The sequence below is a fragment of the Myiozetetes cayanensis genome, unplaced genomic scaffold (genome assembly GCF_022539395.1).
Source record: "Myiozetetes cayanensis isolate MyiCay16 unplaced genomic scaffold, myiCay2020 scf6-25, whole genome shotgun sequence".
Classification (NCBI taxonomy): Eukaryota; Metazoa; Chordata; class Aves; order Passeriformes; family Tyrannidae; genus Myiozetetes; species Myiozetetes cayanensis.
In genome coordinates, this window is record NW_026087853.1 from 20,524,262 (window position 1) to 20,664,252 (window position 139,991).

Consider the following 139,991-nt stretch of genomic DNA (forward strand, 5'->3'; position numbering starts at 1 on the left):
TCAACTGCTTGATGAATTTTTACCTATCAGGAGAAGGCCAGAAATAAAACATGGGGTATTCCTAGTGTCAACACTTTGTACTGTGACACAATATGCCTATCTCTTCATACAAGTAAAAAAGTTTTATAAATGAAGGCAAGTATCATTAGCCTTGTGTTACAAAAGAGTAAATTGAGGCACAAGAAAGTTACCTAATGTGATGTCCTGTAATATCTCCATTAGTCTGTTTGTTTCCCTACTAACAGCATGCCACATGGTCCATAGAAGACATTGCTTATTATTACAGTATGGAGAATATGAAAAGGAATATATATATATAATTAATATAATTGTGCTGACTTTTCTGTAGTGTAACTGCCAAGGGGTTTGGAAACAAAACCTTAGGCTTCTGGAGTGTGAATTGCAAGTCAGCTCCAGGGTGTGACCAAGTTTACACGTTTGACAATAACTCAGTGGTACCCATGTGAAATGACTTATTGGGACTTGGCTTGCTTCTCACAAAGGCAAAAATAGCTCCATCCTTCCGCTGCAGGCAGTGTGAGAAAGGGGAAATGAGCTTCCATTAGAGGGGTAAAATGCAATGGTGACAGCATGATGGCAGTTGAAAGAAGTGTGCCCTACTCTTACCTGTTCTGGGGATTTCTTCTGATGAGACTTTCTTCATGATTCTTGATTTTGCACCTTGTTTGTTGCAGTGAGGTAGTTTTGTGCTGAGGGTTGGAGAAAGGAAGGTCAAAGGTCTCTGATACTGAAGATGAGCACTTTTTATGGTATGTCTGCTGGCTGCTTTCTTTATGAGGCTATCTCTGTGTTCCCTCTGCAGATCTGGCTGTGAAGGAGTTGCAAGGTGAGGATTTGGTTCCTACTGAAGTTTGTCTCTTCAGTCACTCGGTGATGCTAGTCCTTCCCTTTAACATCAAAAGCCTCTCATGCTCTGTCCTGTATCTCCTCAGTGATCAAGGGCAACAAGTATGTTGTGTGTATACTGTTCCCCTCCATGCAGCTACCATCAGTATAGTGCTTCCAGTACTATCAGGCTCTCTAATATGCTTCTGTAGCCCCTCTGAATCTCAGGAACACCTCTGGGTGCATAGCCTTTTGAGGAAAAGGGTAAGATATGGAATAGACTTTGATTAAAAGGTGCTATTTTAGCTTGCTCAGCCAACTGCAGGAGCCTGGGAGAGCAAAGGAGGAGGAACAGAGTAGCATGAGGAATATCTCTGGAAGCATCTCCAAGATTCTGTCTGTGAATAGCCCTCTGTCACAAGGAGTAACACAAGGGATAGCACAACTGGGATATCACTTCTGGGGATGAGTAATCAATGGACATCCAAACCTGTCTGAAGTAGAAGCCTTGTATGCATCCTACATCCAGCCACTCTTTGTTCACAGTGTCGCTCCTAGTACAGCAATTATTCCCCTGAGCCAACTGAAAAGGGATCTATGTCTTTTGCCACTTCAGAGAGAAGGGACTGGGGCCCTTGCCTTCCCACTTCCTTCTAAGCTTTTAGCTGTCTTGTTCTCCCCAGCAGGGAAGGCAGCTAATGGTGTCTTATGTCACTCTGCTCACAGCCCTGTGCTCTCCTCTCCTCAGGCAGTCCCAGCCCTCGGTGGTGCCATGCCATGTGCCTCAGTGACTCGGGGACAGCTGTTCTGATTGGTGGAGAAGGTGTAAATCAGCAGTCCTGCAAGGATGTGCTCTGGAAGCTGGAAATTGGTGGGGACTTAAGGGCTATCAAAGGCAATGGGGGCAGTGGGGCTCAAAGACAACTCGTGAAAATGGGAGGGGGCACTTGGGGCTCTGTGCACATGAAGGGGACATCAAAAGTGTCACATCTTCTAGTGTGGTCACCAGGCTGAGCTGACAGCTGACAGTGCTATGTGAGGCTCTGGGGTTGTATGTGAGAGACCTCAAGGAGCTAAGGTATGAGTTCTGGAAAGAGTTGGGGGAATTTTAAGGGGTAAAAGCAGTTTCCAGTCTGTGTGTGGTGACTAGTGAAGTGTGAGATACAAATCCAGAGCGTTGCTTTTCTGCACCTCACTGGTCCTCTCTTTCACCTTGCTATTCCCCTTCATTCCCTATACAAAAACAATTTTGTATGAGTTTCCTCTAGCCCTGAATCAAAGGAGAGGAGGAGACAGGGGGAGCAAGGTTTTGAGTACAGATTTTATGGCATATTCTTTAAATCTAGATAAATCAAGAGCATTGCTGAACTCCCACACCATCTCTCTGATGTTGCTCCCACAGACAGTGATTTGTGGCTTCCAATGGGTTTCCAGCTACAAAACACCATGCCATCATGCTTGCATGGTCACACAGCTACCTATGATCCTGACACCAAGCGTATCTACATCTTTGGGGGCATAAGGGAGGACAAAGACTACAGCAGCATCTACATTCTGGACACAGTCACCTGGAAATGGCTCCTCGTGGCTGTGAGTATTGCATCTCTTCCCAAACAAAAGCTCAGGAGGGGTGGCAGGTTCTGCCTGAATGTGGCAATCGATGTGCCTGTGTCCTTATTCCAGTAGCCTCGGTTCACTGTTGTTGCGGGTTATCTGAGATGCTTAGTTGGGTTTGGCAGATAAAAGAAGGCTATGTTGAAAAGCTGCAAACTTGACAGAAATCAGGAGCTGTGCCTACAATGAATGAAGCAAGGTGAAAAATGATTGCTGCAGGGAGCTGTGTCTTGCCAGGCTCATGGGTGGGAGGTACTGTACAAGCAGTGGAGGGAAATGGCCTCTCATTTTATATGATGCCATTGAGAACAGCAGCAGATGCTGAAGAGCTGGTCTTCTCAAATGGGGGACTGCTCTGAGCACAGCAGAACTCTGAGAAGAGGGCCCTGTCAGCAAGGTACAAGATGGCTTTTACAGAGTAAGCCTGGATGAGATCTTTCTGTTCCATGTCATCTTCTGAGGAAACTCCTGTGGGAGATTGACTTCCTTCTCTTATCAAGTATTCCGGTGGTGCAGAGTATGCAAAGAATGTCCTGTCTGCCTGTGCAGCAAAGATCTGGCTGGGGAGCCAACAAAGTGGAATTTGAGACTTGAAAAACTCACTGCGTGATGTGGGCCCCTTTCCTATAGGTCATGCAGCAAATAATGTGCTTATTGTAATAAGCATATGTTGAACTTTTTCCAGGCCAAAGGGAAGACACCAGTGCTCACTTACCACAGTGCAACTATCTACCAAAAGGAGCTCTTTGTTTTTGGAGGAACTTTCCCCAAAAAGGCATCACTGGCAGTTGGACCCTGCAGCAACATGCTCTATATCTTCAATCCAGAGCATGAAATTTGGTATCAGCCCATCTCAGAAGGGGAGAAGCCTCTGCCTAGGCTTGGGTGAGAGTGCTCTAATTCTAGCCCTCCAAAATAGAGCAGGAAACCTCTGCTCACCTTCCCTCCCCCATCAGTGTAATCCCCTAAATACTAGGTGATTGTTCTCCACCATTTACTCCTTAAAATAGGGCTATGTTTTGAGCAATGTGACTCTCAGTACCTTCTGTCATGAATCCTGGTGGGATTCTGTCCTTGGGCTGCAGTGGCTGCGGGTAGAGGCAGGTGTAGACTGAAACTGTGGCACCCCAGTAGAAGAAGCCAGGGCTAAAATGGAAGTTTTTAGGGAACTTGCTGAAGATGTTTTATTCACTTACGTGCTCTCTGCCCAGGCATTCAGCTACTCTACTGAAAAACAAGCTGCTGATTTTTGGGGGTCGGAGGACTTCTCTCTACCTCAGTGACATGCACATTCTGGATCTGGGTAAGAAAGTCTTGGCTGCCTTGGGAAGGTCCATCCTAAGACAGGGACTTGGGGGAGTGAGGCAGGCTCAATGGGAAGGTAGCAGTAACAGTATAAAAACTCCTGACTAGACAATGGAGTTGGAAGAACTATGGCATTAAAAAAAAGAAGGGAAAAAAATACAACCAACCAAAAAAATCCCCCACCAAAACAAACCACCACCACCTTTGTGGGGTAATAGAGGGAATGGAGGAAAACAAGACTGCTTTTTTTGAAGAAGCTGGGTAATAGAGAAAGCAGGTTGCTGATGTGACAAAGCATTGAACTTTTTGTCTAGTTATGAGGTTGAGCTTTTTGGACATTTCACCTGCCTTTTCCCTGGCTGTCAGGTTTCATGGAGTACACACCAGTCCCCCTCCTCGCAGGACAGCCTTCTGCACGTTGGTAAGATCGTATTGCAGACTAGGATCTATCTTCTTCCTCTGTCCTTTCTCCTCGAAGCCAAGTTTAAACAGTGCTGGCGATCAGACTCAGTTGCATATCTCTGTCCCACTAGCCAAAATACAGTGGCTCCTCTGCTGTGGGACCAGGAATTCCTGTCCTTGTTGGTGCCCCTATGGTATTGGGGTGTACAGACCCCTTAGTTTCCCTGGAAATCTACCTTTCAGGCTAGGGTAACCTTTCTGCTGTGTACCAGTGCACTGTATTGTTTGGTCTCCTCAGTACTTGGAGAGGCACTGTGGCACAGGGACAGGACGAACCTCCTGTACCAACTATGCTGTTCCTAATGGGACATAATTGCCCACTAAATCAGGACAATCACCTAAATCAGAACAAAGCCCAGCTAGCTTGCTATCTCCCACCCTAGAGCAAAACATAGGACTTTTGATAGGTCCTTCTGAGAGAATGAGGTGCTCTTCAGGCCTGATCATGGCTTGATCTGCAGGGGCAAAGATACAGCTCTTCTAGGATTATTCAGCAAGTTAGGGTAGAAGAGAAGCAGAATTTAACTTCCTTTCTGCAGCTTAAGCCCCCAACCTTCTGTTGACGTCTGCCCATCTCTGCCCATTGCTCTGACTGAGGCTACCCCTGCAGGTTCTGCTGTAGTCACCTTTGCTTTGCTTTGGTTGCAGTTTTCATGCAGCTCTGGCTGTTTCAGACCAGAAGGTTCTGATCAGTGGAGGCTGCAATGCCACAGGAGCCCTGCACGATGCCTTTGTCTTCCGCCTAGGTGAGTGACTCTCCTGCCTTGTTTCCATAGCTGAAGGTGACTGTGGGGCTGCAGTCATGTTTCTGAACACCTAGTCTGGTCCATTTGTTTCATCTCTTGCACTAGGAGTGGGTTTGTCAGTACTGATAGCCACTTTCTACTTCAGATACTCTTTCATGGAGCACAGTGATCCACCGTGACCTCTGCTCTGTGCCCCGAGCTGGCCACACATTGCTGGACCTGACTCCTACCCACCTGATGGATGTGGACAAGGAGAACAAAGAGGAGCACAACCTGCGTACGGTGTTGGTCTTTGGGGGCTCCAACTGTACAGGAACCTTTTACAACAGCACAGTCAAGATCAAGCTGGACCTAGGATAATGCACAGTACTCAGAATGAGCCTGAACAGCAAGGGCTCTTCACCAGCCTAAATATAGAAATGGATGGCAATAAATGAATCCAAGCAATGTTGCAGTTCAGGTATCTGTATGTAGGTGAATGCCACCTCGGCACAAGAGATTGGGTGTTTGTAACATCTTTCTGAAGGCTGTGGGTATTGATCTCTTAGGGTAGCTGATATACAGTATCAGACTGGCAGAAGTTCCATCCCCTATGGATGGCTTGGTACCTGGGCTCGGATGCCAAAACATTATGATATCTGATCTAAGCCTGCACAGGAATCCAGACACAAGGATCTGGGTTTCCCTTCTTGCCCTACAGGTTTTTGAGCTGGAGTTTCTGGTGTGCTTTCAACTCTGAAGGTGACTCAGGTGTTAGGTTTCATTTGGAATGAGTGGAATGGGATTTACTCTTGCCACTTGGAAAGCCCTCCTAGTGAAAGTACAGGCATGATTCTGATTTTAGGGGAACCTGGGTGGTGTTCCCTTAGGCAACAGTCTGCAGCTGAAAACTAGGAAAACACTAGAACAGTGTTTGAGGGAAAAGGAACATAATTTTCAGTGTGTGAGAGAGAGCTGGTTGTGCCTTGCTGACTATGGCACAATCACTTAGCTTTGCTCTAGACAGACCTTTATGATAAATTCTGTGCAACTGCTGCTACAGAAGGAATAAGTACAAGTCCTCTGTCCCAGGTAGTAATTCTCTTATTTGCAAGGGGTGGCAGCATTGCTGACTTGGCTCTTACAAGATCCATGGGACCCAACAAAGGTTAGGATTAAGCTGTCTTCCATCAGAGACTAACACTGTTTATATCTATGGCACTGATGACTATGCCATAGCTCTGAGGCAGCTCCAAAGACAAGCACAGTGTATACACTGATTCCTTGATGCTCTTTCTGTAGATGGTAGAAAGAAGCAGTACCTATGGGAAGTCCAGAATTGGCTCAGTGCCTCACAGTTGTTTGTGGCCACGTTCCCCAACCCAAAGCCATACAAAGGGAACTTACAATTATGGATGCTTCTGCTTTAATCTGCTTCATGGAGATAGATTAGATAGAAAAAACTAGTAGCTGTAAGCATTCCAGCACAGGCATACTCCTCTTAGTTATCCAGGCTCCTTGGAGGTCCTCTGTCCTTCTTCCCATACAGATGAAAAAGAAACAATAGTACTAGGGCTTCCTGCTGGCACTCAAACTGTAGGTGTTGTCTTCTTTGTCACTCCAGATGACTAGATTTAATGAGCGGAAGGGCTTCAAGCTCTCAGCTCTGCAGGAGTATCTGGCTGCCGGGATGGGTGGCTTACTTTAAAGGCCTCTAACTCCAAGAGAGCTTTATTTATTCTGGTTATTGTGGGATATGGACCCATGTCCACTTTGAATCTGCAAAAGGAAAAGAACTGATGAAGTACTAAGAGTTGGATAGCCAGTACAGCAGTGAGCAGAAGGGCAGAGCAGCATGCCATGCCTGCCCAGTATGGGAGAATCTCACAGGCATATAAAATAAAAGATTTGTCCTTGTAGGTTTAAAATAAAATGCTGGAAAGGTTAATTAGTTCCTGGAGGGGCTGTGAAGTCTCCTTCTCTAGAGATATTCAAAACCTACGTACATGCAATCCTGTCCCACTTGCTCTAAGTGAACCTGCTTTAGCAGGGAAGTTGTCGGACTAGATGACCTCCAGAATTCCCTTCCAACTCCGATTCTGTGACTCTGTGATCTTTACCAGGTTTTTATATAATGTGCAGCACAGGATAAGAAGGCACTATGCTTTTTCTGGGAATCATGCAGCCACCACTTGTATGGGTTTGATGCTTTAAACAAACATAATCAGATGAATCTTTTCCTCCTGTGTGCAGTCTAAATATAAGGCAAACAGGGAGAGAGAATGTGGAGTGTGGGCAATCTCAGCTTTTCTAAGGTCATAGATCAGGTTTCCCCCCAGGGCTCTCTGAGAAGAGAGCACTGCTCCTTATTTCTAAGAGCTTCAAAAAGAGACAGTATTTATTACATAGAATAATTCATGGAGAGAAGAACCAAAACTGGATAGGGCAGGCAGAAGGGATAGTTTCTAACACACAAGGAGCAGCAGAAGGCAAGCTCTGACAGCCCAGCACAAGGAGGAGGTGCCCTTGAAGAAAGCCTCAAATTTAGCCCTAATTACCTTTCAGCATTGGCAACTTGAGGCACCAAGCACAAATCAGCCATGGAAACCTGCAAATGTAGCAGAGAAAAGGGGTTACAGTAACTCAGAGTCTGTTCCATCACACTTCACAGTGGTGGCAGGCTTCAAGAGCAGTACAGAGGAGTTGTCATGGCAATCTAATTCTTAAATCCAGCATTAAATAATGCAACAACAGTATAAGGGAGTTCATAGCAGTCAGTAGTAGAAGAAGCCATCAGCCTTTAGGGTTTTTTGGTGGTTTGTTCTTTTCTTCCCCTTTTTTTTTTTTTTTTTTTTAATTACCAGCTGATCATGATAGCCTGAAGGACACTGCTTCTATGGCAACTGCCTCTGAGCAAACAGGTCTGCTGGCAAGCTGCAGAAGGACATGAGGGAGGGAGAGGGATGCTTGCATGGCTGGGAAAAGATGAGTAAATATCACTTCTTTGCACTGCAGGAGTATCAAGCAGCTCCTGCCAATGTCAAGACTTGATATGTGATAGGGTGTCTGCACACAGGCTCAGAGACTTGCAATCCGAAAAGAAGACTCAAGGACAAGACTGCCAGCTGCCTACCTGCACAGAGGCAGCTGCCTGCACCCCACTGCCTAAGTCACAAAGTCCTGGGTCCTTCTCAGAGAACACATTATTCTCCAAGATTAGATCTCCTAAGTAGCCTTTGCCCTCCAAGGGCTCCATAAGGCTGCTACTAGACAATTCTCTGCATCACAGGATATTGCAGGAGCCTTCCTTTTTTTCTCAGCTTTTATAGGAAAGATCCAATTGCCTGCCAAGCAGAACTACTAAATGAAAGAAGCCTGAGCTGCCCTTAGCTCAGCAAGGGTCAGAACAACTTGTACTTGAACTCTGTGAAATCTGTCCATGTTAAAACTGGAGAATCAGAGCAGAAAAATACAAGTTGCTTAAAGATTTCACAGAGCAGAGGTAAGAACTGAACCCATGTTTCTTAAGCCAAGCTTTGCCCCTGTGACTCCACTTTGAACTGCAGATCTCTTAAAGATGAAATATATATCTGCTTCCACATTGTCTAGTAACAGCCAGATCCTAGATACAGCTGAAGAATCTGGCCATCAACAGGTTATAGGCAGGGACAAGTAAATATCTCCATAAGTCTTTGCACTCAGTAATGGGCTAAGTAGGATCCGTGCAGCTGCTTTTTCTTACGGTGAAGGCACTGCATGTAACTTCAGGCACAGGATGGGGTTGTGCTCTGTCTCCTCAACTAATTTTCTTTCCTATTTTAGGGAAGATACTGGCATTTTCAGTTCTGTAATGGTACACAACACTCTCTCAGATACTTACTTCATCCCCCACACAGTAGCGTCCAGCAGTGTGCTGCAGAATCTGCTCCAGTGCTGTCAAGAGAGGTGGTACACTGGAGTGAGGCATTGGAAACTCCCTCAACAGGGACACCAAAGACATTTTAGACTGGGAATTATGAAGGAGGGCATTTTGACATGAGCAGAGTATGAAAAAGGACCAATCGGGGACAGAAACTAGAAGGAACAGGAATCTTACAACAGCTTAGTTATGGGAGTCTTTAGGGTCCTTCAAGTTTTTTGGACCCAGGGTGATTTCAGCTGATTCAGACAATGCAGCTGAAATACTAAGAGGATAATGTAGAAATATGTGAATGGAGAGGGGAGAAATGCAAAGCTTCAGTCAGTTTGTGTCTGTCCCAAAGCGAAGATGGGCCATCGTTGCAGCACATGGGAGAAAGGGTTTTGAAGAAACCAAAAGGACCTTACTTCTCCTAAAGAGGTAAAGAAATACTCTGCTACTTGCTAAACTAGTGGGGTTTGCCATCAGAAATCTGTTGTCTGATTACAAAAGCAAATACATATATACATATATGTCTATATAGAACTTTAAAGCAAAAGGCACTAGTTTGGGAGCAGATGGATGGAAAGAAGTGCTGTGAGCTCTCATGCTTCAGAGTGAATCAGCTGCTACAGCATGCAGGATGGCCCCAGGCTTCCATGTGCAGCAGTGGAAGCCCCCTATTAGCATCATCTTTCCTCTGAGACCCTGGAAAACTACCAGTCCTGGAGAAGGGACTCTGGGCAGGAAGAGCACTGTCTCTGCCGGCAGGGCAGGACCCCAACACACCAGCCTAGAAGCTTCTGTTGTTCTGCTTGAAAAGTCAAGTAGGATGCCAGCAGTGCAACACTTTGTAAGGTCAGTCAAAATGCTGATAATTTTGGACGTGGGATGTACCTTGAAAGCCAGATGCAATACAGTTCTGAGCCCATTCCGTTTTTCTCTCCCCTATTTGTTTCAGGACACCCAGGTTCTGCAAAGGCAAAGCAACCTCTAGGTTAGATGACTGCTGCTGGTTGGATCTTGCCTACTCTGTCATCTGGGGGAGGAGAGGGAAGATAAGGAGTTGCCAAATCAGAGGCCCTAGCCTGAGTTCAGTGGATTGGGTCAGCCCTTACCTCACCCTCATTGAATCATGCACCTTGCTGTATCTTTTTCTTGGCACTGTCCTTCCATAACAGATCCCAGGGAATCCCTTTGCCTCTGCCTCTGGATTGCTCCATTCTCTTCTTCCTCTAACATCCTAGACCCAGCAGTAAAACCATATAGGTTTAGCTGTTTCTGGAAAGAGCCCTGGGTTGTTACAGGATTTTCTGTGTTGCAAATACTGTATTGTTGTTGCCACTGGCAGATCAGGCACAGGCTAAGCACAGGTATCATTTACTAACTCACAAGTCTGAAGTTCTGCCACCCTGTTGGCTGGCAACAATTTTAAAGAGACTGAGAATTTCAGAGATGGAAATCCTTTCTGATTTTTTCATTTGCATAGGTCTGACAAGGCAGTACCTGGAGTGGTTGAATGCCTGAGGCAATGTGATCAGCAATCATTCTGACTTGGGCTCTCTTCTTCGGATCTTGGGGCAGGAGTCTGGGGTTAGGCCGTGTCTCTTCGAGGTAATGAATTATAGCTAGCTGTAGTGAACAAAGAGATAATGCAAGGTTATTGGAGAGGCAAGGAAAAGTTCACATCCTGAACACCTGGAAAGGGGAGCTGATCCAAGAGTTGATCAATGGCTTTTGAATGAAATTTGTAACCAGTCCAGGGAACAGATGTCTGCTTGTGACCTGTTGTCATTTAGTCCAGCTGTAATTTCAGGCAAGTCCTGGCACAGCTATCTAAGTCAGACTACAAATTGCTCAGTGAAAGGTGGAGTTATGAACCAAAGCAGAATTGAACTCAAATCCTTGACAGCAGCTTCCCAGCAAAGACTATGTGCTATTTATGTTCCCAAGTAGGATTGTATATCATAAATGCCATCTCTTTTCTAGTGCACGGATGAGAGCTTTGTGGGAAAAGTTAAGGCAAAGTCACCTCCTCCACATGGGGCAGCAGGCAGGAGTGAATGGTTAACAGGGATGGGGCTGGTAACTCACCGACTGAGAAAGGGTGATGCCATCAATTTTCAAGGCCGGGACTTGCTGCATTGGATTCAGTGCCTTGAATTCAGCAGAAAACTGTGGAAACAAACCTGAGCTTACTTTACAGCAATAAGAAATCCTTTTTTCTTCCCCTAGAACTCAGTTACTAAACTTTTTTTTACCTGTTCTTTCTCTCTACTGCAATATTAATATTGTCAGTAAGTTATGCTGTACTATGAGCCTATAGCAAGCTCTCACTGGGGCTCAGGGATCACTGCATCCAGGGCCAGACTGCCTTATCACTTGATAAGCCATCACTGCAATGCCCAGGACGGGTGGTTCGGCATTACTGTTCTAGTTCTCCAACTCCACCTTAGCCCATACTTGCACACTGAGGTGCTGGTATTACTAGGGCACAACTCCCTCCTGTGGACCCCTGAGTAAGTTCTCAGTGAAGAGCTCTTCTGGCAAACCCGCCCTTCCTTTGGCAGCCCTTTGCAGCCCCCTGCAATATCATGTAACACCTTTTGGACACATGCACCCTGACACACACGTGTACCCTGGAGCTAATTGAATGAGGTGAGTCTGTTTAAAGTGCAGTGCAGATTCTCTGAAGTCTGTGCACCAGGTATGTTCAGTCATATCATGGTAAGCAAGAACAAAAGATCTTCAGCCTCCTGAATTCGGTCATGGATGTTTAAGAGAGGAAAAAGAGGAAAAAGCCTCTAGTTTCCTGCAGTCTTCTCCCTCTGACTTGCACACCAGGGAATACTGGCTGAAAGCAACTATTAATTACAGAGAAGCAGTGAGGAATTCGGTAACTTTGCCTGTGAACTTTCTAATGCTAATCCCAAGCCTCCTCAGGATCCCCAGGTACAGTACCCTTGGAGACAGCAGTGGTATCTCTATCCTTACCTGCTGTCCTCCATCCTTCACGAGGTTCACTGGCACCAGGTCATAGGAAATCCCTTTCAGAGCCAGTGCTAGGGAGAGCAGAATGTACAACTTCAGACAGGTAGAGTGAGACTAGTTTCACTGGTAACAGATTCAGGGAAATGTTACAATCATCATTTAAAAAAAGACCATATCCCTCAAGGAGGGTGGTGTGGGTCCACTGAGAAGATAGTGCTCTTGCAAGTGATGGATCAAAGCACTAAAGATCAGTCCTGGCAAAACCACTGCATTTTTCAAAGCAAGTTTTGCCACTCTTTGTAGCACATCCCTTCCTGACTTGGCTTACAGAGGGTAAGGGACCTTGTGCTCACCTGCAAAACCTTGCTGTCTCAGAACAAGTAGGGGCCGTTCCCAGCCCTGCTTAGCTCTCAAAATCTGAGCATACCAGAGTCTGAGGCAGTATCATGAAGCCCTCTTATCTGTTCCCTTCCATCCCACTTGTTCCAGGTAAGCTGTGGTGTTCCCTTCCCTCCCCCTTGGAAAATGCCTCACTGTTCCAGGCTCATGTTTGCTGACCTCTCTCTTAATAAGTGATTGATTAATTGAGTTAGTGAAGGGGAGGATACTGCAATAACACTGAGAGGAAAAAAAAAAAAAGAGATCTCAACACTGGATCTTACCAATTCGCACTCTCCAAGAGCAGGAACTTCTGAAATAGCTATAAAGTATCGGCTGAGGAGAGAAAGACAGATAAAATGGTTATATGCTGGGAACAACAGAGTATTGTAAGGAGAAGAATGAATGAGCAGAAGGCATTTCAGGAACTGTAAGACAGGGAAGAGCAATGTTTGGGGAAGAGAGGACTCCTTTCTGAAAGTGGCTGTTCCTGATTTGGGCATACAGGTGGCATCTCTGTCTTTCATGATAGTCCTCTAACAATTTAGTTGCACCTGATGTTTCCAGCAATGCACAGGTGACCTTAAAATTATTCCCTATGAAGTTTCCCTCTTTGATGTCCCTATCTGATGTTGGTAACTTCTCTACCATCTTAGATTTCTGAAACTAATTCCGCGCTGATTGTGCCAACCACCTGCATGGCATGAAATAGCATTTTCAGCATCATGGGGAAGGGCACGGACTCTTTCCAAACAAGAAGAGCTTATGCTGTTTGAGATGAAGGCCATGAAGACAGACAGTTCATCTCTACCTGGACTATAGCACCAAGGCACCTTTCCCAGACGCTTCCACCCTGTTCAAGCTCTCACCTTTTCAGATGCCATGGTCAGTGTGTGCAGTCTACTCCAGGAAATAAAAAAAAACACCTTTGTTTTCCCTTTTGCCTCAGCTGGGACGGGGGAAGGCTTTTCTCCTAAAATCAATGAGGAAAGGACTATGCCCCCAAGTGTGTGCCCAGGACACAAAAAACAGCCAGTCAGATTTCATCCTGAGTCACTGCACTCACCTCCTCCCAGGCCCGATACCAGAACTATTAACCAGATTTAAGCTTGGAAGCACATTTAGGAACTATGCTTATTTCCCTAGCATTTCATCCAGACATAAATAAAACATCTAGAGAGCCTCTCGGGCTGTCAGCAGCTGCCAATGCAGAAATAGAGCTCTGGGGAACAAAACAAGAAAACAAGCCACATGCAGAATTTCTATTTCACTAGGGAATGACTGCAAGCTCTGGGAATAGGAACTGCCTTTTCAAGGAGGTCCCTTAGGATGGGACCTCCTGTAACCTTCCTCCTGTCAGTGTCAGCTAGTGCAGAGTGTTTTCTACATTGCAGGCCTAGGAGAAGGTGCTATTCTGCTCCCAGACCGACTGTGCAAAATACAAAGATTGCTTTTTTGTGTAACGGTCTTTTTCTCCCACACAGGAAACTGGTACTCATGTACGTCTCTAAGTAAACCTGTAATCGTGTCTCTCCTTCCTTCTATAGATCCCATGGCATGCCAGGGATCTCTCTGCATCTCTACCCTCCCAGAATGCACAGAAATTATTCCAGAGACTGGCAGTAAGGCAGAAGAAAGCAGGGATTTGCCCAATGATAGTCTGTCAACAAAAAAAGCAGAGACACTAAAGATCTTTGTGCTCCAGTTCTCTTTGTTACCCTGATGCTTCTCTTGCAGTTTAGATTGGTTCAAATAACTTTAAATGAGGTATGCCTTTGATTAAATTACTCTAGCCAAATTTGCTGGAAAATGGTTTATAAGTGAGGAGGGAAGCGATGGCAGTATTTGCAACATTTTAGTGGACAGAGTATTTCCTGATTTTCTTAAATTCTCTACTTCTGGGATCGGGGTATTAGAAATCTCAGCTATGCTTTTTTTTTTTTCCCTCAAAGTCTAACCTGCTGGGTTGCAGGGAAAGAAACAGAAACTATGGCTTCAGAAGAGAAACATACAGTATTCATGACATACTATTTTTAGTTGTTTTTCCTGAGGACCTTGCAAATGACTTTTTGGGTCAGAAATTTATGTCCTTCACCACATCTGTTTTGGGCTCTGGCCTCTCAGCTGATGGAGACATTTCTTCTGATCCTCTCTACAGTTCTTTTTTACTTTGCTGCCTGTGCTATCATTCAGAATAAACTGTACCAACCTAATTGCCTTGCTCTATAATTTCAAGACCCTCAGAGAATTTCACCAAAAAAAACACATGGAAAACAATCTGTCCTTCAGCTAATAACTGTGTGTCCAGAGGCTGGGGCCTGGACTGGTCTCTTGAGTTCCTGCTGCTTTGCTCCCAGCAGCAAGGCAGATCGTAGACAGAAATTATCATCTAAGTAAAGATTAGAGACAGCAGGAGTGTTTTGTCCTCAGTGGAAAGGTCCCACAGTGACACTGTATCTTCTTCAGAGGAAGAGCTGAGCACGGGCCAGGGAAGTATCACAAAAGAAGTGCCTGCATTTACAACCCTATGGAGTACAATCCCCATAAGCTGCACATTAGACTGGTTGGAACTGGGATAATAGAAGGAGAACAGCATTTGCTTGATGTCTACTGAGATTTCTGTTTTGGTTCTGTTTTCATTTCCAGCATCAGTGAGGAAAGTTTGGGCTTAAATACCAGTTGAGAGTAAAAGTTTTGGAAATGCATTTCACTGTTGAGGAAGTTGGAAGAAACACCCCAAACTGTGCGTTGAGCTCTCAGGTTTCCACACCTGTCTACTTCAGAATGGTCTGCTCTGGATACCACTTCTTTCTAGGCTATATTTGGGATGCACTTGGGAAGGCAAAGTCTTTCACCTCTTTCCTGAGACCCATGACACCAAGCAGGCTGCACACATACACTGCTCCTTGGGGGCTGGTGTAGGGGAAACCTCGGTGTCTGCTTATATCCTGCTAGGTTCAAATGTAAAGGTACAAGCAGAAACAACAGCTTTGCTCCTAAACTCTCAGTATCTCTGCGGCAGGCCTTGGTGTTAACAGCGCACGAGGATAAACTACGATAAGTAAACACCGATGCTGCTTTGTGAAGCATTAGTTTTATTTAGCGTGGGGGCAAATTCCTTGCTCTCCACTGAGACAGAGACATCGGGGCAGCAGTCCTGCCGGGAATCGCCATCCCGGCCTTTCCGGGGAGCCAGGGCACCAGAAGCCGATTGCGGCCGCGATCCCTGTCAGCGAACCGAGACCCAGGACCCGCTCCCTCCGGCTCTGGCGCCACCATCGCCCCCGCTCCCCTCCCGCCCGGCGGGGACGCTCCGCTCCGCAGGGAGAGCGCGGAGCCAGCGCCGCGTACCTTGGCGGCGGCGGCGCTCATTCCCGTCCCGGCCTCAACTCAGGGCTCGGCGGCAGCCCGGCACTGCATTCCCGGGACTACATGCCCCGGCGAGCCTCGCGGATGCCCCGCCCCGCACTCGGTGCCCAGGATGCCCCGCTCCCGGCGCGGAGCGGCGCGCGGCGGATCCCTGTGGATGCCGCCGCGCCAGCGGGAGCCCGCCGGGGCCGGGCGGGCCGGGCGGGCCGGGCCGCCCCGCCGCTCCGCCCGCCGCCGCCCGGCCGGCCGCGCTGGCCCTCGTCACCCTCCTCAGCTTCGCCTCCCGCTTCCACCGCCTGCCGGAGCCGCCGCACGTCTGGTACGGGCCGGGCGGGGCGTGCCCCCCTCCGTTCGGGCAGTGCCCGAGCCCCGGGGTGCGGGGGGTGCGTGTCCGTGTCCGTATCCGTGTCCGCGTCCGTGTCCGTGTCCGTGTCCGCCTGCTCCCGGGAGAAGCCGGCGGGTTGCGCCCAGCCTGCGCCCCCTGCTCCACCCAGGCCTTGCCCGGCGTGGGAGGGCCCCGTGTTCATCCCAGACAGATGGAGGGACGGGACGCTGGCAGGGAGGGCCCCAGGGAAGCGCTGCGCTCCCTGGCCAGCCCGCTCCTCGGCGCTGCTCTCGGGACGTGCTGCAGAGGGTCCTGGGGAGGCGGTTTTGTGGGCCTGCGGGCGGCAGGCTGACTTCTTAGCATCTCTGAGGGCAGTCTGGAATCAGAAGGGTAGACTACAGATTTTGGAGCGCTGATATCAAACTGTTTAAAAAAGAGCCCATCCTAGAATGACTGAAGTGCTCTCCATTATTTCCCAGTAAATGTAATGCATCGTCTCATATTGAATGCGTGGTGGTAACCCTCTACATGATGAAAAGCATGAGTAAAAAGACTTCCCTGGATTTTTTTTTTACTGTCTTCATCATTATAGAGTATTGGCTATTGTTAAGTTTGGGTTTTTTGTGTTTTGTTGTTTTGGTTTTTTTTCCAGTTGGGATGAAACTCATTTTGGGAAGATGGGAAGTTACTACATTAATCGGACTTTCTTCTTTGATGTCCACCCTCCTTTGGGGAAGGTAAACTGCTTTTCTGTTACATATTTTAGAAATCACAGGAGTGGGCCAATAGAAGTCTACTCTTGCCTTTTGGACAAAGGTTGTGATAAACTCCATTATCTTTCCTGTTGTTGGACATTGTGGTAGTTTGCGTTCTGTATCCACAACCTCAACTTGCAACTTTTTGTCTTTACAAAAGTACTTCAAATATGGGAAAACTACAGTATTGCATGTTGGGTATTTGAAAGGCTTGAAATTTAGAAAATCAGGGTGGTACTTATGGATTGGAGGGGTTATGTCATAGCAACCTACATTTGAAAGGAAACAAACTCATGATAACCTGTGTGCAAGTGAGATGCCTACTACAAAGGACCTGAGAGCGCTGTTTTTCTATTTTGACTTGTTTTAGCAACTCAAAATAGAGTTGTTTAGTTGTTTAGTGCTGATGAAGGTGTGCTCCTGCTGCCTCAACAAGGTTATCTTTCCTTTCAGACTGAGTCTTCTGAACCTAAAGGGATAGGGAGCTATGGGAGATTCTACAGAGACAGAATTCTCCCTGCTCAATCCCACACCTGGTATTTCTCTTCAGCTTGCAGTCGTAGTCCATAGCCAAAATTGTCCTGATTTTGCTTTTAGACAAAGAGCAATGTTTTTGCACACAGTATCTGTACATAAACTCTTGTTTGGATGATATGTCTGAGTTAAGTAGTTGTCCTCTGGATCAGTCTTGGCTTCTATTAAAATATTACCTCCAGTGCAATGTCTCTGACAATTTTTTGTTCACCTTTTCTCTTCAGATGCTGATTGGACTTGCTGGCTACCTTAGTGGATATGATGGTACGTTTCCTTTCCAAAAGCCAGGGGACCGATATGAGCAGCACAACTACATGGGAATGAGAGGGGTAAGACTCTACAGGCTAGTGCTGAGCTGGTTAGCTTTCCTGTGCTTTTCAATACAGAGGGTTACGTGATAAGAAGAGCTCTCCTGGATCAGATCAGAGGTCTGTTTAGCTTTGTGCCTTGTCTTTAAGCTTCTTAGAAAAGTGTCAGTGGTTCTTTTGTGAATGTCTTAATGCCTGTGAGAGGCCAGGTAAGAAATTAAGGTGATTATTGAGGCTAGCTCTTGCTGCTAGTTAGTGAGACTACACTCCTGTGTGGGACAGATATCTTGCCTGTTCTACCAAGGAAACATTGCTGAACTTGGGGTTCTCTCACTCCATTGTGCCTGGCTGCTCTGCTGGGGAGCCAAGGATGTCAAAAAGCCAGGATCATCCACTGTCACCTGCAGTTTGCCACCACCAGGGAACTGAGTAAAATGATGGAGCCTGGGCAGGGGGGCAGAATTTAGACTTGTATCCCTCTGAAACCCTGGCTGTACTGCTATCTAGGAAGACCAAGAGCCATATTACTGACAGCAGATAAGACAAACCAAAAGAAGAAACAGTGGCCGATTTTTAGTACCTAGAAAGAAGAGTAAATCTTGGTTTAGCTTTCAGTAATTCATGCTTCTAGATTTCCCTGAACCAAAGATGGGAGAAGTGCTAGAACAGACACTGAAGAGAATAAATTTTACTGTGATATTGCTTGCTTTTCTTTTGATTTCTGTTCATTCTCCTTCAACTGTCTTTGGTCTCATTTTTGTAGGGGAGGTGAATCTGGTCTGCTAAAGACATAAGGTGCAGGTGTATTTTGTTTTTAGATTTCATATTCTAGTATCTTGTTAAAATAAGTGGAGTACAGTGGATGTGTAGTACATCTACTTGACCAATCTTTTTATGGATATCTAATGCAGTCTAGCAGGAGGGTGACTTACTTGCTACTGACACCTCTACGAACAGAGCGTCTGTCCTCTGAACAGTGTCTTTGTTCAGTTGGCTTTTGTCCAGTGTTCTTAGTGACTCAGTTCAGCAACTGCAACACCTCCTGTTGTTGGTAGGTGTGGAAGATGAAGAAAAGGAAAGGGTGTGAGCACTCGTTCACCTTACGGAGGGTTATAGCTTCTCCCATTGTCTTCTTTTCCTGCAGTTTTGTGCATTCCTTGGCTCCTGCCTCGTTCCCTTTGCCTACCTCACAGTGTTGGAACTGTCAAAGTCACTGCCAGCAGCCTTACTCACAGCTTTCATCCTTATTTTTGGTAGGTGTTTCTGCTACAGCAAAATTGAGTAACCTGACTGTTTAGATAATTTAATTTCTTGATTATCATGTGTTACCTAACCAGCGGATATTTGGGTTAATGAGAGACATTCTCAGAAGCAAAGTAATTTCACTTTATATATACACATATGAGGCTTTTTAATTGGGGGTCCTCTTGAGGATATTACAGTGTTGTTTAGTTCATAGCTACGTCTGTTATTTTCATAACCACAGCATTGGACTACATGTCACCTCAATTTTAAGAATTTTTTTAAGATGTATGGTCAGGAATGATTTTGGGCGTGAGTGATGTCTCCCATATGAATTATATGAATTATAGAGATATTTAACAGTCTCTGCATTCCTATGGAAGAGTTCACAGTAAGAAATGATAAAGTTCCTTGTTGAATTGAGCCAAGTGGAGAAATTAACATTGCAGACAGAGTTATCCAAATTGGGGTTTTGTGGGGGCACACAGATATCGAGGCATGGAGACTTAAAAGACCCAAGTCATATTCATTTCTTATAGGTATCATTTGAAAGATGACTTCTCCTGTAGCATACTCTGGCACAATGCTGGTGCCCTTGGTAGATCGTTGCTATCTGTAATGCTCTCCATTTGAATATGTTATCAGCTCTTTCCAAATGGTGTTTCACAGATACTATTGTACTGCCTGGTTTTTTTGTTTGTTTTGTTGGTTTTTCCTATTTTTTTCCAAAGTAAAAGTTGCAATTTTCTGATCTCCTTCTGTTTCTAGAATTTCTCTCCTTCCCCTCGTCTTGACTATGTTCAGGAAACTGACTTCCCACAATCTTAGATTCGTTTTGGAACTGCAAGCCCCTTTGACATTGTTGTGTGTCTCTCTGCAGATACAGGCTGTATTACTTTGTCCCAATATATTCTGCTGGATCCCATTCTGATGTTCTTCCTCATGGCAGCTGTTCTGAGTATGGTGAAATGTAACAGCTGCGCAGATAGGTAAGATAAAGATGATAGTTTTGTTAAACTAAAAGGTATTCAACTTTCACACAGATAAAGGACTAGAACATGTCTACTGTTGGTTGTCTGATTGAATGGCTGAAATGAGATTATTTCAGGAAATTTGGAGGTGAAAATGGCTGTTGGTAGAGGAGAGAAATTTTTAGTATAAGTTTTTTTGTAACTAGGGAGAAAGTATTGTGACTGGGTTACACCAAGAGAGAGACTTAACCAGATTATTTTAGCATGAAGGGAAATTTCAGCAGAAGTAGTTTATGCAGTTTATGGAACTGCAAATCTTGAACATGAAGGTTAAAGTGTTTTAAAACTTGACAGGAAAGAAAGCTAATAAAAGACGGTTTAGGTCAGAGAAGGATGGTTGTAGCTTATTGAAGGTTTTGGTCCTTAATGGCTAAAATATTGTTATCTTGAACCAGTTACCTTGTTTCCAGGCAAGAGAAACACAGTTTATCTGTGACTGTAATCCTATCAAAACTTATGAAAATCCTGCTGTCTGAGGTAAATAGTATAATTTGTTTGGGTTTAGAGAAATTGTTACAAAAGCTTTGAGGGAAATAGAGCCAGGATGTTTCTGAATAAAGAAGTCAAGTTGCTGAGGATATTTGCCATGGACCCATCCAGAGGGGGATGGTGATTTCTAGGTATTGGTATATACCAAAAGGCTTCTTTGTGGCTGGGCCGCACAGAGTAGTTTCCCCACAATGCATCCAGAATTCAGAGAAACAAAACCTCAGAATGCTCTGTTATATGTGAGCAATTTTTATTTCGTGAAGCGTTCCAAGAACTGATCATATCAATCTTAGTGTGACTAGAGTACACATGGCTAAAATGCAGCCTGTAGTGTCATGTAGGGCCACCCAAGGCCATCCTCATCTACAACACATACCCCAGGGAGTGCAAGCACTAAGTTACGGGGCAGCACTTGATCAGCTCTGTGGGCCTTGACGTGAACTTATTTTTCATATGTTAGAGCTAATCCTGTTGTCAAAGTAGTTAATATCATGCAAATTGAAAGCCAGCTCTAGCTATTGTGTTGCTTAGCGGGTCATGGAGATTTTGTCTGATCAAAATGCAAGCGTCAAGGCATTAGGAGTTGGTAGGAAAAAGGTTTTAAATTCTACTGTCATCCTTTATCATCTCTTCTCAGTGGTTCAGTTTCATTTCAGTTTATAATACTTTTGCTTTTTGCTACAGCTTTTGTTTGTGCTTTGGATAGATGTTTTCCACCATGGCTTCCCTGCTTTAATAATGGTGGCTGCTCTTTTTTCTCCTATTCTTCCCCATGTCCCTAGCTTTTTGTCAGAAGTAAGTTTGTGTTTTATGGAGCAAAAGTCTTGTTTCTTTTCTCATAATTTCCATGTGATCACACTTCCTTCACACTAGCGTTTTAGCTTATACCTGTTGTCTATGTTTCCATCCTCAAAAGGGAGATTTAGGAATGTCCTGGCTGAAGTGTTGGACCCTTCTGAAGCCTGTATAAAGGTTTCACAAGCCTGTATCTGAAGACAGTATCCTTGCATGATTCTAAAAATAATAAAAAACTGGTTTTCCTATTCCTCTTGAGAAGATGGAGTATAATTTTGCAGGGTAACTTACTTGCTGTTTATTTTCATGATCGCAGATGCCCATTCCTGTAACCATCATTTTATTTACTGACTTTCTGCACTGGTCCTGCAGGCCGTTTTCTGCCTCCTGGTGGTTCTGGCTGAGTCTGACTGGTGTGAACCTTGCTGGAGCAATGGGGGTAAAGTTTGTTGGCCTTTTTGTAGTCCTCTTGGTAGGCCTGAACACAATCTATGACCTATGGGACTTGCTGGGGAACCTTAGTCTGTCACTGGTGAGTTTCAAAGACTTTTCTTAACTTCAAGTGTTTTGTTTTGTTCACTTTGTAATTCTCGTAATCTTTGACAACCATATAACTACTCAGACAGTGATACTCTGTGTGCAGCAAAAAGGTGCTTCTGATGTGGATGATGATAAATAAATATTAAGGTTATGAAAAAACTATTGACAGACCTTTGAAAAAAAACCAAACAAACTTATATTAGCAGGATGTAGTGTCATAAGACCGCAGCAAAAAGAATGTTGCTTTTTCCTTAGAGAAACTGTTACCTTTCCAGTTGGATGATTTTTCAGTCTAAGCTAAAAATGCTCATTGGGAATGGCTTTACAACAGCCTAAAGCAAGATGTTGTCCAGCACTGTTACATGACTTTCTGAGGAGTACGTGCTACCTGGCAGACAGGCATGTCTTGCAGCGCTTGGTTTGCATAAGCAGTGTGAGCTCAGGCTCTGCTTTGTGAGAGTTAGAGGGGCATAGGCCGCAGAGCAGGAGCATGCTATCCCATCAGGAGTCATAGAAATGCTCTGCAACTTACAGTATCCATAGCCACTCCAGAGGATGAAGGCAGCCATACCCTCTTTGATTTCACACACGTTTAGTTCCTAAAAGCTTTAAAAATTTTGCTAGTGAGCTTGAGCGCCCTGTCCTAATATATTGCATTTTGTGTTTGTGGACTGTGAAATCTGCCTTTTTGGAGAAATACTTTGATGTATCACTTGCTGTCTTGCAGCCAGGAGGAAAACAAATTCTTCAGTCATGTCTTTTAAAAGGTGTTCAGTTCTCCTCCTGTCTCAGTCTCTTCTGAAGCTTGAAAATTCTACTTTTTTCACTTAGTGTTTTTGTCTTGTTTTTCTCATAAACAGTGAGGGTTTTGAGGGACTTTTTCTGTTCCTGCTGTGTGATTTGTTTTTCTTTGATTAATGTGAATCAATATGGGCTGCAAAGATGCAATGTTCCAACTCTGGAGAAGCAGTTCTTGAGCAAAGTCACTTAATTACATTTGAAATGGAACAAATCCATCATGTCTATGCTTTCTGCCAGCAGACGGCTGCACAGTGATTTCATTTGTGTTGCTGGCAGCAAAGGCAGCAAACCCCTGAGTGTTAGAATATATAAAGAAATTTACTCCAAAAGGTAGATGCTTTCTGAATAACTATTTGTCAGCCTTAGTGCTTGATGAGAGAGGAAAAAAAAAAAAGTGAGGATTAAACTCCTGAAAGGCTGAATAACTTATCTCTGCATTTGTTAGGAAGCTATTCATGATTATTTACATGCAATGGTTTTGGGACTAATTTGATTTCTAGAATTCTCATCTTATCTTGGTCTACTCTTATGGTTTGCTGAGTGCTGTCTTTCACGTGCATTTTTTTTTGACTTTGCATTGAAGTCTATAGTTAAAGAAAAGTACAGACTTAAGTGCAAAGTCAAAAAAGAAAAATACAATGTCAAAAAAGAAAATTTTCATGAAGATTGAAGAATATTGAGGCTATTTTCAGCAGGAATTGAAGATTAGTTCATGTGCCTCTCCAGTGCATAAATGTGGTTATATACCATCAGTCAGCATTTTTGGAAGTGTCCAGTGGTTATTAAGTGTTCTGATGGAGTACATGAGCTTAACAACTCTTTTCTTTGTTGACTTCAGTGAGTTCTTAGTTTTGTAATGTGTTTAGTTCTTTTTCCATTACTTCTGAATTTGTCATACCTGGTGTGAAGGGATGGAGAATGAATAGCTTAATGATTGTGTGATAGCTATCGTGTAAAAAAATATGGAGAATAGCAGGTACATCTGCTTTCATCCACTTTGAAATGAGTGTGAACATTTAGCGAACAATTTTTGCTATTTTACTTGTTTTTTCTCCCACAGCTATTTATTATATAGCTCTACAACTACCTGAAAGGAGGTTGTAGCCAGGTGGGGGTCGGTCTCTTCTGCCAGGCAATCAGCAATAGGACAAGAAGGCATGGGCTTAAGCTCTGCCAGGGGAGGTTTAGGTTGGATATTAGAAAGAAGTTCTTTACAGAGAGAGTGATCAGACATTGGAATGGGCTGCCCAGAGAGGTGGTGGATTCACCGTCCCTGGAGGTTTTTAAGACGAGGCTGGATGTGGCACTGAGTGCCATGATCTAGTAATCACAGTGGGGTTGGATCAAGGGTTGGACTTGATGATCTCGGAGGTCTCTTCTAACCCAGTTAATTCTATGATTCTATGATTATCCACCCTGTATTTTACGTTATTTACTCTACTACCAGCAGTGTTAGTGGGATGTGAATATATGATGCTTGGGCATCTGTATAAAAACCATATTTTTAAGTGATTAAAATAAAATACTGTGCTTTTGTGTTGAGGCAGCTGAAACAGGTTTTGCTGATGACTTTTCTGTAGCTTCTGGCTTAGCAGCAACAGAAGTTGCAGTGTGAGAACATCCTTGCTAAGCAAGGTGATTTCTGTGAGTGAAGCATATCGAAGTCCCCAGGAAGTCCTGGTTAGATTCACAATTGCATAGAGAGACTTTCTCGGAGAACAAGTTTTCATTTTTCCTTTTGCTTAGCTTTGGCAGTTACTATTTTGGAAGCCATCTCTTTCTTGTGATTTTGTGTCAAAATGTGTACCATTGATAAACAAGTTAAGGTCCTTGTTTTCCAAGTATTTTCAGTGGGACCTGCCCAACCCCCTCTGCCAAAATTAGGGATGCTCAGCGCTTTGGAACGTTAAACCCTTCTATTACCTGTTTTTGTCTTTTTTCCCAAGACCCTGAAATTTCAAGGTACTGTAAGTCCAGCTTTGGGAGATACACAGCAATGTCTGCCTCAGCTTTTATTTCTGTCTAGGCCTTTTTGGGGTAATTCTGCAGCCTGCTGAGCTTGCTTGCATGGCAAGCTCCAGCTTTAGGACATCTACTCAGAGTCCTGTGAAGTAAGGAGAGGAATTGTTCCTGCAGGTGCACTGTTTGATTCAAGCTGTGTTTGTTACAGGTGATGTTTGGGAAACATTTACTGGCTCGCGTACTTTGCCTCATCGTGCTCCCACTTGCCCTCTACATGGCTATGTTTGCTGTTCATTTTACAGTATTAAATAAAAGGTATTTCACAATGTTTTTCTGCAGAAGAAGAGTCACTTGTCTTTACTTTTAATTAAAGGCTACTGATTATGTATTTCTCCACTTTCCGTGTCAGAAGCACAGCCACAAGCTGTGTCTGTTTAATTCCCTTCCGAGACTACTGCATTGTTCTTACAGAAAGGCTCTGGCCAAACTGGGAGTGAAACTGAATTTTAATTTGACACTTTCTGAAATGCCAAACAAGTAACCTAACAAAACTCTAGCTTCTTTTTTTTTTTTTCCCTTCTCTTTCCCGGACCTGGAAATGTCTCAACTTCATTCTTTGTCACTTTATAATTTAAAAAAAAAGTCATTGAGTTCCTGAAAAATGCTTTGGCTGTGATTAAAAAAGTAAGGCTGATTCTGCCCAAAGGGAAGGCTCTTCTCTGAGTGCCTGCAACCAAAGGATACTTTTTATATGCAGAGAGCACAACAGCTAGTAAAATGACCAAGTAATGTTTTCCATATGCCAGCATTAAGAAATGAGGTGAATATGCATTTCACTATTAAAAACAAAAATTAAAATTCAATCTGTTATTTTTCAGTTAAAGTCAACTGGTCTTACCATTAACCTCTTAGCAGAAATAAGACTAAAGGAGCTGCAGAGAGAGGCTTTGTTATATGTATCCTGACAGTTGGTCAGTTTATTTGTTGTAAGAACACTGAAAGATCAGTATGGTGCTTTTATACAGTGCCAGCAGATACACTTTTGTGACCTCAAGTCCTTGCAGCTCTGGACAATTTCCTGCGAGACTGTCTCTCTGCTATGATTCACAACATTAGAGGTGTGTGCATCTAAGGGAACTGCATTAATTCCTCTTCTGATTTCCTGTCTGCTTTTGTTGTTTTCCTCTGTAAAAACAATTTGGTAATGCATGACAGAGATTTGTGTGCTTTTGAATTGTCACATTCTTTGCTATCTTTTGTAGTGGCCCTGGGGATGGTTTCTTCAGTTCAGCATTTCAGTCCCAGCTGATCGGGAACAATCTTCATAATGTCTCCATTCCAGAGCGTGAGTGTCCAAACGAATGAACCGCTCTGAGTGTTGTCATTATACATGGAGGTTTAAATAAAACGGCATCTCCTGTTACTCAATGCAGGACAGTGCAGATTATGCCTTCATGGTTGTGCTTAGATCCATGCTGATCCATGCAGTTTTACGTACTGACAGAAAAGAAAAGTCTGTGTCCAGTGCGTGGTCACTAGCTGTTTCATCATATTCCTTCAAGTGGGAAAGATGCCATTTTGAGGGATGACAGTGTTGTGTGCATGCATGTTGTTATTTTTTGGCCTTATATTGCTTGAGAAAACAAAAATATATTTGTGCTATTCACCATAGGTTTGTAGGGTATTCAGATGTGGGATTTGTTTTCAAAACATGAGTTAATGAAAACTGTCAACTTCTTTGTGTCCCTGGTCCGGCTGTGTTCTTTTCAGCGTGCGTGTGAACTTATAGGCAAGATGGCTCTGTGGTTGTTCTCTAATCCTCAGTTTGGCTAGGGACTACTGAGCCTTTAATCTGGTTTAACTGTCTGACACTTCATCTTTTCTCTGGCTGTTCCCTGCTCCAGAGCTGCTACCGGGAGAGCGTCAGGTCCACTCTCCAAGACAGAGTTCTCTCACTTGTGTTGGGAGGCTATGAAGGAAGGTGTCTTAAGCCAGGGTATCAGCTCTGCTGTCTGGTAGCTCATCTTGCCTTCCTTCCCTCTTGTATTGCCGCAGGGGTCGGCAATGGAGTGCTTCAAAGTAGTCATGTGCTTTTCAAACTTGATCATGTTTTAATTTCATCATATACTCTTAGGGAAAGCCATCTCAAACCTCCCATTATTGAAATTACGTACAAAAGAGCTATCGCTTCTCTTTATGTTAAAACTCAGTGGGAGAGTTTTAAGTGTTTAAGCCAAATGTATGTAACAGTTTCACTGAATCGTGGTTGGGGATGGAAGGTAAGCTTGCAATGAGCCCTGTGGAGTAACGTGTCAAACAGGAAACGAGCTTCATCAAAATGAACAGGACAATGTATGTCTAATTGGAGCACTGTAGACTAGCTGGGGGAGATACTTAGAGGAGAGCTGCCTTATGCCTTTTTTCCTCCTTCCTTCTCGTGCAGACTTGGCATATGGGTCTGTGGTCACAATGAAGAACCTTCGGATGGCAGGGGGTTACCTTCACTCCCACTGGCACCTCTACCCAGAGGGCATTGGGGCCCGCCAGCAGCAGGTCAGTGTGCTGTGGTGGTATGGCCTGTGACTGCAACCACTGGCTCATTCCCTTTGCATTTAGCATTAGGGGCCACTGTGACAGGAGCTGTGTGTTTATTCAGGGTCTGTTACCCCCTCAGTGCCACAGCTGTGTGCTTGGCCTGGAAGTCTGACTAAAACAGGAGGTTTGAAGAGAGCCTACCACATTGCACCAGAGGGGTGACTTACAGTAACAAGGCCTTGCTGTAATGCAAGACCACCCTCCATAAATGGAGACCAAGAGGACTTCAGAATAGTCTTCCTGTATGAAAGTTATCTCAAGGAAGGCTGTAAAGCTTCTGTTTAAAACAAATACATTATGTTATAGATTTTATTGCTTTATATTAAAAGCAAGGGACTAGAACTGTTGTGTACTGTTTTTACTCCAGCCTCTGGTCTCTGTGACCTTACATGAATGCCTCTCTTTTGTACCTTACTTTCCTTATGTGTCATCGAGGAATTTGTAAGGGTTTGCTCATTAAATAGCTGTACATTTATAATGTACATTTATAATATACATTTACCTTAATGAAAGTATCTGAATAAGAGCTTCTTGTTAAACGATTAAGCAATAAGTGAAAGTAGATACCAGAAATCATGTAACTATCTCTAATTAAATAGTACAAAAATTAAATAAATTTCTTATTTTTGTCCATCATCATCAAGCTTCACAAATCTTTGGAGCTTCTGCACCTTTCCCAAGATATATTTTACATTTTGCATTTTATCATCTAAAAATTGTTCTGAGCTCCTTGAAAGAAAGTTGCCAGAGAAACACAAGTGTTTGGTTTTTAACTCCCTTCTGTGGTGAGGAGGAAGTTTTCAGAAGTGACAGCTTTATCTCAGTCTTCTTCTTCTGCTGTTTGTCACAATGAAAATTTCTAATACTCTCATGTGACATTGATGTCTATTACAGTAGATGGAGATGTCATATCAGAACTGGCTCAAGTATAGGCAGAATTCAAGTGCATAGCATGTTTTACAACACTAAAAGCAGGGAAGGGGAATCTGGAGAGGACACTAATGGGACTTCCTTGATAAAAGTGGGAAAGAGTGGAGATTTCCCCCGTGTGCTTCGTGCCCTGGTGGTAGGACAGGGCTAGGATTCTGGGAGAGTTTGGGGGCTCTGGAGAAGAGAAGTGAATTTAGAACTTGGAGGAGATTTAGGGAGGAAAAAGTGATCTCTACCTCCACCTTACCCTCCTCTCCTCAAGGTATGAGGTTCTACCTTCAACTCTCTCTTTTTACCCCACCCTCAGACACTCTTCCGTGTTTTAACTCTCACCAACCCACTGGGACATCTGCTCCCATCTGAGTGGGAGGCACAGGTCTGGGTCTGGGCTGGCGTCCCACAGAGCAGGGCTTGCTGCTGCTGGAAGAGGAGAGTGAGCCAAGGGGGCTCAGTTCCTCGTGCTCTGGGGGGCAGCATCCTAGAATAAGATGGTCTCTCATGTCCGTGGCAGCAGCAGGCACAGTTACTCTGTGTGAGGCTGAGCAGGCTGGCAAGGATTAGCTGTGTAGCATGTGCAGCTCTAACAGTTGATCCCTGAATCTTACCTTGGATCTTTTGGCAGAAGTATTACGGTTGTCATGGCCTATTCTCATGCATCTCTGCTGTCTATAAAGCCAGTGCTGCTTCCATCTTCTGGTTCTGGTCAGTGATTATTCAAGAGTTCAGGTTTGGATATCCTGTTGTAGAAGGAGCCACTGGAGTGAGAGGAGGTCAAACTGTATGGTTGGAGGCTGTTACTTATGTCAGTGAACTGCAAGTGTAGTGCTTCTGAGCATACAGGCTGTACACTGGCTAAGAGGGGTGGTCTGGATTAAGGAGTGGCCCATAACTGACCTTCTAGGGGGCACAATCATAAAAGTAACCCCAGGATTTCTGTGTTATTGGTGCATTCATTTGGGACTTCGATTTGCTGGTGAATGTGTGTCTTCTATCACCAGCTTTTTTCATGTTTCATAAAATAATTAATGCTGTCCTTTCAGGTCACTGCCTACTTACATAAAGATTTGAATAACCTGTGGATTATAAAGAAACATGATTCAGATGCAGGTAACAAATACCAGTAAAATGCCTTTTATAACTACTGCTTCAGTTTTTCACATAAATATTCTGAGTTCCCTCCAGGACAGATTATCCTTCATGGATGTGAGAGGGAGAGGAGGAAGAACAGGGGGAAGCTGGCTCCATCTTGATTTATGTTGCGTGTGTCTACTGTGCTTTTGGTTCTTCTCTAGATTGTACAGTTGAAATAAATAGGCTTTTCTCAACTGAAGGTTGCATTGACAATTTTTCAGCTGGATAGGACCACAAATAACAGCAGAGAGGAGATTAGTCTGAACTCAGTATTTTTTGCAATCATATTGTGGCTGAGAGTCCTGTGGAGGCTGGGTCCTGGTACATTCTGGTACATTGTATTTAACAGATTTTTGTGAATGATTGCTTGGGACAAGATAAGGGTACTGAAGGTGACAATCTACAGTTTGCAGATACATCTGGTTTAGAATATTACCTAGTGCAGCTAAGGCATGCTTTGTCTGTCAGTTTCCTTTTTTCTACCTGCTGCCTGTGTATCGACACAAAGTTGTTTGCTTGTATTGTCTGCTTCAGGCATGAGCATTAACAAGAAACTTTCTAAGACCCTGATATGTTTGTCAGTACCTTGATATAACTAGTTTGCCTTCCTTCAGCAGATCTGTCAGACCCCTTGAGCCCTGTGGAGTTTGTGAGGCATGGAGATATTATACGTCTGGAACATAAAGAGTAAGGACGATTTCTGGGATTCAAAGAGATTACATGATTGAATGGAATTGGTGGGAGATTTGTCCTGCTGGAGACAATGTGGTTAGGCCAGCACAAGCAGGCTGTGTGACGGAGGTATCTATATATCTGCATTTCCAGTGTGAGATTTGTAGAGGTTTTTTCTATGGTTTATGTTTGAAAGGTGTCTGTTAAATAGGAAACTTCTAACAGGACAACACAACTTTATTAGAAATACGTATCTAAGCAGCAGAGAGATTTGTTCTGCTGTGTGAGGTGCAATACTCAGGGGTAACTCTTGCAGAGAAGCAATTTTTAAACCCTCATTGGATGTGGGCTTGTCCCCATTCCTTTGAGTTTTCTAGGTAAATAAAGAGTGAGGGTTTTTTTTCGGTGTACTGCAAGTGTCCTGTTCCTACATGCATAGGCAGCATCCACCTGCTGAAGTTCTGAACAGCACCGAGATCACAGCAGTGAAACAGTGAATGAAAATGTCAGCTGGTGCCTTCCCTCTCTGCAGGGAATACCTAAGAGGAACCAAGTCACCCTAGTGACTTGATATTTGGTTTTTGTCTTGTCTAATGCCACTGTGCCAAAATGCCTCATGCTTTCACAGCTTTGATTTCTTAACAGAACCTCAAAATTTGTGAGCCAGGAAGTCATGTTGTGTTGTATTCAGTATGGCATCTGCACAACTAATTGCTTAGGTTTCCAAAATTATTATAAGACTGTTTTTTTTTAATCCTTTGAATTTGGGGGTTTACCTTAAAATATATGATAATGAGCATGATAAAAATGGGTTATACAAAACCGGTTAAGTCGCGGTGAGGTGAAGCAGCGGTGCTGCGGAGGGGATGCTGCAGGTGGCGCTGGTGTTACGGACTGGCCGGGGTATGGCCAGGATCCTCTGGCTGCCTCAGTCACCAGTCCCTGCCAGGGCGGGAGGCTGGCTCCCTGCACCGTGCTGGGTGCTAATGGTGGCCGCTGATTCCCCCTAAATGGTACAACCTTCTTCCTCAAAAGCAAAACCGATGATCATAGAAGGTCAGGATCTTGCTTTTCTTCTTACAAGAGCAAGTCTGTTTGTCCCACCTTTACGGTAAAAAAAATAAACAAACCCCACAGCAAAACAAAAGCCCAACAATGTCTTTTTCAATTGGAGGTGATAAATTGTAGCTTGAGGGTTGTATTTATTCATGCTGTCGTCCTTTTCCATCACTGCCTAGCATGGCATAAGCTCAGAGTCACATGGTGGGAAGCGACAGATTCGATCAGTATCCCCCATTCTGTTTAGGCTGAATCCTGCCTGCCCTCAGCTGGAATTCAGTGGTTAGAGCACTGGCAGATCTCTGAATGACTCAAACCAGTGTTCTTATTACAAATGGACAAGGTTCAAAGTTTGACTTCTAATTTAATTTCAGAACTTCTAGAAATCTGCACAGTCACCAGCATGAAGCTCCCCTGACGAGGAAGCATTTTCAGGTCACTGGCTATGGAATAGTAAGTGAAGGCAAGACAGAAGAAAAGCTCCTTCTTTTGGGAAGAGTTCATATCATGCCGAGGGGATTTATTGTTAGCCAAGGTGGGAGGTGGGCATCTGCCATCCTGAAGGAAAAACTGATTTAGTGTGAAATGGCTTATCTCATATTTAAGGTCTATTTAATCTGAACACAGATAAAAAAAATAATTTAAACTTTTACTGCCAGTCTAGCTTTGGCAGTATTCAACTCCAGAAGTGACAAACTGAGCAACCTTGAAGTTGCTCTGACAAGTATTATTTTATGTATTTGGCCTTGTCACATAGACAAGTGCCTTTTTAAAAGAATGATGACAGAATTTTGAATCATGAAAATGGAATCTGCTTTGCGGGCTGAATTTCCAAACGCAAGGATCTGTTGCCTAAACCCCTTTTATGAAGCAGCCAAGTTACTCCTGTTTGTGCTGTCATTCTGAGCCACAGTCAAGTATGAATCGGAAGAAAAAGAATTCAAGTTGGCAAGATAAAGATGTATTTGTGAATGCTTGCTCATGTCTAAAATGAACTCCTGATGGGGAATCTCTTCTGGGAAGTGTCAGTAAGAGTAGTCTGGGCTAGTTTGTTTAGCTTTGCCACCATTACAGTTTCTGAATTTCCTATTTGCAGTGCTTCAATTCTGTAGGTTTTCTAGTTTGGGGGGCGGGGGGGTGTTGGGTTTTTTGTTTGGTTTTGTTTGGGGGTTTGTTTGGGTTTTTTTCTGGTTTTGTGATTTTTTTTTTCTGCAATGCTATGTTTGCATGATAGAATGGAACAGGAGACTCCAATGATTTCTGGCGCATTGAAGTGGTGGGCAGAAAGACCGGGAAGCTCATCAAAGTGCTACGGAGTCAGATCCGGTTAATCCATGTGGCCACAGGGTGTATATTGGGCTCTTCTGGAAAGACTCTGCCAAAATGGTAAATAGTTTGTAATCCCCCTCCACCCCTGCAAGGCCTTGGAGTGACATGTTCCTTTACTCAGTGGTGCTTTTAAACTAAGCAATAACCACATTTCCTCCCTTTTTTAAAAAGAATAAAAATGGAACTAACAGATACTAAAAATATAACCAGAGGGGAAGATCTGGGTTAGGGTTATGCAGTCTGTTACAGTGAAGATATACAGCTCTGAAAAATAATATGCCTTACTAAAGAGATCCAGGAGTGGTATGGACATAGCCAGGAGGGGATGACAGACATGTTCTTTAAGTCCCATTTTATCCCCAGGGTTCGCAAAAATCACTAGAAACCGGGGCAGTTTATGCTGTTCCATACCATTATTATCAAAATTTTATTGGTGTTAATTTGTCTTGTGGTTGGAAGACCTTATACCATTTTTGCATGCAACATCTGAAGCAAGGGCAGTGGTTACAAACTGCTATTAGCAGGGGTCGGGATTTTATATGTCCTAGAATTATGTATCTTCATCATTAAAATGACACATATGCAGAGACACTGAGACTAATGGCAAGCAAGCTGCCATACCTGCAGAGCTGTACTGGGAGGGATGCTAACATGGATCTGGAAGCAGCATTCTGTGTAGTGATGTTGCTACTGTTTCCAGAGCTACCTCTGTTTCTGCTATCTTAGATTTCCCTTCACTGTGTTATGGTAAACCTGGATTATAAGGAATCCTGTGGATGCTGAATCATAGGGAGTGCAGGCAGGTACCTATGGTGACTGCCTGGTCAGGAATGCAAGTGCCATTTAGACTTCACCATAAAAATGAGCTCATATGTAAATAATGTCTTTGGTTAAAAGGAAAAAAAAAGTCAGTCTCTGTCAAGAGCATTCAAAAAAGGTTGTGATTTGGGTTTTTTTTCCACTAACAAAAACTTACTCTGTGCGTGGAAGTTATTGCCAGAAAATATTGATAATCCTAAGAGCTAAGGGGAAAAAAAATACTTGTTAACTGCAAGGGGTGGCTAGAGTATACTGTATTTTTATATTTCTTTTTAATTTAAAGGGTAGTAATCACTGTTCTTCCAAGTAAGATAATTAATTAATGGATTAATTAATTAGTGGTGATTGATAGAAAATTCCTTGTTAATCTGTCACATTACTGTAGGGTTTGATGCACTTGCTCCCAAAGTTTTTGATGTGACCTGCTAGAAATAGAGTGACAGACAAAGAACAGTCACTGGTATCCCCTAAGGTAATTCTTTTGTTTCTGTAATACAGTTGTTGTAGGCATGGATTCATTTAAATTAATGATGGTGATTTTCTTCTGGAAGGACTATAAAGGTTGAACTGAAGTAGTTGCTAGTTATGAATGTGCATCATTTTCAAAAATCCCACCTATGGACCTAGGTTTTTTTAGATGTCCAAAGTTAGAAATGTGGTTCAGTAGAATTCAGTAGAATTTTGATGTTGGCTGCCTTGCAAATCTGCATTGATTTCTACATGGTTCTTAGAGCATGCAAGAAGCAACTGCTGAGGTTACATGATATATGGTAGGTGTTGTGGAGAAGTATAAAGCTAAATGGGGAAAAATCAGACATGAACTGGAAATATTGAGTGTTCTTGTGGGGTGGTGGTTAACTGTTCTGCTGTTCCGCAGGGGTTGGGAACAAGTGGAAGTCACCTGCACACCGTACCTGAAGGACACTCCCAATTCCCTCTGGAACTTTGAAGATCATATTAACCCTAAGTGTAAGTAATTTATTTCCTTTTAGTTTGAGAGTGCATCTTGGCTTGCTGTTAAAGAAAGGGATGAGCTATCAGATGGCAATAACTGGCATTCAGCATTTGGAATTTGTGTGTTCTTTCCCAGCTTAAGTGCAGACTTGCTGAACTTGGGCCATTGCAGAGTTGCAGAGCCTTTTTCTGTTTCACTGTTTGTACTGCAAGCTGATGATAATGCTTGAAATGTAGTGGAAGTATATAGACTTTAAGGATTTTGAGATCTTCATGGGCAGCTCTGCAGTTTTTAACGTTGTTTGTTTAATCGGGAATTGTTGTCATTGATGTATGTCATACGTATTTTGATGGTTTTTTAAAAGGTCTAGGATCCACCCTGTTCTGGTGTATTTTTTTCTCTCACATACTGGGGGCATGCTAAATAATCACTTTGCAGTACCATCAAGAAATGAATAGTGTGTGACAGAGATATGAGTTTGTCAGTGATGACAGATGGGCCTTGCAGCCTCATCCAGGAGTTTCATATTTCACAGCCTCATCTGGCCCAAGTTATTCAACACAGTTTTCATCCCATGAATTGCAGGTGACTTGGGCTGAGTTCTGAGTTATTAAAAAACTTACTGTTCTTCATCCTTTGAGAGCAATTGTATGCAAACCAAAGGAGAGAAATCCTGGGCTCTTGACTTGGTAGAATTTCTTGTTCTGTTGTAATGCATTCCCACACGTATGGCTCATTTACAGATAAACAGCAGCCTATGAAGAGTATATCTCTAATTTCAGCCAGAAATACAAATCTGTTTATTTCATGGAGTTCTATCTCTTTTTCTTGCTCCTGGAAGTAAAGGAGAAAATCTAGGAGTACATCAGTTGTAAAATTCACTGGGGGATACTTTTGACTGCAAGCCTCTGTGTCCAGAATATGAATGAATTTCACAGAGAATTAAAAGAGATTCTGGAAGCAGATTTGTTGCAGGAGAGAATTTAGTTTATTATGAAAGATGCAAATAAATGTAAACCACACAGACGTCTAATCTATTTTTCTCTCTTTTTCCTGCAGTGCCCAACATCAGCCTGGATGTTTTGAAGCCTTCTTTTGCAGAAATTCTGCTAGAATCCCACATGGTTATGATCCGGGTAGGATATCGTTAATTCTAGGTTATCATTTTCTTTCTCCTCTCTCTGGCATCAAAAAGAAATAGCACTTTCTGAGAAATCTGGGTGATGGCTGCAAGCTAGGGCAGAATTTACATGCCTGAGCAACCTACTTGAATTTATACTTAGAAAGAGGAATGGAGCTAATTCTTCCAAGTCCAAGTTTGGAAGCCTTGGACTTAATGCCTGGCTCTGCTGTTGGTGTGATCTGGCTACAGCCTAGTTATGTCATACTTTACTTATCTTCCTGGAAGATTTTAAATTTAAAATAGTATTTTTTAGGCAGGAGGATGTTACTGTGGTCAAAGTCAGAAAAATAAGCTAAACAGACATTTAGGAGAACAATAAGTATTTGGATTGAATTTTTTTTTTTTAAGTTCATCAAGGTGCTGTGATTTCTGGTTTCTTCTTTAACTCTGAATATTAAAAGAAAAGAGCAGATTCAATATTTTCAAGGTGAACTGCTCTTGCAGTTTTTTCTCTGTGATTGTTCTCTGTGCTCTTGGCCACAGCCCTCCTGCTTCCAGCTCCTTAATCCTTCATCTGAAGAATGAGAAGTTACTATTTTGAGAGAGGAGTCCAAGGTTTTCTTTGCTATTGTTTGTAAAGGTCTTCTCAGATTTTTAAGAGAAAGAAAGTAGTCAAGGAAATTATTGTTAATGCTTGTAAAGTGTTTCCATGGCAATCAGTGATAATGTGTCTCAGGTAAGGAAGCACCTGCATGAGTTTCCATGGAAATAATCTTTCTGAAGCTTGTTTTTTTCATAGTGGAGGGAAACCTGCCACAGTAGTCTCTTAATGAACAAAGGTCTTGCTTATGCAACATATGTCCCCAGTGACAGAAAAGCTGGAGAAATGAAAGAATACTGCCTCTTATGGTACATAAAGAACATTTTTACTTGCACAATAATAGTAAAACATTAATTTTCCTTATTGCATTCTCTTCTGCGGAAGATGATGTGTTTATGTAAGTCAGAAAAGAGCTTTCACTCAGGAAGAGTATTGATGTATGTTTGTGTACACAGGCATTTCTGGATAGGTGTTGCAGCATAACTACCTGCTCAGGTAAATTTTGTGTTTACTTATCTGTAGGGAAACAGCGGTCTCAAACCAAAGGACAATGAAGTTACATCCAAACCTTGGCACTGGCCCATCAATTACCAGGTATATTGATTAGTCCACCTTCTTTTCTATTTTCAAGTGCTTTTGCAGTGCCTCTAGAAGCATAGCACCTCTTAATTGCACTGAAGATGCAATTGGACTGATGAATATTTATTTTACTCCCTTCTGCTCTCTTTCCTCAGGGCCTGCGTTTTTCTGGTGTCAATGAGACCGATTATCGTGTCTATTTACTGGGAAACCCAGTAAGTTGGAGTGGGAGGTTCCAAATCAATGCCTGTAGCAAATTTTAGCTTAGTCTTGCTACTTCCAGTGACAGTGTTTCTCTTCCTTCTCCTTCTCTTGGACTGTCTCTCTTATTGTACTCTTAATGTTTGCATGTAACTTTTCATTTCCTCTCACACGCATGTGTCCACCATAAAGCCACAAATCTTTCTTTTCTTTCCTGTGTAGGTGATTTGGTGGCTAAATCTGGTCACTATGGGGTTATATTTTCTGATATCAATTTGCACTGCAGTGGCACTGAAGAGAGGTGTCCAACTGACATCTGAACTCAAAGGTGAGGTCAATCTTCCTTTTCATAAATGCCTTTTGCAGGCACATGAAAAGTGTATGGATGGCAGGACTTTGTGCGTCAAGGGTGGGAAACCACTGAGCATGAATTATTGAGCAGGGTCCACAAGGAAAAAAGAGTGGGATCTTCCTATGTTAAATAGCTTAATAGTGAACAGTACAGATCTTCAACAGAAATGCTGCAAGGGATACAGGCCAGTTGGGTCGATCTCCAGCTGTGAAGGTCTGCATGTTCTCTGTACTACTGTAGTATGCACAGCGTTTTAAAATGAGAAATGTTCCCGATCTTTTTGCAAAGCAAATGACAAATGCAAGAGATACAATGGTCCTTTCCTGGATCATTGTAGAGGTAGAGCTATTCACAAACCCTAATAAGTTGTATTTTGACCATTCCAGCTTACTTCAATGGTTGCTTCATTTTGTAGATTTCCTTGTGGGAAGTGAATTCTAAAATGTGATGGGAAACTACTCAATTATAGAATAAGTTATTGGCTAAGCTGTATACATACACTAGAGCTCTCACTCTCTTCCCCAGGCTCTGAAAGCTAGGCAACATTTCTTTCCAGGCAAAGTGATAATCTGAATAGCTCATAGTCTCATTGCAGACAGAATAAAAAACATCAGTAACTGGAGTCACCTGATTAGTCTGATGTATGCCCTGAGAAACTGCATGTTTGGTCTTAACCTGCAGGATAATCAACCTCCTGCCAGTCCCTTGAGACTTATGTCTCTGTATCTTTTCTGATAACTGTTCTCCTGAGAAGTGTTTGTTTGTATAGGGATAGGTGCAATTGCACAAGAGTTTGTAATGGAAAGCTAGAACTTGTTTCGCTTAGAAAAACTGCAAAATGCCCTTTCAAACGGGTTAGATGGGGTTTTTTTTCCTTCGTTCTGCATTTCAGAGAAAATTACAGGGAAACCCTGTGAGCAAGATATCTCTCTCTGTGGTATGCAGAGAGATAACATGTTTGCAGATGTGTACAAGGCCTCCTTGGGAAGGCGGTGCAGAAACAGAGAGGATAAAGGGGGCCCCAAGGGGGCGGGAACTTGCCTTTTGCCCTGGAAGATCCAGTGCATGCTGCATTGTAAAAACGTGGTCCTTGCATCTGAAATAAATCTTTTTTTTAATCCTTTCATTGCCTTGGTATTCTTGGGAAGAATACTTGCGTACGTTTACCTTACAGTGTGTTTATAAAGAATACAGGCAGGATGTTGCAGAGACTTGAAGCAATTTCAGACCAATACATGACTTCCTGCAAAGATCTTTCCTGCTGAGTTTATTTAGTGTGTTAAGGTTTGCAGATAGGAACTGTGGCTGAGTTTTCTGTGGTCTGTATACTTGTGTTCCAGAACTGTCCAGAGTCGTGCTACGTGGTGGAGGGCAGATCACACTGGGTTGGCTTCTTCATTACCTCCCTTTTTTTATGATGGGACGAGTTCTCTACTTTCACCACTACTTTCCTGCCATGCTTTTTTCCAGCATGTTGACAGGTAAATACTAGAGTCTTGGAGAAGACAAGGTGGGAAAACAGGTGAAATTCCATTAAATTTAATGTTTTCAGATGAAAAAGTTTATTATTTTTAATAGGCTTTCTGCTTGCTTGTGCAAAGTGCTTGAAAATATTGACTAATTCAATATGTTTTTCACAAAGCACCTTGCATTGCCAAATTGTTTGGGTTTGTTTTTTTTTTACTACCCTGAAAAGGCAGTCATGTCTAATGTTTAGGGCATTTAAATTTAGAGACGGGATTCCTATTCTCTACTGTTTCATTGTTTGTATATGCTTTTATACAAATTGCTTCCCTTTGTTTGCTTTCATGACTTTTCTGTCATGTATATTTATAATTTGGTCTTGGTAGCTTTTTCTGTAATTTTGTACCAGCTTAGGATCTTAGGCCTAGATCTCATTTGCATTTATTCAAATGGAAAGGTAGGGAAAAAAAGAACCTTCTGCTGATACAAAACAATCTCAGTAGTTTTGAAGGTTACCAAGATAAGTTAATTTAAAAATTGAATGATCTTCTGGTGTTAACAGAGCTTCATCAGCCCAGTCTGTGAACATGGCAGCTCTGTTCTTCCCCTGACTCCTACCTCTTCCTTCTAGGAATCACCTGGGACTCACTACTGAAGTTTTGTGCTGGGTTCTTGTCACCCAGCACTACAGCTAGAAAAGTATATGGAGGGGGGTTCCTGGCACTGGTTCTGCTTATCCTGTACAGGTGAGTGCTAAAAGCTTAACTTTTCATGAATGTGTGATAGCTGCTGTCTCAAACTTTATTGCCTGTTAATTTTCCTTAGCCTTGGGTGTCTCTTCTCTCCTGAATTTGTCAGACATCCTCAAGCTCAATCCTAAACCCTCAATTTTGATGAGATTTAGCATCTGTGTCCCAGTAGTGCTTTATAGAACATTTTTTCCATTGCAGGGAATCTTTCTTTTGTCCCAGCACGCAGTGTGAACACTCTGTTTTCCTCCAATCCCCAAATTCAGTGGTTTCTGGTTCTAGTCCCGATGATGGTGCTGTATTCCTCAAATACAGGCAAATTTTTCATTGCTGTAGGTTTTATCAGCTGTATTTTCTCCAAAACTGTTGGTTTCTAAGAGAAAATACCCTGTGTTTTAAAACTGTTTGCTATGTATATATTGTGTTCAGCAGAGATTAGAAGGTTCCCAGTGGAGCTTAGTGCAACCCAAAGACAGAGATTCTATAGGACATCTCTATGGACTAATCTGCTGCAAAGTTCTTGAAACTGAAAACTACAGTCCTTGATGGGCTTTTGATTTCTTTCCACAGCTTCTACCTCTTCCATCCTCTGTCCTATGGGATGATAGGACCTATGGCCTCCGATCCTAGCAGCCCCATGGCAGGGCTCCGGTGGATGGACTCCTGGGAGTTCTAGAGCCAACAAGGGAAGCCTGGGACCAGTGGATGAGAAGCATGAGATCTGCTGCATGTCAGGCTGATTCTGGTGCTTTGAAGACATGTGACTGTAAAATGCCCTCTCTGGAGAACTCTGGATATAGGTAGCCCTGTTGTTTTGGCATTTGTTTGCACTGCCTGCATTGGAAGATGCAGAGGGTGAGAAGGTCCCCTTAAATTAAAAGACTCATGTCCTGAATCCTTAGGTTATATTCATGGACAACTGGCTGCTTAGATGTCGATTCTTTTGAGCAATATATACCAGTCAAACAGCGGTGGCATTCCAGCAGTCAGAGGAGTAGAAGCTGGAGGCTGTCTGTGGTTGCACGTACACCTGTGTGTGTCTTCCTTCTTGTAATCTAAGCACCATTATAGTTGGAAAGCCAGGCAATGTCTGAGACCTTAGGACTTCTATCATGATTAATAACCTTTCTTTTGGTGAGGTTTTTGAAAGCATCCTGTAAGTATAGGGGGACCTCCATTCTACCCTGCCCTGGCTGTCTGCAGTTCTTTTGTTCTGACCCTGATTTTTTAGAATTTGACTGAAAGGGGTCTGCTTGAAATCTCCTGAGCCACCGTGCCTTGCCTGTCTCCCAGGCCTTCTGCACACAGAGATGGAAGTTGTTTAGCCCTATATACTGCCTTGCTTTTCGGTCGCCTTTCATCATTTATAACGGTTACCTAGCAGGCGTGTTTCCAGAGCCAGACTGTTCCAACTCAGCACTTTGTAGCTTCTTTTCAGTTCTGTCTGAAACTGCCAAGGAAATGACAGTGGAAATGACAGGTGATTTATTTTCAGCCCCAGTATGCTGTGGAGACCAGCATGAGGATGTACTAGAGACTGAAATGATAGCTTGGAAATTTTACAGACATCTGTCATTCAGCTTTTGATCCCAGCTATTTCAGTGCCAGTACCTGTGCTTTTAGGGGAAGGCTTCATCTTAATGAATGTGGCATCTGCAAAACTGAGTGCTGGTGCCAAGGTATCTGCTCACTGTATTCCCATATGGAAAAACTTCTCTCTCATAGATTGCTGGACATCAAATTACTGTATTGAAGGAAATGTGAGGCCAAGCAAAAATTCTTTGTCTGTTAAGTGTCAAGAGGCATTGAATGTTGAATCCATCCCTTCAAAGGAAGCAGAATTCTGTTTATCAGGTGCCTTTGTTCTGTGTTAGGTCTATTTTTGTAGATGTTCCTTTTATTCCATCTCCTACTCTTCACCCAGTTTCAATTTCTTGTCACAGTTCAAGTTGCTACCTTGTAGCATCCAACATGAGTGACACTTAGACCCCACCTGTGTTCCTATCTCAAGAAACTAATTTGAAACTCTTTTGTGTGTGTTTCAATGAACTCAAGCCTTTCATTTCAGAGTTCTTGTTCTGCTTCACAGCCTTTCATCAAAATTACAGGTGAGTGTGTCTGCCTTTAAGCATGAATTGTGCATTTATTTCTCTTGAATTCTGATGTTTTTCCTACCACACAGAAGGGCTGCATTAGCATAGTTGATCTGTGGGGGGTACTAGATTCCAGTCAGACTTGCTTTCATTCCCCTTCAATAGAGATCCATAGCATTGTTCAGTAAGGCAGCTGCTTGCTGTTGTAAGGCTCTGGCTTGGTATGTCACATCTCTCCAGAAGCTGACTTCTATAGATACCAGCTCAAATGGGATGGACCTGTGCTTTTGATTCCAAAGGTTTTGAGTTAATCACCTACTGGTCATGTACGGTGGGAAGTCATTAGCTACTGGGTTTGATGATTCTTTTCCGCTTGTTATTGCAGGAAGTGCTCCTACCTGCAAGAGCTCACTGTGGTGATATGTAGGCAAGAAGGATGAGGGAGAAGGCTGCAAACTTCTTCAGATCCTGCTTGATCTGACAGCAGCTGCAAATTATTAACTGTTGGCAATGTGGAAGGCAGACAGTGCAGTGCTGCCTTTGTAGCAATGGGGTTAAGCATCTTCTACTCTTGGTGTTCTGAATCTGAGCTTTCCCTAGGGTAGTCCCATTTTCATGGGGAGGATTTGCCAAAAGAGCTGATAAAAGCTATGATTTAAAGTGCAGAGTTTTTTTCCAGCACATATGATCACACACTTGCCCTTAGCATTAACAACAAAAAAACCCCAAGAAACACATGAGCGTTTTGGAATGACAGTTTCTAAAACTCTTTATTCATCAGATTAAACCTGTGGGAATGCAAAAATTGAGTTAGTAACCTTGATTTCTCCACGTATTTTGAAGGGGTCAGCTTTGTAGGAGTTGCCTGAAGAAGATGAACCAGTCTGTTCCTTGGCCAAGGTCCCTCCATCCTTTATCACTAAACATCTTTTGGATGTGGATTGGTAGCTGAGTGCGAAAGCTGGCAAATGTCATGCTCCCATCCCACCTTCCTGTGCTCAAGCCCAGCTTCTGTTTCAGTGCACACAAAGGTTTATTTTTGTTTAGGACTGTCATTTCAGAAATTCTCTGAAAGCATTAGTGACGTCGAGACCAATCTGTTTCTTAGGTCTTGTGTGCTGGTAAGGGGATGGAGGCATACAGTGAAAAAAAATCTCTCTATTCCACAAGAGAGAGCAACTTCCAGCAGAACTTTTTTTCTTTTTTAATCTGGTGATAAAAAGATTGAAAGATCTATATTGAAGTCTAGAGAGCAGATGTTTCCTCCGTACCCTGTGGACTCCAAGGGTTGGGTTTTCAAGTAAGTGTAGATTGATGTAGGTCTGTCTACTTTCAAGAGAAAAATATGATTTTTTTTTTTTTAATATTTGACCTTCAATATTTGCTTCTTAAAACCTATCAGGCCATAGGTGGAACATAATAATAACTGATATTTTGTGAGGTCAATAAAATACAATAATTGGAATTCCCTGACTGACTGTCTTAAAATGTCTGAGTGGTACAAACATGAGGCAATGGGTATAGGGCACTCTTTGCTTTCTGGATGGAATTTGGGCTGCTTCAGTTCAGCTTTTCCAGCTATGCTTGTGGAATGAGTTCAGGTTTTGTTTTGAGGACTGCTTATTAGTCTTCTTCCCCAGTCATGTGGAAAATGGCTCACGGTGCTTTCTGAGGCCAGAAGATGCAGTTCTCTGGAGCAGCTGCTCTCTTTGAACTTTGACAGACAGGGCTCCTTTTATCACTGATAAAGTATTTCATCAAATTGTGTCCATGGATTCAAATCACAAAAAGCTGCAGGCTGCCACATTCCCTGCTTCAAATTCTTTTTTGTGTGTAAAATATTTTCAACTCCTCAGTCTTTGAAGGATAGGTAGAGGGCCCCTAGGCTCATCTAGCTTTATCCTAGACAATCCATCCATCTTAAAAGGTTTCTGTTAACAGTCACTTCAGGACATCGATACGCACATATCTATTGCAGCAGGAGGGACTGGCTTATTTCCAGGAACTGGACTACTCATTCTATGATACAGGGATGTGGCTGTGAGGAGGATTTGAATTGAGATTTCTGTGTCAGTGTTGCTCTTGGTCCAGGTGGAGGACTTTGTGTCATCACTGCCCACCACCATTGTTTGCAACCCTGTGGGTATTAGAGCCAACACCTCTCTCTTGTCTGTATAGGGTTTTCTTTTTGCATCTTGATTGGAAAGGTTGATTGAGGCACAAAGGGCATTGACAGGATCTCCCTTTTTATATCTTCCTCCTTCCTTCTCCTTCTTCAAGTATGCCTGAAGTACATGTCTTTGCTTTCCCGTTTTTAGGCTGTGCATCCATTTCATACGGGTGCCTGAACAAGGGGTAGGACAGGACATCTTGTAGTATCCTGAGGGAAGGAATACCTGTAATCTGAGAACAAAACCAGAACCTTGTTATGGAAAGATAAACAAATGTGTTACTTGACAGTTCCGTCTTGTTCCTCCTGAATCCCTCTGAGAGTCGTTTTCAAGGGAGCAACTGTTAACACAGAAACACAGGCATTTATCTGAAATTCTCCATTGCCACACTTAGCACCTTCCTTTCCACGCTGTGCCTGAGTGACTTACACTCTCGAGTGGCACTCTGTGCACAAGCCCTGTTTCCTCCTCTCAGGATCCTGCTGGCAATGTGAAAATCTCCTCAGCAGTGCCCTATGTCTCTGCCAGCTGGGGAATGTAGGTAAGATTTTTTTTTTTTACCCCTTTACAGCAAGTGACCCCACACATGGGCAAGTGTGTCATGAAAGCAAAAGTGTGTGGACTGTTAGAACATAAGGCTCTTTCCTGCTGGGAAAGGAAGGCTGAGGATAAGAACACCACTTCCATAGCATACTTGCTGTTTTCAGCGGGGGACTGTGGACTGCAAGCAGTCAGGACTGAAAATTATCTCTGTCTTCTTTAAAGTACTAAGACCTTGGTTGCATGGTGGGTTGTGAGTTGGTTCACTTTTTAAACTGTTTTATGCTCTTTACTTGAATGTCAAGGGCTATGATTGTCACAAATAATATCTGAGGTGGTGATATATTAGCACAGATACCACTGCTGCTGAATTTGTAATTGTTCCTAAAACTTTGCCAAGTGAAGATACTGTGTTTTACAAGAGTCACTGTTTGGAGCCATCCTTGGAGAACTTGCGCCTGGCTGAGCAAGAGTTTGTAGCAGCAGTGAGAGGGGTTCCTTTGTAATTCTGTGCTGTATCCTGAACCTTTTTTACTAATGCTGTGTGTGTGTGTGTGTGTGTGTGCGTGCATCTGTCCACGAACTGAATGTCTTCTAACTACAGTGCAATTATTGTATCATACAGTGTGGATGGGAGAATGTTCCCTTGAGCTATAAATGTGTTTTGTACAGGTGATAATTGAAAATGAGGTAGAATTTGGAATTTAATTTTGTAATAAATACCTCTACTTTGAAGCATTCTCTTTGTGTCTACATCTTGGTGTGCATTTTTTCCCCTTTCCTCTCTTCCTCACATGCTTGAAGTAGCAGCATGAATTTTAAATGGACCCACTGAAGAGTTTGATCTAGGATAGTGGTGATCTACATCAGCTTTTACATGCAGGTGTTGCTGGACTACAATTCAAGGAGGTCAGATTTTACTGCAATCCAAGCAATTGCTGGTAAGCACAGCAGGAAGTGAAACTGGTATATTTGGATGAGAGTGAAGTATGTTGAAGCAGGTTTACTTCTCCCTGGTAAAGACGTGTTAAGTTGTAAGTATGTGTAGCGTGTCAGGTTTAATGGGTATTTTCATCACGCTTCTGGTAGGTTACCTGTGAACACTTCATTTGACAGGTCAAGTACTTTATTCAGGAACCCAACATTCTTCTATAAGTCATTCTTGTGTTCAGAATGCTTCTGAGTACAGTGCAATAAGGGGTTGCTTGGGGTGGAACTAGATGGGGAAAACCAAAATACAGCTGCCTTATCTGGGGCTACCCATTGATGCCCAGATCAGTGCTGGAGCACGACCAACCAGTCTATTTAGACATGTTCCAAGGGCTGCTAAAGTAAAGCCAGGACAGCTAGGAACTGTACTATGTCCTGTACAGAGTGATACAATAGGCTATTAAATGGCTTCTGAAAAGCCTATTGACATCTTGTATTGCTGCACACAGTGCAAGTTGGTCTTTGGATGTTGTCTGATTAGGGCTGTTGTTCTGGAAGGAAGGACTGCTGATACAGAAGCTGTGCTAGATTGTAGGGAGATGACTGAAAGGAAAAAAATGAAGTATTGTTCAGGAAATGCTGATAATATCTGAATTAAAACTTCTCACTGCTCTAAAGGAAGAATGGCGTCTTTCTGTAGGTAAGTGATCTCGCGTGGGTGTACACTGGTGAGCGGTTCCAATTTATATTTGATTTGAACCTTCCAGATTTCTAGGCTGCTAGATTCCAGCCATGTTACACGTTTCTCAATAAGAATGGGGCTTTACAACCTGGTGTTTTAATATAGATTTTGTGCTCTCTCTTCAAGCTGTTTTCTTAATCTTCTGTTTTCTAACCAAATAGAAATGTTCAATGCAAGTTACTTCCTCTGGCCCTCGATTTCCCATGCCCCTTCTCATTTTCTTTGGTTTACCCATATGATTTCCCAAACTGTACACTGTCTTCCAGCATCAGTCTCTCCAGTTCAATATGCTGAAATAAATCTTTGCTACATCTACCACCGCTGCCTGGTTTACATCCAAGAATGTGGTTGTACACTTTGGAGTTGTTTTTTAATGCACCATCACTAACTCTGTAACTCTGACCCGTGTAATGCATACTCTGGAAATAGAAAGTTTGTGCTTTATCAGAATGGGTGTAGTCTAACAAGTGTCACGATTGCTTCTTGCAGTTGTTGCTCTATCTCTAGATTTCATGCAAAAACAGTCATCCTACTGTCATGCTGCTGACAAAAGGTAGTCTTCAGGCTTCATTCACCTGACCTGTTTTTTTTTTAATATGTGTTTTAGGATTAGGTAGTTATGAAGTACCTGGGCTTCTCCACTGACCAGAAAGGGAGTTTAGATTACTTGCCCATATGAAAGCATCTGTGTTGGATCAGCTGAGACCCACGCTGGCAGTGTGCTAATCCTTTGCAATGCTTTAGGAACAAAAACTATTTGGTTACAAGGTGGAGAATGAAACTAGCTGAGAAGTGGGGAGACTTGGTTAAGATGAGAATGTGAACATGTGTAAGACGGTACACCTTGACTTGTGTTAGAAACAGTGTGGCCAGCAGGACCAGGGCAGTGATTGTCCCCCTGTACTCAGCACGGGTGAGGTGAATCACATGTTCAGTTTGGGGGTCCTTCACTACAAGAAAGACACTGAGGTGCTGGAGTGTGTCCAGAGAAGGGCAACAGAGCTGGTGAAGGGTCTGGAGCACAATCTTATGAGGAGCAGCTGAGGGAGCTGGTGTTGTTTAGCCTGGAGAAAAGGAGGCTCGAGGGAGACCTTATCACTCTCTACAACAACGTGAAAGTCTCTTCTTTTAAGTAACAACTGTCAGGACAAGAGGAAATGGCCTGGTACCAGGGCAGGTTTAGATTGGATATTAGGAAAAATTTCTTCACTGAGAGAGTGGTCAGGCATCGGAACAGGTTGCCCTGGGGAAGTGGTGGAATTACCATCCCTTGAAGTGTTCAAAAAACATGTAGATGTGGCACTTGGCGACATGGTTTAGTGGTGAACCTGGCAGTGGGCAGTTAATGGTTAACAGTTGGACTCAATGATCTTGGAGGTCTTTTCCAACCTTAACAATTCTGTGATTCTATGATCTTTATTTAAGATTTATGAACTGTGTGAAAACAGGCAAATAAGTGCAGCCTAAGTGCAGCTTCAGTGCAGCTGAAGAAAGTAAAAATTCAATAACTTCCAGGCAAAACCCCATTGGAAACAAGTCTGAGAAGCAATATTTAAATAAAAGTCAACAAGAGCACAAGCACTAACTATCCCAGTGTAAGGCAAGGCCAGGAATAGCCAAAGAAGCCAAAGATAAGAAGCTGACTAAGAAGCTATTAATTAACTTCAAATACAAGAGAGAAGCATCCAGAAAGTGAGAATGCAGGTTACTGAGGGCTGCTATGAGAGTCATGTGGAGGGAGAAAGCAAATAAACTGCTTCTCAAAGTGAAGGTATAAAGAGCAATATCAAAGTTAAACTGTCAGGACATAGGTAGTAAGAGATGCATCAAGAGTTAGACTGCTACTTGGCAGAGACGGAGAGGCATGAACTGGCAGGTCACTCTGGAAAGTTGTACACCCATCTTCAAACACTTTTATAATAAACGCCTTGCTGGGTTATTTTTCTTCCATGCCAGTTTTGATCAGGCTAGTTAGTTTTTTCCTTACTTAGTCATTCTGTTTGGTCTTTCTGAGTATTACCACATTTTATACTTCAAGTCTTCTGAAATACCTCTGTTTTGAGCATTATTAAAAAAATAAAATTAACAGCAAGTAGGTTGGAGATACCCTCAGGCACCTCTTGTAGTACTCAATCTGTGCCAGATGATTTTAAGTCTCTAATGCTAACAGTTGCTGTTTAACATCCTATTTAGTTACTAATGGATTGGGAGGTGCTTTGTCATATGACATAGGTACAATCATTCTCCTCAAGACGGAACCTCAATATTCATTCAACGCTTAGGCCTCTTTGACTCTGGAGTTTGCAGGTGCAAAATTCCTCACTGAACTGGAGAAATATTTTTGACAAAAACTCAAAACTGGAATGGCTTAGACAGGTGAGGAGGAGAAGACCTCAAGCAGGAAAGGATCCCACACATTGAAGGAATAACACGAGGTTTGCTTTGAGACCAGATGGCTGAGTGCAAAGCTGAAAGGTCGGAATGCTGGCACAGCCCTGCCATGAAGGAATGGGGTGCAATGAAATATTAAATCTTTGTTTTAATAGATCATGTAAAAAATGCTGTTCCTGGAGACAACCACTGTAGGTCAAATGTTTGTAGGAGATGGCCTAATCAATAGTGTCAATTTAAATTGCACAAAGGAGGGAGAGAACAGACAGAGTGGAGATCAGAGAGAAGACGATCAATGATGATTCAGAGATCAGCACCAGCAGCACTTCTGAAACAAGACAAACTCAGGGAGGAAACTACAGGGGAGGGTCCACAGAGAGTAAAGCATCCTTTCACCAAGGTTTTGCCATGATGTTTCAGCAGCTGAAGGATGATCCAGTCCAGAAGCATAAGCACAATAAGAGGAAGACCCAAGACCATGTGCACCATTCCTAGGTAGGAGAGAAGTAACTGTGCTAATACAATGTTGTCAGGCATGTTAGCTAGAGCACCATGCTAAGCTAATGAGGCTGGAGAGCTTTGGGACCACGAGTGCTTGCATCCCACCAGCTTGAAGTGCAGGCACATCTGTAATTGTGTCTTATGACCAAATTCATCTCATGTGTCAAGACTGACATGGTTGATACACTCTTTGAACTCACTTCAGTAGAGTGATTTACAAAAGGCAGAGGTTGCTTCTTGGAAGATCAGCCTGGTGGTGATGGATTATGACTGTGCTAGAGAGCACAAGGTGAGTAACAACTGGAGTAAGGTCTGAGCATCTCTTAAGTCCCAGACCTGGTCCAACAACTTGGTGTGGTCCCCTTTGGCTTCTCTCACCACTTCATGCCCTGTCATCCTTGTAGTGTTTTCACCTGCCTGTACAAATATTCCCTAGCTGGCCATAGGAGATTCAAGATAAACCTGGCAATGTCTAGTAGCAAATTGAAGTCAAAAGTTCTAATTTTATTCTGCTACTGAATCCTCTCCCACACACTGCTCCTTCTCCCTCTGCTTATCTCTCTTCCCTTAGCCCAGATCCCCAAGGTTGCTAGTGCTGCCCTATTCTCTCTACAGTCATGGCAGCAGCCAGCAAGCTCTGCAACTTGCCTTAATCATTTTATGGACAAACTTATTCCCTCCTGCATTGCTTTTGATTCTTGTTATGCAACTGAATTTTGTGACTTGCTTTGCTACTGCGCTGTGCCACACCATGGCCTGAGGGGATAGCTTGAGTAGACTGCTGGGAACATTGCATGTCTTCTGATCCCACCTGAGGATGGGGATGGGAGTCTGGGAAAAACAGGAGCTGTCATGGTCTGAGGTTTTCAGACTGGGGACAAGGGGAAAGAAGGGGATTAACCAAGCCCAGGAGTCTGTATAAAAAGTGAGCAGGGAGCCTGAGGCAGCTAGATCAGAGTGTCATTATTCATGAAGACTCACAGATGTAGAATTGGAAATGAGCAGAAGTTCAAAGGGTATATGGGCTGGTTAGTGCAGCAGCTGGGATGAAATCTGACAGTGCCACAGCAGCACGTGCAAAGCAGTTGTTCCTGGGCCAGGTAGATAGGGCCTCCCTGGGCAGGAAGGGCTGTTCTCCAGAAGCTGTGAACCCTGACTTCAGGGTTGGGGATTGGCATTTGTGAGCTTATTCCTAGTTCTGTCACACTGTTTTGTGAGATTGGTCAAGTTTCTTTCCATGTAGGTAAACTGAGACAGAGAACAAGAAAAGCCAACACTTGGTAAGGGCAGTTAAGAGTGTTGGTACTATAGCTTGAAGAGGCTGTAGATTACAATAATGAGACTCACTGCAAACTAAAAACATAAATTTGTGTTCTCCTAAAGCACAAAAGAGTGTTATCATTCTCTTTGAATTGCAGTGAGTTTCTCCAGAAACCTCCTTCCCCTTTCTCTAAGTAGTCCACAGATGATTTTGGAGCAGTCTGTGCTGCTGACCTCGTGGTTTTTCACTCATTAGAGTTCCAGGGATGGTCTTGTAGAAATCCAAGAAGAGCTCAGAAAAGAGCTGAGCTTCCAGGTTAGGTACATGGAGCCAAGGGAGCTGGAAAGCATCACAGGAAACCCTCAGACGATGGAAACATTTGCAGTGGTCAACCTCTTGCTGCGATTCTCACGCTTGAAGGCTCACAAAACATTTGGAACAAGAAGGGAGGTTTCCTTGTTTGTTTTTCCTTGTACTTTAAATCCTCTCTGGACTCCACTTGTGCTCTCAGCACCTCAGTGCTGTGACAGCAAGAGGAACTCCACTGACAGCCACACAGCTGCAAGGGAGAAGCTGCTTTGCACATAGGGAAGAGCACCGTGTCTCCCAAACTCTTGCTCTTTCAAGTCATGTGAATGGTGGTTCATATGTTTCTTACCCCTGAGTTCTCCCTGTCTCCCACATCAAGTCCCTCCTTGCAGCTCCTTCCTCCTGTGCTGGAAGACCTATGCGGTACAGGCTAAAAAATCCTGGTTTTATTAAGGGAGGGAACATGTGCCAGTGCCAAAAGGCAGCAAAGGGATGAATTCACCGTTCAGAGAGTCAGGGAAGGTGGGGAAACTGCTCCTGAATGTATCTTGCCCAGAAGGAGATGTTGCTGGGGGAGTCAGGGAAGAAATTAAGAGTTCTTAGACTCTGCTGAGTGTCATACCAGCGTGGGGGCTGGGTGCCAACAGGTGGGTTGGCGGTATGGCCAGCACATTGCCCCTTTCATCAGCTGGGGTACCTGTATTTCTCATGGAAGGAAGGTATGTCACGCTGAGCACTCTCGTTGCTGCCATTATGTCTGGTGTGTTCTGGCACTTGTGCCTTGTCTGCGCGTGCTCAGCGTGCAGCCACCATCTGCAGCACAGAGGGAAGGTGCAGGGCGGGAGGCTTTGGACAAGATTCACCATTTTCTCTTTACCACCATGGTTTCACTGCTGTTGTCTGAGACACCCTAGCCATGGCTGGAGCAATGGCTGAACCTGTACTTTGTTGTTGCTCTGGAACAGGGTAGCTGATATGGTGCCTATGTGGATGCGAGGAAAGGTGTCCTACATCCCAACTAATCTTCAGGAGCTGATCACTCTTAAGTACAACAACTCGGTTTTGTGGTGCTTCTCTTCCTCCACTGTCAGTCAGGTCAAACGTTGCTAGGCAAATATTCAGCCTTGTTTGCTGCTCTGGCTTCACATATATGCTTCAACTCTGCTCCTCAGTATCCTGTGGCCTGGGATGACTCTCCATGCTCCTTTCCAGCAGCACACCACTGCCTATCTGTTTTCCTACCCTTTCTTGTTAGCAGGGCCAGACTGTGCTGTCCAGCCAGGCTCTGGTGAAGCTCCACAGCTGTGTGTTTGACAACTGGCTGAAATGTCAGAGTACCTTGTGCAGATGACACAAGATGACACTTCGTGCTCTTTGCTGGTGTGCTTGATCAGCTGCAAGATAGATAATGTTTACATTGCACTACTGGGCCAGTGTTTGCCCTGCTCGGATTAACCTGATATTTCCTGCTGCTCTCCCAGCTGCCCTTTCAGGCTCCTTGCAGCTTCAGCAGTTACCATCACAGTGATTAATCATCAGTACCCAGTGGGGACGTTCCCTTTGCAATCACACAACTAAGACACTGTTTTTAGTGGAAACTTGTCCTGGAGCAGAAGATGGTGGCCACCAGCAGGAAGCACTGCAGGCTGGCAGGTTGTATGTTCTGACTCCCCAGCCATGAGATGGTCCTGCGTCTCGTGACTTTAATATTGAATGCTTTCAATCTATCCCCTGTTCTCTAAGAATAGAGCTGTGTAGAGATGGTATGCTTTTGGGGGTTTTCTTAGTTAGTATGAAAGGTAAAATCCTGTGTTTCTAACAGGAGTCATGATTTAACAGAAGCCATTTGCATTTTCCAAGGACTTGGAACCTTTGACATTAATTAAGTCTTTCCTAACAATGTCATTTAACACACAGTGTACCTGTGACATCATTTGTTTTCTGGCTCAGTAGTATTAGTGTGACTCCTTAGTCCTATCTGACAATTCAGTGTTTTTGTGGGTTTGTTGGACTCTTCCTTCAATAGCTCAGCTTTTGGACAGGATTCTTCAGTTTCCTCTAATGCTTTTGGAGCTATTCCTATGCAGCATCTTGTACAGTCTGCACTGAAAATGTGAGGTCTCAAAATCCTGAGAAAACAGGTAATTTATTCTGGCACTTGCAGAGCCATCTCGGGTGGCTTCCTGCTGTCACTGCAGTCAGTGCTGTCACTCCAGCTCCATAGGAGAAAGGCCCCTGGGAGAAAAGCTGGGGTTGAGAATGTAGCATTGTGCCTTTGAACTTGTCTCCTCCCAGGGATTATGTTCAGTACTCCTTTCTGCCTACACTGAGTCAATGTGCTCTTGGGTTGTGTTGGAGGCTGTTGTTTTCTCTCCTGATTACAAGAAATAAGTCTGATTACGGAACCAGAACTTGTAAAAAAATCAGCACAATTGTTATTTTGGAGCAGACTGCAATGGTTTCAGTAATATTTGTGCTTTTGTATTGCTCACATCCTTATGAAAACCTTAACTTTCCTGACTTCTGCTGTGCAGCTTGAGATCTCATTTGCCCTTCTTGCTTTGTTTCCTCTGTGCTGCTTACATCCTGGGGCCAAATTAAGCAGTGTCTGAACAATAAAGGGAATCTGTGCATCCTGAACACAATTGACAAAGATGATATGTCTTCTGATCTGTTATTAACAATTTTGTCTGGTTCAGCTGGCTTAATTAGCCTTAAATTAAATACGTACTTTGCAGTGTCTAGACTGCATCTGCCTGAGGAAACAGCAGGGTGGTTTGTGGCATCCAGAGTCTCAGTGGAAGTAGCCAAGAGCAAGAGGATGGTGGAGCATCGCTGAGGCCCTCCCAAGCAAAGTTACGCTCAGAAGGAGCTGTGCTGAATGGTGAGGGAAAGTGTCCGGGTCTCGGTGGTCCCGTCGCTGGCACGGCTCTGCGATGCTGCTTCGCTCGCAAAATCAGGTCAACGGGAAATGTCAACCGTGAATGAGCTGAACTTTCTGCTCTGCCCCGCGGACCCGGGATAAGGAGGTTTGGGGATTTCGAATTTCGTTTTTCTTCCTTTTCCCGAATGGGAGATCCTCGATGAGCTCTTCCTTCCCCGGCCGGGGCAGCCGGGGGTGCAGCAGAGGGGCCGCGGGGCAGGGCAGGGGTGCGGGCGGGCGCGGCTGCGGGCGGGGCGGGGGCGCGGGGGCGCGGGGGCAGGGCCCCCCCGGCCGAGCGAGGGGCGGGAGGCGCCGCTGCCGGCCCCTCCGCCCGCCGAGCCCGCGGTGCCAGCGCCTCGCCTCGCCTCGCCTCGCCTCGGGCGGCCAGAGGCAGAGCCCCGCCATGGAGAGCGGGATGCCGCTGACGGGCGGGCAGCGAGCGCTGATCCGGGAGAGCTGGCGGAGGGTGAGCGGCAGCCCCGAGCAGCACGGCCTCGTCCTCTTCACCAGGTGAGCGCGGCGGCGAGATGCGGACACCGGCGCCCCGGATCGACCCGGGCGGGAGGGATGGACGGGCTCCGTTTCTTGGAGAGAAACGCTTCCCTGTGCTTGGCGATGGCTCCCAGACAGCTCCCTTCCCGTGGCCTCTCTCCCCTTCCGAGAGCAGCCGGGGCCGAAGCCCCTCCGCCGCCCAGCCGCGGGTGCCGTGGGTGCCGTGGGGCAGCGGCGTGGGGCACTGCTGGGCTCCTCTCCGCGCTGCTCCCCCGCCTTTCCCACGCTGTGCCAGTGAGAACTTTGTTACGCGAAGACGGAGGGTGAGAGAGAAGCGGCGGGCAGGTTTTGTGCGTTTCTGCCCACTGATCCCCTGCCTTGTCACTGCGACTTCTGCAGTTGAAGGGTCGTTTGTACCCTCCGCTCTGGGGAGCGCATGGAAGGGGCAGCCCGATCGTTCCCTAATCAGGGAACTGCTGTGCAGCCCCAGGCACAGACCTGGCCGCCAGGAGGGATTCAGTGTCAGGTCAGAGGAAGAGGTGTGCCGGGGGGAATGGCTGATACCCAGCTTCTTGCCTCTGCTAAGCAGATTACTATATCAATTATGTGAAGAGAAGAAGGCAAAAATCAATGAAAAGTCATATAAAAAGAACAGTTGGAGAGTTGATGAGCAGCTTCCGGAACAAGTGGGATCCTCCCAGAGCAGGACTAGAGCAGTGACAGCAATGTGGGGGGAGAGGGATGCAGTAGTTTAATGTGCAGCAATGATGAGAAGATAGACTATTTTGCCTTAATTTCCTGTGGCCTGTTAGATCTACCTGGGTGCTACTATTGAGGCCTATACGTACCTGACATGCACTGGCAGGGACGATGGGGCAGGGGCAGGGGGGAAGGAATGGGAGCTGGTGATGGTGTCGGAGAGTGTCTGAGTTTGTTCATGCTCCCCTTGCTCCAGAAAGCTGCTGGAGCTTGGAGGCCTTCCCTGATTTGTGAGCTTTTGGGTTCAAGGGGATCAAGAAGTGGGAATGGGAAGAGCTGAGGCAACAACCAAGACTCTGGGGAGAAAGGCTAGGCTGGAGGAACTCCAGTGAGCTGGGACTAGTCCTCAGGTGCCATAGACACAATATCTGAGAGCTGGAGCTGTGGGTCAGGGAAGTAGAGAGGTTTTTGTCTATAGCTGATCTGGATTGTCCCAAACTAAAACTTTTCAGAACTTTTGAATCCTTTACAGATAGGAGGGATCAGTAGGTAGGAAGGGAGGTAGAAGGAGGCTGTGGTTGTGCTGCTGATGGGGTTGTTCCTGGGGTGAGTAGGACTTTAAATAAAGCTGAGAAAGTGAGATGATGGGGTTTCTCTCTTGCTTTTGCAGGTTGTTTGACTTGGATCCTGACCTGTTGCCCCTTTTCCAGTACAACTGCAAGCAGTTTGCCAGCCCTCAGGAGTGCCTCTCTGCCCCCGAGTTCCTGGATCACATCAGGAAGGTGAGAGAGGGGCTATGGCATGGCTGCAGCACAGCCTCCATGGAGGAAGAAGCCCTTAGGAAATGACTTGAGACTGTGGTGTCTGACCAGGGAACGCATGGGAAGTTTCCTCCTGAGATGGTAACTGCAGGAGTCACTCATGCTAGCAGAAGGCACTATTGCCAGAACAAAGTGTCCCACAACAGTGGGGAGGGGATGAAGATGCGGGTTGTGGTGGCTAAGAAGCACCATGTTGGTTTTCATGCCCTTGTCTGAGAGTGAATTTCCTCCTGTGAAAGCTGGAAGCCTTTTCCTACCTGAGTGAGCTGCCTCAGGGAGGAGTTTGGTGTCTTGCTTGCCTGTCTTTATTCTTCATAAGAGGCGGTTTCAGGACTGTGCTCCTCTCTCTGATAGCTGCAAGCTTTTTACTGTTTTCCAGCCTCTGTTTGTTGGCAAAGTTAAGTCCATTTTTACTTCTATTATTGCTTTGAGCTGACATAGCTATTTGCTCTTGTTGTAGATAAATTTCCTGTTGAAATTATAGGGCACAACTCTATTACCTCTTGGTTTTGCCAAGGTAACCATGCCCTGGCTTTTATCTCTTCTTCTAATTTTGTATGTCTGTTCCCTTCACCCTTCATTAAATTTATCTGTCTTGTTTCCATTTGTCTCCTGATGCTCCTGGGAGACCATGTGGTATATGGTTTACCAGCCCAGGTCAAGAGACCTGGCTGTACTATCCACCCCATCTCTTCAAACACCTTGGCTGTTCTTAGAATCAGAGTGGTCTTATTCACAATTGCACCATCTTGGCAACTCCTAGTTGGAAACTGCAGTCCTAGCGATTTCCAGTGTTCCCATGCAGTTGTCCTGGGGTCCTAGCAGTTGTAATGACTGCATCAGCATTAGGTCTTAGCCTGCAGCTGCTCTGCTGTAGGGCTGTTAGCCCTCTCTAGGACAGGGTGGTTAGCAGTGCTGCTTGCTGTGCACCTCTGGCAGTGTCCCATGGAAGGATGCGGAGTGTGCTGCTGCCAGCATGCCTCACTGATTTGACACACACATCAGAGTAGAGCAAAGGGAAGCTCAGAGGGCATCTGCTGGGCTTAGAGTGGGTTAGGCTGACAAGGGTGAAGTAGAAGAGTCAGACTCTTTGTTCCTCTTGCTGTTAATGCCATTCTGCCTTTCTGCTCCTGCACCAGGTGATGCTGGTGATCAATGCTGCTGTGAGTCACCTGGAGAACTTGTCCTGCCTGGAAGAGTATCTCTGCAACCTTGGCAAGAAGCACCAGGCAGTTGGTGTGAAGATCGAGTCTTTCTCGGTGAGGTGTCCTCTCTTGTTCTGTTGCAGCTGTGTTTGTGCACCCCTGCCTGCAGCCCTTGGCTGCCCCCATCCTTCTCCTGGGTTCAACTGGCTGGAGAGAAAGCTGGTGGCTCAGGGCATCCTGCCCAAGATGCTGATACCTACATAGTGACATTGGCCCGATGAGGGAAACCCTTGAGGTCCCCTCATTTTCTACCCTTCCCCAGTAAGCCTGGGGAGAAAGGACAGATGGGTGCAAGGCATTTCCACCGTTTGGAGAGAACCATGGTTTGGGGCACTGCAGTCTCTCCTGTGACACAGGGCTTCAGGCTCAGCCTTTTCCCTGGATCTCTGCATCAAATGCTCTGGGCAAACCTCACCACATCTGGAAAAGGGAGCATCCACCTCTCTGTATCTGCTCTGGTTTGGGGTTGTTAAATCCCAGTCCCTTCTTCCTCCATGGCAGTAAGGCCTGAGCATCTTCCCTACTAAACCCTTGCTTACTCTGCTTCTGCCATCAAACATGGACAGAAATGCTTGATAATTCAGCAGGGAATGGCAGGTTGAAGAAAAGGTTTCTAACCAACACATGGCTCACTCCTGATACTGCTAGCTTTTGTCCTCTTCAGAGGGAGCAGGGTCCCTTTTGTCCCCACCAGTCCCGCCCTCAGTGTGTGGGCGCCCCTGCATGGGGTTGCTCACAGCAATATGAGGAGCAGTGCCCTGTGGAGAAGCCTGAGAGGCATCAAGGCAGGCCCTAAGCATCCAGCCTAGGATCTGACCCGCTCTCCTGGCATCAGGGTGTTTCTCAGCTCTGCTGCTTCACTGCTATGCCAAGGGATGGGGCTGTCTACTTGTATCTGGGAGCCATGGAGGATGTATGTGTCCCTCTCCTCTGGTGTTGCATGTGTGGTGTCAGCCCTTGCTCCCTGCCTTGCCCTCCACAGTCACCCAGTGTGTGGGATGAGGGCCAGCATAGGGCAGGGGAAGGGGATGACATGGACTGGTTCTGGGTCCCCTCTGAGGAGCCAGGGATGGGGGGCTGCTGCTGCTAGTGGAGGAGGAGCAGGTACCCTGTAATGGGAGAAGTCAGAAAAGGTGGTGAAGTGAGACAAGAGACTGCATGTCATCCCCTGGTGCTGAGCTTGACACCTCCCTATTTGGTTTGCAGACTGTCGGCGAGTCCTTGCTGTACATGCTGGAGAAATGCCTTGGGACTGCCTTCAGCCCAGAGGTGCAGGAGGCTTGGAGCAAACTCTACAGTGCTGTGGTGAAAGCCATGCAGCATGGCTGGGACACCCACCCAGAAGGGGACTAGATCTTGCCAGCCATCCCCATCCCTAACCACGCAGCGGTCCTGAGCACGGGGAGCACTCTCTGCCACTCCCCACCTGTCTCTGTGCACCAGCCCATCGCTGTCTCCACTAGTCATGTGTGCTTTGGGGCTCTCACAGTGATTCGACCTTGCTTCAACACATCTCTGCCTTTGCTAAAGGCTGGCAGGGTACATCTCTGAAGAGAAGCCTGGGTGTGCCGCAGCACAGGTGTGCCACCCTGCCCCAAGTTCCTTTGGGCTAGTTGGAGCACCAACACCCATGTACCTACTCTGTTTTTTAGCTGGCTCATCTTCCCTGCTCTGAGTAGCCACCCTAGTTAGGTGAAAGCTGGCATAGGCCTCTTGGGCTTATTTGCTCAAGGTCCTATTTGCCGTGCCCGTACTTGCCAGGTCTGGCACTGCTCACTCCTCTTGGGCTGCTGTATCTGGTTCAGCTGTGACAGTGATGGATTTGGCTTCCTCCAGGGGCAGGGGCAGCAAAGGTGAGGGCTGGTCATACCACGAGGCTGTCCTCAAAACTTTTTCCCCTATCCCTTCACCAACACAAAAGATGGTTAATCCTGGTGCTCTCTTCAGCTTTGCCTCTGCCCTAGATGGGATCCATAGTTTTCTGTGTGTCACGTTGGTCACAACTCAGTAGGTTTCCTAGGGATGATTGCAGTGGTGTCACATTAAGGTGAGGCTGCTTTTGGCAGGTCTGGGCTGCCAGCTGAAAGGCTTTGTATTGATTTGGCCAGTTGGTTTAACCTTAGAGCCATCTGAAATGCTGTAGCAGTGTCTGTTTACTGCTTTGTGTTGAGGAGAATAAAGTAAACACAAGGCAAAGATGTCTTAAAATAAAAATGAAGGTTGCAATCATGTCATGGCAACAGCTTCCAGAAATTCTGGCTCTCGGCCAGAGGAAGCATAGCTGGAATCTTTCAGCTGATGCTATCAGAATCTGGAGTGCTTCCCAGCTGCACACAGTGCCCATGTGCAGAGTTCCTCACCCTCATAGGAATGAAAAGACAGCATCTGCCAGAAGAAATCCCAGAAAATGGCTGAGAAGCGGTACCTGAGGGCTCTGGGGGTAGCTGAGCTTGAGCACTTTAAGGAAGCGTTCATCTTTATGTGGAAGCCACTGTGGAACAGGCAGAACCAGGTTTCTAGGCATTACTAGCCCCAGAGCAAGGACATGGAGCAATTTTTCAGTTACAGGGGTATGGACAGGAGTAGTCTGGTGTTGAGGGCTGAGATGGTCCTGTTCTGGAGACATTCCTCCAGTATTCAGATGTCCACTCTGGGGCAGGAGAAGGCTCCATGTAGCTGAGGTCTCTCAAGCCCATGCCAGGGAGGGGATGATGGGTCTCTGATTCCCTGGCACTAGGTCTTATGGTAGCCATGGGCTTCCAGCAAGCAAAGAGCCTTCCAGCTGTGTTTGGTAGGCAAACTGAGAGGTGTTGTGGATCAGGTAGTGAACATCCCCATGTTCATTGTTCTCCCCATGGTAACATGTAGTTCTGCCCCTGCAGTGCTACAGTGTGGTGCTGTGCATTCTGGCCTGTGGCTCTCTCCATCTGCTGGGTGAGGTGAAGTCCTCCCCATTCTTGCACCCAGCAGTGAGGGATGGAGGACCCAGGCCTGAAGGGAGGCACTAGCTGTGATGGCATGATATGGGGCAGGAGGGTTTGGGAATGGGAATATCCTCTTTGCAACCCTGTTTTGGGGCATCAGCCTTCAGCATCATGGGAATGTGACACCTTCTGGCTCTGTGTGACAAGTAGGCAGCTGTGTGATGAGTGGGGTGTGGGTGTTACTACCCCAAACCATCCCTGCTCCCTCTAGCTTTCCCAGCTCCTTGACTTCTCTTTTTCTGTGCCACATTTTGTGTAACTCCCAAGAGAACTGGACTAGTCTGTGTGCCTCTTATACCCAGCTGTACTGTTTAATAAAGAACAAGAGTGAGTCTTAGCCCTCTTTGATGCCTTATGTTTATTTTAATATAAAAGGCCCAAGCAGAGGTAGAAAAGGAGGATGACAGAAAGGGGTTTACTTGTTTCTTGTTGGCTCTAGCTCTGGAGATACTGGTCACTGGGAACACTTGTGTAGCGCAGCTAAACTGATGTGAGAAGGCATCCAGCAGCAAATGCCTGCTGGAAGTTTTTGTGCATGGTAATTGAATGGGTGGGCAGCGGAGGGCTAGCAGAGACATCCTGCTACTGATTGCTCATTGCTTTTTGAATATAAGAGTCTCTAATGGAATTAGAATCTTAAGCAATCAGCCTAAAAACTCCCTTTTCTGTTGTTCAGCTGCTGCTTTTGTTTTTTGACATAGCATCGGCTCACCTGCTGTTGGTCACTGGCTGCTGGTTGCCCACAGCAGCAGAGTGTGGCCTCACAGTGAATTCCTGCCTTCTCCATGCAGCATCCACCCTGCCAGCTGGACTGCAGAGCCACCCCATCAGCCTTGCCCAGGGAGCAGCTGGTGAGGATGCAGGAGGTCCTGTCTCCTCCTGCTTGGGGCCTGTTCTAGCTTTGACATGGTGGGTTTCCAGCCCTGGGAGAGCTGGGCACTTGATGCTGAAGAACGGTGCCCAGAGTGGGGAAGCCAGCTCAGGGTCTGTAATAGCATCTCAAAGGCTGAAAATCCCAGCCCTGGCACAGGAAAGAAGGGTGAACATCCTGGGAAAGCCATGCTGCTCTGCCTTGGGGAATGTTTAGGATGGGGCTTGTACCACAGGCAAGTGTGTGAGGGGCTGTAAAGGGGAGGAGAGCAGCAGAGATCTGAATGCAAAGAAATCCCCCCTTTGAGTCATTGCTAAAATAATTTTTCCAGCTCTTCCTGGCCTTGGAGCACAGCTGCCAGCCTCAGGGCTGGGGGTGGGACCCCAACCTGGTGCTGCAGGGAAGGGTCAGCGCGGCAGCCTCCAGCAGCACTCTCAGCTTTGGCTGCCTGCAGCAGCATGGATGTTTGCCACAGCTCCCACAAACTGCCCCAGGCTGCTGCCTGGTGGGAATGCTCCTGTCACTGCCCACCACCAGCAGGCACAGTGGGAGACTCCATGCAATTGATTGGCTCTGGCTGAGGGACTTCTGAGTGTGCAGGCTGCAGTCAGGGAGTGTGTTTCTGAGGGCTGGCATGGCGGAGGTGCAGTGTCATGGGGCTCACACAGCCTCCCTAGGCTGTAATGAGCTTCCCCAGCGTGAGGGCTGGGAGAGCTGTGAGCCAGAGGCAATTGCAGCCCTCGCTCACAGCCAGAGCTCCTGCCCCAGCGTTTAGCCCTGTTTACCACTCATTACAAACCAGGGGAGGCCTCTGTAGGGGTGTGTGATGTGGAACTGGGATTTGAAATTTTCCAGTTTTTCACCTGAAGGAAAGCCCTATCTTGCCAGAGTGGCCAGGCAGGGTTCACTCCAGAGGAGCTATGGAAGAGCCAGCAGGAGAGACCTGCTGAAACCAGAGGTAAATCATTCAAGTAGGAATTTGGGTATAAAGAGTGAGTTTTGGGAGGGATGAGGGGAGTAAAAGAGCACTGTCTGCTCAAACTCTAGAAAAAGGCTCCTAAAATGGTGTTCACCTCCTTCCCTGGGACTTGCTGGTGGGCAGTTCAGCTTTGGGACCATCTGCTCCATCTCCAGATGGGAAGGGTCCCAGAGGGGCTCCAGGCCACCCTCCTGCTACCTCCAGGCAATGTCTGCACCTTTGCTGGTGTTCTGAGCCAGCCCTGCCAGTGTGACTCTGCCCCAGGAGAGAGTGCTTACAGATGTGCAGGAAATGCACATGGGAGTCCCAGGGTTGCACCCCATCCCCAGTATAGGGATGGTGCCAAGGGCTGTGCCAGTCCATCTGATAGGATACAGTGAGGTGCTCTCCTGCTCCTGTGACTTTGCTGTTTCTGTCCACTTGCTGGTGTTTGTTTCTGTGAACATACCCAGACAGGGTCAAAAGCAGTCCACAGGTGGGAAAAGGGGATGGAGTACTTTTGCAGGCTCCACTGGCAAGGCCTCCCCCTATAGTGGTGCCAGGTAAGACGGGTTGGGGTGACGACGCCAGGCAGCAGCTGGGTGAAGTCATTTTATTCAAGGCACGGTCATAGCAATAAATCACAAGAAGGTACAGACCTCTGGCACATTCCTACAGTGGGGCAGCCAAGGGCAATCAGACCAGCAGCCTGAGCTCCTGAGGACACAGCGCCACTCCTAGGCACTTACTTCCACCCTCAGAGAGGCCACCAGCATCCCCCTGCCCTGTTTGGGGCTGCCCCTGGAGCGGGCAGTGGCTGAGCTGTGGGCAGCCATGGGGGCGCGCGGCAGGAAGCCACCAAACCCATGGGATACTTTTTGGGGTTGGGAGGGAGCAGCTGAGCTCAAGACTCACCCGAGGCAACTGCCTGGGTAGATAGTGTGCTGCAGCCACTGCCCTAGCATGCAGGAGCGTGGGTGAGATTGGGGCCATTGGGGCCAGCTGGCTGGGCTGAGACCCACCAGCCTCCCAGGAATAGCCCAGGACCCACTTGAGTCCAACTGAGACCCACAACTCACTGCTCAGCTGCTTTTTAACCTTCCTGCACCCCACCCAGAACTGGCACACCATGCCCCTCCTCCCAGTGGCACCACTAATGCTGAGCAGTGCCATGGCTGAGCATCTGCTTTCACACAGCAGCACTCACCATTCTGGCAGCCCTGGTGCCAGCAGAGCTGCACTATCCTCCCTTCCCTGCTCCAGGATAGTGGCAACTTGAGTTGCTCGAAGCTAGCAGAAAAATCAAGGACAGGAAAATCAGCTCTGAGGCCTAAGCAGGGCTGAGCGAGGAGCCAGCATGCCCAGGTGAGCTATGGTGGGAGAGGGGCTCAGCAGGCTGAGGATAAGCCTTTGTCCCCAGGGGCCACCACAGCTACTCTGGATGAGCTGGAAAACTCCAGGGATGCTATCTGGGCAGGAATTGGTGCACTTACACTAACCACAGCAGGACTCACACTAGAGAGGCAGTGTGGCTGCTGGGGGAGCATCCCACAGCTGTGGCTTGTGAGTGAGGGTAGGCAGGATGTGGTGGACCAGGAGGACCTGGAAGTCTGGATCCTGCCAGCCTTCACCCTGCCTTTCTGTTGCAACAGGACAGAGCCATGCTGGGTGTCATGGGCAGCCCTAGGGAGAGCGTGAGCACAAGGGGAATACTGCCAGGGGACAGGAGCGACAAGGAGCTGCTCTTGTAGCCATTAAACAGACTTGTCCCTTGACCTCCCACTTCTCCCCAAGAGCCCAAGGGCACAGGCATAGTGCAGGAAGATGGAAGGATAGGGTGGGAAGTTGAGGAAGAGCTGGGCTTGCATTTGATGCCTGCCTTGGGGCAGGGCCACTGGTGCTCAGGCAGATGTAGGAGCTGCCCCGGGCACTCACCTCTCCACCAATGCACACGTATGTCAGAAGTCCCTGCTTTAATGGGCAAAGCAGGGGCAGGCAGCAGCCTGGATGGCCAGCAGCACGGGAGGTAGTGGGATGGCTGCCTGAGCAGTGGGTGGGTGGGGTGGGATGCAAGGATTAGGGGTGGCCAACCCCTGCCACTGAGGACCCACAGGACAGTGTGGTGGCAGGCACATTCATCTGTGCTGTCTGGGCTGCTTCCTCCTCACAGAGGGGCAAGGGCCTCCCTCCTGCCCTCAAAAGCATGGCCTCTCAGAGAGACCCTCTCCCTATACTGCTGCACCCCCTCTTCCCCACTGTGGGCTGGAAGAGGCAGATGGGGACAGCGGGACACTAGGGGGCTCAGCCAGTCCAGGCAGCGGGAAGGACCAGCAGAGCCTCCTGCCACCTCCCATGCAATAGGTCTCCCCCTTACATCAGTCCTGTCACGCCCTGTTCCATCAGAGAGGTGGCCCCCACCAGTGCCGGGAAGGCTCCTTCCTGCCCCATGGCACATCCTCCACTCTCAGCACGGTTGGTCCTTGGCCAGCAGCACAGATGTTCACTGGTAGCGAGCCTGGCTCTCCATCACAGGGCCGCTCCTGTACTCGCCCTCCACTGTCTCCAGCTCTGTCTCGAAGCTCTGCAGCCCCCCATCCTCCCCATCCTCTGCTGGCTCCAGGTGGTTGCCCATGGTGCCATAGGACTGGTGTGCTGGAGAGGCCGCTGGCGTCAGGCTCAGCTCAGGCTCCTGCAGGACAGTGGCCACAAAGAGCTGCCCCAGGGGGCAGTAGGCCATCAGGACCCAGGGGAGCAAAGGCAGGAATCACAGCAGGGCTGGGGGAGGGGGACTCACGTTGGAGTTAGGGGTGGAGGAAACACTGCTCCGCTCCACATCATTGAAGCTGCCCTCAGATTGGTCGGACATCTGAGGAGAGGGAGGCCAGGAGGAAATGATGGTTTGGGAGTCCCAGCTTTGGCTGGGGACAGCCAAATGCCGCCTCAGACTCCCACGGCAAATGCACCTCAGAGATGCAAGGAGTGAATACGGTGGAGTGAAGGAACAAAGTGGGCAGCTGCCTGTGCTCACCTGGTAGCTGGAGGGTTTTCGTGGCTGCAGCTTCTTCAGGCAGAGACCAAAGAAGGAGAAGATGATGCAGGAGAGGAGGACCACAAAGGTAAAGAGGGTGACAGGCCGAGTGGGACCTAGAGCACAGAGACACTGGGGCAGCACATGAGCCTCCAAGAACTTGCTACATGTCCAGTGAGCCCCAGACTGGTGCCTGCTTTGTGTCTTACAATATCTCTACCCCCTTCCCAAAACACTAGCTGACACCTCCCTCAGATGTCAGGTCTCCACACCACCTTCCCCCTTCCCACCCTTCATGCCATGCCAAACTCGGGGGTGACACCAGTGGCTTGCCATCCCCAAGCATGACCCTCAGCAGTGGCAGGGCACAGCCCCAAGCTCTCCCTACCGAGGCGCAGGACTGAGAAGAAGAGCAGCCAGAACATGCAGAGGATGGGAGCCACCACGACCTGGCTGATGGCAGCCACGTGGAGGCGCTGGTTCAGCTTGGTGGGGATGTACACGTAGTAAATGTTGTACCGGTCAACCATGTGCTTGAGCAGCATGTAGAGCAACCCTGGTGGGACAAGAGGGGCCATTTGGGAGCAGGGCAGTGGGGACAGCCAGGGGATGATGCCCACGAGTGCCCTCCTGTACCATGCAGGAAGCTTGCACTCCCATGCCCCTGCTGGTGGTTGGGACAGGCTGTTCTTGTCACGGCCAAGAACACGGGCATGTGATCATACTCACCGAAGGGGACGATGATGGGGCAGGTGATGCTGTAGGTCATGACAACAGAGAAGATACAGCAGGTCCAGGCGTATTCTAGTCCAAACTGGAACTGGTAGGCTTGGCTCTGGGGCACAAACAACAGTGTCATTACTGCCTCTGCAAAGTCTCCACTTGCCTTTGCACCCTGGCCCACAGGATTGCCTCATCCCCATTAGCTCCCAAGGTGAATCCTGAAGAAGTCCCCACAAGTATCTCCACAGGACCATGACAGTCTGAGTTTCCAGCAAGCGCATCCCTGCTGTGCTGGGGGTTGTGCAGGGTCAGAGGTGACCAGAATCACATACCCGCTTGACATGGAGCCGTTCAGGCTCTGACTTGGCAAAGCAGAGGCGGGCAGTGTAGACGAGGAGGCCCGGGATGCGCAGCAGCTCCATGGCTGTCCCAATTAGGCTGGAGGTGACCACGTAGTTTACAAAGAAAGCGCCATTGTCTGGGAGGAAAACACACCTGCCCCAGGGACAGAGAGTGTGAGAGAATGCTCGGGCAGGCAGCCAGGAGAGCTGCTGGGGGCTGACAACAGGTGCTCCCGCTTGCCTGGGAAGTCTGGGAGCTTCCTGCTACTCACTGGAACTTGATTTCGGCTTCGGCCAGAAAGTGGGTGTCAAAGAGCCAGCGGAAAAACAGGTCCAAGCTGGAGTGGAGAGAAGAGGAGCAGCTCAGAAAGAGGGGGAGCTGCAGAGCATGCTTTCCCCTTCCCTGAGGGGGCAAGACCCTCTGGACCCTACACTGCCAGAGCAGCCCCTTCTGCCACACAAAACCACTGTGGAGTGGGTGCTTGCCTCCTGGACAGCCAGGATTGCTGTAGCTGGAGCTATACAAATACCTGACCAGGTCCTTTCAGGGTCTGCTGAAGGGCTGGCCCCAAGCAGCAGCTGACCACCACCAACACCCTTGGGTCAGCCGTGGCAGACTGGCAAGCTACTCCACGCCAGTCCTTCACAGGGAAGCTCTGTCTGTGACCAGCTGTGATCAGCATGGCACTGCTAAAAAATGGTTTTTTCCCCAGAGACTGCTGTGTTCCAGTGGCAGTGGGACCTTAGGCCATTGGGGCTGGCTTGCAGGGCTGAGGGGCTTGGGTGTGATCCTGGCAGCTAGGGAGCAGGGAGAGCAGCATGGCAGGGTGGCTTGTACCTGCTCAGACCCAGCGAGGGCAGGATAATAACCATGAATACCAGGAAGAAGAAGCACTTATGCATGGTGATCTGATTTTCACTTGACCTGCAGAGATGGGAGACAAGAAAAGAACATTGCACTTCTCCAAGAAAAAGCAGCTGGTGGTGCAAGGGGCTCGGCTGGGTCTTGTTCTTCACCAAGGAGCTACTCCCAGCCCCAGAAAGGCATGTGCATTTGTTCTCTGCATCTACTGGGGCCTTGAAAAGCATCTCCCAGGCCAGGGATGTCACCATGTAGCAGAAGCTCTTGTATTCCCAGCCTCTCACCTCCTTCATCCTTGCCCTCTCCTACCATCCCTGCTAGGGTAGACACCCATCAAAAGGCAGATGGGTGTATAGAATGCGTCCACGAGCCCCCATTTCCCCCAGAAAAGGAAGGGAGGTGGTGACAAAGCTCCTGCAAGGACTTATCAGACCAGGTACAAAGGTTGGGGCCAATGGAGGGTCAAGACAGAAGGGAGCATATTGTAGGAGCTGGGCAGTTTCCTCTACTAGGAGAGTTTTAGCATCCTGAAGCCATACCTCTGCCTTGGAAGGCTGGGAGCATGCCTGGGTTGAGCCACACAAGCAGGATCACGGCCCTGCTGCTGCCAGTCCACCATCACACCACACCTTTCCCAAACTTCTTCAGACCCATCTTAAAATCATCTGCCTTTGACAGCAGCCTGGTAGAGTTCAGGACTATGGGAAGGAAATGGCTCCTTTGGGCATGGACTTGGGTCTTTTTCCATGGAGAGAAACACCTATGGGGCTCTGATGGGGTCTGCTGCTCCACTGCCTGCCTCCCTGCAGGTTGGGTTCCCCTTCCACTGAGGTTCCTCCCATCTACAGCAGCCCTGGGGACCGTGGGGGCCAGCCCCGTTACCTCGTCCAGTGAGACTCGAAGAATGCCGAGTAGTAGACAAGGAAGGGCAGGAAGACAGAGAAAGCCCAGAGCAGCAGCGTGGGGAAGAACTGGGTGATGATGGGGTTCTGTAGGAGAGATGCCAGACATCCCTCAGGAGTCCACCAGAGCACAGCCATGCCTGAGATAGCTCTGTGGGCCTCCTGGCACAGGATGGTGGGTGCAGCAGGCAGGCTGGGGGATCCTCTCCCTGAGCAGGGGCATTTGTTTCAGGAGAGAAGAGCTTGAGGCCAGCCAAGGGCACCACAGCCATCTCTGAGCCCCAGTGCCCACCCAGAAGTTCATAGGTCAATGAGCAAGGAGAGGTGCTGCTGGCAGCTCCTAACATCTCCTAGAGCTCCTCCCAGACCTTTCCTCATGCATGGACAGCAACCTGCCCACCCTCATGGACACCAGTACCAAAACCCAGGTTTGCACAGGTGCCCCAGGGTTCTGCCACTGGAAACACAAGGAAGCACGACCACTCCTTGTCTCTCATCAATGCCCATCCCAGTGATGGCTTGTCTTCTTGGGCCAGTGTAGAGCTGGTACCCTACCCCTCTCACAGACAAGCCTGGAAATGGTGACCCTTTAGGAAAATTGGCACGGGGTACCAGGAACTACCTTGAGGCTCTCCACAGGGTGCGTGACATTGAACATGTCCATAGTGTTGACAATGATGGCTGGCGTGGTGAGGAAGAAGAGAAGGACGAACAGGCAGATATTAAGGAGGATGAATCGCACCCACCAGGATGTGCCACGGACTGACAAATTCTCCCTGTGGGAGGAAAACGTGAACTGGACATGATGGAGAGTAAAGGCCATGTGTCATGGCCTCCCAACATAGCTTCACAACACAGCTTCACAAAGCTGTCCCTCCTGATACCTGCACCAGCCATTCTGGCAGACCCTGTTCTAAGCTCACCCTCTTCCCCTCCCAGTGCTGCTGTGCTGTCACCTGCAGAGCTCCCTGGACCAGAGAATAGCCACAGAAGAGGTCTGTACCACCAGGGGGCTTTTGAGTCAGGCTGGAGAAACTGAAGCATGACAATCTCCCCAAATCTCAGCTGGCTGAGCCCTGCCACCCTTGGGGTGATGACCCCCATCACTCCTGCTGACTTCTGCTATGGCATAGGAGGGATTGTCAGCTCCTGCCACTCTGGGAAAGTTTCCTACAGATGTGGACATATACCTATATTCTCCTTCACAGCTATATGGTCTCCCTATAGCTATGGGCATAGGTTCCCACCACATCTGCTTGCCCCCCATTCCTCCCTCCCTCCTGCCATGGGGGTTCACCAGATGATATCGCTGGGTGCAGGTGCATAGCGAACGCCCCAGTGGTGTGACTTGACCACGGTGGTGACAGAGGACTGCTGGGGGTGCTTGCAGCAGCGGATGTGGCTGTAGTCCTTCAAAATCCTGCAGGAGCAGGGAGCCAGGGGTCAGGTCTCACTTCCTGTGAGACCCTTCCCACAGTCCCAACAGGGCAGCTGTCTCTGCAGATGGCAGAGGCACAGAGGAGACAGACTCATTGCCTGGCTTTGGCTGGAAAAGATGGCAAGGTGCCCCAGTTTCCCAGCAGTGGTGGCCACCAGGCTGCGAGATATCCCCGTGCCTGTTGCATGAGGGGCACTCACACAGCTGTCATCCGCTCATCCTGGAAGGTGACGAAGGCCATGTCCAGCCGCTTGAGCGTGATGCGGTTGCGCTCAGCATTGAACTCATCTGTGAGCTTCTCCTCCAGCTCCCCATAGTACTGCTCAGCATCCACCTGCAGGAGCAGCCGGAGCTCTGCTGCGCTTGTCGAGCTGGGGCACAGGCAAGCTGCCATGCTCTGCCTTGCCCGTGGTGCACACGTGCTGCTTGCAGCCCTGCCCCTACCCTCCTACCTGCTCGAAGCCACAGAAGCCGCAGCAGAAGATGCGGGCGCAGGGGTGGGTTTTGATCATGATCTTCCCCTCTTTCTGTGCCTTGGTGGTGAAGTAAAGCCGCCCCTTCATTGCCTTGCGCCTGCCAGGAAGCCAACAGGGGTGAAGGTCATGTGGGGAGTGGCAGACATACAAACAGAAACACAGCCCCGAGACCCCTGAGTGGTACACCCACCCACAGAGGCAATGTGGATGTGCATGCACTCACCTCTCTGCATCCAGCTTCATCAGCTTGCGCACATCAAAGCAGAACTGGACATTGGTGATGGTGCAGCTGGGATAAGCCTCGCTGCAAGCACAGGGATATGTTGGCACCAGGAATCAGCGCATGGGGACAGCCCCTGCCACCTGCCTGCCACTCACTCAGCGAGGCTGTGGCACACTGCTACTCACTGGAAATGTTTGATGATAAGGGAAGGGTCTGTGATCTCCTTAGGGATGTGGGTAACCATCAGTGTCCGGGCGACCTGGGAGAGAAGAAGGTGCAGAGAGGGTAGGTGGACAGGTCTGCGGGACACATCACTACTACTCTTCTCATCCATCAGTGAGCTGGGGCACCGACTGCCACCCCTAGGCCAGTCAGCACAGGCCTTCTCAATGCCCAGTCCCAAACCCTGGGGGCAGAGCCAGACAATGCCATACCACAGACAGACGAACACAGCAGAGCTTCAGTTGCGATACGCAAGACAGGAAGAGAGAGGTATCTGTTCCCAGGCTGTCAAGACTTTCTCCAGAAGCTGGCAAAACCCAGCCCATCTTTCCCTGCCTGCCCAGCCCCAGGCTGTTTCTAACGCTCTCCCTACCTACTGGGACCAGCATTTGTACAAAGCAAAAAGTTGTCCATTAGCACTGAAAAAGGCAGGGCTGGAAGAGGAGTGGTTGCTCACCTTCTCGTTCTCTCTGTATTCCAGGTGGACAGAGTGGTGAGCCATGCAAAGAATGGTGAGGATGAAATAGATGAGGGCAAAAATGCTGTGCAGCCACAGGAGACGGTCTCTGGAAGAGGGAAAGAGGGGATCAGAGAGCACTGTGGTGAGCATATGGCATGGGATCACCCTGGCACTTGGCACCTCACCCATGGCCACCCCTTCCACCCAGTGGGACCTCCATGCGCCAGCTGTCAGACCCCCACCCCAGGGATTAGAGGGGCAGCACCCAGGGTGTAGGCTGAGATACTACAGAAATGAGGCCATGCAGCCCCAAGAGCACTTCTGCCACCAGCGGAGTGCAACGAGCAATACCAGTGTGTTGGCTGCAGTGGCTGTGCTTGTGCATGGCGCAGAGAGACACAGGCACTACTGTGAGCGGCATGCTGCTCACATGGACCTCTCCCTGTCCCCAGCATGGGGCTGTGGTGAGCACTGTGCCTGTGTGCTCCCAGCAATGCCCACCACAGCGTGAGCACACACAGTTCTCTCCATGTGGGAGCACCTACTGTGTTGGGATGTTGGCGATGGTTGTCCGGCCGAAATGGGTGGGATTGTGTCCTGCAGAGGAAGAGGAGAAGCAGAAGGTTAAGGGTAATCAGTACAACATGCATGTCCGTGTTTGCAGTTAGTGGCTCTGGTCTTTGCTCCCTCCTTTTTCATCTCCCAGGTCCCCACCAAGTCCTCACAATCCTGAACTTCCCTGTCTCTTGTGTTCCTCTGTCCCCCAGCTGATGGTGAGTTCCTGCTCCCTTGGGGGCTTCTTTCAGAGGGGTTCTTCTGCCTTTTGTCCCAGAGGCACAGCACTTGCCCCAAGGCTGGGAAGCTTGCACAACACTCCTGAGTCATCCCATAACTAGGGAAGAACCTACCCAGGAGATCCCCTGAGAAGTTGACGGGCAGGATGACAGCCACGGAGAGCACACAGACCAGCATCAGCAGGACCAGGAGGTGCCGCTGGAAGGAGAGGTAGGTGGTGGCATCGATCCCACACTTGCTCTGAATCTCCTCGTCCCTGGGGAGAGGCAGGTGGGGGTGAGTGCTGGTGGTTCTTCCCCATCACCTCCCACACTGGCTGCTCCAGCCTCCCACAGCCCACACCAACTCATGGCATCCTGCTTAGGGCACAAAGAATTTGGGCACAGAAGGGATGAGGGACAGAAGCAGCCTTTCAGCTACCATCCCATTACAGGACTGGTTCCTACCACAAGAGGTTGAAGCCCTTTTCTTTGGGATAGGGTCTAAGGGCCAGGGGAGATACAAAGGTGAGTCCTCTGCTCTCTCTTCAGGGTGGATGTTTTAAGAGGGCTCTCCTGTGCCGCTGGTCCCAGCAGCTCTGGGTGATGGGCCACCACCTGTGACACCAACTTCCCAGGGGTGGGCAGCAGTGGGGCATGGCCATAATGCCAAGGACACACACTTACTTCATTTGGTAGATAGAAATGAGCCAGGAGCAGAATCCCTAGAAGGGAAAAGAGTCAGGATGAGATGAAGGCAACCAACCCCCCCTTCCCAGCAAGGAGCTGGGGCACAACATATGCTGAAGACATACAGAGCTGGTGCAGTGCCTGTGGCCAGGGGGATAAGCAAATGGAGGCAGTGCCCATGGCATCTAATGATGCTCAGCTGAGTGGTGAAGGCAGCTGCCTTGGAAGGAGCAGGAAAAACACAGCCCTAAGAGCTGATGGGAAGCTGAGCACAACCTCTCTTCCAGGTGATGACAGCCCTGAGAGACCACACAACCTTCCTGAAAGTGGTGATAAGAGAATTCCTGTGAGTGGGAGCTGAGGGTCTGCTGGGGCAGGAGTGTACATGGACAAGGAGGTCTCCCTGCAAACATCAACCAACAGGTCATGGCTGTCAGGTGCATATTTTTGGCTGCAGAAGGATTTGTAGAGAAAGCTGAAGTCAAGCATTAATCCATCATATCAGGGGTGACTTCCTGGACCTCAGCTTCCTCTGAATATTAAGGAGCATCTCTATAACAGGCTCCTGGCTCCCAGCAGCTCCCTCCTCTGCCCCTTTCCTGACAGTCCCTAACACGCAATGTACTTTTTTGACCACTACCAAGTGCTGAGCTGGCACTGCTGTAAAGTGATACAGGACAACTTAAGTTCTTGGGTAATAGCTTATTCCCTGTCACCGTGTATGCAATATTAGGGAGTTTTCTCCCCTACACATTATTTTATGTTGTACAAACACCAGAGTTCATGCAAGTTCAAGGTGCCTCTGCAGTCCTCCTGGTCATGGCCGTACCAAATAGCACCCAGCCATCTGGCCTCTTCACCACTTTCCAGAGGATTTATAGAATCATAGAATTGTGAGGTTGGAAAAGACCCGTAAAATCATTGAATTATTAACCAAGCACTGCCAAGTTCACCACTAAACCATGTCCCTAAGTGCCACATCTACACAACTTTTAAATACCTGTAGGGATGATGATTTCACCACTTCCCTGGGCAGCCTGCTCCAGTATCAACCCTTTCAGTGAAAAATGTTTTACTAATATCCAATCTTAGCATACCCCAGTACAACTCAAAGTCATTTAGTTCTGTCTCTTGTTACCTGGGAGATGAGATTGAGCCCTACCTGTGTGGGTGAGCTTGCACTGGAACAGATCGCCCAGAGAGGTTGTGGAGTCTCCCTCACTGGAGTTATTCAAGAACCATCTGGATACAATCCTGTGCCGTGTGCTCTAGGATGACCCTGCTTGAGCAGGGAGGTTGGACCAGATGGCCCACTTTGGTCCCTTCCAACCTTACTCATTCTGTGATTTTGCAATTCTGTACTTGCTTTTATGCTCTCTACAAACTTCTCCACAAAACTGTTCTTCTCCCCTCTTAGTGTACTTTACATCTAACCTTGCACAGTTGAGATTTGCCTCATTTGTGAACAGTTCAACTTTTTAAAGGATGTCTTCTTACTTCTAATAATCTCCCTTAATCTGCTCTTTAGTGTGATGGCTTTCCCTGCGGTCTTTCTCACTTATTTTTTGATGAGCAATATACATTTGCCTAGAGCATCTGTTACAGAGGCTTTAAACAGGCCTCCTGCCACCTGCAAGGGTCTTGCTTGTTTTGCTCCTTTCCTGCCTATTTTTTTTTAATAAGTCAAGTCATTTTTTCCATAGTCACACCAGTGACTGACTTGTGAGCTTTTGCTGTCAAAAAAGAAATAGAAAGAGGCAGCAAAATGTGCCCATCTATGTTTGTTTCCAGCAAAACCTGGTGTTCGCCTGGTGTGACAGAAGGAAACAAAAGATTACTTTAAAGCCCCAGCATTCAACTGTGCTTGGTAGAGGAGGAAATGTGGTGCAGGGGACTGTCCTGATGGGTGAGAAAGATCCCTGCAGGCATGTAGCAAGGCTTTGGCCATGCATCCAATTAGGTCTCCACAGCTGCAATGACAGCCATGCAGCTGGGAGATGCTTGCCCTGATGGGCACATCCCATCAGAACTGCCATTCAAGATAGAGGCCTCAAAAGAATCCAGGACAAAGAAACCCTCCAGGTTCCAGGAATTCCCCACTGCTAAAGGGTGTTGAGCAGGAAATCCTGCACTGGAAGGTTTAATTGCTCCCATATAACTTCTGACCTGGGTTTCTGATAAAGAACAGGACAGCCTGGGTCAGGATGAGCCCACTCCAAGCTCCCACAGCCACAGCCACTGGCACTCACCACATCCTTGTTGTCGGCATCCAAGGGACTGCTTTCTGACGGGGACTTCTCCTTCTCGCTCTGCTCTCCATAGAAAAGCGAGGTCAGACTTCACAGGAAGGGGAGAAGAGGAGGGATGAGGCAGAAGAAAAGCAACAGACAGGAGAGAATAAGCACCTTTGGAGAAGTTCTCTCCTAGGAGAGCAGCGCAGGAAATGCCTTCCCCCTTCCTGCATCCTGCCCTGGGGCTGGACCAGTGACTACAGATGGGCTTTGGACAGAGCTGTTGCATCTTGCTGCCTCTGTGCTGACAAGTCTCCACAGCTTCTCTGTGGCTCTGACCCGTGATGGGGTGGCTCACAGAGAATTAGCCTTAGCTCCAGCATAAGGGCCTGCTAAAACAGATATTTTCTACTCCACTGTTTTCTGACATCTCACACGGTTTTACAGTAAAAAGAAATGCAATCAGAGCTTGCATTTTAAGTCTTGATTGCCCTTTGATCTCTCCGGTGAAGGGAAACATCACATGTCCATTGCCAGACTCAGCTCCAGAGTCCGAGGCCGAGAGGAGCTGGAGAAGTGAGAAGGCAGGAGAGGGCCAGTGTTTGCTCTTATGGGCTGCCCAGCCTTACAGAGACCCCACCTGTGTGCACCTGCCTGTGCAAACAAAGATGCTTTGCTGCCCAGGGTGAGCCATGCTCTGGCAGGTAGGCAGTTGTGGGAAGCACAGCCCACCTGGAAATCCGGTCTGGGCTCTACTTTTACTAGAACACTGGTAATTTTTGTGGGATTCTGCACCTGGCCCAAACGACAGGCCAGGCAAGTTTCTTAGGTACATGAGGAACAGTGTTTTACTGCTGTGTGTCTCCCTCTGCCCCCTCCACCAGCCAGTCTTGCTCTCCCCAAGAAAGTGGCAGGAGAAGAGGCAGAAGCTCAGTCCCCACTCAGTAGCAGCTGTTGGGCTTCTGTCCTTCCCAGGACAGTGCCCTCAACGGCACGCAGAGAACTGTCACCAAATGCTACCGGCAAGAGCAAATGAAAACTTGTCCAGGCTTTCCCTTTCCCCGCAGCAGATGGTGCCTGTGTCTCCATGGGCAAGGGCAGGCAGGCCACTTCCAGTGGGGAGGAGGGACAGGAACACCAGCTGAACTTCTCTGTGTGCCACCCTGCAGTGCTGGCCTCTCTTCCAGTCCTCTTTAAGAGAACAGAGCTATCACCCACACTGGCTTTGCTTTCTCCTCACCTATCGTTGTCCATCAGCAGTGCCAGGCGCCCGTAGTCCCAAGCCGCTTTCCGAAGACAGGAGAAGACCAGAAGGAGAAGCTGAAAGAATAAGAAAGAGGAGAAGTGAAGGCTTTTGCTCCAGGATCTCACCCCATGGGATCTTCTCACATCCCTCCTTTCTGCTTTCTCACTGTGGGCCCAAGCTCGTTGAAACTCTTGCCTCAAGCAGAACCGTTCCTGCTCTGTGATCTCAGCACTGCTGCCCAAGTGCCTCCTGCAGTCCACCAATGATGTGGGCAAAGCCCTTGGTCCCCTGCACTCACTCCCATCCCCTCAGTCATCCGGGTGCACCGGTGCATGGGCTGCACTTGTGTGTGGTTGTCAGAGCACCCAGGGGCTGCAGTGCTGGTAGAAATGGCACCCTCCTGGCCCACTTACCAGCCAGAGGATGAAGTTGATGGCGAGCACGGTGGGCACTCCCCCGAAGGGCAGCCCTTCCAGCACGGTGCTGCGGGAGCGGGCGCTGAAGCATTGCTCCTCTGTGCTGTTCACTGGGGCATCCAAGAAGATGAGCACATCCAGCGAGGTGGGGCTGGAACCATCAGGTGCCGGCTCCACCGAGTACACGCTCTCCATTGGCACTGTTGCGGGGTCTCACCCTGCAACACAGAGGCAGGGGTGAGGATGGAGAAGCCTTTGCTTGAAAAGGGGCCATGGCTCTTCCAGGTCTCCTCAATCAAAGTCAGAGGAGTTCACTAAGGGAAGGGCAGGGAGAGGACTGGCTGGTGACCTTGGAGCTTCCCCAGTCCCAGTCTCTCCCAGGGAGAGGCTGTGGGAGATAGGGCAGGGGGTGTTGCTGAAGAAATCTCACAGCTACTTCCTGCCCTTTCCCCACCCCATGAAACCCCATGCTATTTGGTTGTCTTCATCATACCTGAGATAGGTCTCTCACCACCTTTGCCCCTCAGTCCTGGAAGCTGGGTTGAGTCATGACCACACTGGTGCAGTCAGTAGGCAGGAATGAGGAGCTGAAGCATTTGCTTGAATTTCTGAGAAAAAGAGCAATGATGATGTTAACAACTCAGCTGCTGGGCTGTACTTGCTTCTCTCCCCACAGCCAGATATCTACTGCCTATGGAATATCCCTAAGCCCTCTGCCCTTGTCTAGCATCACAACCTCCCTTTCACCTTTCCACCTGGGCAGAATTGCTCCTTCCAAGGTATCTTGATTTCTTCAGAAGAATTAGCTTCTCAAAACCCTAAATGCCAAGCTTTCCCCCACCTTCCCCAGTAGCTGATACCACAGGCTACAGTCCTCACGGACAGAAGACACTTAAAGGCCATTAATGTCCAAGACTGTGGCTCGTTTCCAAAACCTTTCCTACTACCATGCTTTAGGTAGGCAAGGATCCTCTCCAAACCTGCAGTGCCTAGGAATCCTGGGAACAAGCACCCTACAGCAACCAACATGGCTGTTACTCGTGGGGATGCCACAGACCTGCATGCCAGGACACTGCTGAACGGCTGCTGCACTCACCAGAAGCATGAGAGAAGAGGGAAACAGCACAGCAAACACTAACAAACATGGGGTGAGGACAAGGGGGCCAGAGTCTCTTTTCCTCATACACCTGCTGTGCCTCTGTGCCTTAGAGCCCCCCCCGGGCACCTTTAGTCAGCTGCTTCGGGTGCCTGGATAGCTGTGTGGCCTTCAGAGGAGACCAGCTATGTCTATGGTGAGACCCACCACAGTCTTTGGAGGCCTTGAGCTGCCAAACAAAATTTTGAAGTTGTCCTGGTCCTGAGCAAGGGCTTTTATCAGATGACCTCCAAGGGAGTCCTTCCAACCACAATTATTCTACATCCCTACTCTCAGGAATGTGTACTCCTGACAAGAACATCTTCTGGCCTGCCTGAAGTTTATAAGGAGCTATATAAGTGCCTTGCCTTGCAGACATGCTGGGCACAGTATATTATGGCCAATATATTGTGACCAGTGCAAAGGCCACATGAAAACTCAGAATGGTTTATTAACACATACTTCTGTGAGCTTTACATTCAAGCCACTGGGCATTCATTCCTCTTCTTGCTTTTTATCTGTATTCCAGCCACAACTGTGACCCTGCTGCAGGCCCCCGCAGTCACATAGACATAGGTGATCCCTGCTGGAAGATGCTCAAAGCCCACAAGGACAGGATTAAACAATGGAGGAGGATACAAACAAAGACAGCTGGCACCTCTGGGGATCCGAAGATGCAAAGTGTTTATGCCAGATTTTTCCACCAAGACCAAACAGGATCAACTCTTCTTCAACACCAAACAAAACCGGATTGAGAGGTCCTTGGGGAGCACACACACAAAATGTCTTGGCTTAGAAAAGGGATCTTCCTGAGCTCCACACAGATTTGCTTTTGTTGGGAAACATTTACTTCTGCTATGTCAATGTGACAGATGGGAGACTACAGTAGCACGTGATTTTATATACACTGCTGTAACCTCAGCCTCTCTCTCTTAGATCATGCAGTTTGCTGCTCGAGGAGATTAGTCCTGTCCTAAAGCTCCCAAGAAGCCCAGACACCCATATCCCACAGCTGAGCAGAGCAGGCAGGCCGAGAGTGCAGAGGCAGGAGCTGACACAGGTTATATGCCTGAGAGACTGACTCTTTGACCTCCACATCCAGGGAAAGAAAAGGCTAAGGAGGAAGGAGGTGTTCAAATACAAGAGATGACAAAAAAAAAAAAAAAGGTTCTGACAGCCCGGACATTGGGGATTCCCTAAGGATTCTCAACCCCAGCTCTCAAGAGGGTTGAAGCATTTAAGAACTACTCTTGGTGCCTGAAGTTTCCAAATTAAACACAAAAAAAGATGATGATTTGCTATTTTCTTAATTTCTGAAGCATAAATTTCATCCCAAAGAAAAATTTCCACTGGAAGCCTAAGAGGGCTGGCATGATTGGACCAAGGCTATGAGGCTCACCCCACTCCAGAGTTAGGTTGGCATCTGGCTATCTGCAGTCCCTCCTACTGTGCACACAAGTGCAGTGTCACTTGAGTCTTGGGCTTCAGTGTCTGCTACAGATCTGCCCATGCTGCCTACAGCATCTTCAGTTCTCCTCAGAGGTCCCTGGCCATATACACATTGATCTGACCAGTCCATGGTGTCTGGAGACATCATAGCCCAAGCTCAGAAAGCTGAACATTAGTGTGACTCTCAAAAAAACTGTCAGGTCACCTGAGATATGCTGATACTTCTCCAAATGGCATCCCAGTAGACTTGGGGCTGAAGTACCATCACTACACCCAAGTGTGAAGTGATGGATGGGCTGGAAAAGCCTCCCTGTGGTGTCCTCAGTCATGGCCTGCCTCCCAGCCAAGGTTGGGAGTCCTGTACTTCAAGGGCCAGCATGGCCCCATCAGGATAACAAACCCTGACAAGGGACCCCCATTAAGAGGAGACCTTTGGGAAATGAGTGGGCTACTCTGGCAAGTGGCAGCTGCCTTGCCTGCCTCCTGCTTGCCATCAGGCAACCACCTGGGCCACCAGGACTTCTGGCCAGGGTCTGCTCTTTGCTATGGAAATGCTCTCAATCTGTTGCCCGCAATGTGCATATCTCCCTCCCTCTCTCCCCTCCTCCTGTAAGCAGCAGAGCCATTGCCATCTGGCGTTTTCAGCTGCTAAATAATTCACTGCCTTTTGGTTAACAAAGAGAGTGTGTCTTTGACCGACAGAGCCGTTAGACCTTTAGCAAATAAACAAGGAGACTCCTAGCAACTTCCAAGTCCCTTCTCTGCCACCACCACTCCCCTACCCAGCGGTAAGATCCTGCAGCTCGTTTCTAGGCACCATCTTCACGCTCGTAGGAGGAACATCCTGTTGGAGGATGGCAGGGTGAGGGGGATTTTCACAGAGATCTGTACAAGTTGTCTTTCCCTACCAAGTCATTGTTGCTATCCCCTTCCCTCAGTAGCAGATATTTTGCTCCTGGTGGCCAAAAGCAATAGGTTTCTCCTAGAGACAGTACTAGTATCTCCTGTTCCAAGCTCTCCTGCCCCCAAAATTTCCCAAAGCAAGCCTTCACCCTCCCAGCCCAACCAGTTCATGTCTTTCCACCTAGCACTGCTGTTTCAATACCAGACTGCAGAGAGAAATTTCAGCAGCAGAAGGTACCAAAAGACCCAGTCCAGCTTTTTCCCCTCTCTCTTAGCCACCTCCAACTCCAAAGGAGCCCAAAGGAGCCATCATGTCATGCTCAGGCCTGTAACACAGTATATCTCAGCTCCTCTGCAGCTGATGTTGAGGTCATCAGCCTTTTCCCTGCTACCTTTTCCCTGGTCCCTTCAACTCCAGATAACCACAGAAACTTACCTCCAAATACTCGAAACAGTACTTTTCCAGACCACCTGTTCCAGCTAAACTCACCTTTTATGGTGCTGCTCTTAGAAAAGTTTATACAAATTATACAGCTGCAGCATTACCATTAAAATAATTATTGGGAGCAACCAGCTAAATCATGTAGCTGCTCTAGGAACAGCACATGCAGCAGAAACAGTGAGAGCAGATTTCTTCTCACGTGCACCAAGAACAGTTTGAACTCAGACCTGTAGGACACGTTCAGCTTCTCTCTGGTTGGACAGGTACCTTTTTTGGTCTACAGAGTCAGAGATCACAGGAGCACTGCAGGTCACACTTAAAGTCACTGGTGAAACCCCTAAGCTAAATTTTCACACCACACATTTTGCAGTATGCGGGTGACAACACTCTGTGATAGTATCTGAAAGGCTCAACCGAACCCACAGCATTGCCAAAACTGCTCCTGTTCCCAGCTATGCCACTGCCATTGTGCTTTTCCTGTTCTTTAAGGGCCAAAGGAGAAAATACTGTTGAGAATAACAGAGCTAGGTGGGTACCTTCACCTCCAGAAGGCCTTGGGACAGCTTCCCGTTAGCTGTGCATGAGGCAGTGCCTCTTGATGCCAACCACAGAACAGATCCTCATCAGCCCTGTTCTGGAGAAGCAACAGCAATGGACTAGTCAGGAAACACAGGAGTGGACGGGGTAAAATTAAGCAATAACATAAAACCAAAAATTGCAATATATGGTATATCCATTATACGTCTTACTTAGATGAAAGATGCTAAAATAGGGTCAGCAAACATATAGAGCAATAGGGAAAGGCACTCCTTTCTTCTTTTCTTGATGGCTGTGAATGGACAGTGAGCGTATGAGATTTGTCATCAAAAGTGATCTGCTGGATAATTTCTATGACACATTTTCAGTGTGTAAGGTTTGCCTTGAATATTCAGTGCCCTCTTTGTTTTGTTGATATACCAGCATATGTTTATTCTCTCTGGTTGGGTGGGCAGTAATCCAGAGAATCAGATTTCCAATTAAAAATAAGGCATGTCTTAATTGCAAATACAGTTTTTCAAAATTTGTCTTTCCCTTGAAGCATCCTGCCAGCAAACTCATTTGCTAGGGGATTCACGGACAGCTGGAGCATCAAAACATCAAAACAAAATCTTGGGAGCATTGAGATGACTAAGCTGAGCTTTCCAGCATGCCTACACACACCCAAGTCTCAGCATCCCACTCTGGTAGGGACGGGGTTACTGATTTTGGCTAGTGGTTGGGCAGCCAGAGCACAGGGCTGCTGATGGAGCAAACAGTGGCCACACAAAACCTGCAGAAAAGCCAGGCTGAGGACCTAGACCATGCCTCCTAGAAAACAAGCATCTGTGCTACCCAACTGCCTCTGCATCCTTCTTCCACCACATGTCGATTTTGGCCAGGCTGCAGAAGGGGAAAACAAGGACCACTGTAAGAGGGAGATCAGGTTCATGCCTTGGTCTGCACAGAACCAGGCAGGGAGGCAAACCTCCAGTGTCCCATCCTGCAGGACTGCAGTGATCGACATTGCAGGACTGCAGCAAGAGGGCAGGAAACCTGAGCCACTGCCACTGACTCAGCATGGATAACCAAGTACCTCAGTATGGGAAAAGGCTCATCAACACCCTGCGCTAAGCTCAGCACACACCCCAGCAGAGGCAAACACGGGGCATGGTGACCTCTTATTTCTGTAGCTGGGTGCATGGCAGAACAGGCCACATGTGTCCCCAAGAGGGATGAGCACAGAGGGGATGGGACCACAGACAGAGCCCTCCAAAACCCCACAGAGGTCCAAGGCTCCCTGACCCTCCCTTCACCCTTTCCTCTTAGATTCATGGCCTCCAGGTCCAAAAGGCAAAGTGAGGATCTGGCTGCTCATGGCCTGTGAGGTAAGCACGTGTGGGGCAGCGGCATTCCTGAGCACAGCTCTTTGCACCAGCTTCAGTATCCTCAGGAAAGGAATCTGCACAGGAGACCAACCCCACTGTGGCAGTGCCTTACCTCCCCTGGGGCTGTGACCACAGAGACCGGAGCCAGATTCCGCTGGGGAGCCAAGGTGCTGGATGCAGAGAGATTGATGGCACCGACCATTCGGGTGTCCTGTGCAGGGCCACAAGTTTGCCTCGACAATCCTTGTGGATCCCTTCCAGCTCAGGATATTCTATGATTCTATGACACTGACAATGGTGTGAATGCTGTGCCCACACCCTGCCAGGCCATGGCATAGACAACCCACCAGCAGAAGACCCCATCCCATCACCAGTAGGACATGGGACATACCAGCCTGTTCTGTTAGCCTGTCGGAAACCAGATTCATCTTCCAAACAAGGAGAACCATACCAAGAGTAGCAACATGGCTAGAGGGCAACAGAGGTTGCGGTTAGTAGGGTTTGGGGTCAAAGGACCACTCTGCAGCAACAAATGACTCCTAACAGGTATAAAACACCTGCTCAAAGACTAGTTTTGTCATTGCCAGTGAAGATATGATACTCAGAGAGGCCAGGAGGACTCATGTTCTCATTGATCCTACTCCCTCCCCACCCATACCCACCACTCAGTGAGTGAGTCCATGGCTGAGTGCGTAAACCTGCTTAAAAACAGTGAAAATAAACTTCACCTTCTCCACCAGAAAGCTCTGGCACTGCTCTCCCATTGAGAAGCACAAATGCCTGCCAGGTTCCTGCCAGCCAGGGCAGGGATGCAGGGGGAACAGCCAGCCATGAGCCCACCCAGGCCCTGGGGATGCAAAGCCCACAGCAAGGTTCTTCCCCTCAGTGGTGAGCCTGCCTTTGGCACTGCCACTCCTATCCCCAGTGCTTCACCATTTCCAACCTGTCCTGCCAACACTGTCCACCTAAATAATGTAACCCACCAGGAGGCTGAGACCTGACCCCATTTTGGGGAGTCAAGCAAGTTTTTCCATGCTCAGGAGCCATAGGTTGCCACTACCTGCAGGAAACCCTGTGCAGGGTCATGCTGCCCCAGGGACTCACCTGAAACCAATACAGCATTTGAGAGCCAAACCCTCCCCTGCCATGTCCCCCTGTAGCGGCTGCCATGTCACCCCCAGCTCTCTGTCCTCCCCTTCTTGCCCGGCACCACCATGTAGAGTGGAGTTTTGGCACTTGGACAGACTAAGCTCCACGAAGTTTTTGAACGAGAAGGCATCCCAGTTCCCAGCCTCCCTTGGGACTCTCTGCAGGACAAAATTCTGGCCTTCCTCTGTGGTACCAAACAGCCACCTGCATAAGCCCCTTCTCCTGGAGGGACGCTGTGGGCCAGGCTGATTCGCTGCAGCGCTCCTTGGCACAAGAATAAAGCCAAATCCCAGGCAACCGAGAGCAAACAGTGCTTACAGTGAGATCTATAGCCAGAGAGATTTGTTTAGACCAGTGCGTGGGAGACGCTGTGCACAGAGCAGCTCTTCTCCAGCGCCTCCTCCACACATGTGCTAGCCAGCAGCTGCTGGAGCCAGCACACTGAGATTGGGAAGGAAGAATCGGAGCGGAATTTATTCGTTCCACCCCCAGCCATTTTTGCCACAATTGACTAAGCTGCCACTGCAGGCTGGCTCTAACCCATGTTTGGTTTGCATTTCCCTCTCCTGCTGTGCACACACAGTGTGCTGAGCCCCTCACACCACACTTTGTGTGTGCAACACACCAAGCAAACATGAGCTAATGGGGCTGCAAGCTCACAGGGCAGGCGCCCGTCACCCGTTCTGCATCATGCACCCTTGTCCTCTGATAACTCTTAAATCAACACTCTTCAGCACAAAGGATTACCTGGGCCAAGCCCAGCCCAAGCAGAGGGCAGGGAGCTGCTGGGCTGCTCATAAGCTATGGCTGGGAGCAGAGAGACAGAAAAAGGGGCCTTATAATAAAGATGGGGACAGACCTTTAAATAGGGCCTGTAGTGACATGGTTTTAAACTAAAAGAGGGTAGATTCAGACTAGATATAAGAAAGAAACTTTCTATGATGAGGATGGTGAAACACAGGCACAAGCTGCACACAAAGGTGGTAGATATCCCATCCCTGGAAACATTCAAGGTCAGGTTGGACAGGGCTGTGAGCAACCTGATCTATCTGAAGATGTCCCTGCTCACTGCAGGGGGGTTGGACGACATAACATTTAAGGGTCCCTTCCACCCCAAACTTTTGTATGATACTGTGAAAAAGCCAGGGCTGACAGTGGCAGATGGAGACCCAGGTAGGTCACAAGTGGGAAAGGGGCAGGGTATCATCCTGGAGTTCCTGGTTAACATATACACATGCACACACACTTCTATTCAGAAAAACAGTATTTCAGGAAAATGCTAACCCTGGTACCACCAGATTCCTTCTCCCAGCTGGGATGCTGCATGCTGTTCACAGTCCTTAGAGCAATCCCTGTGCTTGCAATTAATTAACGATGATACATGCAGATGAGGACAACTCTCAGCCCCTGCTGCGTTTGTGACTGAGGGCCATGGCAGCAGCTGACCCTGGGCAAGGGTTTGAGCTTCCTTGCAAAGGGTACCTCTGGGCTGCTTATTGCTTGCCAGCTCCAAGACCACAGTATGTGCCCACATACAGCCACTCTTGCAGAGGCAGCTCACATTTGGCAGTGAAGACTAAGGAAGGCACCTCTCAGCACGGCTGCAACGGTGGTAGGATTGCTGCTTCTGCCACCCAGGTGACTGTTCTCACACAGAGGAGAATTTTAAGGCCTATGTGAAGCAAAGTGCCACCTCCACTGGGAAAAACACTCCCTTGTGGAAACCTATATACAAACCAGGAGCAGCTGTGCCTTGGTCAGGGCCTGAAGCTGTCACTGTGAGTCACAGGCATCTTTCACAGTGCCACAAGATGCTAGGAGCACTGTGGTCCCTGGAGATGGGGGAAAGACAGGATGAGATAGGGAAAAAGTAGCTCTTTCCTGCCCAAGTCCCTTCCGCTGTTTGGGGAGCAGGGAGCTGTGGAAGGTAGAAAGGAGAGTGGGAGGTTCATATCCTACCTTTTATAAAGCCACCCGCTGCAGAGACTGCCAGCTGCGGGAGCAGCCAGCACAGCTACAGCCGTCACTGGTGAGAGGCGGGAACTTCACCCGAGGGCAGAGGGAAGGAGAATGGCAAAGAGGGGACTTGGATTGTGCATGAAAGGAATGCAGACCGAGAAGCCCAATATCACACTGCTTAGGCCAGGCAACTCTGGTGGTTTTCCACCCTATTGTTCTGCCTGGCCAGGATGGCATGGCACACTTGGGGTTGGCAGTGACCTCACCGATGAGCTGGTGGAGAAAGCAGGCGCATTTCAAGCCCTTGCACAGCCACTCTCACCTGCTGAGCTCCAGCCAGCCCTCCTCACAGCTCATGGCCACAAGCCTGCTGTGCCATGTGGGGTGAACATGGGCACATGGTGGTCTACCAAGGGTCTGGCACTCATGCTGCTGGGCCCAGCTCTGCTCCACTCCAGCCTGCTGCTCCCTGACAATACTGGGACCTGGGAGTATTCTCCCACTGAGCAGCCTCATCCCACAGCTTCCTAGGAGCCAGTGAGCAGTGTTATGTTGCCCTGTTGATCCCCTTCCCCTGGGGCCAGCCATGTAGCTTTCTCCACACTGCTCTGGGGGATGCCTTGGTGCCCAGCTCCCACCAGCCTCTCCACCCTTCACTCCTCCCCAGCTTCAAGCAGCAACAACATCCCCCACAGCTAATTCAGCTTCAGGAGCAAAAAACCACTCCTGCCCTGCCCAGCTCCCCTCTCTGCAAGCACAAAAGCTTCTTCCTGAGAGCAGTGCATTACAACGCTATATATATACATGTAAACACACAAGAAATATGATTTTAGAGCATCTACAGAGATAGAACATTTCTATCGCCTGTGCTTGGTGCCAGGAGAAGGGTGAGCTTTGGGCTGCAATAGGAGACCATGAGCACACCACACGCCAACCCTGGCCTTGACAAGGCTTTCCTCCCACCTCTGCCCAGCTTCCAAGCAGATTTGGGTAACACCATATGACTGGGATGAATCACGTCGCCCTAGGAGCACGGGAGCTGGTACTCAGTGACGGCTCTGGCACCAGTGAGTTGCACAAGCGGGGATGGCCCCGGCAGATGCTGTGTAAGCTGCATCCAGCCGTGCTGGAGGGATTAGCTCTCAGCACATTGGTTTGAGTCAATAGTGCATCAAAGGGAAGGGAAAGACTTTGATGGTGTACACAGGTGCCTGCAACAGGAGGACAAGGGGAGAAGGTGCTATCCAAGGCCTGCCTTGGCCACCTTCTTCCCCTGGGGATTCATCCACCGGGGAACCATCAAATCACCACCTATCTCCCAGAGTGTAAGCAAATTTGGTCCTTTCAAAGGAGGAGAGAAGAGATTGAACCCATCTCATAGTCTCAACACCAGATTGCTGTACCTTTGCCTGAACCACAGGCCAGCTGCCTGCCCTCCCACCAGATCCTGCCCCCATGCAGGGCAATCCCAGTGCTGCTTTTCACTAGGGCAGCGGAGGGAGCAGGCAGTCACTCTCCTCTGGTCACTAGGACACACATCCAGCTGCTTTTGCATCCCACACAGCCTTTGGGGGAGATGAAAGTTGTTGCTGCTTGCAGTCAAAGGAAGGTGGCTCTCCCAGGCACATGTGGAGCTGCAGACATGAGGCTCTGCAAAGCACTGACCATTTCAGCCTCCTCCCGGTGCAACGGGTGCTCACATAAGCTGACAAGACAACTTGTCCCATCATCTCCATCATCTCTGGGGAATTTCCCCTGCCCACAACACCCAAACACAGCTCCAGTCACATACCTGCCACAGGGCACAGAAGAGCCAAACAGAACAGCCCATCACACCCACCAGCTTGCTCTCATCTCCTCCATGGAGAGGACCTCGGGAGTCAAACGGCCCTGGAGCATCCCCCCCCTACACACATATCACAGGCAGGTGGCCCAGAACACGGGATGAGTGGGACACAGATGGTCAGGAAGCAGACTGTTGTGCCAGTGCTGCAGGCTGGCCCTGCCCGCACCCACCACCCTGCCTTCCTGCCCTGCTCCGGCTATGCCCACTGGCCAGCAGCTGCCCACAGACAGCGCAAGGAGTGTCGGGAGTGACAGATGTGATGGAGAAAAACACAAGAAATGGTTTCTTTCCCTTCAGGCAGAGAAGGAAGTGTCACATCTAGACATGTACAGCAGCCAGGTTGGGAAAGGGACAAGGCACTGGGAGGAGAGAAGCTGTGGGCTGGGAGGCACAGCATCGCCCAGAGGATGTGAGACAGATGGCAGATTTGGCAGCGGGGTGGTCACTGAGAGACCTGCAAGCTCTTTCTGCTGCAAAAGCAAGCAACACAGCACTGTGTGAGGGCTGTCAGCCCAGCCTGGCAGGTTTGTTGGGGGCTCACATCCTTTCAAACAAGTCACATCTAACAGGCAGCATCAGAGACACTTCACGGGCAAGTCAACCTTGGAAAAAAGCTACCTAGGATCAGGGGGAAAATGGGAGGGAAGGCAGAGAGATTGTCCCTGATTTCTCTTCACAAGCCTGCCTTCCCTGCAAATAGGGCACGCAGCCAGGCTGGTGCTCAGGGAAGGGCTGGAAGCTCCTGTGCTGCTTTGCCCACTTGGCCAGCAGTGCAGGGTCCCCAGATAGCCAGCCCCTGCCCTCCACATCATCCCTGCTCACGTGGATCAGAAAAGAAAGGGAAATTAAACATGAGGCACTGCAGCAGATGGCTGCAAAAGGAGCTTCCTGAAGTTCATGCCCCCTTCTCCTTTCAGGGCATTTCCGGCAGCAGAGCCAGCACCAGGAATACAGCTGGCCAAAGAGATATGGGGACCCAGCAGGGATCAATGTCCCAGCAACAGCCACTGCAAGCCTCTCCACAGCCCAGTAGCTACTGAGGCCCTGCCACAATTAGCAGGAATCAGACAGGCTCTATGTCCATTTCAGCAGAGATGCTTGGGGATGCAGCACTGATATGGAGGTGTTTGCACAGTGGCTGGGTGTCCTGGCCCCATTCCACACAAGGTTCCTTTATGCCTGGCTGTTCTCCCTGCCTGCACCCCCACCCAGCACATCTCAATTTGCCACTGTGAGCGTTGCTCATGCCTAGCCAGGCTGGCCCTGCACTGAGCATCCCAACATTCTATATTTGGCCTCTGCAGCACCAGCAAGGCATTTACTAAATCAGCGAAGGTCTCCAGCTTCTCATAAGGGGCAGTTTGGTGCCTCCTGTGCTGCACAGGTGCAGTCCCTGCTCTAGGAAGCAACTCCCCACCTGGAAACACCTCCAGCCAGTTTGAGAAAAACCAAGGTGAGAATGCATGAGACCTCGGCACAGCTACCGCCTCCCAGACTGGCTCCCTGGGGTGACCAGCGCTTCCAGTAAAACATGAGCATGTCCTGCTATGAAATACCCCTCTGCTTCACCGGTGCCAGCAACACACCTGCACTTACTAGAGACAAAAATCTGGGCAACTGCAGATGCTGTGGAGGCTCCGGCTCATCCCAACACCCTTGTGCCAACCACAGCCCTGGTAGGTTGAGCAGAGCTCTGATCAGGCAGCCAAATGCTCCTCAAGAGCAGTGGGCATCAACATTTAAGTGATGCTGAATCCCACACTGTTGCCTCTTCCCTGGGGATAGGACCACCTGGAGGACACACTGGTCTTGAAACCCTGCCCAGCTTCTTTTCATGCTTTTCCTGGCAGCACAGCTCTTGTTGCAGAGCACATGGATGTCACACTGGAAGGAAGGGACCAAGAAAAGACAAAAGCCAGATGTGAGGAAACACAAGAAGGCACTAGGAAGGTTCCTCCTAATGCTCACCATGTCATGGAGAGACCCCGTGCTAAATGAGCTGCAGGACCAGCCCAGAGCCAAGAGCAGGTTCCAGCAGTGCTGCTGCCACTGTGCAGAGCGCCAGGCTGGCCACACACATGGGCACAGTCACAAACCCCAGCTACCTGGATTAGCTCTGCTCAGTGAGGGAGAGACACCATCCTGCTGACACAAACACTCTCCCCCTTTCCACGTCTCAAACAAGGTGGGCCCTAAGGAGCAGAGAGTTTTCCCCAGCATGTTCAGGGAACATGCAGCCAGCCTGCAGCACTGAGAGTAGGACTGGACCTGAGGTCGGCAGATCCCATCACACGCCTGTGCAGCTCTTCTACCCCAGGGGAGGGGGAGGATGCAGCATTGGCACAGAGGGCTCCCATGAGCAGCTGGGCAGGTGGAGGGATACCCCCAAGCATTGCTCCCAGCTTGGACTTTAGAGGCTACACATGTATAGAAACTTGTACTGCCTCCAGGATATTTTCCACCAAAAAACCCCACGAAGCCCAAAGAAATGTGGAGTGAAATCCCTTCTCTGCTGAAACAAATTGCATCATGCCTTTCATGAGGGCTGAAAATTCACCTTCTCATTATGGAGGGAAAGAAACCCCTGAAGTTTGACTTCAAGCAGGGGCTGCCCAAATAAACAGCCAGCCCCTCAGATGTGCCTGCCAGGATGAATTAATCCTGGAACCTAATAACTACCCTGGAACACACGTAAAGTCATCAGAGTGTAGGTATGTACCCAAAACAAGACTTTGTGCATGGTCATAGTTTCTATAAGTCCAATTACTAAAGTTTTGCATAGCAAGCTTTACCCAGTTCAATCAGAGAATGGTATTTGCAAAAACAGCCATGCCCTGACTTTCCTGCAACAACTGAACGAAACCTGGAAGTCTTTAAAATGCACCATTCTCAGGAGGTGACACAGCCACTGCAGCTGTAATAATCAGTATTTTCTTTGTTGGGGCTTTTTTTATTTTGTTTTTAAAGAAAGAAGAATTTGATGAAATTTCATGGAAGAAAACATAAGAAATTAAAAACTCATATAAAATAATATTAAACTTGATGAAAACCTCCCAACAGAAAAATCCAATGAAGCTCCTTGATGAGAAGATTAGCAGCAGTAATATGAAAGGAAAAAGCAATAAAGAGGACTTGGAACCAGAACAAATAAAAGAATTATGACTCTTGGAAACATACATCTGACTTAAAAGTAATCAGATTTTGTCTGAACTAAAAACTTTTTAAATTAAAAGACAGCCAATTTAAAACTGGAAGTTCTTACAACCTACATGGTAAGACCTTAGATCCCTCTCACCAGTGAAAAATAAATCAGCAGAAATTCATGCAGTACGTCCTTGGTGCCAGATATGCTCAGTGGGAGCTAAAGCCTGATGAACGGCAAAAGTGGCTCTGACAGCATCAATCTTCTTTGAAAGCAGAGGGAAAAAAATGTTTCAATTAACTTAGTACACTGATAAGTTTAGTCAAAGTTCTGAAAAAATACTGCAGATTAATGCAGGAGAGCCTGGTTTCCTTTCAAAGCTCAATGAAGATGGAATGTGAGGGGATAACCTCTACTAGTTCTGAATTCCTAAATGCCAGAAATAATCAGGATGTATTACTGGCCATATTTTATCTCCTCTGATAAAATTCTGTTCCTATGATATAGTATTGTAGTAATACAATACAGTATAGTAGAATAATATTGTTAAATTCATTATATATATAAATAATGTTTTCATAAACTTATTCTCTTTTGTTTTGTAGATCCATACATTTTAAGCAGTTGTATTTAACCAACTAGAAACCACTTTTTAAGTGCTTGCTTTCTGCAATTTGAATTGGACTTCATTTTCCACTGAAATACGGCTGGACCAAATTTATGATAATGATGTGATATCCAATAAGAAATACAGCACTCTGTAATGTAAGTAGTATAGACATTAAACATCTAAATAACCATATATTATGCTGTAAACCCACTCACATAAGCATGGTTCAGCCTCCTGCTCAGCCCTAAGTACCACATCATACTCATCAGTGAGAATCAACTTGTCCTTAGGAAAAGAGCAGAAGTGTACAAGCACAGTGATATGAAAAATAGGTACTTAGGTTTTGGCTTTCTGATCATTAATTTAAACTGCGGCTTTAATCCATCCTGCTCAGCAGCAGGTCAAGAGCCAAACGAGGCACAGATAAAACTTATTCCGAAGTCTACAAAGTTTCGGGGTTTTTTCTGCCCTCTCTGCCATTATACTCTCACATAGTTCTGCCCTTCCTGAGAAACGTAGCCCAGAAACACAATGAACAGTGCATGTCTCTAGTCTGGAGCCTGCAAACCCTGGGAGTCTCCTACTGGTGTAGCTTGCATACTCAGGGGAGCAAGGCAAACCTCAACTTCTGGTCATTTCTCCAATGCTGCCTTGGTGACTGAATTTGTCAGAAGACCGGACAAATAAGCACAGAAGTGTTGAGGCTGAAGGGAGATCGTCTAGTCCAGCCTTCCTTCTCAAAGCAGGGTCGGCTAGAGGAAGTTCCGCTGTGCCATGTCCAGGTAGGTTTTGAATATCTCCACGTATGGACACTCTGCTCCAAACCACAGCAATGCCAAGAAAACCATCCCAACCTGCTGTTGGAACCAGATCCACCAGCCACATGTATCCTAAGCCCTATGTTACTAGGGGCTGTCCCAGTGCCAGCTGAGATCCCAGCTGCTCAGGTGCCCTATGGTCACAGCCAGCCACTTCCATGCCTCACGAGTCACCCTTCAGCTTCCCAGCCCTCACACCATCTCAGCAACTCAGCCTGCGCCACTTTCCTGATGTGTCATCCTAGTGTGGGTCACCTTGCTGCATGGGTAGCAGAGCAAGAGGATTCCTCCAGGGTCACCTTGACTTGGCCAGTGCAAGGTCCCCAGTCCTTGTCTCAGGATTCAAAATTACACAATGACATATTTTTCCACCTTTCACATCCTGTTTTTCAGCACTTGGGGATACAGTGGAGCTTGGCTTGTTCAGATCCTGCCTTCCTCTCAACTCACCCACAAATCTGTGAATGACAAGACTTTGGTGCTGGGGACAGGGGAATCGGGTCACCCAAAGCTTCTGTGTACTCCCACTGAACAGGAGCACTGAGCCTCTCTGCTCTGGGATTCCATTTTAAACACATCTTTATTTGAGATCAAACTACCACTATGAGAAGCCCCTCCTTGGTCAAAATGGTACCCACGGCTTCTCACAGGGATGCTGCTGGGAACTGCACAACTGATTACTCTGTTGAAATCTTCTATGCCATGCTGTTCATGCTCTCCAGAGGCTGGACAACATTACAGAAATCAGGAAGTCGATTTCTCAGGCAAAGAGGTCTTCTCTGCAGCCCTTAGTATGGCTGCAGCTCTTAATCCGACACAGCTATCATCCAAGAGAGGGCTATACCAGGACAGACAAGGTAGGACAGCACTGGGGCTTAGGTAACCAACAAAATGAGTCATAAAAAGCAAACCTGTTGAGGAGGTGCGAGATCCAGCCACGGTGAACTGCCAGAGAGTTGAGGGTAACACACGGACCAGGGCTACAGTCTGGGAGAGAGAAGCCCATGCCCCCTGTCAGGCCACTCTACCCCACCTTCCTCTGCTTCTGCAAGGGAGGCCCTTGGGGACCCGCTGTGCCCTTTCTCACCCATTAACCAGCAACAATAGTGGACTGGATGATGGGAAAGGCTGTGCACCGCTCCCTGGACTGCTGTCCCATTGTTGCTGTAACAGTGTGAGCAAACTGCTGCCATTGTCCCCACCTAATAACAAGGTGTGATCACAGCCTAATTACAGTCTCAGGTATATTTCAAGCTGTAACTTCAAGCCAGCTTTGAAGAGGTGTTTAGGTACCTTAAAGTGCAGGTAGATGCCAAATGGGATCTTCTGAATCTCTAAGACTTCTTGTGTTTAAGTTGAGAGCTGGTTAGGAACTGAATGTGATCAAGCCATAGCTGAAGGAAATTGGGTCTGGAGCTGCTTCTCCTGAAATAATCTCAGAGCAAACCTGCTCTTACTCTGAGCACAGTGCCTAAGCAATGCAATATTTTCTTCAAACTTGGAGCTAGGTACACAAAATATATTTACAGCAACTAAAGTAAGTAAGAAATGCATTAAGTGACAACAGCAGAAGGCTTTCGTGTTTGTAGAACTCATGGAGGAGTCAGCATTTGCACAGCACACTGATGTTTGCCTAAGAGTTTAGGTGATTGATGAGTTTAATATCAATTGAATTCACTTGTGGGTGTTAGAAACATTTCTCCCTCTCCTTGCTGCTTTGGGAAAGCTCTCAGTCTGTTAAGATGGGAGTATTTCCTCTGAGAAATATTTTAAAGCATTTTTTACATATTTTACAACTCTACAGATGTAGGCTCTGAAGCTGTGCTGAAATCTGCCTTACATTCCCTTGGGCCAGAAGTCTCTGCATGGAAGGAGGGCAAGTATTTGCCTGTGAGGGCCTATGCACACCCCTGATCAGCATCCCCAGAAAGCACTGCTATTTCGGTTACGGTTTGCAGGACCACCCTGTGCTTTTCCTTGTCAGCAGCCAGCAAACTAGAGATGAAATAGTTAACTTCGGGGAAAGCTTTGAAGAGGAGAGCAGTTACAGAGCGATTCAAGTGTTATCATGCAAAAAAAATAAAAGAGCTCAAAGGCATTCGAATGGAGTTTCAGGAGCCAGGAGGCCAGGATGGAGCCATGGGAAGAAGGCAGAGGTTTAAGCTCACAGGGAAGCCGGACAAGCCCATATGTGCTATGGAGTCAGAGGCTGCAGGGGTGCCGGCTGCCTCCCTGATTTTATTTATTACTTATTTGTTTGCCAGTGGCTGTTTGCCAGGATACTTAAGACAAATCCTTCCTGGAGGAGCTGCTTCTGCTTCCCTCTCCATCTGTTGCCCATCCTTGACCACCACTTTGCAGGGCAGCAGGGAAGGCAGCGAGGCCAAGATCTGGTATCAGGGTCATTCTTTCTGCTTTCTATTTTTTCCACTTTATCCTCTCTGAACAAATACTGCAAACCACTACAATGACATCTTTCATCCCAAATGGCATATTTTGCTGTCTCTCCACTGTTCAGACAGGCAGCCTGACAGTCATACAGCATCATAAATCCCCAACATGGGGCAAAGTGCTTTCTCATGTCTTGTTTGCCCACCCTGTTTTCCCTCCACACCCTGCTCCCCCCTGAGCTCTCTGAAAGGGGAGAAGGCAAGTGTGTACAACAGTCCTGGGGATGGTGAGTAAACAGTTAAAAGGAAAAAGATGTTCATGCAGAAATAATATCTGCCAGCCAGACAAAGGTCTCTCTCTTTCTCCTGGATAACACTCCTTCTATTCAGGGGGTTTCTGAATAGCAAACCTACTGCGCTAGAGAGTATAGGGAAGCAAGCGAGGGAAAAGGCAGGGCCTTGATCCATGGACAGATCTGGATGAAGTTGTAAACTGGGGGAGAGCAGCTTGACCAGAGCATTAGATCATCCCGACCCAACAGCTCTCTCAGACTCATCAGTATCACAAAGCTGGAGGGAGAAATGAGGAGAGGTTTCCCCTCCTCTCTCCTGTCAGCACAAAGCAGATGTAACACCATCAGGTGTGGCTCCCAGAAGGAGGATTCTGTGGCCAGGATGACGTGGAGACCAAGCATAAGCCATGACATGACACAGCAGTGGAGTGACATTTTATCTCACATCACAGGACAGTGGTGCAAGTCAGCGAGTGTGCACTGGGAAAGGACACTGAGGGGCTGGGGCTCACTCCCTGCTTCTGCCACCAACTTGCTCCAGCAGCCCAGGGAAGCCCCTACGCCTTGTTGGGCCTCAGCCACCCATCAGGTGGGCAGACACAAGCATTAATTAAAAACACTTCGGTACGTGATCCAGGATGAAGGCAGGCAAACAGTGCCTAAACAGAGCCAAGTACCCAGATATCTTCCATAAAACCAACTCGTTCCTGCCTCCCGGACCCGCAGAGCGGCCCTCGGGAGCTGTCGCGGGGCTGCCCGGGGCGATGCTTGCTTACCCGCACGGTGAGCATCCCCCGCCGCAGTCCCACGCGGCAGGCGCAGCTCGGCGCGGGCGGGCCAGGCTCAGCCTCACGCACGCTTTTCCCCCACCCCAACCACCCCACCGCCAGGTCGCGCCCCTCGGCCCGTCCTGCATCCCTGGGAAGCCGCAGTCCCCACTCGCCGGAGCCCCAACGCCCGCCGGGACCCCGCCCGCTGCCGCGGCGCCGCCGGCCGAGCCCCGCCGTCCGACCGCGGCTCCCGCCCTGCCTCCGCCTCCCTCCCCGGACTCACCTGCTGGAGGGTCCCGGCCCCGTTCACTCCGGGCTCCGCGCCCGCTGTTCCCCTTGTCCCCCTCCCCGCTGCCCCCCTGGGCTGCCCAGCACCGGCCCCGGCCCGGCACCGGCAGGGGAAGGGGAAGGGGCCGGGGCCGCCGCCGCCCCGCCCCCCCGCCCGCCCCGCTGCGGCGGAGAGGCCGCGGCGCCCCGGCTGCTCTGGCCGCCTCACCGGTGCTGCGGGCCGGGGCCTGCGTCGCCGGAGCTCCGGGCCCCGCGGGGGAGCCGCCTCCCGGCCCGAGCCCCCGCCGCGCTCCCTCACCGTGTGTTCCGCGGCATCCGAGCGGGGAGGGTCGGGGAGCGAGGCGGCGGCCCCGGCGCTCGGCGCGGGGAGCTGCGGGCGGAACGCCTGGGTGCGGGGTCTGCGCGTCTCAGGCTATTTCTGGGTCTGAGGCTGTGCCCGCCGCATCCGCCGCTCCGAGCAGCTTCCAGGGCGCTCCTCGGGATGGCTGCCCGGCGTGTGCCACGGGGGAGAGGGGAACGGGCCTCCGGGACCGACAGCCAGGGCGATGGGGGAGCACGGGGGGTCAGCCCCCAACACAGCGGCAGGGGCAGGTGGGTGGGTGCGTATGAGACCTCAGCAGCGTTTACAAAACCTCTCCGTTTGATGCAGCATTGCTCAGCTGCTTGGCAGGGGTGGTAGCAAAGAAACTTGCTAGGGATTTTGTTCCTGCTGAGGGTCCGTGCCTTCCTGTCATCAGGAGTGACCTGCAGGAGGGACAGGGACCTGACCCCACCGAGATGCAAAGGGGCTTTGAGACCGTCATTTTCCTTAGGCACCCCACCCTGCTCCCCATTTCTCCAATCCATGAGGATGCAGGCAGTGCACTTTGTGCTGGAGAAATGGACAGCAGCATATCCAGGGCTGCAGTACTGGATGTCTCACACGGCTACCACTGTTCCCAAGCGATGGTCAGAGACACAACCTGCAACTGAGCTACCATGCTACAGTCACCAGAATGTGACTGCAGGAAGTTTCACTGATAACCCAGTTGTTTCATTGCTCCCACTTTGTATGGGTGGGTTGGAGTCCCACATCAGTAGCTTCTCCAGATGCCAAGTAAACAGTGTTGTTCTGCAGCATTCTCTGAAGGCTTTTTTGGGCTAATTTCATCTCTTTATGGTTGAAGAAGCACAGTTCAGTCATTAAGCTCCAGCCATTTAAAGGACCTTCCAGTCTCACAAGCACAGCTATGAAAACCATGAGAAGAAGCATCAAGGAAGATAGTGAGCTGCCAGCCAAGAACATTCCTTCATACTGCAAGTGGAAATAGGCTGGCACAGCTCATACACCATGAGGAACCAAGGGGTGAAAGCCAGGTGCCCCCCATAGTGTCTTTCCTCTGTCAGACTACCCAAAGCTGAGGTAGCACTCAACTGATTTCTGGTCTGCTGATGTGTGGTACAGAGAACGGGTGGGCTACAGTGCAATGCCTTTCGATAAAACTTCACTATAAATGAGACCTTTATCTCCAGCCAGTCACTTCTAGGAGCTCCCATGGCCAAAGCAAAATATGACTGAAAGTTTAGGCAACAGCTGAATAAGAAAAAGATTTCCAAATCACTTATACTGCCATATTCTTCAGCCATATGTATGATGTGAATAGTCCACACAGCTTGCCTCTCACTCCAGACAAGTCAGTGTCAGTCCTACAGCTTGGAGACCTTGACTGCTGCCTTGCATCAGGGGACACTCAGGAGAGAGCAGACACGAGTGTGCCAGCTTAGTGCAACATGTACTCTGCAAACACTGAGCAGCGGAGGCTTATGGGAGAAACAAATCTGGGGGGATTTTCTAAAATGCCTCATGACTGTCATCTGCCACTGGGTCCCCAATACTTGATACCCTACTCCTCAGCAAGTGAAGATAGTGTTTTTCATAAGCCATAGCTTCTCTGACCTACTGAAACTGGAAACCAACATCCTCCATCACCTAAATTGGCAAATGCTGCTGGGAAATCTTGACTGCCGAGCAGAGCTGGTTACCTTCCTGCTGGTAAGCTGCTCCAGTCCCAAAGAAGTGAACACGTAGGACAAGAGGGCACAGTCTTAGGCTCTGCCAGGGGAGGTTTAGGTTGGATATTAGGAAGAAATTCTTTACAGAGAGAATAATCAGACATTGGAATGGGCTGCCCAGGAAGGTGGTGGATTCACCATCCCTGGAGGTTTTTAAGATGAGACTGGATGTGGAACTTAGTGCCATGGTCTAGCAACCATGGCAGTGTTGGATCAAGGGTTGGACTTGATGATCTCAGAGGTCTCTTCCAACCCAGTTAATTCTATGATTCTATGATTCCTGCTTCTGGCCCAGATTGTGCCTATTTGGAATGGAATAGAATGGAATGGGATGGAACAGAATAGAATAGATGATACAGAATAAAATAGAATGAGAGAAGAGAAGAGAAGAGAAGAGAAGAGAAGAGAAGAGAAGAGAAGAGAAGAGAAGAGAAGAGAAGAGAAGAGAAGAGAAGAGAAGAGAAGAGAAGAGAAGAGAAGAGAAGAGAAGAGAAGAGAAGAGAAGAGAAGAGAAGAGAAGAGAAGAGGAGAAGATAATAACTCAAAAAGGAAACGTATAAGAGCTCAAACAAGGAGAAAAACTCCTTCACTTTCTGTCTCAGTGGCCATGATTTTGACCCAAGAATAGCCTTACAGATACAGTCTCACAAGGGCTCAGCATTCCATGGTTTTTCAGTCTCTCCATATGCCCGGGAAGCACAAGCAGTGTGTGGCTCAGCCTCCAGCTGTGTGTGTGGAGGAGCTGATTACCTCCTTCCCACATTGTTTCTAACCCTGCAGCAGTGCGGGAGAGACGTGGAGCTGCAGCCAGGGGCAGCAGTGGGATGAGGCACAAGGAGCTGCTTCGCAGCTGGGACTGTAGCACTGTATCCTGCTTGTCTGTGTGATGCTCCCAATCACAATTCCTCTTTTCCATGGTTCGTGACTTTAATATTGAGCTGAATTTCTCCAGGCAGGCTCAGGGACTCCAGCTGAGTTTGTCTAGACACGTTTCAGATAGTGCAGCTGTTCCTGAGAATAACATCTGGAGAAAAAGACTAACGTGTCTATGTTTTTTAAAAAAGCTGTTGGTTTCCCCTTGGGCAGCACCAGTGTCTCTGAGGTTTGGAACCAAATAGTGGCAAAGGTGTGGCCTTTAGCTGGGGATGTGTCTTCGAATACCCCTGTGGAGGCGGTGCACGTGTAACTGGAAAACTGCAGTTTGCACAGACCAGGGGCAGACTTGAAGGGTCAGGGAATGAAAATACCCTTTAGTCTCTGATTCCTGCACCCAGCCAGACTGTGTGTCTGTGCCCCTGGCTGACAGCCCAGACTGGTATGGTATGGCACTGCTGAGATGTCCCCATGCCGGCTGCTCCCCACAAGGATGGGTGGGCCAGCTGCAGTGCAGCAAGCATGGCCTGTGAGCCCTTGACCAGTGTTTGCCTCTAGGCAACAACCGAAGAGAGCCCTGACCTCCCTAGTGGAGGGGTGGGAGCCAGCACAGGACTTCACGGGGCTCTGTGGTGTGGGCAGACCTGGACACAGCACCTGGGAAGCAGGGTTTGGAATGGGCAAAAGCACAAAATGGCTGGTGTGGCACAGCACAGCCCTGGGTGTGGTCCCAGACTTTCTTACCTGCAAACTGCTTCCAGGGCAGAATTGTTTGTTTCCTTGGAAGGCTCATGGAATCATTACGTTTTGTTTATGCTTCAAAAGCAGGAATGAATTTGTTCTCATCCCTGGAACAAGTGGGGTATTATTCTCTGTGTAGAGATGGAAGCTCACACCTGAGGAGGTCGGAGCTGCGCCCACTCTGCGGTGCTGGGCGGCCTCCCCCTGACACAGTGCTTCCTCTCCCTAGACCTGCCGGCCTTTCCCAGCGCTGCCTGCCTCTTTCCCGAAATACCTCCTGCCTGCCGTAACTAAGGAAACGGGGCTCCTGTCGGCAGCAGCTCCTCGCAGTGCGGACATCGCTAGGTCTCGGAGCGCGGGGGAGCTGCGGGTACACGCCGGGCTGAGGCAGTGCCAGCCCCAGCGCGGCCGGACCTCTGGGCTGCCCCACAGCCCGCTCCCAGAGCCCGAGTGCGGGGCAGCACCTCCCGCGTACACAGAACCGCAACCCCCTGCGCAGGGGAGCGCTCTGTGCCCTTCACAGAGCCTGCCTGGCAGGGACCCCCAACCTCAGGGAAGATGCTTCTCCCTTCCCACAGGAGACCATGGGATTCACGCTTTGCAAAAGGAGAGGCTGGCAGAGCTGCAGCAGAGGCTGAGCCACCATCGCACCAGCGACCTCAGTTCCGTTAATTAAAAAAGTTAATTTCCTAATTTTCAAGTGCTCACCCCAGACCTTCTCAGGGCTCTTTGAAGGCAGCTTGCCATTGGGAATAGCTGAGAAACTGGGACCACAGCTGCTACGCTGGGAAATCATCTTTCCCCCATGCTGGCTCCCTTGTGGTTTGGTGTCTGTGTGCTTATAATTTCAAATCTGCTTCAAAAATCACGCACCACCTAGGCTGCGTGACCACACACTGATCAGTTACATTAAATATGCTAATTGGCTCTTCCCAATTGCCAGTCAGGTGAGACAGTGTGGTTCAGCACTTGCAGGCACAAGATTTCTCTGTGGCTCCAGATCTCAGTTTTTTGGCTGACCTGGGTAAGCAGGTATTCCCATGGTGCTGCCCAAACACAAAGACACCTACCCTGCTCACAAAGACCCCCTGGCTGCGCCCTCGGCACAGGCAGCTCAAGTTGTCCAGATCTGTGATGCAGCTTAAACCCAACATGCCCATCTAAGCAACTACCATGCCCAGCCCTCCCGGCTGTCAGCCACTACTGCCTGCAGCAGTGCCTCTGTGGATACTCCCACCTGCTCCTGTAAAACCACAAGCCACTGGTGCAGCTTCTTGTTTGGGGCTTTCCTCTCTTCACCCCAACATCCTGCCACTAACCAAATGTTCATCCACTTTTCCCTCCCCAGGTCCCGTCTTTAGCAGCATGGAGCACTTTGCTCACCATTTTGAAGAAGGACCCATTGGGGAACTTCTCCTAGACATTCAGGCTTGCACTTGATAGCACCAGTCCAGCTTTTGTTCATCAAACATCCTTTGTATTACTCTGCAAGATAGCTAGTCTGTACTTCCCCAGAAGTCAGACCCACCGCTCTCCTATCTCTGTCAATGCCATTCTGACCTAGCCCAGTGTCTGCTTTGAAAGCCTAGGGCATGCCATGTTGCTTCCTCGTGGTCTGGAAACGGATGTGGAAAGGAACATGGGTCCATTTACTCAGTGGAAAATACAGCTCCCCCTCTTAGACATATGTCTGTTAGAGAAAAACAAATAAATACGTCATTATATGGAGCTTGAAGTGGAGTTCATGGATCAGAGCAAAGTGTTTTCTGGAAATCTCAGAGAAATGACCCCTCTGCTTTGAGAGGTGCAACTGGCAATTCCTGACAGAGTCAAAAAAGATCCAGGCTGAGCACCTGACCTTCTGAAGGTCAGAAAATGGCATTTCTGGAAGCAGGAAATGGCATTTGTGATGATATCTAAAGCAATGAAAGATTGATTGCAGATACATCAGGAGAAAAATGATGGTAGTTTTAATGAGAAGATCAGTGGATTATAGATAGGGGAAAGATGCAAGCTAACAGGCTGAACTGGGAGAGGCAGTGAGGAAGATGCACATCATGTAATGAACCATACTATTCTGGCCAAATGCAGGGCTCTGCATGCAGGCTGTGTCTCTGCCTACATGCCAGCCTTCCTGGGATCAAACACTTAGTGCACTGATGTTCTCCCTGGCTAAAACAGTTGCCAGCAGCACAGCTAGCTAATGCATGGGGGCACAGCCCTTTGTGGAAGTCATTAACTCTAAATAGGCTGTCTCATGTACTTAATATTCAACAAAACCATCTTTGCTAAGTAGCTCGTTGGCCTTTCCTCTATGTACAGAATAGCACCAGAATGCAAAAAACCCAACCAACCAACCAACCAACAAACCAACCCCAAAAAACACCTCCCAAAAAAACAAATGAAAAGGAAAGAAAAAGAAAGGGCTGTCCTAGGTCAGAAAAGGGGTTTATGTAGGCTAATATTTTGTTTCTGAAAGTGGCTGGCAGCAAACACCTTGAGAAGAGCATAAGAACAGAGCAGAAGGATGATGCTCCTGTAGTGTCCTCTCCCAGTCACCAGCAAACACATAATTCTTGAGAGAGATTCAGAAGCATGTAAAAGGTGGGACATCCACAGCACCTGGCAGCAAGGTGTTCCCTGGTTAAGCCACATGTTTGTATGAAGGGCACTGTGGCTCCTTGTGGCTCTCCTGACCTGAAGAGCTACTTTCACCCACTTCTTAGCCTGGATCATACTGTCAACATTTGAGCCTAATTGACAACATATAATTATTTATTAATTTCCCTGCTCATGCTGCTGGCTTTACCTATGGTTTTACTGTGTGTATAATTTATCATCTTCAACTTATTTCATCTTCTATGAAGACAGGCTGAGAGAGTTGGGGTTGTTCAGACTGGAGAAGAGAAGGCTCCAGGGAGACCTTACAACAGCCTTCCAGTACCTAAAGGCTGACCTATAAGAAAGCTGAAGAGGGACTTCTTACAAAAGCAGGTAGTGACAGGATGAGGGGGAATGGCTTCAAACTGAGAGTAAGTTTAAATTAGATGTTTGGAAGAAATTCTGTATTGTGAGGGTGGTGAGGCACTGGAACAGGTTACCCAGAGAAATTGTGGCTGTCGCATCCCTGGAAGAGTTCAAGGCTAAGGCTGGATGGGGCTTCGACCAACCTGGTCTAGGGAAAGGTGTCTGTGGTCATGGCAGGAGATTGGAACTAGATGATCTAGAAGGTTCCTTCCAACCCAAATCATGCCATGATTCTATGGTTCTATCCTTTGCAACACTTTTCTCCCTCTCCTCCTTTCCATATGCACTGAAATGAAGGCGTCACTCAGGTGGAGATAATATGGAGTTTATGAGGATGGAGTTACACCAGGGGAGAGCTCAGAATGCTGAACTGAACGGAAACCAAAAGGGAAATGTGAATGAATGACATGCAATTAATGGCTAATACTGCCATCCCATGACAAGTGGATGGGTCACTGGTGGTCACTGGTGATCACAGCCTTGCTTCTGGCCCCTCATCCACCTTCCCACTGCAGCTTCCAAGCAAAAGCTTGGAGGACTCCTGGGGCATATTTAGCCATGTTGCAACAGAGCATGAATCACTGCAGCGGGTGAGACTCACATCGGATGTATCTTTTATCCTTCTGCTCTGCGGACTGCAGTTCTCACCAGTGGCAATTTGGGGAGCTGTGGGTGGGGATGCTGCCCTGCAGGTGGATCCTGCTCTGGGAGAAAGCGCTGCCCTCCCAAGGCAGATCACGGCTGCAGGGCTGGGAGCTCCCCGGCAGACCTGGCGAGGGCAGAGATTCTCGTGTGCTGTGATGATTGGCAAATCCTCCTCATCAAATGACCTCGATCTGTGAGACCGTGAGCAGGCCAGCACTCCCGTCCCGTCCCGTTCGTCCTCCCGGCCTCTTCCCTCCCGCCCTCCTCCCGGAGCTCCCGGCGGGCTCCCAGCGCCATCTGCCGGCTCGGCCCGGCACCCCCGCCACGCCCGCCGCCGGTGCGGTGCGGTGCGGTGCGGTGCGGTGCGGTGCGGTGCGGTGCGGTGCGGTGCGGTGCCGGGGGCTGTCCTCTCCCGTGTGCCAGCACATCCTCAGCATCCCGCGGGCCGTTCCTCAGGAGCTGACAGACTCACAGTCACACGTGGACCTGCAGCTCTTCCTTGGCTGCAAACATGTCGGAGAGAGGCCGGAGGAAGCCCTGGAAAACCGGGCAGGAGGCAGTAGCTGGGTGCCCTGGGAGGTCCGACGGAGAAGGGTCGGGGCTGAGAGAGTGCTTGGAAAGCCAGTGCCCCCTGCTCTGAGCCCCTCTCGTCCCGGCGATCACCCACTCTCTCTGCTGGCTCTTTCTGATCCCGACAACCCTTGTTCTTTCCAGCTTTCACATCACACCAAAGTTCTCTCCATTCCACCATATTCACCTCTTTCCCTCCTATTTCTCAGCTTCTTCCCATTCTGCTCTCCACACCCTGCCAAGACTCCTCCTGCCTGAGCTCTCCACAGGGCTCCGCTTGTCCCTGGTCCCCTCGAACCCTCAGAGACCGTGCCCCTGCTGTGCAGCCCTTGCTCCCTCTGCTCCCTGGGTGCAACGTGCCTGCTGTCCCCTTCAGCTCTGTGGGGCAGCCCCCTCTACCAAGCTGTGAGTGAAGCAGATCCAGGCTTCTCATTCTGGCAGGCATTTTGGAAACCTAGGTACTGGCTGTGCTTATCCCACATCCACCAGAGAGGAATCTGAGTGAATCTGCAAGTGAAGACAAGTCTGGAGAAAGTCCAAGTCTCACTGCTGTGGAACTTTTCCCTTATATTTTTTCCCTCATTTTTCTGTTTCCTCCTCAGTGGGTCTTCAGAGGGGAATAATTCATCCTTCTTCTTGCTGTTTACACTGCGGTCTTCAGTAGTCATCCCCTGCAGTCGTCCCTTGAGGAGAACTACTGCTTCTTCAGTGCAGTCCTCTGTTTGGTTTTCTCACTCAGTCATTGTCCCTGCAGGAAGGGCGAGCATGGCCAGAGGTGCCATCCCCACAGCAGACACCACAGTGACTCTGTAGGCCCTGGACTGCCATTGTTCTTTGGAGATGTCCAGAAGCTTAGGGATAAGGGAAATTACAGTCTGACAGATGCCCTTTCTTTAGGCAGACTTATGTGGAGTTGCCATTGACACAGTGCCATCAGCCTAACCTTGGTCCTACTCGAAGCAGTGCTATGGTCTTCTTTTGTTTGATACCAAATATGTCAAGTGGTTCTTGGAAACTGGCAAACAGCTACCCATGATCAAATCATGGCTTTCTTTTCCTACAGCTGAAAAAGAAAGCAGCATCTCAATTATTTTTCCTTGGCTCATTTAGGGAGATAATATTATTGGAACAAGGTTTACCCTTCAGCCCTGCCCAGGCCAGAGGTGGAATTGGCTTCAGCGGCCTGGGGTTTACTCCCAACATTTGTAGGGATAACTTGCCCACTCAGAGCCCCATCCCCTTGGCACAAAGAAAGACTTCATCTGGAAGTCCCCATGAACTGGGGGCTGGGAAAATATGAATATGGGGCTGCCTTCAGCCTCCTGAGAAGAGGATCTAGTTCTGCCTCTCATCCTCTTCCTGAACAAGGCTTTGAATTTCTTCTGTTAAAGCTGCAGGAAAAGACGCTGTTTCTCACCGCTAGGGACAGAGAGCTGCCGAGAGGGTGCCCTGATGGAGGTGATGGAGCTGAAGAGGTGTCTAGTTCAGAGCTGCACAGAATGCACCTCCACCCACTCAAGGGTCAGTGTGGGAAACCCTTCCATGTGGGCACCTGACTGGCAGAGATAATGGCCCTTCTTCTGCACCAAATCCAGGGATTAAACCTGTGCTTGGAAAGTGAATTACGTGGACTCAGTCTCCTCCTGAATCTCCCACAGTTTGAGCCCCGTGTCTTTCATACCAAGCTGCTTGATGTGATGGGAATGAGATGGGACCATCTCCTTCAGTGGAGCTTGACAAGCTTGTTTATGGCATATGGGAACAGAGAAAGGCAAGTTGTTTGACTTGGCATTGGGTGACTGAAGACATGGTCTCTCTTCCCAGTACTGTGAGTGTATCTAACGTAATCGATCATAAATGGAAACTGCACCCACTGGGGTGGGTGGAAGTGAATCAGGCAAGAGTCTGGCCCTCTGTGTAGTAATCAAGTAGCCAGCTAAAATCATTGGCACCTGCAGTGTGGCCGGGGTGGTGGTTGTGTGCAGTGCATCTCATGCACTAGCTGATAGCTAACATTTTCACAGAGCAAAAGTAATTTAGGAACTGCTCTTACAGACCCACTGGAGGAGCATCTTGATAGCAGGGGCAGCAGCCATGTGACAGGGGGGAGAGAGATTGCTTCTCTCAGAGCAGTGCTGCAGCAGGCAGGAGGATTAATCCAAGTCTATTTTCTGGAGCTGGTTTAATACTGTGTTCATTTATCTGCAACTTCTGCAGATATGAAACATTTCATATTTCAGGTCTGATTTCACTGTTTCCAAGGCTGAAAGGCTTTCTTCTCTAGGGAGCAGTAGTTCTACAAGAGAACAACAAATAAGAGCCCTAGGGAAGCAGCAGAGGGAAGGAATATTTTATCTTTAGCAACTGGTCATTTCCATTTTAGAGGCAGTGAAAGAAGAACCATCTGGTGTATGCTGAATATTCACAATGTAAACAATGACTTGGTTATGAATATGTGCATGTGTTATTGTTATTTACTATTTATAGGATTCCCTAGGTGTGCATGGCACTTCACAAGCAGAAAGGAAGACCAGGGCTCTTGCACCCTGATGTGGTCAGTATAAATTTGACACAATGTTCAACAGCACCAAAAGACTGCAGACGAGGGTTGGGCAGCTGGCTGGGAGTGAGAAGGATATGCCAACCATGTGAAAGAGGGCAGTGCACAATTTCTGGAGCAGTAGCTGCTTCTGCTGGCAGAAGATTGCTTCAGATGACCATCCTCACGTATTCATGCCTGTTAGTTTGGGGTTTAATCCTCCCCTGCAATAAACACCATTTACATTTATTATTTTAATTTTCTGCTCCTTAAGAGCTCTTTCCTGAAGTCTCCTGCCTGGAAATGATGCAGAATATCAGGAACCTTGGCCCAATACCTTTCCTTGTTGTGGTAGTCACCTGGAGTGATGGGGCTGCCCAGTTGTCTTGAGCTTTATGGCTCAGGATCTTCAAATCAGTCAGCTGAAACAAATATTTTTAGAGATGTTTTATTGCATACTTTTCCTAATAGTCAAAGTGTCTTGAAAGCAAGGAGAAGAGTCCAATCAAGTCCCAGAAGGACAACTTATTGTCAGGGTGTAATATCTGATACTGAAGCCTGCTGGGGATGATGGGAATTCAAGAGCACCCAGACACCTGCAGAAGATGCTCAGAGCTTTGCAGGAAGAAATGCCTGTAGTACTTCCCTCTTCTCATTCTTCCTTTTCTTCTCACTTCCTGAACTTTTTTATAGGGGTTTTTGCCCCAGCATTCAGCCATTCCTCTGGTGCTGAGCTCAGCCATTCCTCTGGTGCTGAGCATTGTGGGCAGGGTTTGATGAAGGGGGCAGTTGTAGGCACTTGAAGGGAAGAATCTTGAGTCTCTTAGGGGAAGACTTCCCACACCATTTTTGGGGACAGAGCTCAGGGGCACTTGCAGGGCCAGGGGGATGCAGGAGTGAGTGGACCACAGCTAGGGACAAGAACCCCAGGGGTTCTTGAGCTCAGTGCCATAAGTGCCTTGCCTCCCATAACAGTCCCTTCCCACCTATCATCAAAATTTTCTCTTCCTGCTGTTACGCTCTGACACACTGAACTTTACTTGACTGCAAAAGTTTGTTTCCTGACACCACCAGCAAGCAGAAAATGAGTCCAATGTTGATTTTTGCAATAGCTTTCCTGACACAGCAGGATGCACCATAAATTGTGACTTAGCGCACTTATTTCAAACAGACCTGGTGCTCCATTGCATGGGCCAGCTAGAATGGACCAAAGCATCATGAGCAACACAATATTCCAACCTTTTGGAAACATGTTGGCCATTTGGTCTTTCTCCTCTGCTCCCCCAAAAATATTTAGGTGTTTATATGATCCAAGAAAGAGTGAGATAAATTAGGAAGGACAATGAAGCATGTAAGGACTTTCACACAAGACAAGGCAATGTTAGTGACTGCTCTGATTTTTTTGTGGCCAGAGCTCTGTATTCCTGTTGATCACCTGTAAACAGCTGGCATCTCATAGTCATGGGACTCCTCCTGTTAGTCACCACCACCATCACATCATCTCTCAAATACAAAGATATAAACCACAGATATGTCAGGTGGCAGATTATTTACTTATTTACTTTTGAAATTTCTGGATTACTTCTCAATGAATGCCACTATCTTGAATCATTACGTGTCCCTGCAAAAAGACCTTGTACACGAAGCATTACCTCCTAGCTTAGTTTTACACTGAATGATAGGCTGTAAACAGAAAACAGCAGCTGCATCAGCCTGGGGAAGGCTCAACACACTGAGGCAGGAGGTTTGGCTGTATAAATCCACTCTCTTTCTCAACCCTGTCCTTGAAGGAAGGAGAAGGGGAGGGCAGTCTGGAGATTGGCCAGATGGGAGCTGAAAAAGAGGTTCAGTAGCTGAAGTCATAAATTGAGATACAGCATGTATTGACAGTGTGCTGAAGTCATGACCTCGGGTCAACCATTTAGTTAGCATCTCTTCCCTTGTTAATAAACATCTTCCTCATAGAACCCCCCAGCACAACTGCCAATCTATATCAAAATAATTAAAACCCAGCTACCTAAAACCATGCTGTCAGCCTGCCTGACCTCAGTGCTGGGTGCCTCTCAGCTCTCAGGTATTTTTATAACAGGAAAAATACTCCTTCTCTCTTTCTTTCAGAGGTTTTCAAAACACAAACCAAGAAGAAGTATTGAGGTAATTGGATGGCTTCATCTAGAGAAGACATGGTAGCCACTTTCAAGTTTGTAATGGACTGCAGTGAGGAAAAGATTAATCTTTTTCTGAATCCACTGGGGTAAGGATTAAGACCTTAGACTGCTGCAAAGGAGTGTCAAGTTATGTATTAAATACTCTGAATGCATAACAATGAATTGAATGGATTGATTGGGGGTGGTGGAGAATCTGCATCACTTGAGATCTTCAGGACCTGATGCAGACCTTGTCTACAAGGAACAGGTAAACTTGGAGCAAGGATATGGAGAAACTGGGAAAGATGGTTAAGTTGGCCTCCGAAGGTCATTTCTCACTATGAGTAGAACCTTAGCATTACATTTCTGTTTCAAGAAGATCAGGTCCTTCCTGAGAACCCAAGTAGAATAATCCAGAACTGAGTGAGGAAAGGGCTGAGCTCCCTTTTGCTTCACGCCTCCACTTAGGCAGATGTGAGGCTCGTCAGCATAAAGGTATGCAGCTCTGCTGCCAGCCACGCTGTATTTGTTTTGTTGCTAAACTGGAGACATCAGGCCTCCCCTGTTACTTTTTGTGGCCATTCAGCTTTACCTAACCCAGCAGGAAACCTCTTCAGACACTGTGGGTGTTCAAATTTTGAAAGCTAACTACTTGGAAAAAAACCAAACCAAACCAAACCAACAAACCTAAAACCACTTCATAAGGTTTCTAGTAAGTGATAATTTAGGGCAAGCAGCACCTGGTTTACCTCAGGGAGCATTCATTTCTTCCAAAATATCCCAGCAAACAGCAGAGATTTACTGACTAATTTTGGAAAAAAATCGTCATCAGACTGTATCCTGAACACTAAACTAATAGGACTGTCTGAGGCAATGCACATTTTGGGTTGGAAGAAATTATACATAATTTGGAATGCAACTTAGAGATCTTGAAAGATGTTGAGCAAGCTGTATCAGCGCATGGCATCAAGTGGAACAATATTTGTTCTGTTTAAAATCTCTGAGCACAAGGAACTAGGAGATCTGGAGACAAAGCTATTAAAACTGTCATCTGCCAGTCATTATCAAGAGTAGCCTAGGTGATTGAACTAGAGGATGAAATCATCAGCTGACAACTGTATAGGTTATGTCAGTGGCCTCCCACCCCACTTGCTAAAGGGACATATGGGAAAGAGTCCATACCAGGGAAAGTCCCTCCACACAATTAGCCAGCAGGGGAGAGTGGAGTGGTGACAGTCAGCATCATCATGTGTTCTTTATGTCCCTTCCCTTCCCTTCCCTTCCCTTCCCTTCCCTTCCCTTCCCTTCCCTTCCCTTCCCTTCCCTTCCCTTCCCTTCCTTCCCTTCCTTCCCTTCCTTCCCTTCCCTTCCTTCCTTCCCTTCCCTTCCCTTCCTTCCTTCCCTTCCCTTCCTTCCTTCCCTTCCCTTCCCTTCCCTTCCCTTCCCTTCCCTTCCCCCCCGCCCCCGCTTTGGCTACAGCTTTTGATGTTCCTTAGGCAGGCAGGCTTAATGTCTTTCATGAGATGCAGTCCCTTCAGTCAGGACTCTTTCATGACATGAAAAGATTTCTCTGTAATTTTTTTTATTATTATTTTGATGTAAGCTGTTAAAATATGGAGAAAACACTGTCTGATTATTTAAAGATAAAATCCAGACTGGGTCACATATCTCTATTACAAGACTCAGTCTACTTTAAATTGATGAGCTGAGGGAATATTGGAGGATTTTTATTCTCAGTAGTCGTGACAGGAGAATGAGGGAGGTGGGAGTGAAAGCTAGATCGGTTCTGAGCAGCTTTCCCTCCAGTTCTGCCGGAGGTGTCTCTTAGCTCTTCCTCACTGCAGATCCAGTGCCTACGGTCTTGGTTTGCACTTGCTTGTATTATTGCCACTGCTTTTCTCAGAAATGTTCAATCATGAAACTTATCCGGGAGAAAAAAAAGAAGTTATTTCTAATGAAGAACCCTTGAACACTTGGTTGCTGTAATCACCTTATATGCTAGTGCACGTGCAGGAGACAAGCACATCCACTCTCTCCTGAAGGCTTCTCTCCCTAGAAACTGAGAGATGAAAAACACTCTAATTTTGCTCTGCACCTTCAGGTGGAGAAGAAGAGTCTGTGCTGAGGGGCTGGCCAGTAAGCATAGGACCTAAGTTAGGCAAAACGCATCTTTCTTTGACCTTTGACCAGTGCAGAGTTTGACTGTCTGCAGGGGCACAGCTGCAGCCCAGCAGCCCTCTTTTCTCCCCTTCTCCTGTCATGGCTGGCTCATCCGTGCAGGGAGAGAGGGATGCTATTCATCAGAGCTGGGAGGGTGCAGCACGTAGGTGTGTAGGAGAAGGAGAGGCTGTGCACAGTGCCTGTGTAGACAGTACAAGGACAGCGTGGGTGGGCAGAGGGGGGTGAGGGTGTGCAGCTGTCAGAGACCAAACACGTGTCTCCAAAACTTTTACCAGCACGTCATACTGCCCAGGCACCACCTGCCCTGCTCAGAGCCTTTCCTGCTGTGGTGTTAAGGTGCCTGCAAAGCTAGGGAGGCTTTAAACGTGCAGAGACTCCCCCTCAGGCTTCCTCTTGCCCCTAGTGCTGTTTCACACAGGGGCAGCTTTGGGGGGGCACGGGGACACAGAAACCTTGCCTTCCTTCCTTCACCCACACCGTGGGAAGGAAGAGTACTCCACAGGCTGGAGCAGCAAAACCCCCCTTCCCACTCCTCTGCTCTCCCCGTGGGACTTGTCAGAACCTCAGAGCCCCAAGAGAACACTTCTGTTCCTCAGGGCCCGTGTCGTCCTCGGAGAGAGAGAGGGACTTGAAGCAGATGCGGATGGTGCTGAAGGGACAGCTCTGGCGGGGGTTGGGCCGGACCGGACCGGGGTCCGGGACATGGGGAGGATCGGGAAGGGAGAGGCCGGACAAGAACAGGACTGGGGAGGGAGATAAAAAGAGGGACGGAGAAGGAGAAGAGCAGACCAGAGCTGAAGAGCACAGGAACAAATACAGACACAGGGAGAGACACGGGGCATTAGACACAGAGAGACAGGCAAGGGGCAGGGACAGAGAGAAGAGGGACAGGACAAGGCCGAACCGAGCAGGACAGAAAAAAAACCTTAAGGGGAGAGCGAGAGAGAGAGAGGGAGAAGGAGAGCAGGGCAGACGCCGGGCTGTGCTCCGTCTCGGCTGCCATGGGGATCTCGGCACAGCCAGTTGTAGCAGCGGCTCCGCCGGCGCCAGACACGCCAGTACCGGGCGGCACCCGCCGCGCCTGGGGACAAGGGGATTGCAAGGTGGCAGCGCAGCGGGGCCGAGGCGGGGACCCCTCCGGGCCGTCGAGGCTTTGCAGACACCGCGGCGCTGGGAACCCTTGGGGCTGCCGGCATAGGGATGCGCAGGGTGCCGGGGCACCTACACGGCCACCCAGCTAGCTGCCCGCAGCGAGTGGTCCCCGGGGCTTTCCTGAACCCTGACGATACCGGCTGAGTTCTGGGGCCGGGGGTGCCGGGCCGGGAGTGCCCACCCGCCCGGCAGGGATGTGCCGTGCCCAGTCGGAGCCGCAGCTGCAGCAGCGGGGCCGCCCCGACCCGGTAGCCGAGCGCTGCAGGTTGCCTCCGGACAGCACTCGACCAGCTGTTTTGTACATTTTCTAATTTCGTGCAGAACAGGGCAGCGGTCATAGAGGTAATCTGTAGATCCGTGGCTTTAAGGGATAAATTAGAGCACTGGATTTGATCCGTATTGCAGTGGATTAGAGCAACCTATCCCCCCTCCCCTTCTCCTCCTCCCACCCCTCCTTTCCAATTCACTCCCCCCTCCTTCAGCACCACCTTTTTTCCTCTCATGCAATACCAAAACTGACCCTGCCTGGCAGAGGGACTCTGCTGGGCGAACAGAGCGGTGCCCACGTCGCCTGCACACCGCGGGAGCCGCCTCTCCCTTTCCAGCCGCCGCAGCCCCTCCGGGGCATCGCTGCTGCAAGTTCCCCGGAGGCAGGCGCCGTGGTCGGGGCATCTCCTCCGGGCGCCGGGGAGCGGTCGCTGCCCACGGGCTGTCCCTTTGCCCCGGCCCGGCCGGGGCCGTGAGGCGACGACGAGGGACAGCGGTCCCCGGAGGGCATTTCCCGGAGGCAACGGGGCCGGGACCTGGCAGGAAATGGAAGGATGAAGTGTGCAGCCGGAGCGGTGATGTTCCTTCTCTCCTTGCTTTCCCCCGCAGGAACGTAATCCGCAATGCTAGTTCTCAGGTTGCTCAATGTTGTGGCTCCAGCCTACTTCTTGTGCATCTCCCTAGTGACCTTCGTCCTCCAGATCTTTCTCTTCATTCCCAGCATGTTCAGAGACCCTTCCACCACCCCACTTTTCTCTCCTGCTCTGCTGCATGGGGCCCTCTTCCTCTTCCTCTCAGCTAATGCCCTGGGCAACTACGTCCTTGTGATCCAGAGCTCCCCCGAGGACTTGGGCAAGGACTTAAACTTGGGCAAAGGAGGTGAAGTGGCGGACTGGCTGGATGGAAGCAGGTCCCCTGGCTCAGCCTTGCCCAGCACTCACTTCTGTAGACTGTGTGCCAGAGTCACCCAGAGGCATGACCACCACTGTTTCTTCACAGGGAACTGCATCGGGAGCAGGAACATGCGAAACTTCATCATGTTCTGCCTCTACACCTCCCTGGCTTGCCTTGACTCCCTAGTGGCAGGCATGGCTTACATTTCTGCTACACTCTCCATGTCCTTTGTGGACCCACTGGCCTTCCTCACTCTTCTGCCTCAGTCCATCAGCCAGTTCTTCTCAGGTAAGGACTCCTTGCTCAGAGATAAGGAGTGGGTGCCTCCTCTAGGGCTCCTGAGATGGGGGGGACCTGATCTTCCTTGGATAGCTGTGTTGTAGAGGGGTGGTAGGGAAATGGGCAAGAGAAGCAATTGGCCTGCCCCTTTGGAGGCTAGAGACAACCTTTGCAAAAGACTTTGCTTCACATGAAATAGAAGCTGGGACCTACTCCAGGTTACTGCCACAGCCCTGTTCCTAATGCATTAGGCTCTGGAAAATGCTCCATAACCAACCTGTTGGTGACAGAATAGGGCTATCTGTTGTGCAGGGCATGTGTTGCAATTAGACAGAGGACATGGATTTCACTCATTGTACTGCAGGTGTGGGGAATCTTTTGCTTGTCTTACAGGCAGAGGTGGGGGGTCTGTAGGTTTTTGTATCCTACAAATCTGCAGGTTCCCTGTATTCCAGCAGATGCACCCTCATTCTCTTCATCCAGGTACACTCAGCCTCTCCACTATCACCCACCTCCTGCCTCCTGGCAGTGCAAACTTACTGAGATCTTTCCATCCTTCCAGCACCGGGGAATTGGGATTCAGGCAACAGAAACAGAGAGAAGAGTTAATGTGACATGATTAGCCACCTCTCTTGTGACCCCAGTCTGAGACACAAGTCCACAAAGAACCAGGGGAAATTCTCTGTGCCCACTCTTTGCAAGAGCTCCACACCAAAAGCAAATACCTTCTCCTGGCTGCCATCCCTTACCTTTCTTTCTGCTTCTTCCCCTTTCCCCTCTCTCCTGGCCTTTCCATAAATCTCCACAACCCTTCTCTTTTCCCCTCCTGATGTTGCTCCCATAACTCATCCTCTGCTCTTCACCTTTCAACACACTTACCTCTTACCTTTCAACACACCCTCAAACTCTCCAGCCTCAACCCTTTCTCTATCCAAACCCAAGAGCTAGACAAGGGACTATACAGACAGCTTAGACTGTTACTTTGCCCTGAAAGCAACCACAGAAAACTGACATTTCCCCTCTATGCAGTTCATGCCTTGTACACTTGGATCAGCTTTTACTAAGCTGAAGTACGTGTCCCATATATTTTAGCTTTGCAGATTCAGCTGAGCTCAGTAAGAAGGGAGTCTGTTTTGGCTTGTGCACTGTCACCATAAGTGTTGATTATGATTTGAGTGTGGAGTCTCCACTGCTGAGAATACAGGAGCCAGAGAGGCCCCAGCTTGCTTTTCAGATTCCAGGCTGGGTTTGCAGGTTTGCCATCTGAAAACAAACAAATATCTCTCTACTTGGCAAATTAGCAGATTTGTCATGGTAATCACTGAGAGACAATAAACATGAAATCCTGCCATGACATTTTTATGGAGTAATTTTTCCAACTAGAAGAATTTTTGTAAATAATGTAGCATGAGCTTCACTAGCATTAAAAATACTGGGAGTGATTTTCCCCTGTGCCTAAGCTCTGGTCGGCACAGCAGCCTGGGAGGGGGAGCAGGGATGTGGGAGGAGATTATCAAGGAATTAGTTCTCTCTGACTCTGAGGGCTCATTTGCAACGAGCTGCATCCTGGCCCATCTTTGCAGGACCACTGAAGTGACCCAGCTGTGGTGTCAGCAACTGCAGTGCCAAACACAGCAAGTTGGCAGTGTTTGAGTGGGACACGATGGGGCGGGGTGCAGGGTTGGGAGCCAGAGCACCCCTGAGAACCTCTAGTTCTGCCGGGTTGAGAACTGCTGCCTCATACAGCAATATATAGGCATGTGGTGTCTTGATTGCTTGGGAGAAAGGGCCTACTGGGCTTCTACTAGCATATTTAATCTCCAATTCAGGTAAGAAATACACAGTCTTGAACAGTTACCTGAAAGGGCTGCCCACACAGTATTTTTCATCTAACTATTACTTAAGGGTTGTTATATGATCCCGAGAACTGCAATAGCAGAGAAAAAGCTTTACCTTTTTTCTCCATCATGCCCACTGTACTGCAGAAGGAGTAAAGGAGGATAAAGGGTGAATCTGCTGGTCTTATGTCAACCAAGTGTTCCTTGTTTTCATGCTGGGAAAATTTTCAGCTGGCTCATTCTGCCCAGACTGTGCTCAGGCATGGATTTCAGAATCTGACCCAAAGTCTATAAATGCAGCCTATGATTCAGCTTTTCTGTCATGGATAATGTATGGCAATAAGCTTGAAATCATACCAGGTCACTTAGAGCAAAAGTGAATCAGAGACTAAAAGGGACTGTGGTGATGAGGGACAAATGGAGAGCACTTTTGTAAACACAGGTCAGATCGGATCCACTAGAGAAATTATAGAAAATGCTTTATGTAGGTAGCCTGAAAAAAACATTTAAAAAATCATGTATCTGGAAGGGGTAGCTCAGAGATGCTTAATATTTTCAAGGGGAAACAAGGGTAATTACTTTCTGAACATTGAATTTCAGCAGCTCATAAAAAACAAAGCTTACAGCTGCCTTGCAAAGGCTCTAAAGAAAATAGCTGTATTTCTCCATGTCCCATCTGAGCATCAGCTACAGGAAAGAACTGTCTGTCACATTCTGGTCCAGTAAAAGAGGGACAGAGAATCTCGTATCAGGCTTCCTACCTGGTAAATTAAGTTATTCTGACAGAATTGGTACGAGGATTTGTTATTATGCTAAGGGGCTTGTTCTTCTATTGCTGTGTTGCATGCAGAGCCCACTGAGCTGAATGGGATCTAATAAGAAGGAAAGATGACATTGCATTTTGGGAAAAAACTGAATGACTCCTGAGTGGTTTTCAAGTGAGGACAATCTCTGAAAGCTTTAGGCTGTAGTCAGTGTCCTTACAAATCATCCTCAGAGGAGCCTGCCCCAATCTCACTTATAGCACTGCCGGGTGGAGAAGCTGGGATTCACAGATTGCAAAACCAGATGATATCACCTAAGCCAGCCTTCTGCAGAAGAGAAGCAAGAGATGCACATCAGTGACCCTTGTATTGAACTTAAAAACTGAAGCAGCCATGTACCTGTTTTAGGCAGCACACTCTACTGTCCATGCAATCCCTGCTTCACCACAGTTGCTCTTGTAGGGGCCATAGTCTTCCAGAGGGACAGGAGCATGTGGCAGATCTTTTATTTCTAAACCTTGCAGGAACCAGTGAGAGGATATCAGCTATTTATACTGGTATTGAGACACATTTAACTCCCTTTGTGTAAATATGGGTGTTTAATAATACACCAGTATACACAAAATAACGAGTGTAAACATCATATGGGCACACAGAGAATATTATATTAATGGGTTTAGATTGGTTTATACACTGAAAGGTCACTCAGTGGTATCTGCTGTTATACTAACATTTTACAGAAGGAGTTCTAAAATCACTGTAGAGGAAAGGGCCCACAGAATGTTTTTATTTAAATACATTCATCATAAATATATACTAAAAACCCCCGTTGAATTAGGAGCTTCAGATATACAAAGTATTTTGAGTATTCTAGCAGTAACTTATAAAAAGAGTTTGGATTGTGTTTTGGAAAGGTTTCTGTTTCTTTCCTGCATTCAGTGAAAACTGCCTTTGCCCAAAGGTAGGAAAGTCATTATTGATTTTTTTTTCTTCACTCACACACACACACACACACACACACACACACATACACACATAGAGTGGAGAGAGAGAGAGTAAACTGGAGAGAGAAATCTCAGATCTTTTTGCCTGGTATTAATAAACAGAGTAAAGCTTCTGGAAGCATCTACATGCTGTAGGATCCACTTCTCATTTCAAAAACCTAGAAATCTAGATTCATTGTGATGAGCAGATAATTCCTTAAATAAATTAATCATTCTTCAAAATAGTGCTGAAGTCTTACACACATGCTTAATTTCTGACTGAATTTGTCCCTATAATCTAGATCCTCACATTAACAGCAAAATGAGAGGTGTACAGAGACAATTATCATTTTAGTATTTCCCCAGCAGGGTCCATTGCATCAGATAGTATGAAGAAAATAAGTTAATATATTTAGAACAAGCAGCCTGTCTTGCTCCTACGTCACCACTTGTGGCCAGAGAAAACAGGTGGCTTGTCAGTTCTTGGGGCTGTTACACTGCATGTGAGGTGTGTCTAAGCTCTTTCTTTTATTTTCCTCCCTTTCCCTGACTCTTGGTCTGCAGGAGCTCTCCTTAGCTCTGAGATGTTTGTCATCCTCATGCTCTACCTCTGGCTTGGGATCGGACTGGCCTGCGCTGGCTTCTGCTGCCACCAGATGCTGCTGATCCTGCGTGGGCAGACACGGTACCAGGTGCGGAAAGGGATGGTGGTAAGAGCCCGGCCCTGGAGGGAGAACCTGCAAGAGGTCTTTGGCAAGAGGTGGCTGCTAGGACTTCTCATCCCTGTGCTGAATGTGGAAAGTGACTACTGTAGGCAGAAAGAGAAATAAAATCCTCATGTGTGTGTGTGCATCCCATGCACACAACATCTCCCTATTCTCTCCCACATCTCCTGGATCACTAAAGAGCTGGGCTACTCCTTTCTCGGGATTGCAGCCACTGTGGGAGGAAAGGATGGGCTATCAAACAGAATAAATTTAGCATATTAACATGGAGATCACAAAACATGTAGATGAGATACTGCAGCTTAGTAGTCACATCACTGCACCTGCATATGTGGCAACAGTCTTTGAACTAGTAGAAAAAATTAGTCAGACCTTCTCGTGGCTCCCTATCTGACTCCTCCAGTCCCCAGCCCCGTTAGTCACCCTACATAGTCCTAAGAAACCACAGCAGGAGCTTTCAGAGAGGCTGGACTGTTGTGATAGACTGCAAAAATGCTGTCTATTCCTTGGCAGGGTTTTGCAGGGTGCTGACTTGAGGCAGGGTTACATGCTTGAGGTAACTTCATGTGACAGCATTCTTCAATGAGCATTGTTCAAGAAGTGTTTGGACAATGATCTCAGGCACACGATAGGATTCTTGGAGTTGTCCTGTGCAGAGCCAAGAGTTGGACTCCAGTGATCCTTGTGGGTCCCTTCCAACTCAGGATATGATTCTATGATTCACAACACTGAGATGCCCTTAATGACAGAACTACAATGCAATCAAGCTGCCCTAGGAGCATGCTATGCACAAGGCAAATGAGGCAGGTAAACCTTCTCTCCACAGCCTAGAAGATCAGGAGGAAGACAAAGAGAAATTGAGAATTTCTCATTTCTGTTCTTGATCTGCTCTCTATGCAATGATATGTCAGGACTGTGGCTCTGCTGCTTATTTTTAGTAGTCTTTTGTCCAATGACAGAGTCCAGGCAAAGCTGCCCTTCTGACAGGGAGCAGTAAGCAGATAAATCTTGATCAGATGGAGGCACAAGGAGAGGAAACTGCAAGGTGAATGAAAATGTTGTGTTTGAGAAGCTGTGTGAGGAGGCAGGTGATGCCTGCCTGTGAGAGAGACAGAGGGAAGTGTGGACACACAGTGAGCAGTTGGGAGGGTGCCAAGAGCCTTGCTGCTGCTTAAGAGCCCTGATGCATCACCCTCTCACAGGGGACACCTGCACCATTAGTACTGTGAAGAGTTCAAAATCCCAGAAGACAGGAAGGGTTTCCAGCCCATCAGGACACTTCATTTTGCACTAAAACAAACAGAAAAATGGTTATCTCGGACATCCCTGCCACACTGTAGTTACAGGCTGTCCAGGGCAATTCCCTCTCACTTTGCTGCAGGGGGGTAAATTCATCCATGTCATAACTCCATTAAGGAGGTTAACGGAATTACTACAGGGATTAATCCACTTAATGTGTCAGTTGTTTTTTAGCTGCAGCAACAGTCCATGAGATCAGTGCTGAGACCCTATGCTAACAGGTGCCTTAAGAAAGGATACCATGATGTCTCTACTAGGATCATAGCACTGGATTCCCCAGCAGCTGCCACAAGCAGCCTCTGTTTTGGCAAACTGCATCACCGTATGTGGGCTGGAAGGGAATCCATTGCTTCTCTTTAATAGGGTGGGGAGTATGCTGACAAGCTGTGAAAAATGTTATTTCTTCCTCAGAAATGCTCGCAGTGCATCCCAGGTAGGGCAATGCACCTTGCTTTCATCCTTGCGTTTCTCACAAGCCAGAACAGTGGCACTCATTCCTACAGGCTTTGTAAGTGTCTTTTACCACTTCACACTTGAATACACACATCTGAATCAATAAGAAACAAAGTCTATTGTGATGAGCAAAGTAACCTTGAAAATACAGTGGAAAAACCCTTAGCTGGATAATTAAAACATGTAGGATCTACGTCCTTCCATGCTGTGTGTGTTCGCATGAACGCACCACTGTTTCCATGTGTAACATGCTGTATATTCACTAAAAGCGAACAATAAAAAGTGTTCTGATTTTTTACGTGAGCTGTATTGTGCTTTTTGACAGTTAGTTGTCATCAGACGTCTCTGTACACTTGTTACAGCATACATACAGATATGCTGAAGGAAGAATTTGTTTATTGGCTTTGCCAATAATTCATCATGTGATTTTTGACAGAGTTCTTTCATCTTCCCTACTTTAATGTAATGACCAATCTAAAAATGCATCTAATAACCAATTTGCAGACCCATTCTAATTTCTGTCTATAAATTACACTATCAACCTCAACTGAAAGCTATGGGAAAATTAAGCTATTATCATTGCCCACAAACAGCATCTCGACATAAATTATTCCTTACTGGCAAATGGCATCAAGGTGAGCAGACAGTCACCTTGATGCTGGGACTAGAGCCAGAGTCTCGTGCCACACACGTAACCTTGGAAGGATTCCCAAGATTATTCTAATTCCACAGACTCAGTGATTCAGCTTCTTCTCCTTTAGATATTTAAAGAAAACAGGCTCTCAACATTTCAGGTAGCAGCTACCTCCCACCAGCAGAAATTATGGTGTGACATCTTTGCTCTCTGCTCTTGGTATTTGATGGCCTCTGCAGTCTTGGGCAGCTCATGGTACTCAGTGCCTGCTACCACAGTGCCTCAGGCTGAAAAGCTTTTTGGGGCCACACACCGAGAAGGGCAAACCAAATGAGTTTCAGTGGGCCACTCTGCATGGGCAGAATCCATCCAGTACAACAGGATTAGTTACTTGAGAAGCCTGTTGCCTGATCCTATCGGGGCTGGATCATGCCTGGCCCCTGTGTCAGGGTCACAGCTGTCTGCCCTTACCACAAAATTTCAGTCCTTGCAGAAGCACAGATCCCAGTTTGACTCAGCACAGCACAATCACACATAACTATTCTTCCTGTCAGACACCTGTGTTCCTGTAAATTGCTGCATCACTATTTTATGCAGCTAAATGCTTCCTTTGCAGCAAACTGCTGGATTCCGGCAGTAATGGTGGGACTTTCAGATGGATATAGCCTTTACAGTTATGATCCTGTGGGATGGAAAGATCTATAAAAATATAACATTAGACTGACCCTATATTGGCTTATTTCCCTGCTCATTCCCAAGTGTGTGGACTGCCCTGTTTTGTAGTGGTTCTGCAGGAACAGTTAAGAGCAGCTCTTTCATTAGCCAGCTGCCCTGACATGCTTTCCTTGCCATACCTTTCTATACTTGTAGAAATTCTTGGCAAGAAAAGGTACCAGGGCTCAAAAACTATGAACAGAACCTTTGCTCTTTGCTATGATTTAGTAAATGAAGGCTAACTCAATGGCAATGTCACAAATTCTAAATCTGTTCAACGGCTTTCAGGTTTTCTAAGGATAAAAAAATAAAGCTTCACATCCTCTGTGCTTAGAGAGTCATATACTTAGTATTTGCATTTCATTACGTAGCAGCTGCAATAGCAAATATATTTTGGACCATGATTTCTTGTAACAATGCCAAAATATTTACAAAGGTTATAAAAATAAAGCACTTAAGGCTTCTCTGGCTTTGGAAAAATCAGATGACCACCATTTCTTCTCTGATAATGCTAGTGGCTGAAGTAAAAGCTCCCTGTTGCTAAAGATCTTGCACAAACCCCACAGACTTTTGCTTAGTGGCTTATCTCTTTCAAATGTGACCACCTGAAAATATGGTGTCACCTCTGAGGTCTCAGAAGCCTTTGCGATGACAATGTAGAGCAAATTAGGGGATGCAACTGTGAAGTAAACCAGAAGTCTGTTCTCACATATAGTAAGAATCTCATATAAAGTAAGTAGTAGATGATTTTCCTCTTCATACTACATTATTGGGCAGCCCTGAAGGCCTGCATGCAGAAGGTCTTCATTAGATATTCTCAGAGGATATAGAGTTAAAACATAAGAGTCTCAAGTAATAAGGCAGAGGGAACATAGGAGAAGAGATGACATGAAATAGCATTTATCTTAAGAAAAAGCCAACTCAAGGGAGATGATCATAGTCTAAAAATACTTGCAAGGAGACAGACTAAATGAATGAGGAGACTCATTAACTGTAAGGAGATAGCTGGAGGAGGACAAGCAGTCCTGGACTGAGGAAGGAAAAGCTGAGGTCGAGAGCAACCAGACAAAGTGTCCTCAGTGAGAGCAGAAGTGATTTGACGTGTATAGGGATGATGAGAGCCATCAGGCAATATGAGGCATGACAACAGAATTCAAGTTATCTTCATTGATTGTTGACTGAATGAACACAGTTAAGAAAACTCATTACTAATCACTTTCTGCTCAAAAACCCTCAAAACCCCAGGAGAGCCAAAAAGGTTTTTCTCTCTTGAACAGCAAATTATGTTATAAGCAGGAGACACATGGATAGAAGTCATGAGTAGCAACAGCAGAGTCTATATAATTCTCTTTGAGTTATTTAAAGACTAACCAGAACTATCATGGTTGGAGTGAAGCAATGACCTACTTGTTCAATATAAATGAATAAAGGGAGAAGAAAATTTAAAATCATATGTGGAGTCTCTGTGCCCTGCTAGATATTCAAATCTACGGAAACACAATGTCAGATGACAGTAAGATGGTCTCTAATAACAACGTGTCCACATGTGGGGTCTCTGCTTTTCCAGCTCCTTTCCAGAAAGCCAGGGGAGTGAAGAATCCTTGAAGATTACACCAAAAGTCAGCAAATATGGACCAAAGTTCTTCATGCCTTTTATGGAGCCATCCTAGCAGCAGCCTTGTCCTCATTACACCAAAGAGCTTTCAGCATTGGTTGTCCTACTGAATCTAACTGGCAAGTGATGTCAGAGGTCTGGCAGGCCAGTCCCATGTCTCTTAAGGCTTTTGGAGCCAGATTCCTCTAGTCTCCCCAGATGTTTACAAATAAAAAATGCAAGTTCCCTAGTACCAGTGTCATAGACTATTTGCACAGTGCCTCATTTAATATGTTGTTGTAGTAGTAGTAGTTCCAGAATTGCTATCAATTAAAAATAAATGGAGCATGTTGATCAGTTTACTTCAAAAGAGGCAAGGCAGTGGATGGCAATAGCAAGCTCTATGTGAAAGTTTCATTTGTCTGGTACTGATTTTACTGTATATCCATGAGCTTAGGGGAATGCACAGCCTGTGGCCTGTATTTCAGCTGTTTTGTTCAGTCTGTCTTTATCACCATTCATTCCCAGATTCATGTTATTGTCATGTCTGACTGGAAAATTTTCATTAGCTGTCAGGTCAGTCTTTTTGCTGCTTGTGTTGGACAAGAAGAGATAAGACCTGAACTTCTGTATCATCAGACTGCTGAAAAAACAATAGATTGGTTCATCATCGCAATACCCTTAATAATCTTATATGTTCACTGGGCAAGGGAGTTAACACAGTGGACCCACATGAGAGTACCCTAGGAGCTAACAAGCAGCTTCTGAATGCAGCCTTGTTACAGAGGTGATTATCAAGGAATTATGTTATCATCTAGAACTGCTTAAGACCAGAGATAAGCTTCATGGTCAGTGACAAAAAAACCAAGAAACAGATCAGCAAGGACTCGTAGTGGTTTATGATTGCTGGGAGGAAATTGCTGACCAGTACAACAAGCAGTCTTTGTTGGTCCGAACATAAACTGCCAGATGCTATGAAAGCTGCTTTGGGAAAGCAGCTTTCCAGTTCACAAAGTCCACAAAGTCCAGATGCTATGAACCCTGCTTTGGGAAAAAACTTCAAAATAGCATTACCTAAAGGAGATAGTGATTTGCTAATTAAGGACTCCTAAGAACTCAAAGCTAAGATCAGTGTTCTGAGTCCTTCAAGACTTGGAGAACATGTCCCCCTACTGACAACTTTCAGGAATCAGTTCTTTATTAATGTCCACTGAGTTTGATATACAAGGCTGTCACTAGATGTTCTCCCAAAACAACCAGTGCTATATTAAGTAAGAGTGGTTTATACAGCACTGAAGACCACCATAGGTCCTTCCAGTAGCATGTATTGATACTATGATTTTCTTCTTCAGGGAACACCTGTAACACTCAGTGGGATGGATTTCGCTGAGAAAACCTTGATTAATTAAGCAGTTTATTACACTAAAGAAAACTTGACTGAGATGATGGAAGTATTATTGTCAAGATAAATAATTCTTTCTTTTCTCTTCAAGCCATGGCACAGGGTATAAAAAAATCTTTTGGACTGATCCATCAATGCCTTTGAAGTAGTATGCACTAGACTGCAATTTACTGACAGCTCTAGCTGTCTTCCTTAATGCTTCTATTGTCACCAACCATCCAAGGAAGTAAGTCAATTTGTGAATATGAAGCTACTGAAATAAGCTAAGAAATCAAAATGTGGCAACAAAGTTCTACCTGGCTATCAAAGATGCAGTTCATGGAGACCTAAAATCTCTTTTAAAGCTCTGGAAACAAACCTCAAAAAACTCGTAATAATTTCATGCCAGGAGGAAAGATGAAACTTCATATCCAACTCTAAGATCCAGTTTCTGGCTCCCAGAACTGAAGTGTTTTTCAGGTGTATGGATTCAGTCCACCACCATCTTAGATCATTCCACTGCTTCAGGATAGACAGGCATGTCAGAAGTTTGACTATATAATCAATGGAGCTGGCAGGCACACAGCCTGGGCAGAGCCAATGTCCTGTTGCAAGAGATGCCATCAGCTCAGAAGGAAATGTTACTATCCAGGCTGTCAACAGGGCACTAAAAGCCCTTTAGCTTTTACCAAGCTAAGGTAAGGATTTTCCCTGTTACACAGAAGCTTCCTATCAGATCCAGGAACAAAGTAGAAAAAATTCTGTAGTCAGGCTGGAGGCCAATACCACATTTCTCCCCTTCCCAATCTCTTTTTGGCTTTGTGTATGGACTACTCATGAACTAATATGGCCAAAACTTGTTCAGCGTCCTCCGATCACCTATTGGCATCTACTGGGAAGGGATGAATTTCAGCATGGGCTCATGAGGATATGTATTATGTTGATGGGAAAAGAGAAGAAATGTGTGAAATATGTGAAAGAGCATGTCAACCCAGCCTGAAAATTACAGCATGATGGACAAACTCAGTATCAATCTGCAGAACAAGATGTCAGGATTTCAGGCTGCATATGAAGAAGAATTAGAAGGAAAAAAAAATCACAATAAACCTTTTCTATCATTCTCTAATGCAGTAAAGACATGGAATATTATATTCAGCATTGCCTTCATTAGTCAACCAGATGGAATTCACAGAGCCATAAATGATTAAGAAGCCATAAATGATTAAGAAGCTGTAAGATTTTAAAAATTGTTACATTTATTTACCTTAAGAAATTACAGCTAAAGTGCATGTAAGGAAAATGAGGCATACATGCATGTATTTTGGAGGGTGGGAGAAATAATTCTTGTTGGACAAACAAGCATCAACTAGAAACAGAGTTCAATTTAAGAATAGGAAATGATATGTTAACATTTCAGGAAATACTTCCAAATAGCACTTCTTCCACTCTCAGCCTTTAGAATAAACTTAGGTTGGAGAAGCTGAAGTCTTCACACCTAGGGAGCTACAGAATGAACGGGGTAAAGCTCAGTGAATAGGGAACTGCCTGCTGTTGCTGGAAAAGTAATTAATAATAGTGGGCAAAAATAATTCAGAGAAGCTTCCACTTTTTACCTAGACAGTTGCTCAAACTTAATCCAAGAAGAGCTACCCTTTTCTATTCTACTTTGCACTTGCTGCCATCTCAGTTGGGTTTGAAATATTTGTTAGTACCAGTGCTAATTTATTCAATAGAAGTAATATGAAATACAAATAGTTGTGCAGATAAAGTTATATATAGCTGTTATGTGTTGAAAGAAACAAAAAACAGTGTTTTGGTCTTCTCTTCATAAGCATGGGATTAGAGCATGATTCTGACATGGCTTCTGTTTGTAAATGCTACAGCAGTGATTGACGGATGGCAGAGAATGTCACAATTTTACATCCATAAAGTAGTTTTTGTTCAATGAGTTATGATGATATTTCTCAACATTTCAATAGGACCAAGAGATACCCAAGCTGCTTATGTTTTTACCTTTTTTTATACTTTCACATACTGCCAGAATGACCACTCTGTGCCTGTGCAAACTGAAGAAAACATACTTATATTTCTATTTGATTTTTTTAACCTTAAAATGAGCAGTTAGGTATGTTAACTTCCCATTAGACAACTTCCAGGTGGTTTGAAAAAACATTGCCAGTTAAGAATTTCTGGAAATCTCAGGACCCTCTAATAGAGCAGCTACGTAAACACATGCAAATTGATATGTCATAATAGATTTAAGATCACTTTTGAATTCTGACATTATTTTAAGAGATTATTTCTTTTTCTTCTTTATTCTTGCTTCTTCTCCCTCTCCTTCCAAATAATACACAGAAACATTTTTGATAAAACACAGCAGGCCATATAGAAAAGATTTACATGGAAAAATTGGGAGATCTACACAGTATCTAGGAAATACGAAAGAGGAGAAAGCAGACATTTCAATAGCTCAGCTATTATTATTTATGAATCAGCTAGAATGACCTTTTATACTTGTTTAATAAAATTTACTTACTGAAACCCCAGTGGAAATGTAACCAATACATAATTTAAATTTCCAGCAAAAACTTAAAATTAAGGTTCTTATTTAAGTTGAAGTGTTAAGAGGCTGAACGGACTTCACTCCCCGTAGGAAGGCCCTACTAGAGATTACAAACCATCTGAGATTATTTAAAAACTTTACACCACTCAGAAGTCAGTTCTTACAAATCCTGTGTCCTGATCCTTTTCACCTTGGACAAATACCAGTGTTTCTCAAAAAAAATTGGGTAAACTATGTAAACACTTGCAAGCAAGTAGGACAGAAGCTTCATGGATGAAGAGGCAGTAATGAAAATACTCAGTCCTACTAGTTGCAGAGCACTGTAGCTCAGCCTAGGAAAAAATATTTGAGCATGTTCTTAGCTTCAAGCATAGTCCCATAACTGCAGGTGCACTACTCACACCCTTCATTTTACTCATGTGTTTCACAGTTCTGTTGGTTAGACTGCAGTATTTAATGTCTTCCAGGACTGCATCGAGGGTATTTTTCTGATTTCAAGTATTGTCACTTTTTAGATAGAAAAATGTCACATCTGATAAGCCTCCAGGCTTTTGACCCCAGTTTCACATGTTGCACTACTACAGTTCCATGAATGGGCTTACAAGCTGGGGAGGAAAATGACACGTGTGGGCATAAATTAATACATGAGTGGGGCAAGACAGATGTCTGCTTACACCAACAGAAGGTTTTTTTAGTGCCTGCAACACAGTCAGCTAACGCTCTCTCCATTCCTCTAGCCTTATCAACCTTGAGATATTTATAAAAGTTTCCCTGGACAGGCATAGAAGCAGAGATTTTAGTCACCTATATTTCTTCCTTTCAGTTTTCCAAACCATAAGAAACCATCCTCTATACTTACTTGTGGAATTACATTAGGGGAAATTAACCCAGTGAGTATCTAGCTTAATTTATTAACATGAACCCAAATGTAGGTTAGTATAACCAACCACACAGATGCTCAGCCTTTAGAAAATCCAGTACCAGAACCATGACAGCCCACAGCCATGACTTCTTGTTGCAATTCCTATATAAAGGAAGTACTCAAAGTACTTTATAATAGAAAACAAGTTTTGCTTTTCTCATCTTACAGCTGAGAAGATCAAAGTGCCTTTTACAAGGGAGACAAGAAACCGAGCCTGGGGCCATCTCAATTCCAACCATATGTTACTGTTTGAATTACTTCTTGCAGCAGTAGCAATGCCAGTGCCAAGTGCTTTTGAGGTGGGTGTGATTTGCAGGATTAAAGCCACAAACTTAAGCCTATAGCACACTTTTTGGCTGGAGGAGGGAGCAGTGAAGAAGGGCAAGCACTCAATGAAAGCAGCAAATGACTTCATCTCTACCATCAAGATACATTTCAGATTATACATCTTAATCAAATGTAAAAAAAAAATCTTTGTTTAAAAATAGAACGTTCAGATTTTTAAAAAGAAGCCTGGAAAACTGGTTTAGGACACTGTGTGGATGGTTACCTTAAGATCTATTTTTATGCATCTGTGACAAAAATCTTTGGTAATACTGGTGTTCAGTCTCCTTTCCTTTGCCTTTATTCTTTGTCCTTTACTAAAAGCTGTCATGTACTTCTGGCATTAATTTTGTGGAATTTACTTCCTTTTTTCCACTTTCTTCACGTCAAATTGCTGAGATTTTACGTGTCAGCCATATGGCAACCTGTCCCTCACTCAAAGTTCTCTTATTTTATCTTCTACCTGATGTGACAATTTAGATTGTAGAAAAGCAATGGAAAAGTACTGTGCATTGAGAACAGTGTATGATTCAAAATTAATACTTTCTCATGCTAAGGAAATACTAAACATTAATAGCAATCACTAGAAAAAGATTGAGAATTCATGCTACACATCATAAATACCATATTTTCATCAAGATCTTTTTAAAGTGCATAAGAAAGAGACCAGGACAAATCTCAAAAAAAGAAGTCCAAAAGTATATGTTAGATGTGTCAGTCCTAATGGCACTAGTTGGACACTGACTGTGAACACAATTACCAATATCAATTTCATGCTTTAAGTGAGCTTAGGTTAGAGAAGTTCTCACCTGGAGCTTGGATGCCATGGAAATGTATGAGGAGTCCAAGAAGAATTGACTGCTGCTATATTTGTTCTCATCCCAAACAGAAACAATTTCAGACAAATAGAGACTTATTTTTAGCCACATTTCTATTTTGAAGGGACCTAAAATGGATGCAGTAGCCCATTTACTGAAAAATGATGTGCTAAGGACTGATCTTGCATCAGAACAGGGAATTAGAAATGCATGCCCAAAGACAAATTATGATCTGGAGAACAGTGGAGCGTTTTCCTCCTTTCCTCATGCTAATGTGAGATGCAGGTAGTGGCCTGTTATTGTGACTGTCATATTTTAAGAATAGTGAATCTCTGCATGGCTTCTGGGTGCTTGGTTGTTACTGAGTCAACTGCCAGAACAGTGAGATGAAGCAAGAATGGGCATTGCTTTAAGGTGTTCATCTGTGGAAAAACAGATGTTATAATTGCATGGAACAGGAAAAGGGGTATCAGGGAGTAATCTTGCCCCTAGGAATTCAGGATTTTTATATTATTTGCATTCATCTTCTTTCACTCACCCAGCAAAGCTCACTGTTAAACTAACGCTTTCACATCAGGTGGCTGCAGTGCCTCAGGCTGGTAGGTGTTTAGGTGCTGCAGAAGTAGTGGAATTTGAAAAAAAAGCAAGCTTTAGCAACTGCAGTAATCCTTCCCATAATTTTGCTGGCTCCAGGATTGGGCAAAGTAGTGCATTCCGCTTCACCTAACATCACTGCTTTAAGTTTGGCTGCAGAAAAAATGAAGGGGGTAACAGTTTTAATGTGCAGGCAAGTTTGACCTTTCCATCCCAGTTTCTCAAAGATCCTTTGGCTTTGGGCATGAGGCACAAGTCCAGATTGCCCAGCTTGATTTTGAACTGCCACAAGCTAGTCAGGGCCCTTGGTCTAGTTGTGCATCAACATCTCACTCTGAATGACATTGTCTCTCTTAACTACAGCCTCTTAACAGTCTCTACCCAAACACTGCTACTGCAGGTGGTGAGCACTACAGCAATAGACCGTCTGTGCAGTTACCTGCTCTGCTCTGCCTCAGTTTAGGCTGGATGCATCTCCCATTATACATCTGGAGGTGTTTCACTATTTAGATGATTATCTTCAAGCTCAGACTTTCATCCTTGCACAATCAGTTTGCAATCAAATGTTTTGGAATACTTTCTGGCCATTTATCACACAATTGATCTCAACAACCTACTTTCAGAACGTTCTCAGAAAGCATTACCATGTAAGTGTGCTTCAAGCATGGTCAGTGATAATCTCTTAAACAGTAAGAACCAATTTCACTTTGATATGGACTATCCTATTCTGACTTCCGAGTATGTTTGGATGTGTATAGCATTATTATTTGCATGGGAGACAATACTTAGCAAGACACAAAACAATAGGCACTGTTAACATTCATCCTGGGTAAAACAGCTTTCCTACTGTGTATTCATATTTCACACTTTCCACACTAAACACCACTGATTTCACAAAACAGTCACTGCACTGAACTCTGCCCTTGGCACATGTAGAACAAGGCCTATCTGGCACAGCTGTGTCTTGTGCCATTGCAGACAACTGAGCAGTTTTGGTTGTTCATGTGGGTTTCTGCTTCTTCAGCATGAGGTGGTGGAACCACTCATTGAAGTTGGGGCCCTGTTTTGTGTACAGGCAACCCAAAGCAATCCAGGTGAAGAGGATGAGGTTACACAGAAATAACATCTTACCCCTTTCCCACAATCCAGACGATTTCCATACTGCTTGAGATTTGCTGCAAAAGGAATGCTATAACTTACACCCGACAACAAACTTTCAGGCAAAATATATTTTCAACTCCAATAAAACCCCCTGAGTTTTCTATCAAAAACACATCAATTTTTCAAGCAATCCTACCTATTAAAAACCAGTACTGACTGGTTTTCTGTCTGTTATTGGATTTTTTAGTCCTGGTAAATATATGTGACCTAAAAATATATCCTTACTGCTCTATGGAAAAAAAGTTAGACTGCATAACCGGGCACAGTAATAAGCATTCCAGTTCCATTAAACTAACTCAATTAATTTAATCACAATAAGAACATGACAAAAACATTTAAGAAGTTGATGAAACTCCCCTTTTGGTCCTGGAAAGTCCATTTCCTCCATTTCTTATTACGTATATGTGATGCAGAAGAAATCTGTGCTGGCAGCGCTCCAGTTCAAGATAGACATTATATTGCTGCTGCACAGTGGCAAAAGAATTTCATAAAAATGTCTGTTGAGCAATTAGAAAAAAAGCCAGATGTATTATTCCTCTAAGACCATGACAGAAGCTTGATTTCCACTTCAAAAGGTAATTCAGAATGTTTTAAACAACGGTTATCAAACATTTTAAATTCAGCAAGTCTGAATAAGGTGTGACTGAAAATTTAACAGAGCTAATCAAGAAGTTCTCTGGATCATCAATACTATTTCAATGAATTTCACACCACTAGGAAAGATTTCACAGGACTGAGGTGTGGGAAGAATTAATACAGCATCATGTTTTCCATTGGGTAGGTAGACTGATCTAAATTAACATAGCTGGACAACCAAAAGAAAATAATGGAAAAACACATAATTTTTGACTATTCCAGGGCATTGAAAGCAAAACTAATCAAAATTATTTAAGCTTATAAGAAATAGAGATGGTCAAATAAAACTGACTTCTTATACTGATCAACTAGAATTAGAAATTGGTTGAAGACAAAGCCAACACATGTAGTAATTATACAACTAATGGGCATTTAACAGTGTGCCACATGGCAAACTGAAGGCATAATTATACAAAATTAACTGGCTTGTGTGAAATATATTGCAACTACAGTTTCTGAATTGTATACAGAGATCTATTAAGCACTATCTTCTACTTTCATTTTAGAAATGCTATAAAATTGGTTCTTGACTGTAACATTATTTAATATTGTTTTCAATCATTGAAATACAAGAGAAACAAAAATCTAAAAATGACAAAGTTTTAAAGAAGAGAAGCAGAGAAAATTAACGATTATGACTGGACACATACTAAAACCAGTTTGTTTCATTTTCTGGCTGCAAACTGCATTCAAAGGAATGTGGAAACATACTTACAGGACAGGCATTCACCAACCACAGAAGCAACAGGCCCAGGGATTATTTACACTTCCGATCTGATGTCATGGCCAAGACTGCTACAAAAATGAGGCAGTGTAGCAGAAAGGAGGGTTGAAACTGTACAATTCATTAACCAATCCTGTTTTGCTAATAGTGTTCCAATTAAAAATGTATGTAAATTATTTTAAAGGATCCAAAGAAGAGTGTCACAGATGAATAAAGGATCCAAAAGATTTGAAAGTTTATTTACTTAGTTTAAAAAAGAAAGCAGAAGAATGACTTGTTCAGTTTGTAAATGCCTACAGTGAAAACAGCAATGTCACAGCGTGCACTTCAGTTTAGCAGACAAAAGGCAAAGGATCTGACAGCTGGATACTGAAAGATGACAAATTCAGGCTCAATATAAGAGGCATGTTTTTAACAGTAAGTAATTACATTTTGAACAATTTGGGTGGATTCTTAATCTTAGCAGCTTTCAGATCAGTACAGGATGGTTCTTCTAAAAACAGTTGTAGTTCAAACAAGAATTTGAGGAAGTCTTGGAAACTGCTCCCTGCAAAAGAGCAGACTGAACACATGGCATTTCCTTCTGCCTTCTGAATCAGATTACACTGGAACTGGACGTACCTCAAAGGAGGTGGATTTAAGAAGGGAAGTGGGCACGAGCATTTTGGACATGTTGGACCACGCAATACAGCTGGGGCTATATGGCTGCACTACACTGCAGCCTGAAAAGCACCAACTAAGTAGCACCTAAGTGTAAAACTGTGTTGATAGAGGCCCCACATTTCTGTACCAGAAATCATGAAAATAAAAGCAGTAACAGCATGCTATGTTCAATCTAGCAAATGCCAGAAATTTTGCATGCCAGCAGATTGCGCAGCCCAAGCCTGCAAGGGTACTGCTCCTTTCAGACTGTTTGTGTCATGAGAGAAAAAAACAAGAGGGGTGCAATGCACCTGAAATAAGCAGTTCACCTTTTTTGCCTCAGTGAAATAAAGGTGAACAGGCCTGACACGCTGCAGACAAGACTTCACTACGTAAACGAAAAGGTAGTTGGAAGAGATAGATGTCTGCAAATTTCCTGCTTGAATTGTATCCATACCTTCTATAAATACAAAATTTGCAAACACTGAGTTTCCAGTCTCAGGAAATTAAACGACTTCAACTGATGGCACTCCTTTTTGGATGTAAAGGAATGGGATTCAAGTTAATGTCTTGTCTAGTGCCAAGTAAGAGCTTTAACTACAATCTCTCGTACCTTAGGACAAGATTTCATGCCACAAGGCTGCTGGATGTTTTGGGTGTGACTGCCAAGTCTCACCTTGAGAGTCATCTTTGAACAAAGAAAAGACCATATAAAGACAGCCTCTTTTGAAGAAATGTGTTTTAGTGAAAAGCTGGTATACAGATTTAGCTGGAGAATGTTCTCCAAGAGATAGTGTAAGATTTTTCACTCAAGTAATTCTTTCAGTAGCCAAGATTCATATTTCACAATTTAGAACTTCTGCATACCCAGCTGACAGAATTAAGATGCAGCGTAGGAGTTCACCCTGTGCAGACGGTGAGCATAATGTACAGTCATCACAGAGACAACAGTTCAGAGATGGAAAAATCCTTCCAGGTTGTTCATGACAGATCTATGGCAATGGTCACCCACGACAATATATTTTTAGAGTTCTGTACAGCCCACTTCTATGCATGCTCCTCCCAGAGACCCTTTAATTCATACATACTGTTAAAGCTCATGTGAATCTCTTCAGCATGATACATCATAGTATCACTTTTGGATCTGCGCTTTCCCACATGGGCAACATGCTCTTGTGGAGCTGTATTTAAAGCAGGCTGTGGAACCAGGGACTTTGCAGTTTAACAGCATTAAAATAGCCCACAAACTTTTCAAGTCCATATTTTATTTCATTCATATTTCACAGTCTGTTTCTGTAAAGTTTTAGCAAAAAGGTCATGTTCTATAACAGAGTTCTTAGGCTACTGTATTCAGAGCTAACAATGGACTTTGAAAGTACAGAAAATATTTACATTCCAACTAGGACAGTAGAATTTCAAAAAGACATAGCAAAAGTAATCAAAAATACCAACATTTATTAAACTGTAATAGAAAAACAGCAGTCTGCCTGACCCATTAAGCTATCTCACCTGCTAGTTGTCAGCAACAACTGAAGACACAGCAGGCCACTCAACTGACTGTATAGACTGAGATAGTTGACTTCAGCTGACCTGTTAATATGAAGATCAAAAAAAATTGTAAGTTCATTGCTTACAGGTTTCCAATCACAGGCTAATATCTCTGTTCAGATCTACTGTACCACTTCCCTATTCTGGTCCTGATGTAAGTCAACTGATTTTCTCAATGCATTTCCAAGCTAACCTATTTTATTACAGTGCGCCGAGAAAGGAAAGCTTTAGGAGGGCTTCCATGAACAAAGGCAGCTAGGAGAATCTGAACAGAATGGTACCTGATGACATATTTATCACAAGGGGCCTTCAACATCTTTTTTTTTTAATATATGTTGCATCAAAATTTGCAATTATCTAGGGATATGGTTCCTAAGGGGCTCCAGATTTACATATAAGAGTTCCAGAGTGGATTTTTCTAGTTCAGTAAATACTATTTAAGTCTGGACTGATGCCCAGTAGGAGATTTCTAAACAGCTGCTGGACTTTATTCACAGATTTATTGAATATATATTTATACAAATTACACCAGCTGAAAGGCCCATTAGCTGTAAGCACGCCCACCTCAGCCCACCCTCAGTGCTGTCAGGGGAAAAAATACATCTGGTACTATGAAGATTATGAAAGATTTCTATCAGCTGAAGTCTCCCTAAGTCAGATAACATTACCCTGCAAGGGAAGTTTTTAATTCCTTTTTACTCCATCAGAGCAGTGGAAATAGGATGGAGGTCATCAGTAGACTCATTTTTCCTTATCTCTTGAATAGCTAAGATTGGACTTCATTTTTTCTGACTTGCTTTTATCTGTAGGTAGCCTGAGCCCATCACCTTGTTTTCTAGGACAGTCATTTCCTAAAAATACGTATTCTGAACTTCAAATTCTCCACTCCATTTAATAGGTAGAATAAGAACTTTAGGAAAAGTAGGAAAAATATCCTATGCTCTTTCTCATACCTCAGGCTTCTAGGTCTGTTACATGTATCTGATCAATGGAATCACCTCCTCTCCTTCTTGTAAGAAGCTCAGAAGAAACAAGCCCATCTTCTTTCAAAAATGGCCCAAAGGTACCATCACATCTATCCTGCCAGATGTCATTTGGTGCAGATATCACAACTGATAGACTGTGTCTAGACTGGACATGTCCTACATCGTTACACTGCACTACGCTGCTTTCTGGGTTTGCTGGCTGAGTTTCAGTATTGCTGGGCTGTGAGTTATGAGACATCCTAGTATCACAACTGTAGCAGCTTATTTAAAAAATACATCACAGAACAGTCTATGAACACTTTTAATCAATTCCCACATACTGTACCAGTCTTCAGTAGGTGGACAAGATCCCACAAAAGGCATGGCTACTAGTTTGCTACAGCTCCACTAGGGCAAACCCTACCACAGTATTTCTCTCTAGGCCCATAGCTAGTACAAATAAGACTCATGTGCTTCCTCTTTGTAAGACATGTATAGCATTTCTTTCCATCAGTGTAAAAAGGGTGAAATCCCCTATTGGAGAGAAGTCCCTTACAATTTCTCTAATGCACCTATTTGTGGAAGACTACAAAAGCCTTCTCTGCAGTCTTCTGCAATATTGACTCCCAGAGGCATCAGAAAATGAACACATCTAGTCACAAATTACCAAGACATCCACTGTACTTTCAAGTTTCTTTTTTAAGAATCTGAAACAGATCACAGAGGTAATCAAAGCATCAAAATAGCCAGTCATCTAGATGGCACACTGAAATCATTGTCACACAGAAAGGAATATATCATAGATGATACAGATTCTTTAACATTCTTAGACAAAGCCATTCTCAGTTTTCTACACAGACTGCTCTGGAAAAAAACCCTTCAGACTGGAGGGAGTGACATAGTAAAGTGTATACATACACTGAAAAGAAATAAATCTCTGTAAAACAGCTTTTGTAACATGACTACTGTGGATCTCCACTAGCAAGATATCTTAGGCCAACATCAAGGCCAATATCTTACACATACAGTAGTGTTAGCTATATCTCAAGGTAAGCAGGTTAGGAATGATATAAATCTATACGGAGGAAAAAATGTTTTGGAATTTGTTTAGTTTTTTGAAGTTCAGGCTTAGGTAGATAAAATTTTTAGGGAGTTTATCCAAGTTGACACATCCCCACCCCTAGTACGTGCACCTGATTTCTCTAAATAAAGAAAAGAGACGGAAAAGGATGGGAGGACATCACCATAGGCCACTATGCTCCTCTCATTTCACCTTTTTTTTTTTTTTTTAATACATAGAAACCTGATTTTGCAGAAAAAAATGGAGTTTATAAAGATATACATATCAACTAATATGCAATTAGTCTTGTCAAATTAATCCTGGTAAATCAATACTTTCCTTGTCCTTTTTTTTGGTTGTATCACTGCAGTTGTTAATATCAATGTTTAATCTGCCAGCTACTGAGAAAACACAAAGCCACCATCCTTGTACACTTCTTACCATTAATGCACATGGCTTTGGAACAAACACTTCCAGTGCAAGCCTTGTGATTTTTATTCACTCAACTGTACAGATCAAAATCTAAAGTATACTCAGCAAAACATGCCATTTCACTTGGGTCCTAAGACTGCAATGAATACAGAATGCCTCTTCACCACAAGCAGATTTCCACTAATTCAAATGAACTGAAACCCCAAAGCAAGACTCTCTGCTACCAGAAAAGACAGCAACAACCTAAAGATACCACCCCACCAACACTGTTTCCTCTCCTCACACCAACTCCCTTTGCCTACTTGGAATTGATGATGGCCCAACAGTGGGGCCTGTTCTGCTGTTGCACTCTCAGAATGGACTATCTGAAGATGGGAATAGGAGGATGTTTGCAGAATACTGCAAACTACTATCTTTTCACTGCAAGAATGGGAACATGCCAGCAGAGCACATCCATGCTTCGCGAGTCCAAGGAATTATACAGAGTTAGCATGGAGTTCAAGTCACACTGCAGTACTAAGTACCCATTCTGTCAAGAACCCACCATACTATTCCAGTCCCACAAATTGTTAATGGCAATGTGACTTTGCAAGTCTTGGACTCAAAAAATGCTCAAGTAAAAGTCTGAGACAGGAAAAAGGAGGCACAGAAATAAGCTGGCCAACAGCTATGCACCTTTTTACTACATGTTGGGATATGTGGGGTCTTCGAGGTTGCTATCAGCTTTGTCAGACCCTGTTAGAGAGGCTTCTAGCTCTGCCCATGACTGTGGAGCATTGTTCTTTATTGCCTCTATGAAAAGTTGTGTTTGGTGCTTCAGCCGGTCCAGCTCGGCCTGAGTCACCTGGTTCTGATGAATGAGCTCCTTGGTCTTTAAAGTGATCTCCAGCAATCCTGACCTGCGTAGCACAACAAGAGTATTCTGAAAGCGTCTGCACTTGCTTTGTTGTTGCAAGAGCAGCTCGGGGGTAGTGCAAAGCTCTTCTGGTATCAGTGGGGGGCTCCACACTGCAGACTGTGTTGTAGTCTGTGAGGCACCCTCGCTCTCATGAAGGGTGCACTTTGCTGCCTGCAGAGCTCCAAAAGGCAAAAGGGGAGTCAAACCTGGCACTTTTGGAGTGTCACTGGAAACATGATGAAAACCAGAAAGAGCTGACAGTCTTCCACTTGCCACCAGAGCTGAAGAACTTTGCTGGTTAGAATCCTGAGGGGTCTTAAAGCTAACTGGTAGAGGGGCAAAAGGACTAGTAGGCAAGCCTGTGCTCATCAACACAGGAGAAGTCTCCAACTTGGGCGCTTCCGTGCAGAGTCGTTTATGGCAAGTGGTTTCCTGACATTCTTCTAGATCGAAGGAGTGATCTCTTTTGCAGGGCTGTGGTGCTATTTTGGGGTAAGAATTCAGGATGGGCAAGTAATTAGTGGAGTCATTTCTCTTTTTCCCAACAGGGTGAGGATTAATGGGAGGTGGGATTGATGGACGAAGGAACACTAGTTGCGGCTGAGCTGGAATCACTTCAAAGGATGGCTGCACAGTCCAAGACTGGAGCTGTGATGAACTCCCCTGAGAAGTGAAACAGGGAAAAAACAGAAATCTTACAAAAGCATTGTGGAAGAGAATCAAAAAAGTCTTAAACAAAACAGGACTGTGACATTTCTCCGTATTTGATATATACTGTCCAAATAATGTGTTCTGAACAGTTCTCCATCAAACTCCTCCTTCTGCTTCTGTGACAACAGGCATAATGCTGGAATCAAACTTGTAATCCATAATCCTTTCACAATGCAACAGCAGATAAATTTAAAAACAATTCAATCTGAATTTATACATTTTTTCCTAAAGAAGGATTACAGTGCATGTTTAAATTGTACAATGTTCATGTAAAAGTTTATTGCAGACTTGGAGTCAAACAACAGGTGCACAGAAAAGTTGAAAAATAATTAAGCTAGGTGGTTATGAAATACACTAAGAGTGAAGGAAAGAGTGCTCAGACATTTTAGGAACAATTCAGACTTCCTCTGTTGAAAGGTAGCAACTCAAATCTTGTTGATTCTATTCTTACAGCAAGCTTTTGAAATCGTTACTTAAAATAGACAACAGCTGTTCAGTAAGTCTTGCAATTTAAGCACAATACATGGTTTCAATAAATTTAAAAACGTGAAGTAGAAAAAAAAATGCTGAATAGCAACCAATGCAAGCAAAAAAGCCTGCTGTAAGCCCAGAGGAGTTTAACTTCATACCTCTGGTGAAACAGTGCACTCCAATAAACCTTAAAAGCATTACATTTCAAGAAAAACACCCAAGTTTTTACTCCCTCCCACAAGCCATATTCTGGAATAGAGGGGTATTCATTTATTTTTACAAGATATTACCTCTTTTTCCCCAACACATTACTACAGATCTTCATGAGATCTTCTGGCCAAAAACATGCCTGCTTTTCCCCAAAGATATCAGATGATCTTCTTAATATATTTAAGTCATCACCACTACAATTATACTAATATCATATATTGTCAGCTGCTTTTTCAGTTCTTTACAACCTGGAACACAACTGGCATGCTTGCTGAAGGAATAATTTTTAGCTACCACAAATACATTTTATTATTTTTAGTACTATCTGAAATCCATATACTTTCCACCAGTCTCGTAAGTTTTAAAAGCTAACATGCTTTGACAAAGTCCATTTCCCCAGTAAAGGACTTGAACTTACCAAAACCAGGCATTACCCACTGATTAGGACACTGAGACTTGGAGATAACATTCTAATAATTACCTACTCTGACACAATGTTTCTTCAGTTCTGTGGGCAAGATCCTTATGGAACAGGGGTACAGAAGCACTAGCTGTAAAATCAAATACTACCACCATAACAGAGAAAACAGGACATACAAAAGAGAAGCATGTGGAGATGTTAGGAATGAGGAAGCACATAAATACTGTGGCTATACATACACAGGAGAGAACGTGTAGCCTTAAGGAGCAAAGGTTTGGAGTCAGAAGTCGCCATGTCCTGCACAACTGTACAGCACCCAGCACAGCAGAGCCCCAGGATCACTGAGGCCAAAAGAGCTGTGGTAACTCTTTGTCTTGTTCTTGGTTTCTTCCTATCTCTTATCTACTTTCTTCTCCTTTTCCTTCTCATATTCCACTCTGCTATTTTTCTCCTACTCAAAAACTCATTTTCAGTAGAGGAGGACACATTTATTTTACTAATTTTGCAAATTGTTGTGGGATTTGTTGGGTTTTTTTTAAATGAAAGCTATGAAAGACAACATCCTGTCTAAAAGGTCTTCCTATTTATTAAGGACTTTTACAAGACTGACAGAAACCTTGACAGCAGTAGCACTATGTTTTTGAGAACTGATCCCCCCTTGATTTTTTTTTTTTTTTTAGTAACACTGTTGTTAGCTGTTTACATTCTGAAATTGGGCCAGTAGGTAACAGCAGGTAACCATCACTGCACAGGATCACAGTGGTTCCAAGACAGAAGGATGATGCTGATTGAAATTGAAACTGGAACAAATAAACAGCAGTAACTGGATGCTGCCTTTTTTTTTTTGGTTCAGTGAGCCCAACTGAGTGCAGTGCTGAAAAGATCATTTTAAAAGACGGTCAACATGACTATTTGAGATTACCAGGCATAATGAAAAAAGAGGAAAAGAAACTTCATTATTATTCTGACCTAGACTTGTTGCTTTTGTTTATTATAGTAAACATTTTTCAATTTAACATTATTGTCCTTAACCATACATAATTAGACTTAGATGTTATGACACACTGCTCAAGAGAACCAAGTGGTAATTTTATCTACCTCCAACACTTCCTTGCCAAATTCTGTCTTTGCTACACTACTAACTTTTTTTAATATATATGTGGTTGTGGTTTTATATATATATATACTTATATTTATATATACATAAAGCTACTTATTATTAGCTGCTTCTGCCAACTGTTTGCAACACAACACGGAGCTTAACAGTAAACTACCACTGCAATCAGTGTTTAATTTTTGAGCTCTGGGCCAAAGCCTATCAACCTTTAGCGAAGCTTGACCTATTCCCTGCTATAACTAACTTAAGAATTTGTTAACATAGTATAAGGCACAATGCTTAGAGAACAGAATCATCTCCCCTACAAATCTGCTAAATACTAACAGAAACCCATATCTGTATGTATTGTGTATCACAATGATACACAGTGTTTAAAAGGTCTTGCTTGTTGTCATAACAGATTCATTAGATTTACAGATTCATCAGAAAAAGAATCAGGATCTATATTCCTCTTTGCCCTTCTCACTGTATTCTCAGAAGTATTCTAATAAAAAAAACACTGAAGAACTTTTGCTCTATTCCAAAAATGAGTGTAACAGAGCAAGAGATCTAATAATAGGACAATACTTGGAGCTCTTGTATCTTCTGTTAAAATTTAAAAGCTATGGGTCTCACAGATGTGCTGGAGGAACTACACATTACAAAATACTTGAGAGTATAAATAGGGAATGTAGTTGTTGCAATGTGAGCCATCACAGGCAGTTAAGGGAAACAGCTACTAAACTAGAAGTATCACAGCTAACTTCAGACAAGGATTCAATATTTGCATTTATAACATTCTAGATTAGTGTTTCCCATTGCATATGAAGCCCTTATAGGACCTAAGAACAAGGAAACAAGCTTTCCATTCTACTTCACCATCTTTATTGAATGAAAAAGACAACAGCAATTTTCAAAAGGAAATCACCCATTTCTTTGGTGCTATTTACATAGCATTGTTAAAGATGTATTTTGGGGGGATTCCTTTAAGACAAAGAGGTTTAGTAGATGTAGCAGAGCTTCTCCATCTCACTTTTTTTTTTCCATCTTAGTGATTCTAGCCTGCCCCTCAAAAGAACAGACTGCCACATTAGAACTTAAGTTACCAGTTACTTTCCAGACTGCAACAACGCAAAATCTTTTTGAAAGGAAAAGTATTTTTTTAAAAAAAATAAGAACATGGAATATTTTTCAATATATTAGTTCTTACCCACCTGCTTAACTAACACATTCTTCATTACAACCATAGGAGAAAGTGCAGGAAAGGAGCTGCTTGTGGTCCTCGGGCATTGCCAAGGTCCATCCTCTGCATTCCAACACAACGTATTCAGCACATCCTCAGAGTCCGTCTGCTCCATAGCACTTGGGCATTCTGAACTGCCATCTGCCAGATGTAGAATTCAGCTGTTAGTTGTTTCCCATGCAACATGCTTACTACTTCCTTTCAGTTTTGCTTCCTTTCAACCAAGTCATAAAGAACAAGAAAGTTTAGATCTGTAATATCAACAAAATTAGAGCTGCTGTGACAGCTGTCAAATAGCCTTTAATAAAAGGCTTTATATTTCAGATCAGTTCTCATAGACAAAAAATCTATGACTTTTTGTTCTTTTGTATTTAGCCTCCAAGCAACTGCATACTATCATGAAGGTTGCTCTAAAAACTGGTACAGGAAAGAACTACAGGCTTCAGGATTGCCACATCCATAGTTCGTGCTGCAGGCATTTTGTGTCTTGAAATTTTCTATCTAAAAACTCAGTACAGCAGATATCTCTCACAAAAGTGCTTTTTTTCCCTCTCCTTTAAAGGCCATCTTTGCACAGTTTTGTTGACTATTAAAATGGCACACTGTGTCTACATTTTAGTGATATTATAACAATTACTTTCTGGTTTATCTAGTCAGACCATAAGAGACATTAGACAGTATAATCCAACAGTTCCTTCATCACTACAAAGAACAAAAAGTAATTTTGCCATCTCCACTTCTAGACTCTCTAGTCTGAGATCCTTCCATAAATTTTTTTATTAGTCACATTTTAAATTCCTATGCCATTCAAATTCATAGGATGAACTTTATAACTAGATAAAGTTCCACTC

The 139,991-nt window shown here is 46.4% G+C and overlaps 7 protein-coding genes across 12 annotated transcripts in view; 4 read left to right on the forward strand and 3 right to left on the reverse strand.

Annotated features, from left to right (window-relative positions):
- Positions 1–754: 754 nt before the first annotated feature.
- Positions 755–5,375, forward strand: LOC126650637 (uncharacterized). Its single transcript, XM_050335655.1, has 9 exons — positions 755–770; positions 824–847; positions 1,595–1,717; positions 2,249–2,436; positions 3,146–3,345; positions 3,672–3,763; positions 4,132–4,186; positions 4,876–4,973; positions 5,119–5,375. Exons 1-9 carry the CDS (start codon positions 755–757, stop codon positions 5,331–5,333), a joined length of 1,011 nt encoding a protein of 336 aa, XP_050191612.1. The 3' UTR covers positions 5,334–5,375.
- Positions 5,376–6,361: 986 nt separating this feature from the next.
- Positions 6,362–15,682, reverse strand: GSTZ1 (glutathione S-transferase zeta 1). 2 transcript variants are annotated; one of them, XM_050336620.1, is made up of 9 exons: positions 15,571–15,682; positions 12,504–12,555; positions 11,845–11,912; positions 10,945–11,025; positions 10,357–10,482; positions 9,748–9,823; positions 8,833–8,885; positions 7,511–7,560; positions 6,362–6,731 (listed from the first exon to the last, which is right to left on the reverse strand). In XM_050336620.1, exons 1-9 carry the CDS (start codon positions 15,589–15,591, stop codon positions 6,605–6,607), a joined length of 654 nt encoding a protein of 217 aa, XP_050192577.1. In that variant the 5' UTR covers positions 15,592–15,682; the 3' UTR covers positions 6,362–6,604. The 2 variants fall into 2 exon arrangements, with proteins under 2 accessions (XP_050192577.1, XP_050192578.1); XM_050336621.1 differs by lacking the exon at positions 15,571–15,682 and adding an exon at positions 13,089–13,206.
- A 63-nt stretch (positions 15,683–15,745) lies between these two features.
- POMT2 (protein O-mannosyltransferase 2) lies at positions 15,746–44,471 on the forward strand. The gene is given in 22 exon segments (XM_050336220.1): positions 15,746–15,808; positions 15,810–15,907; positions 16,566–16,650; positions 17,427–17,531; positions 18,655–18,763; positions 19,633–19,741; positions 21,440–21,599; positions 24,579–24,685; positions 25,633–25,715; positions 26,814–26,923; positions 28,936–29,002; positions 29,641–29,713; positions 31,132–31,210; positions 31,992–32,143; positions 33,783–33,874; positions 34,920–34,996; positions 36,107–36,178; positions 36,319–36,378; positions 36,587–36,692; positions 38,057–38,197; positions 38,812–38,926; positions 39,500–44,471. Coding segments are annotated over 22 exon segments (2,169 nt in total). The 3' UTR covers positions 39,606–44,471.
- An 8,658-nt stretch (positions 44,472–53,129) lies between these two features.
- NGB (neuroglobin) lies at positions 53,130–59,317 on the forward strand. Its single transcript, XM_050336228.1, has 4 exons — positions 53,130–53,300; positions 54,652–54,763; positions 55,942–56,061; positions 57,214–59,317. The coding sequence occupies exons 1-4, from the start codon at positions 53,194–53,196 to the stop codon at positions 57,358–57,360; spliced, it is 486 nt and encodes a 161-aa protein (XP_050192185.1). The 5' UTR covers positions 53,130–53,193; the 3' UTR covers positions 57,361–59,317.
- Positions 59,318–61,419: 2,102 nt separating this feature from the next.
- TMEM63C (transmembrane protein 63C) lies at positions 61,420–94,382 on the reverse strand. 4 transcript variants are annotated; one of them, XM_050336217.1, is made up of 24 exons: positions 94,248–94,382; positions 75,345–75,459; positions 74,849–75,069; positions 74,430–74,509; positions 73,208–73,295; positions 70,956–70,993; positions 70,404–70,546; positions 70,041–70,092; positions 69,493–69,601; positions 68,999–69,072; positions 68,814–68,894; positions 68,567–68,687; positions 68,315–68,448; positions 67,974–68,096; positions 67,299–67,452; positions 66,657–66,763; positions 65,751–65,837; positions 65,185–65,250; positions 64,904–65,066; positions 64,578–64,683; positions 64,237–64,404; positions 63,849–63,964; positions 63,615–63,686; positions 61,420–63,533 (listed from the first exon to the last, which is right to left on the reverse strand). In XM_050336217.1, exons 3-24 carry the CDS (start codon positions 75,044–75,046, stop codon positions 63,321–63,323), a joined length of 2,493 nt encoding a protein of 830 aa, XP_050192174.1. In that variant the 5' UTR covers positions 75,047–75,069; positions 75,345–75,459; positions 94,248–94,382; the 3' UTR covers positions 61,420–63,320. The 4 variants fall into 4 exon arrangements, with proteins under 4 accessions (XP_050192174.1, XP_050192175.1, XP_050192172.1 ...); XM_050336218.1 differs by having other exon boundaries at positions 94,158–94,280; XM_050336215.1 differs by lacking the exon at positions 94,248–94,382 and adding an exon at positions 93,945–94,074.
- Positions 94,383–110,602: 16,220 nt separating this feature from the next.
- ZDHHC22 (zinc finger DHHC-type palmitoyltransferase 22) lies at positions 110,603–117,676 on the forward strand. Its single transcript, XM_050336227.1, has 2 exons — positions 110,603–111,325; positions 115,466–117,676. The coding sequence occupies exons 1-2, from the start codon at positions 110,767–110,769 to the stop codon at positions 115,729–115,731; spliced, it is 825 nt and encodes a 274-aa protein (XP_050192184.1). The 5' UTR covers positions 110,603–110,766; the 3' UTR covers positions 115,732–117,676.
- A 13,657-nt stretch (positions 117,677–131,333) lies between these two features.
- The window catches only part of CIPC (CLOCK interacting pacemaker), an 11,846-nt gene continuing 3,188 nt past the window's right edge, over positions 131,334–139,991 (reverse strand). For both annotated transcript variants that reach the window (XM_050336224.1, XM_050336225.1), the window contains 2 exons: positions 139,112–139,281; positions 131,334–135,651 (listed from right to left, as the gene is read on the reverse strand). In XM_050336224.1, the coding sequence (XP_050192181.1) occupies positions 134,773–135,651; positions 139,112–139,281 (1,049 nt within the window). In that variant the 3' untranslated portion in view covers positions 131,334–134,772. The remainder of the gene's footprint in view (positions 135,652–139,111; positions 139,282–139,991) is intronic.

Coding starts and splice junctions, on each gene's coding strand:
- ZDHHC22 (XM_050336227.1), top strand. CDS start 110,767: ATGCTAGTTCTCAGGTTGCTCAATGTTGTGGCTCCAGCCTACTTCTTG. Junction 111,326..115,465: donor CATCAGCCAGTTCTTCTCAG/GTAAGGACTCCT, acceptor CTTGGTCTGCAG/GAGCTCTCCTTAGCTCTGAG.
- TMEM63C (XM_050336217.1), bottom strand. CDS start 75,046: ATGGAGAGCGTGTACTCGGTGGAGCCGGCACCTGATGGTTCCAGCCCC. Junction 70,093..70,403: donor CTTCTCAGGGGATCTCCTGG/GTAGGTTCTTCC, acceptor CTTCCTCTGCAG/GACACAATCCCACCCATTTC. Junction 67,453..67,973: donor GCACCCAGCGATATCATCTG/GTGAACCCCCAT, acceptor TTCCTCCCACAG/GGAGAATTTGTCAGTCCGTG.
- NGB (XM_050336228.1), top strand. CDS start 53,194: ATGGAGAGCGGGATGCCGCTGACGGGCGGGCAGCGAGCGCTGATCCGG. Junction 54,764..55,941: donor TCCTGGATCACATCAGGAAG/GTGAGAGAGGGG, acceptor CTCCTGCACCAG/GTGATGCTGGTGATCAATGC. Junction 56,062..57,213: donor TGAAGATCGAGTCTTTCTCG/GTGAGGTGTCCT, acceptor TTTGGTTTGCAG/ACTGTCGGCGAGTCCTTGCT.
- GSTZ1 (XM_050336620.1), bottom strand. CDS start 15,591: ATGAGCGCCGCCGCCGCCAAG. Junction 12,556..15,570: donor TGAGCGCCGCCGCCGCCAAG/GTACGCGGCGCT, acceptor TTCTCTCCTCAG/CCGATACTTTATAGCTATTT. Junction 8,886..9,747: donor TATTGCATCTGGCTTTCAAG/GTACATCCCACG, acceptor CTCTCTTGACAG/CACTGGAGCAGATTCTGCAG.
- LOC126650637 (XM_050335655.1), top strand. Junction 848..1,594: donor GGCTGTGAAGGAGTTGCAAG/GTGAGGATTTGG, acceptor TCCTCTCCTCAG/GCAGTCCCAGCCCTCGGTGG. Junction 4,974..5,118: donor TGCCTTTGTCTTCCGCCTAG/GTGAGTGACTCT, acceptor TTTCTACTTCAG/ATACTCTTTCATGGAGCACA.